This window comes from Anopheles arabiensis, chromosome 3 (genome assembly GCF_016920715.1).
Source record: "Anopheles arabiensis isolate DONGOLA chromosome 3, AaraD3, whole genome shotgun sequence".
NCBI classification, from domain to species: Eukaryota; Metazoa; Arthropoda; class Insecta; order Diptera; family Culicidae; genus Anopheles; species Anopheles arabiensis.
The window spans coordinates 41,419,536-41,541,431 of NC_053518.1; the positions used below are offsets into that span (position 1 = coordinate 41,419,536).

The 121,896-nt window shown below is 43.4% G+C and overlaps 2 protein-coding genes across 4 annotated transcripts; both read left to right on the forward strand.

The window, feature by feature from the left end:
• Positions 1 to 49,364: 49,364 nt before the first annotated feature.
• Positions 49,365 to 93,471, forward strand: LOC120904079. 3 transcript variants are annotated; one of them, XR_005739694.1, is made up of 4 exons: positions 49,365 to 50,437; positions 51,808 to 51,862; positions 75,288 to 75,487; positions 92,074 to 93,471. XR_005739694.1 is itself a non-coding variant. In XM_040313824.1 (4 exons), the coding sequence occupies exons 1-4, from the start codon at positions 50,325 to 50,327 to the stop codon at positions 55,532 to 55,534; spliced, it is 369 nt and encodes a 122-aa protein (XP_040169758.1). In that variant the 5' UTR covers positions 49,365 to 50,324; the 3' UTR covers positions 55,535 to 55,719. The 3 variants fall into 3 exon arrangements, 2 of the variants coding, with proteins under 2 accessions (XP_040169758.1, XP_040169757.1); XM_040313824.1 differs by lacking the exons at positions 75,288 to 75,487; positions 92,074 to 93,471 and adding exons at positions 55,210 to 55,336; positions 55,461 to 55,719; XM_040313823.1 differs by lacking the exons at positions 75,288 to 75,487; positions 92,074 to 93,471 and adding an exon at positions 55,210 to 55,719.
• Positions 93,472 to 106,165: 12,694 nt separating this feature from the next.
• On the forward strand, positions 106,166 to 110,146 carry LOC120902709 (sodium- and chloride-dependent GABA transporter 1-like). The gene is made up of 7 exons (XM_040311687.1): positions 106,166 to 108,090; positions 108,188 to 108,289; positions 108,371 to 108,554; positions 108,623 to 108,890; positions 108,965 to 109,068; positions 109,139 to 109,508; positions 109,592 to 110,146. Exons 1-7 carry the CDS (start codon positions 107,547 to 107,549, stop codon positions 109,820 to 109,822), a joined length of 1,803 nt encoding a protein of 600 aa, XP_040167621.1. The 5' UTR covers positions 106,166 to 107,546; the 3' UTR covers positions 109,823 to 110,146.
• Positions 110,147 to 121,896: the final 11,750 nt, after the last annotated feature.

Here is a 121,896-nt window from a genome sequence, read left to right on the forward strand (position 1 = left end):
TTTATCGCAATCCACAAAACCGTGGCTGTTGTGAACTGGAGTAGGGCGATTTTTCTCACAAATTCTCATCACGTTCCGTGACGCTCACGCTTGCTCACGGTAATGCATGGGTTCAGTTCTGCCTCCAACATGGCGAAAAAAAGGACTGCAGTTCGTGCCCGCGAGAGCGATTTTCTATCATTTTTTTAAACAGCACATGGGAAAATGTAAACATGACAGTTTACTCATGGTTGTGCCGATTGAATGTGATAGATTACGATATGAAAAAAGCGGAAATTTGCCTATCGGAAATGGAGAAACTAAAAAAAACACCAACAGAAAGGCTCTTCCGTGTCGAGAAAGTGTAATGGGCTTTTTAAATTTTATCGCAAGCGGTTACATTGCGATCGTCCATGCACCGTGGAATCGTGATTATCGTGCCGGGGAGGTTAGCGTAAAAAACACAAATAATTAACGATGGATTACAGGCGCTCAGCAAACGCGCCCAACTCAACCACAACGTGCGGGACGATTTTGTCGGCAATTTTTGTTCCCATGGTTAGCATTCCAGTTGGCCCACCAGTTGGTACACCGGCTGGGCTTTGCAGCTGCCTTTCCCCGCCTGTCACATCGTCCATCAGTGTGATCCTTAATCGGTTGTACTTGCTTACGCTAAAGACGGCGATTATTCGTTGTTGTGCGCTCTGTCTCCGAGGTTTGATTGGGATTGTCTTTTGCTGATGGTAGCAGGAAAAATTCAATAAACCCACCATTCTCGGGCCTGATGATGCGTATGCACGAGGCTATCGGTGCAGAGGCAAACAGTGGATTGTCGAAAGGGCATACAAACAACAATCATACAAACAAACTGCAACCCGGGGTTGGATTTTGCAGCCGTCAGCCTTTAAATAGTTCTCGTTACGACCGGGGCGGCAAAAGATTATTACTTTTTTACGGTTTACGTTCGTCCTTTTTTTTTGTCTGCGTTTGTGATGCTCGAGATGTCATTATTGTGGCTGAGTCGTCACGTTTCGATTGCTTGCAGGATGGTTGAATTTTGTGTAATAAATCAAACTCATGAAATTGATGATTTAAAAAAAATAAGAGTAATTTTCTCCAATATCAATGTCCGTTGTATCTTAATAACTGAAATCAAACAAGTGCCGAGGTTTGGATCGTGAAATAAAGCGAAATAAACATAATTATTGTCTATTATTTTATGATGTTTATATCATTGCGAAGGGTGGATTTGTACAGTACAGTACCACACAAAAACAAACCGAAAATGGGAATAACAATCACGCCTCTTTCTACACATCACCGAAGGAATCTGAACACCTTTTCAGGCATTGTGCGGGACATTTCAGCCTGCTCGCGCCGACAGGACCACCGTGATCCACGCCCACAAACACGATGGTCTCCGGGGGAGCCCTTTTACTCGTACGGTGCGGGCACTAGAGATCGGAAATATCATGTCCAGGAAACATTTTGGCATTTATATTATCAGCACCCGGGCGCTTTTCACACGAGCCGTCAGTCGTGCTACTGTATTGTACTGCAGCTTTGTCCTCGGTTACCTTCACCCATGGTTCTTTGCATACCTTCGTCAGCTGCAACGCTGCAAATCCACCGAACCGGGGATGGAACAGCTCTATATCATCGTTCACCAACCGATACGTATGTGTGTGTATGTGGTGGTTAGACGATACAACGTTCCTGCCGCAACGACGCCGGGACGGAAAATGAAATGCCAGCCTACGGCACAGTACTCGAGTGGTATTTAAGAATGGGTTACAGGTATTATTCATCGGCGAAAGGTAAACAGAGAGGAGGCAGGCGGAAAGGAAAGCCCTGTTACTTGTACACTGTAGAGGGGAGTTTCTGGTGGTGTTGATAGTGTAACATTCAAGGGAAATGTAGCGTATTTTATATGAAACGAGTGTTAAGACCGAAATGAACAAAAAAAAATAAAAATATTAGGAAAAATATAATCGTTACAATCATTACTATATAAGCCACCGCAATCTTATCTCATTTGAATGTCCATTCTATTTGTCCTCATTTGAAGAGAAAAAATAATTTAATAACTAGATAAGAATTAAAACTGTGTAAAAAAGAAAGGAAAAAGGTGTATAAAAACCCGAACGAAAAAGAGCCAGAATGCTTCTTTGGTCCTGTGAATTAATATTCGAAGTTGAAAAATAAATTGATTTTAGTTATGTTGCATGTTCTTAGAGAAACAAATCAGTATCAAAAACAACTAGCAATTATTTATTTCATCAGTAACGACAACATATTCCAACGATCGATTCATCTGTATTTGTTCACATCATATTCTTTCTCTTAACTCTTAATTTCTTTGAACACATATTCGATTTATATTTATTTTTTTACATAATGGTGACTGCAGCCATTCATTTCCATACAAGCAAATAATTATATTGTGATGAAAGTAAACAAATTTATAGTAGAAAATTACCAAACAAAACAAGAGACTAATACACCATAATGTAAAAAATAAGAACAAATCACAGAAAAAAAAATCTTGGAGAATTAAGCATTTTATAAGGAAGTACCAAGAGACGAGTGAAATTCTTATTATTTTTATCAATTTATCAATTTATTTTTGTGGTCAGCTTTTATTTATATGCTCATGAGTTCAGTGTTTATATTAGTTAGGAATCTAGTATTAAGTTATGGAGGCCAGCATGGCTAGATAACTTTGTCAAATAAATAAATAAATAAATTAATATAAATATATCAATGAAAAAAAAAAACTTCAGATATTTTTTTATGAAGTATTACAAAAACCTTCATATTCTGTACACATCGAAATGAAATATTTAAAAACTAGTTTTTGTTTAAAATTAAATTTCCCTGTTTTATCCCAAACTCATATTCTGTACACATCGAAATGAAATATTTTAAAACTAGTTTTTGTTTAAAACTAAATTTCCCTGTTTTATCCCAAACTCTAATAACTACTACTCCACTAACTTCTTCCGTCTAATGCCGAGGTGGAATTAGTTTTCTGCTCCCGTAGGCTAACATTAAACCAGCCTGGGCTAGGATTACGAGACACAAAAATTAAAAATATTTCAAATAAAACTAAGAAAAGAAGAGGATTTGGAAGAGTAGGCAAAATTGCAAACAAAAAGAGGAAAAAAGAAATGCACACAAGACAACACATAACCCATGGCACATGGCACTGAAAATATTAATTACACATCAAGCTTTGCGTTCAATTAATGCGCTCGGGATATTAACCGGAAGATGAGGGTGTGTGGGTGTGTGTGTGTGGGTACTGTGGTGAATGAAAGGGGTGACAGTTTCAAGCCGCCGGATGATGAATAAGCAACAACGATGATGACGATGATGATGCTGCTTCCGGCAAAGAGGGGTTAGCAGCACGAGGGTCGGTTGACGAGAAGCGGAAGTGTATGTAAATAGTGCATAAGTGCACATCACAACCATGCAGGATGGTTAGGAGGGACCGAAAGCGGTTGCCGTTTGCCGAACAATCAGTAGTACTGATATGATTTCATTCAAAATCCCTCTCCCTCCCCGCCATGGGTGTGCGGGACAAAGGGTGGCGATGATGATGCCATCCAGCATCAAGCTAGAGGGTAGTGGCCGGCTGGCAAGTGAGCAAACTAGGGGGTAGGTTATGTTGTGAGAGCGATGCGACTGTTTCGCAACAAACGGCAGTATCACGAGGGAAGCTACACGCTATGGTGATCGTCAACCAACTGCGTGGTGGCAGAATCCGTCCGTACTGTGCGGAGAAACCAGCTACACATTCCACCTTCCTCCGGGACGGATAGGAGTGTGTCGCAGAATGTGCACGAAACAGCGAATTGTTTTTAATGAATGTACGTAAGCGCTCGTCGACCATAGTGAGGATCATAGCGTCCGATGCCGTTGGTGGTTTAGAGCTGATTGTACAGCACAACACTCTAGCTTCTGCGTGCCTTCGGGTCCGATCTCAGTGCGTTACTACATCATGATGTAGTCGTAATGATGATGATGAAGATGTTCGGTGAGACCAGGTGGGGGGTGCCGTTAACCACGTGTCGAGCAGCAAATTGTACATGCTCCAGCTCGCAAGGCGCGAACAAGCTTGTTCATTCGCGTTCCGATCAATCGGTGCTTCATCGGAGGTTAGCATTCTTCGTTGCAATTGAATGTGTAACTGCCTGGCTTGGTTTATGCGTAAAAATGGAAGTCGCAAACACACATACCCGTTGTTGGAACATTCTGTTCGGAAATTCTAATTGAAACATGAGATTGCACGAATATTTTCACCTGCATCGAGATATGCTGGTTTGCCTTCTCATCGTAACTGGAAGCTTGGCTAAAACGGTGGTAGAAACTACGAGGGAAGTAAAATTAAACTTTGAAATAGTTTATCTCCCAGTCAGCAACATACCTGCTCCAGTCGGTATCGACAAATCAAGTTGTTGAAGTAATGCTAAGCTTTCAAGGAGTTTGGGGCTGTAAGAACATGCTAAGGTATTTGTTTTATCATTGTAGTTCATAACATCACATAATTTTTGTCTATAACTAGAGGCATTAACACCTTATTTATAACTGCAAATAATTATTATTAAAGCAATAAATGCAATAAAATTATTAAAGAACGTTTCGTAAAGGTTTCTCACTTTACGATATGTTTGTAATAAAAATCTTAATACGGTAACGATTTGCAAAGTTACGATTTGCAAACACTACAACCATGCCAACTTCCTTCGACCAGTTATACGGCATTTTCGATCCGATTTCTGCTTCCTGATATGTTTGTTTATGTTTCACAGGTACTATTTCACTGTTTGACGGGTTGCATCGACCTCCCGGCCAAGCTAATGCAGCGATGTGGTCTTTTGTCTCTCGGTCTTCATTTTTAGCTTCCATTGAAACCTTAAGTCGCTCAGGGTCGTTGACCACTCGGTACCGGGCCTTTTTTAAGACGATACGTGATGAGGTTTTGAACGCATTCGCTTCTAAACAAAGCTACATAACTGTTTTGGCCATCACGGTTAGTGTTCAACTGATAGAGGTGTCAAATTTTGTCCAGGAAGAAATTTTGTAAAAACAAGTTAAAGTGAACCCATGAAAAATCAACAATTTTCGTCCATTGTTTTTAATACAAAGCTACCAATAGAACATACAACACCATGCTTTTTATATCACGGGTAACCCCTTTGCCCTGTTTTCCCATTCTACACATGTTCAGTCATACTTTTGCCAGGTTTGTGGCGTCCAAAATAAGTTTTTCAGTATCGTTTCGCGAAATAAGGAAGCTAATCGAACGGAACGCAAACTTGTTAGGTCTGTTAACTTGCTTGAACTAAAAATGCTTGCATTTGACAACAGGATCATTGAAGGAACAACAAGAGGATCGATTCACTACCAATTTATCGCCAACTCCGATACAGGAAAGTTTTTTCTTTCCATCATAGGGATGAAATAAAATTTTGAACCATAATTGATCATTTGTTCAAGCATCATGCTCAATCATTGTTTTTGTTACACAGTATTGATTGAATTTCGGTTGCTTCTTTGCTTTCTTTTTTCTATTCGAAAGAAATGGAACCGTATGATTTTCGCGCTGATGGAACCATGGATGGATGACTTTCTTTTTTATCCAACTCTAGCTGTTGGCGGGTGGATCATGCGTCACATGCATGATGAGCCCATCACCAGTTCCCATCAAATGTGCTATTCGATTTCACTTCCACACCGTGTCTTCTGGTCCGTTAGGTTGGCTTCTTTCTTCGGTTCGATTCGGAACATATCAATAAGACATAAAGTACACCGCGCAATAAAATAATGTGACTCCATTGAGGTTTTGTGGAATTCTACTCGCACACCCTCGGGCAAGCATACAGGTAAGAAAAATGAAGGACTTCTTTTCAATCCTCTCTCTCTGTTCTTTCACGACAGTTTCTATGAGCTTTTCTATCCACCTAGCGATGGAAAAGATACCAAGAAAAATGGAAACAAGGTAAAAATAATAGATTTAAAAGTTTATAATCACGTTTGACTGATTCGCACCAGTTGGGCTGAATTTTGCTGATAAAAGCAGAGGTATAACACGAACACGCAGCCTTGGAAAATCTCCCGCTTGTAGAGGAGCATGACAAACGGCACACCTTTATCCGTCTTTTGTACGCTGGGAATCTCTGGTATTAAATCTGCCGCGAAGCTTGTTCCAGGGTAAAATGCTCTTCTAATTCGGAGATTACAAAACTTATCCTCACGCTCCAAAACACGATCGTACCATGGGTAGAACCTTCCAAGAACGCTCTAGGAGTGGGGGAAAGAAAAGGAGGATAGGAGAAATAAAAAGCAACCAACTTGACTATCTTGCGGCATGAAACGCATACCGCTCACCCTGCATACAAAGGTACAAACACGTAAACGGTGCGGGAGATGCCTACTAACTCTTATTTATCCTTCTCGTGGGGCCTTCGGGTGTTGGGTTCTTCGGTTTCACGACGCGGTGACGCCGGTTGGTCGCGAATACACCCCGGCAGTATGGCCAGAGATTGTGGTCAGGGCTTAGGGTTTTATGTTTATCCTCTTGTTGCGCACCCCGAGCGCGTGAATTATAGCGCGGTTTTGTCACCCATCCCTATGCCGAGTCCTTCACGGCAACTTTGGGCTAAGAGTTAGACCAGCGTGGTGACGATACCTTCACTTACCTCCAGTGCGAAATGGTTCCAAATGTGTATATTTTTGGATGTTGGATAACAGAGGGAACGGTGGGTGTTGGTACGGCAGCATTGGTTTTGAGCCAATGTGAGGATGGATAAGAAATGATAATAAAAGAAAATATGTACATGAAGCTAAACCCGGACGAAAAGGTACTCGACACAATGCACAATAGATTTCTATAACGCTAGGAGAGTGTTTTTTTGGGTGTGTGTATTTGCTATGATGTGAATTTCAAAGCATATTATAAGTAGTTGTACATCATGGCGATCTCGTAGAAAAATATCTTTTCCCAATTTTACCAAAAGATGTTTCAATGCTTCGAGCAAAATATTTCAATTGGTGGTATTCAACTCACACAAATAATATCAATTTGAATACAAACAAAATTATATTGAAAAACAAGAAAATATTTTGATTCATTATAATATTTAAAAATGTATTTTTTAGATGAAACTGGACCCATGTTGAGCTAACATTGCATCAAAACGGTAACAGATGATAGTTTGAAGTCAGCATGTGCAAATTAGGGATGCGGAAGAACCAAAATAGCCCATGGCTGGAAATCTGGTGGAAGCATTCATGCAAAGGACAGAATAGGCTTAAGTCTAACAGTGAACAATCGTTGTTAGACCACGTGTGTTTACTCATCGGGCCACAAGTGATTCACGAAGCACAATTAGTCCACGATCCAGAAGTAGTAAACGGACCACAGCTTAGAGGCCACTGTTCTAGCCAACCAATGGAACCGCCTGTAAGTAATCACACGACAACGTCTAATCGGCTATGTGAATACTCAAAGATTCCAAGTTTATTTCGTTTATAATATTGACAAACACACAACAAATGTTTCGGAAACAAACCACTTATTCTACACTTCCGGTAATAGTGATAAATAAATAAGAGTTAAGTTTAAGAAATGTTTTAACGTTTGCGGCAATACATATGACATTTCCCAAACAATCAAACAAAATGAAATCACATTTATTATTTTTCAACGTTTTAATAAACCACATTTCCGTCATGGGTTAAAGCCTCATATGAATCTGACCGTCCCCCCATAGCAAACACTTTTACTATCCGACTGCGTGTGGTATCTGAATGAGTCCCGAAGCCCGTATAAGCCGACACGACCGCGTAAGTTGTTACGAGAAGAAGAATATAAGCCAATTTTTGGTATTTTTTATTTTTAACTTTTCTTGTTTGAATCACTTTGTAGGTTTCCAAATAAAACAATTATTCGCAATTCCCTAACAGGCGTATTACACCATGTACTGCCCAGGCCAACGTTCCTGCCTTTGTTTCTATCTAAGCTTACAAATCTCCTTCAATACACATATCCAAACACACATATCGGTAACAGTGGTGTCACCGTTTATGTCTTACCATAAATGGAAGGGAAAAGATTTCCAAACGACAGTACAAGTCACCCCATCTTCCATCTGAAATGCATGCGGCGCAAAGGAAACGGTTGAAAATCCGCATCTCGGCTGTGCTGATTTCAAACATTCCATCGACATCGACGAGCCCTTGCCGTCTGTTAGTTTCATTTCGATGCTTGTTAGATTTATTACTGGGCAAAAGTTTTGGGCATCCCGGTAGGAGGAAAAGATCCTTAAGGGTTTCTGCTTTACAGTCGCCTGTTGATGTTTCTTTATACCCTGCTGATGATGCAAATACAGCAGAGCAAGTGAGCGGAAAGAGAGAGAGAGAGAAGTAGAGCAGGACCGTTGTCTTGAGTGAATAAAAGAAAAACAGAGGCATCACAATCGGTTCAAAGTCATGCCAACAGTGCCGCTTTCGCAACGGCTCCCTTTTATGCGGGATGATGTGTATTTTGTAATTTTGTAGACTTTACAATCTACTTAACAGGCATGGGCAACATAAAACTTTCCCCACTCGATAAAGTGAAGAAGAACACGTAGTCGTTTCTGGATATCCATAAGGGCATCCTAAAAAGATGTAAAACAGTACAACTAAGAAGCTATCTGAGACATTCGTTTGGCAGGGGGGAGTGGGGGGTTTCGTAAGGTAGATTAGTTTGTTTGTGGCATTACACTGTTTGAGCCATTTTAGGAAACATAATTGAATGGTAATCAATAAACCTACGTCACCGCTCTGTTCCATAAATCGTTAATAATGATGATCACTAGCCTGTCGATGTAATTGCTAATTGAAACAAACTCATAACATCATGGTCGTTAATGTTTTTCATTACAAAACTACATTTATAGGCTTAACGATGCTACTACGCTATCTTCGAGGAAAAGCTTGCAAGAAAGACTGTAATGTTTGTACAAATTCCAAGACATAACAAAACTTTCAAAGCCCCAAGTCCCATCTCAATCAAAAAGCACTTCACCTCATCGACGCATCATGAAATTGAAGTTACTTTAAAGACTATACATTTCCAACCCCAACTTCTACATACCTGCAATGGTTCGCTTCCAGCTACCTTAATTCGCACGTTCCGTGAAACGATTCTAAAAGTCCTCGAAAATCCACATCTTCACTGCTCTAACCAGTCAGCTTTCCTAAGACAGGTAAATGGAGAGTTTGTTCTACCCCGTCTCCACATTGTAGTTAACTCTTGTTAAAGGTAGATTAGGGATTGAAAATAAGGCAATAATCATAATATACCTGAAAAATGAACTTTGGCCACTTCAGAAGGACGCTTCCGGGTGTGTGCAAAAGAATGGCGCGTAAAAATGGACGTCCGGAAATGGGCAGTACGGAGATTCTAACACCAGCAGCGTGCCCTTTTTGGCGAATATCCTTTAGTGGTTGTTTAGCTACCATATCCATATCTTCTCATTGTGGTTGTGGTGTAAGGATGCAGTTTTTTTGTATGCCTTCTTGAAGCTACCTTCTACCCAAAGCCTTTTCGCTTCCCAATGGATGTAGCAGTTTGCACAAAAGTGTGAAGTCATCCCACTGATCACGTCCAAGAGAAAAAGTATCCCCAACTCGGGTTCACTTACTGCTTCTTTTCTTGTTGAGGTCTTCCGGAGGAACTAATCCGGCAAACACTCCCAGAAAGTGTGTGTGGCAATTGCGCAGCTCATAAAGTGCAACAATCTACGGCCTATCTGTTACGGACCATCTCCGACAGGCAGGTGTAGCTTGAGTACTACCTTCCTACCAAAAAGTCATTTTCATCCACTGGTCATTTTGAACGTAAAGAAAGCAAAAACTCCGTAATTGCCGTTGATGAGAGGAAGATGAGGGCTCCCATCTTTTCATGCCAACACAGCCGAGGCTCGATGGGGAATCGAGCGCGCCGCTTGGCATAGAAATTGACTGCTCAACAACTTGCTAACTTCGCGGCAGAGATCTACCCGTGTACTAAGTTCCTGCAACGAGATGTTACTTTTATATGAGCTTGATGTAAAATGAGCTCGTGCATGCGTTACCGTTTGCGCCAAGTTGTTGCGCATTGTCGTTAGAAGTCGAATTTGAGTGTGGCTACTTCGTGATGTTTTACGAACGTTGGTCGGGTGGTAACCGAAGAAAATCCGAAAAGAAAATCCGTTCGGTTCGTGAACATCGCGTGTTGTGCAGAATCGTGTAGCCGAGCCTTGTTTGGAGGGGAAATAAGACAAGCTTATGCTGCTGCGCAGGACACGATGCAATATCATTGGAGCACATATAGAATGAGACACATATGAAAGCGGTGGAAGCGTGAGTGTGAATAAGGCGTTGCAAAAAAATAGGGACCAAAAGGTAAGTGGAATAATTTGTACAGGGTGTTAAACCAAATTTACCAAATTTTGTGCGTTTTGTTGAATGTAATATTTTTTTTACAAATATATAATTAAAATTAATTTTATGGAAATAAAATTAGTTAAATAACAATTAAATTGAGTACAAATAAAAATGACTGATTTGCAGTTTTTGCTATGTTGATAGCTGCTGAAAAATGTCTAAGAATAATTTGAATCTATTTTATGCCAATTTAGATGTAATTTTGTTAATTAATTCCTTTTATAATCCGTTCTAGTGCTCAGTTACAAGCTCTGCACATTTTGAATGCAAAATAGTTTTAAGAGTGTTTCAATATTACTATTTTATATATTTTGATATAATAGACATAATATAGCTTGAATGAGCTTAATTAGTTTTCAAACATATGAAATATTATTTCTTAACATTATCTGAATTTATTCAAAGAAAAGTTTATTTAGTTTTATATTTTGACGTTACTGGCGTTGCTGGATCGCGTTTATTTGTTTGTTTTAAAAATTATTACACATGATTACCGACGATTGTATTTTAAACTATATTTTTTTAATTCAATTCAGACACAGAATATGGCAGTTATTACACAATGAGTTAAATTAAAAAAAAAACTTACAGACCTTCAAATTAAATAAAAAGTAACGTCAAACTTGAACACCTACTGTATTTTGTAGGCCTTACACTACACAATGTCTTAACATGCATTGTACACAATTTCCCCACGTAAGGGGAAACTCTCTGCTCCCTTTTTGGAAACAGTCTTTGCAGCATCTCACAGAGAAAATGCTACACACATACACCCTCTAAGCGATGGAGCTTCAATTTTCTCTTTTGTCCGTACTCTCAAAGTGCAGCGTTTCAAAAGACATACCAACACTATGAAATGAGCAAGAATTCATCTCTCTCCCTACTCTCAAACATACACACATACAGCACACTAACACGAAGCCCAAAGTAAAGGAAACCGTCTGTTGGAGTGGAAAGTCAGGAGATTCATTTGCTCTTCCATCCGGATTCGGCCCGAAACGTTCCCTCCGTCGGGGGGGGTGGGTTAGAAAAGCTAAACTAAACGACCCGAACACCGAGGGATGCTGGCGTGTACGGACGAGTGAAAGGACCGACCGGACTGATTCTAGCATTGACGACGAAGGAGGGGGTCCCGGAGTATAAAAGCGCCGGAAAAAATCTTTCCTGCGAAAGTCGTCCGTGTGACGTCCGTTCGAAAGCATTCCAGAAACGAGCTGGCGTATGTATTCCAGGCCGTTTGTTGTATTTCGTTCAGGGCGGCCTATACCGTTAACGGGCTCACCAGATTGTGCATACAAGTGCGCGGGTGCAAGGCGGAAGTTTGGAGACTCTTAGTGCAATTGCATCTGCAACTCGGTGCATTCGAAAGGACAACCGAAGCATCTGTACCTGAAGCCAAGCGCTTACGTGCAACGAATATATCCAGCGCACTAGACAAATAGTGAACGGTGCAAGCGTGTGACCAGTGCAGCCAGGAGTGCGTGTGTGATGCAGTAGTGAGTGGAAGCAATTGACTTTTTTTGGAAGTGATTATGCAGTCAGTGCATTCGTGGTGCAGTTGAGCAAAGACTTGCAATGGTTTTAAATATATGAATGAGTTATATTTTCAATTAAATATTTTCTGGTGGAAGTGATTTAATGAATTATACTGAACAATTAACTGAACCAATTTAATGATGCTTTAATAATTAGTAATAATTAACAAGTTTAAAGCTATGACGTTTGGAATTATAGCACCTAGTAGCTATTATAGACATCTTCCTACATCAAATGCCTTCGTCTAGTACTAGAACTCATTGACGTTTTTATTCAAAACGGAAAACGTGCTTCTTCATAGAAAATAATAGACGCCAACAAAATTATAGAGAACTCTCTCACTTGGAGAGTTTATACAACAATGAGAAGGTTGAGCATCTCCATCTTTCAGTATTGCAGGAAAAGGTTAACTCAGATACAAAACCTCGTGCTAGCCTCATTTCAACGCTCTCATCTTTGCCTTATGCTCTGACGCACACAATCACTGGGTTTTTTTTCTATGGTGACAATTCAACAATTCAAAAATGAGCGGCTTTCCCCTGCGAAAGAGAACGAGAGCTTGTGCATACTATATCATGCTGCAAACGCATACACACTGAAGACTTTTTTCAAACCGCCAAGTACTATCGCGCTACATAGTATGTGCGTACTGTGTGTTAGTAGTTGTTGTTCGTCACACGTGAACGCGGACGGTGTTTGTGTGCTCCGAGAAGAGACAAACCTTTTTTTATATACACATTGCACAACCAGAGAGTGAAAATGCAAACAAAACTTCTCCGTATCCTGTTACCTTCAGCAACCGGGCGTCTCCATGCGATGACCACATCCGGCCGCCTGCAGCGAACGTGACCGAATAACAGCAAGGTGATTATAAGCTCAGGCCTGGGTGGCTGGGAGAAAATTGATTGAAATACCGTGGCTAGAAGATAATGCGTATACCGCGGAAAGTTGTATTATATAATCGTTTGGCAGGTGAGGGTGCCTAGAATAGAGCGGGAGATTTTCATTTCAACAAAGCATGAACTAGCGGATGTTTAGTAAATATCATAACACAAAAATCGTTCAAATAGCTATAAACCTTGACTCATGAAGTTCGATTGAGTCTTAATAAGCAATTTATTTTCCATGAAATATTTAAACGTTTTGGAGTGTAACAATTATTTAAAATATATTTTAATATATCAATTAGAATATTTTTATATCTATATAATAATATTGTTTGAGACATGTTAGTGTACTCAGGATTTTGTACATCGTATCCATAATTCGTTTTGCCATTCCGTTTAATACTTAAATTTGAGAATTTGGTTTGAATTTTAACATATTTTTGAATTTGTTTTTAAGAATTTAAACATATTCTATTACGTGAACCAGGTTTGTTTAATAAAACAATATATAAATAAAGAATGTTCTTTTAAAAATAAAAACATTCGCTTGAACTGTTATTTTCAAACAAAATCTTTAAAACTTTTAATAAATGGACTGTTAAGAGATTGCTCAGGAAATTACTTTTAAGAACACAGCTATCGCTCTACAGTGCGTGCCGCTGCAGATCCAAATGCTGCAGATTGTTTAAATTTTTTGTTAAACCTTTATATCTATGATAACAACAACATTTTGGAACCATAGTTTAAGGACGTTTTGGCCTGATAAGTTTAACTATTTAAAATAACTGTTGATTTTTCAACGAATTGACTGCCAACTGTTTCAACAAAAATTCTTGTAAGAACACAGTTAATACTTACATTGAGAACAGCTTACTCAAGTTCAGTAGGGAAAACATTTCCTTCTATTTGTTTCATCATGGAATTCGCGGTACTGTTCTATATTTTATACATGTGTTAATTATTATTATTTATTTATTTATTTATTTATTTTTATTTTATTAATTGCTCGGCCACGTTGGGTTACAGCAATAGTGCTTACTGACTATAGTATACAATTATTCACGAAGGAGTAGGAAGGAGTTTATGGTACGGAAAAGGAGCGAAGACGGGATCGGTAGACAGGATAGGAGAGGACAGAAGGAAGGGAAGGCGGAAGTGATTACATTAGTAAATGCTGCTACAGCTTGATTTATGTCACAGTCAGCATCAGTAAAGGACCAATCGGTACCGGCTAAAATATGAAGAAGCTTTTGGTAGTCCAGTTTCCTAAAATTGAACATACGAGCCGTAGGTATTCGTTGAGAGGATGCAGGGCGAGAGTGCGTAAAGAGCACACTTGTCTCATGAGCAGGATGATGATTGTCTAGCGCGACGAGTGGAACAGGTGAAGCTATGACGGGGGAGCAGCGCTCCAAGAAAGCATAGCATTGGCAGCATTGACCTTCTGTCCAATTGATTTCCGCGTATATTTTTTATGCCAGATAATTGCAGCAAACCGTTTACCGACATTCCATCAAGCAGAGAAACATTTTCACGAGATACACCAGTAGGAATGAAGTGATTAACCCACGATGCAAACGGTTGCCAGGAGAGTGATGGTGAATTAAAATCACCAAGTAACATCATAAGATCATTTGATTTAAGTTTGCCAGCAACGAAACTAACACTCTCATGCAAATCGTCAAGGACTTCTTCGAAAGAACGCAGATCGGGTGGAATGTAAACGGCGCCGATATAGATTGCAAGGTTTTGAAGCTTAACAATTGTTCAAACAGACTCCAGCGTGTCGAACGGCAGTGATTAAGTTGACGTGTTCAGCACGGAAGAGCAGGCAATGAGTACACCACCACCACGGCAACGGTTACTTCTGAGAGAATTTCGGTCGCAGCGATAGATGACATACGCATCCTCCGAGATAAGAGAGGACGAAATTGAGCCATCGAGCCATGTTTCAGTTAACACCAACACATCCATATCAAGTTCAGATAGACAGAGAGGCGTAACTCGTCTAGTTTTGTGCGCAATCCTCATACGTTTTGATAGTAGATGTTTAGTAGATCGATCGAAGGGATGAGAGAGCGAGATGCGCCGGGAGTGCTCTCGCTGCAAGTTAAGTTATTAACGACCGATTCGATCGCAAGGTGTTGTTCCCAGTAATTATCGATAGAGGGCGACACGGCCCGCGTTTAGTGTGGTCAACGTTCAACGCTGATCGGGCCGAGTATAACCGAACGCTTACGATCGGAGCTGCAGGAGAGAACAAATTTCATTCTTTCTCCTAACCCCGAGACAAGCGACGGATTTTTAGCTTCGCAAATAAAAATATCGATGCTTAAAAAACGCTTGATTTGATAAAAACAATTTACTTGGGCTGAAAAAAAGAATCTTGTTGCAGTGTGCAACAACATGCGTAAAGAGAACTCTTTGTATGAAATTTCTATCACTCAAAAAACTAATCGCATGACGCAGCCTCCTGAAGAATGTGTTTTTCACCAGACCAACGGACAATATAGCGATCGAGATGTTTAAAAAAGCCAATTTACATGCTCACTATGACTTATTTGACTAACAAAAATGCATTTTTCTTAACTACCAAGCGTTTTTTTTCAAATTTTTGATTTTTCCTTCTCAATGTTTTTTAACGGTTTATACATGACCTATCTATACATTCATGTATAAGAATAAAACATTCTCTACTTATTTTGAAAAAAAAAAAACAGCCCCTAATCTATGTTGTAACTTCAATCAATAGTACATGTATGTCAGCATATGTCATTCCGGATGAAAAACAATCTAACCTCCCAGCAAACCATCCAAAGAGTTCTTCAGCATAATTTTGCTGCTAATGCGTAGGACAATATTTTTTTTGGAGTGTTTTTACTGGAAAAAATAAGTAAAGTGTATTGAAATCAGAACATATGCTTACATATTGCAATCATTTTCCAGTAAGAACTGCATTATTTTCCGCTCGTGAGATGTTTGTCAACAGCTGTCATACTGTTGACAAACATCTCACGAGCGGAAAATAATGCAGTTCTTACTGCAAAATGATTGCAAGATGTAAGCATATGTTCTGATTTCAATACACTTTACTTATTTTTTCCAGTAAAAACACTCATCATACATCATACATTACCAAAGACAGAGGTTTTGATTAAAAACTACCCAAAAGCGGTGAATAATGCAGTTTATATTGTAAACTGATTCAGAAAATTGTGAAGAAAATGGGAATTTTTTATAAAATAAGATTTGTATTTAACATTTTAATAACTCAGTGTAAATTTGCCCATCAAAACGAACATTTACAGTTCTGAAATCTTGAGAAAATACCATTCATTATTTCTTCTTTTCACGCAAGCAAGAAGTATTGCAATTGTTGGGATTGCAATCGCTTTATAGTTTAGGCAGCGCATCTAATCCGCTTTGATCATAATAAAACTACTGGTCACACAGTTTAATAATGTCATTAACTTAAAGTCTTCAAATTCAGATTAAGTAAGAACATTACCTTAAGTCAATATATTTTCGATGAATTATAACCATGTTCCTAAGCTCTGTCTAATCCATTGCCTTCATGTATGTCTCAACCATTCCAACGTTCACGCTCGTGATCAATTGACCTGATTTATTATCGAGCCTGATTAGTGCTGTTTTCTCGATCACCACCGATTCTCTCGACCATGTCAACGGTGCAAATAAGCTTCAATTAGTTTGAATACACAAGTGACACCCACATCGATGGCAGAACCATAGCTAATCCACTTGGCAGCAAAAACTGCACAAAAAAATATACTCAAACACCCTCCCGTGAAAGAAAAAAGTAGGTTACTCCCTATACAGAGCACCAATACAGAGTGAGAGAGGGAGAGAGAGAGAGCAAAAGAAAAAAAGGCACTTCCATTTACAAAGTGCAAAAGCATGCCAAACGCGCACCACCGATCACTCCGAACCGTCTTGGAGCAATAATTGCAGTCAGCACAACAACAATTAACACCACTGGATGGTAAATAGCTCCCGGCTCAGCCAGTTAGGTTCAGTCAGGTTCTGGCTGTTCCGCACGAAAATGTTGCCCCTTGGCCCGCCACCTGCGTGAAATCGCGCGGCTAGCGGAACTCGATCCCCGTGTTTACGCTTCTTCGCTGTTAATTAATTATCTTTCCAATTAGTCGAATATCCACACTCAGTGAACCATCGCTCGAAGAGGAACAGGGCTTACATATTGAAGGCGTTATGTAGGCCACCATCCGAACACGAATAGGGAGCACAAAAATCCCGGGAGCAGAAGGATGCAGCCCAAGCGATTTCCTCACCAGTCCCACCAGCCAGTGCGCGACATCGAGTGTGGGTCCAATTACACGAAGATTGATTACCGAAGGTTTTGCTCAAAGCCCAACACCGCCCACGTTAGCTGTGGGCGACAGGAGAAGCTGTGAAGTGAAGCATTCAAGCTGGTCGGTATGGTCTGGCCTAGATATTGGAGTGATTGTCGCTTGGGTTGGTTTAGGTTTTGTATTTTTTATTATTATTTTTTATCCCTTTCAAGCGATCGATTTCTTTTTTTCTTTTCCCTCGATGAAGATAAAAACAACCAACACTCAACAAGGCGTGTCGGTTCGTGCTTCATAAGTGAAAGCCCCTAGAGTTGTTATTTAAGTCCAAGGAAAGTCGGAAGTGTGAGGCTAAGTAGAAAGAGAGAGAGAGAAATGTCCGCATCAAGCAACAGCATCAATCATCTAGCAACAGTTTAAAATGCCCAAACTCACGAAGGGATGCAGGAGATGAGTAAAGTCTTGGCAGCGGCAATAAAGAAGCTGCTGCGAATTTTCCAATCGGTTTCGCTAGCGTTCCATTTTCGTGGTGGGAGCGCTAGGCTGGGGTAATTTCATGCCGTTTTATGTTGGACCGTCTGGACTTTGGATGGAGCGCTGGAACTACGTGTAGCGTTTGGTTAGAGGAAACGATTGAAGTGACGAGCTGGCTGGCCAAAACCGAACTCACGATCACTCCTCAATATCCTAAGCACGGGATCTATTATTTATTTTAATTAATTTCCACTTCCGTAGGCAAGGAGGATGTTCTGAAAATGAATCAGGCTGCAGGATGGTTGTTTTAGAAGACCGAGTCCGTAACGCTTGCGCCCCGTTTGACCCCGGGTATCGATAATAAGCTCTTTTACTTTGCGAAAATTAGAACGAACGTACAAGCAAAGAAGCTTTTCCAGTATTGGAAAGGGATATATGGTCTAATATTGCCAGTCTCAGGGAAAAACCACACATCAATCCTTCGGTAGGGGGAAAGCAACATAAAAAAAAACCCAAACCAGGAAACCAAACCTACCCATTTCACCTTTTCGCTTTGCTGATATGACGCACACCGGGATCTCCAGCAAAGTGAAAAAGGGTACGCTAACGGAAGAAAAATGCCCGGGTCAGGGCAGGTTGGTTCGGACGGTCTCGCACGAAGTCAAGCTGTTAAATTTTTAAGCGATTTTTGCTGTTTCTCGGGTGCAACGACGTGTGAAAAATGGCGGAGTGGGTAAAGAGCGCCCATGTTGTGAAGAGGGAACTCTTTCTCCTCCCGCCAGATCCCAGAAGCTGTGATGATGGTGAAGGACGAAAATAGGTGGGAGGTTTTTTTTTCTTCTTCTTTGGGTTCAACCACCGAGCATTTAGAGATCCATTCGGGTTCGAAAAGCTAGGACACACGTGCTGTGGTACCGTAAACGATAACCATTTCTTGGAAGTAATCCATACGCTGTTCCGCTTGCAACCGTCCTCCTCGAGTGGAAAGCTTTCATGTAGAAATGGGATTTTGCTGTGGAATTCCAGGAATATTTTTTAGAGTTTCGTATTTTTGCATCTGATGGCATAGGTGATTTCCATTTATGTTTCCTTAAAAAAGAAAGCCTACCCTTGCGGTGTTCAGCAGCACGCGGATCATCCAAACGATGGCGTACATTTGGTCTTAAAATATTTGAAGGCGACAAAGTTTTGGTTTCCACCGGAGCGATAAGCAGCCCAGTTTTGTATAACTGTTTTGCTTTGATTAGTGGTGGTGTGATGTTGCCAGCTACAGCAAAAACTACGCTTTGGGAGATCTGCTTTTGCGAGGCAACAGCTTTCCACGGCCCATGTAGGGGCGAGTGGAGACCAAAACGTTCGCGTCACAAGAGGGAAGGTAAAGCGGAAGGACCAATTTTATGGTCCAGCTAATTTGGACTCATTTATAATTTTATTAGCAAACTGTCATTTGTTTCGGTGCTCAGAAAACTTCATCCTTCCTAAGCGAGACAAACTCTGGGCAGATATTTTCCGGCGTGTGCGCTCCCTTTTTCTTGCGCGTGTTGCAGCTGTTTGCGTGTATGTGTCGATGGAAGCTGGGTGCGTGGGTAGATGGGTGGGGTTTTCTTAATTAGAAATAAAAATTTTATTGACCGTCCGTTGCTGTTGTTGTGCCGCTCGGGCAGGGGATTTAATTAGAAAATCTTCCGTAAATCGATAATCATCATAAAACGAGCTGTTACGCTGAGTGTTTTACCCCAACGAGTGGTGGCATCGAAACAAATACCCGTGGCGAAATTGTGTAGGTTTTGGAACGGGAGTCCTGGGCGCCGCTTTGAGAAATATGGAATTCTCATATTTTATGGGCAGATAGGTGTGCTGGTGAAGTAAAGCAAGCAGTAAAGAGTGCAGGAACTTCCAAAAATCTGGCTGCCAGACGGAAAGCAAAAAGCTTAATAATTCGCGAAAAAACAGATTTTTATCATGCCATAATTAGGATTCCGGTGAATTTGTATCAATTTAAACTTGTGATTTTCTTGAAAATATTCATAAATGAAACAGTAAAGGGCAAAGAATCTGAAAGCGATAATGTAGGGATTTGTTTTAGAACAACGTATTTATGTGTTACATTTAAAAAGCTTCTTACAGAGTTATTATGATGTTGGAAATATGGGTTTAAATAACTACTTTTACAAAAAAAAAACTATCTTAAACATTTGAAAGGAAATTAAATAAGCAAAATGGATATATTTGATTGCAATACGTATTCTATTAGAAACTATGAAAACAATCTCATTTAATTCTTGCTTTATCTTATTTCACGAAAAGAACACTGTTCAATCGGATATGAATATGAAATGTATTAATAAAGTTTAATTGGTAAAAAAAGGTTAAACACAATTGAAAATATTTTATATTACCTAGTTTATCACTATATTTTTGACAATATGTACTCATGTTTACATGTAATACGCATATTTTCTTTCAACAGTTGATAATTGTTTCCTCTGGTACAGATATTAGTTATAAATGTAACTAAAACGATTTTATATAATTTAAATATTAAATAACATGGGTTATTAAAACTAATTTAACGTTGCAGTTCTACACACAAATCCTTTTAGAATTTAATGAATTAAAATAACCTTATGCGAAAGGCAAACGATCGTCGAAAGTGTTTGTAAACTTGGACGTTATTAGAGTCTTTAAAATTTGTCGTGAAACGTTGCATCACAACAACTAATAATTAAATGCTTCATTATGAATCTTGAATAAAGGTGTTAATTATTAAACAAATCGTAATACAGGCAAATATGGATGTCTTGGAGATAAATATTGAGTTCTAAAAGCCAAGTGAAACAAATTGTAAAAAATCGATGGTTTAGAAAATGATTGAACTTTCTGGAATGTTTTATACGGATTAATATTTAAATTTTGAGTAATGTAGAAAATGATGAAACATCATAAATTTCAAACATCAACATCAATATCAATTAAAAACATCAATATTGTCAAGCAAATAAAAGCTACGTAAAAAATATAAATAACTCTGTAATTTTGAGACAAATTCAAGAGTCTTCATTTTGTTGAAATGAGTTGAGCCACTCAATTACGGCATGCTAATATTTAACCTAATATCGTACTAATATTCACTGCTCAGCGAGATCGTAAACAACATCGCACGTTCTTTCGCTGCTTCTTTAATCTCATCCAATCGATTGCCACCGTAGAAAACATCGTCTTGCTTCATTAAAAGACGCCACACCAGTAAAATGTCTTCCATCCACGATGGCACCACCGCCATCCATACCGACGCTTCCTACAAATTGAATCTATTCACGCGCCCCGCAACTAATCAGGACGCTCCGAACTCCGCAACAGTTCCGTTCCGTTGCTTCCTTTCCGCCTTCCGTACCGGATGCGCCCTCGGGATGCATCCATCCAGCGTGTCGGGTGCCATTTGTCGCGAAGAACAGCCGCAAAACTTTGCAACTCTCAAATCTCCACACAGCCACCGATCAGCTCCGATCTCGACAACCGCAGCCTCCCTTTTTGAGTTGAGCTCCACTGTGGTAGACCACCAAAATCGGTGTTAACGACCGAGGGACCCAATTTTCCACCCCCTACCGTGCATCAAGAAAATTCAGTTCAGGAAGGAAGCATGCGGGCACGAAGCGGGAGGACAAAGAAGAAGAAAAAGAAAACAGAAAACGAGCCAACACCAAAAACACAAAAAGGAAGCTGTGCTGCGGTGAACGCAGTGTAACCACAAATTTTGTCGTAGCCTAAATGGTATTCATTTTCACCAAAAACGCGGCCTGTTTTCCGCACCGTTTTTTTTTATTCTACTCCACACACTTGTGCAGTGCTGTCTTGAGCAGGAAGCTTTTAAAGCGTAGCTTTCGAGAGAAGAGATAGGACACCCTGAAGAAGAGAATGCCTTCGTCTCGCAGCGGAACAATAGCGCCGGTCGCATCCGGAGTGAGGAAAAAAAGAAGCATCGCATGCCTACACAAACCAAGGGAAACTCGCTTGGTCCTGTTCCTAATTTTCCGTCTATCCATTCGCGATACGGAGCGCTTTTTGTGCCTTGCTTCGGGCAAGCGAATGAGCAGGGATTTTTTTCAATCGTGCGAAGAGTTTTTTACTTTGTGCTCATACTGGTATGCTACAACGAATGTTATGCATAGGTTTAACATAGTTGGTAACTTATTTTAATCATGTTGTTAAAGCAAAACTATAAAAAAAAATTATCAAAAAGAAAAATTTATTGAAAAATAAAATAAATAACACATAAAACTGTACAGGGAAGCAAGGTAAGATAAATGATACAAAAAAAAATATCGATTAAGGGACAGAGCAAAGGAACTAAAAAGTGTATCAGCAAATCATTGCCGCAAATCATATTACTATAATTAGGATTAGATATTTAGATATGAGGACTTCAATTAGGTATGACGGACACGTGTGATTGTAGTATAATGAAAAAAGTAAATTGAGTTTGTATGAACTTATAATTCAGCTACAATTTTTATATCAATTCATTATCATATGATTTCAAGTATGCTTACTATTGGAAATAAATTATTGTTTTTATTAATCAGACCAAGAAACATTCTAGCTCGATAATATGAGTTGCCTTGAATGATTTCAAAATTACATTAGGAATGATTAAAAATAAGACGAGAAAATTGTTCATTTTAAAGAGCCAATGATAACAATATATAACAATACATACATGCTTGCTGATGAATGTGATAACACAACAATAGTTTATTCTGTTATCGTTTTAGGTCAATGAGGTGCCATCGAGATGCCATCGAGATGCCAAGAGCTGCTATCCTAAAAAAAGACGTAAGTTAAATATGTTAAAAAAAACACCAATCACATAAACATTATATTAATTATTCAATTTCACATCATTTAACTATTACTACTGTCAATATTGTTATAACGGAATAGTAAACGTAACCCATCGCGCTAAAAGCAAAGCAACTAGCTTCTGCCATCTACATGTTCCAAACCCACCCCAAGGAACGATTAATTTAAAATGGATAATTCACCTGCCAGCTCCGGCGGTCAATGTTAGCATGCTGCTTAGCCTTCCCAAGTAGCTGTAGTGTGGATGAGTCACATAGCCGACATTGCTTATTTTCCCGAGCTAACCTACTTGCTAAGGACAGACCCACTGAGCGAAGCATCAAGTTAAATTACGCTTACTCTAAGCATAATAATTTTTAATCAAACATTCAACCTGAGTGGAGTAAAGTTTTTTAATTCCTTTCCCCCTCTCCGTAAGCTTGGGATGTTTTGCTCACTCAAGGCCTCATGGTCGGGTGACGCAGCTGAGGGCGATAATCTTAGCTTTAAAGCAAAACCGATTGCTAACTCCACTAGACACTGTCGGGGCGCTCTGTACGGCAGGAAAAGTCCAACTATTGCCGAGTGATTGCCGGTGGAGAACGTGGAGGGGAGGGGGGATTCTTCCCTTCCAGTCACACATATTACAACGTGGCATGGTCGAAGATGTAAGGAAGTCAGTGACGGGGACTGGCCCCTGGCGAGACTGGTGGCGATCGTTACAGTAGCTTCGACGAGCCAAGTCGTCTGGAGCCCAACTTGGTGGTGCGCTCTCAGTCTCACAATCTAATTACCTGTGTGCAATCAAGTTATTTAAAGTTTGTCCTTGCCTTTGCTGGAACTTTTCGTCCCTGCACTGGAGCAAGTGGGAAGGGAGAAAAAATACAGGCAGCTTTGCTGTGTGCAAGCTGCATCTTGGGCGGTGGTTGGCTCAGTCAATTCATCTTACCCCGTACCCTATTGCAACTTTCTTTCGCTAACTTTGAAACTACACTGAATGTTTGGTAAGTAGTACTGGGAGATTGCAATGGGGTGTTTTACTTTTTGTTTTGTTGTTATTGTTGGAATGGAGGAGTTTCTCCAGGAAACCAATGAAATGAAAGCAGAATAAAATGTGCAGTGCTTTCCTTGTCCAAGCAACAGAAACTAGCACAAACTACGTAAAGCATCGCATTGTGACGAGTAAATGTGTGTGTGTATTTTCTCAGAATCGATTCGTCTTTTAATAAAAGTAAACATAAAAGAGCATTTACCACTGTCGAGTGCGATAACCATGTACCAAACCCATGGAACTATGCTATGTTATACATCTTTCGCGATGGAAGAAGAGACCTTTCAATTTCTCTCTATGGCATACACTTGCACTACGTATACGTAGACGCTAAACGCAGGTGTGTTTCCATCGATTGCTGCAGTTTTTTCCCCATAAGACACACCATCATACACAAACTACAGGCAAGTTATAACACAGCGGATAACAAGTGCATCCAATGCACCATTGATGCACCCTCCCCAGCAGGGTATGTGTCCTGGATTTAAGGGCGAATCTTTTGTAAAATGTCTTCCCGCTCCAACTGTCGCAAGCACACCGTGTACATGCTCGTCTTGTTTTAGCGAATTACTTCCTGTTTGCTTGTGGTCTTGCTTCCAGGGAAAAAGCTTACTCAAGAAGGCTTTCCATCGAGATGGAAAAGAAAACACCACCATTCAATGGATAGGAGCCGACTCTTCACAGTTTGTCGACCGCGTATGGGCGGCACTCGTTTGCGAACACGAAGCGAGACAAAGACGTACCGTCGATATCGATCATCGAGGTGATACTCGGCAAAGGGTGGATCGCAACGGTTGCGCGGAGCGTCTGATGGTGTGCTACGATAAATTACCGACCAGGGAAAGGTCCTCGGCATGGTCGAAGGATTCTTTTGCTTGCTTGGTAGTTATGCTTGAGTGGTGGAGTTGCAAGTGTGGAGCCGGGACGATACATTTTATTGTTAGAACCCCTACTGAACAAACGTAACAAGAAGTGGTCCAGTTAAAGCGAAGGGAAGGGCGGACGTTCGCCACGGTTCAGAATGGTTCGTTATTCTTTGGTCAACCAAGGAAACATGTCCTCCATTTGAACATTGGTTATTTTTCAAAGCGAAATCGATTGCGTCTGGTTATGTATGTGTGTGCGGCAGCGATGCTTTCTAGTGAAGTGTTCATTTCTTACATTGTTCTCAAGATCGTTGCCAATGTCTGACCGAGGCAGCGTGTTGCTGTGTGTGTTACTCTGTTATTGAGAGACACTGTAATATATAGCCATCCTATTTATCATGCTGGTCGGTATGCGGTTATTGGTCTCAAAGATCATTTACAGTAGGGTTAATTATAAGCATACGCAATGTTGTAAGAGGAGGATATGTTCAAATCCTCATCGATTTTTATTGTGCAAGAATATCGTTGTAAAAATACACTTTTTAAACATAGCTTTAACAAACAGTAAACACGGTATGATTCAAATATTTTCCTTTACTTTATCAATTGTAGATCAATTTAAAAAAAAAATGGCAGTAGCTATTGCAATTTCTTGCACTTTAAGCCTGAGAAAACTGCTACACTTGATCAGCAATTTTTGGAACTTTTGTAAACTGCTATTAATTGTTTCAATGATTTGATTTTATATTTGCTAATTGAAATATTATAATAATAATGTATAATGTAGATGTTTCGACGTTGATTTGATATTTTTGAATGTTATGCAGGAACGTTTAATTTAGTGTTATTTAGGCTTCGTTTCGAAGCTTTTATAGAAATTCATGGAGTTGAATTTTCTCCATGCAATCATCTGTTGATCTGTTTTTCTTGATTAAAAACTTAGATACCATGCGACTGATGCTGCCTTCAGTATTAAATTGAATTAGGTAGTACATTAGAAAAACCCTTTTTGCATGATAAATTAGCTGTAAGTTTGGCCGGACTCGTGGTACAGTCGTCAACTAGCAAGACGTAACAACATGTCTTCATGGGTTAATGCCTCGAATAGAACGTTTCCCCATACGTACGACTGACTGCCCTACTATGGGATATCAATAAGTCATTTAAATCTAAACATGTTAGTAGTACAGGGCAGGCCCTGACCGACAGCGGTTGTTGAGCCAGAGAAGAGAGAATTTAGCTGTATTGTAATTTATTCACTTAAATATTTGCTCTCAAAATATCAAAAAAGATGCATTACATTTCTTATGTTGAAAAATATTTAAAAACAATCATGCAGTTAGACAGTTTTAAGAAGCTGGTTCGAGAGAAGATAAGCAAAATCCCGCCATCCTTTTCTTAACGACTCCACTAAGCAACAGCTAACCATTTAAACGATGTGTCACAAGCGACAAAAAAGCTGATGGCACAGAAAAAAACTCTGCACCATTCCATCTCATCCACTTCCCCCAAAGCCATTGCAAAAAGGGAAAGTGTCCAATGCAACAACGGCAAAAAAAAGTACAGCTTCTGGGCAAACTTTTACCGTAAGAGTAAATTATTTGCATGTTAACAGAATGTTATCAGGCCACGTTTTTCCCAGCGACCCGAGAACGACCGCTTTGCACACGATAGCAAATGACGTGCGCTACGAGCAAGACAAATGGTTCCGGGTTAGTGAGCAACGTCCACATTTACTGCGTGTCCCTGCGAGGTAAAAAGTTTTTCCCATTCCCGCCTCACTCACAGTGCTACGACGCTGGGCAAAAGGACAAATTGACGCCAAACGAACGAACGAACGAACGTTGGATGGTGGGTTAGTTGGATGTGCAGCCCGTTTTGATTCCTGCCATTTTCTCCCATGATCTTCCTTCTTTCGTTCTGTTCCTACGAGAATGGCCTTTTCTGGGTCCTTCCACTCACTATTTTTCTTGTGTACTATGCTTGGGTGCTCATTTCTTCTTGCGAAACACAACCAGCCTTTTCGAGGACACGTAGACCGAATCCCGCCCGTAAGCCCTGGAACGATGGCATGTGATGACCGAAATTAATTGTGCGCTGAAAACTTTGCCGTGGTCGCAAATTTTCCTCGAGTGGGAGCTATATTTTCCTTTTTTTGGGTTGGATGGGTCGTTGTGTGTCACTTGCTCCTTAAAAGGTCCATTCGCACGATGAGCGAAGCGTGTGTGAGTTCATCTTTTCGTTTTCACTTAAGCGACTTTTACACCCCCAAAGCTATCTGCGTATCTTTTATCCGCACTTTAAAGAATTCAGGTTTTGGCGACCAAAACATTTGCATGAAATTTCCCCACTCGGGGATTCTCACGTTGCGTTAAATCGTCCTATTAGTCTTGAGACAGCTTTTAATTTTGAAAAGGGGTAAACAAAAAATACCACTGCCCAACTCAAAAGAAACGAGCCTCGATGATGCTTTTTACAGCCGAACACAATGGGGTTATTAAATTTCACTGTGTATAAGTCAGCTTTTTCACTTGGTACTGGATCAAAGAAAGGGACCAGCAAAGATGAGCCAGCTACAAAGACAACTAGCTTGCGGGCTCAACATGGAATCGTCCTTCGCGGCATTACGGTTTACCGTTGCTTGAGGTTTGCTCACTGATTACACCGAGACTTGACTGTCCCATTTCAGATGGCTTTTGGCCGCCGGTCATTCGAGATGAAGATAATCCGTGCTAGCTGTGCGAGCTTATCGGAAAGCTTTCTGCTCGGTCATATTCTTCTAATGAAAGGGATTGTGTGCTTGGTTCTGTGATGCGATCTTTTTAACGCGGAAGATTATTGAGACTAACGTGCAGTGTAATTATTTGTACAGCCTTTCAGCTATCGCGCACTTTTCCGACGATACAATGGCTTTGAAGTATGGTAGGCTAATTATACCGCTTCGTTTATCGGGAAAAAGAGGAATGAATCCAAGTGGTGTTGAAGTTATTGGATCGCGTTTTCAATCGGAGAGGAGCACTTTGTTTTAAGGATAACGGAAAAATGAACAGCGAATTAAAGCAATGGAATTTGGTTTAACACTACCTTCTGATAGGGTAGATTTTAAAGTGATTCAATTTATTTCGTATGAGGTTATAAAGGTTTGTCTTTCAATGGCTTTTTTTACAAATTAAAAAAAAAACTATAATTATCATGGATACATTAATATGTTTGTTTAGAGCAGACCAGTTTACAGAGTGTTCAACGAGATCGAATACACTTTCAAAATGTGTTTAAAAAATAAATAAGCAAGATAGACTTTTTAATATCAATTCCTATGGAAGCAATGGTTATTGAAAACTTTTAAGCCATATTAGCGGGGAGCACACCCCCTTTGTTTTTAATTACGAGCTTAAGACGCTTCTCATCGCACGCGGTACGCACCTGATCCAACGGCATCTCGCCTAATAATTTTCACGTTTTTCACTATGAATACCAGTGGGACCTTTCCACGTTTGGATCACAAGGTCATTGGTCGAGCCCATCGCCCGGTACCGACGGATGGTGGTATAAATAAAGTTCTACTTCATCCCATGTTGTTTCAACCGCAGGAATATGTCACTGGGTTGGTCACTTTTCGCAAACAGTTTTGCTACGATGTCGCGGTACTCTTTCATCGTGAAAAGTGTTAACAAGGTTGAGAATTGGACACACCCGACTAACACATACGTACAAACTTAAAAAGGAATCACCGTTAATTTGCCCATTTTGTGGATGCGATACAATGGTGGAACACATTTTAATGAATTGTTTTGGATATTCCGCAGAAAGGAAGAAACACAGACTTGGAGAGCACTTGTATATTGTACTTTCCAACAATTTCAATGAAATTGAAAAACTTTTGAATTTTTAAAGGACACTAATCTCTACAAACAAGTGTAGGAATAAACATAAAGATAAAGATAAAGGTAAACATATTCATAAAAACATAATTTTAATGAATAAAGCATTAGAATTAACAAACATTTTCACCTTTCACCATTACCATAAAAACTCTTGTATTTTTTTTCTTGAACTTTTCATTTTTTTAAATCTCAAATAGTATTAGTAGTTTCTGAATTGTAAATTACGAGAGGCGAATGCTAAAACGTCTCGTAAAATAAATAAAACAACAACAACATCTTTCATCGTGCTTTGTGAACAAATAACAAGTGACAGCAAGCAGACACTTTGTGCCAAAGTTTGTGTATACATGGAGCTAAAACTGACATCAATACCGTTACACTGAGTGCATACGGTACAAAGCTACACAACGATGAAAAGTTGTATTCGATCTTATTGAACACCCTTTAATGCAGATTGTAAATAACATGAACTACACCAGCATTTTGAACGTTGAACCAATTTTTTATACGAAATGTTTGCAATAAGAAATGGACATAATGAATTCGATGTTGGTTAGTATGTACACAATTTTTTTTGTTTAAATTTGTTTTGTTTTTTTGTTTGATCCTTATATTTCATCGAAGCTCCTTGGTATTTTCACTGTTTCCTTTATCTTTTAATTCTTTTTAAACTTGTTGGTTAGATATTTGATGTGCTATCTTTAATGTTTTCATCTACGTCGGTGTCCCTCAAACCCATTTATTTTAGTTTGCTTATCACTGTAGAAAATTTATTAATTTCGTTGCGGGTCATTCATATTTCTTGTACGAAAGGTATCTTTTCTTTTCTACAATTTGAATGTTTTGATGTAATGTCATGATAATTGTTCATCTTAATTTCATCCAAACTTCCAGCCAAAGAAAAACAAATTTCCAGAATTATGTCACTGTATTAGTTCATTCCAAATAATAATTGTCCCAAAAAAATGCTTCTACCTATTAAGATTCCTTTATGACAACGATAGTAACTTTTAAATTGTTTGTGTTTGAGAAATTATTCTCCTTATTTCTGAGCATATAATTAATAGTTCACTTAAAGTAACAGAAAAAGCGTTTAAGTAGAAAAGCATACTACATCGTAAAAAGATATTAAAATAACCTTTAATAAAACTCAAACATAAAGCATCGTATGACAAATAAACTTCCAAATATAGTTTGTCGCTCAATGTATAATTCATCTGCATGCATAAACCATCCGAGTGTACCGTTTAGTGGAACCATTAAAACATGAACGATTGCGCAACTTTCTACGAATGCGCTTCTTGGTGGGTACGGGAAAACGGAGAGCACTATGAAACTCGAATATGATTGATAAAACTTTGACCATCTATCATACGCTCCATGTGCAAATGGGAGCCATTTGTACCGCCCCTTGGTACGTTTGCGATTGCTACACATCGTTGGCCCCGTTTGCCACCTACATTTAGAACCACCATTGTCTTACCAACACTCGGTCGCTATTCTCAATTCCTTATTTTCTTTCAATTTCGTCACATCATTTATTGCCAGCTAGTGGCAGGGATTTACTACCGCACCGTTGAACACCCGGTTTCGTCTCGCTCATCCCGCGGTCCTAAACTTTGCGGCCTGTTGCATTTCGTGCAGCCTCGTGTGGTAATAATTTTCTGTAACCGCGAGTGCTGATAAATTACGCCAGCAATTGGGGAAAAACTTTTCCCCTGTTCTTGTACTGCCCATTGCCCTAGGCAGGCAGGGGAAAGTGCGTCTTATGATAAAAGCTAAAGCCGAACAATGTAGCGCCAAGACACGTGCCGCTGAGGAAGCACTGTCAGCAAAGATTTTCATTACTTTCAAAGCACTTCTCATAAAACATCTCGCAGACTCTTTTTTGAAGAAACAAGGAGAACGAAAACCAAACGCTCTGCTAGTGCTCTAGAGTGGTGTTCAAAAAGCTGTTGTATTTTGTTGTTTCAGTTCAGCTCCAAACACTTGTCTCCATGTTTTCCTGCTTGGTTTTCATTTTTCCAGCATATTTTCCCCGTCATTACTCGTTGCGCCTTAAATGGTCCCCGAAGAAAGCGTTACAGCGCGGCGCACGGCGACGAAGCGAACGAAAACGATCCGTGAAAATCTCAGCTTTTAAATCCTCTTTCCAGCACACATACTTATACGGCGAGATAAAACCCCCGACCAAACGAGACGGCAAAACGTGTCCAATGAAAAAAAGGGGATAACATGGGAAGAGGGCGGCAAAAGTGGTGGTCCATTAAAGGCAAACTTTCTGTGCACGGAACAAAGTGTAAGTGATGGAAACGTCGTCATTGTTAGTTTGAAGATGCACTGTGCCGAGCAGGACGAACAAAAAAAAACCTTCCATCTTTCCGCTATCCGCAATCGTCGCCGCTTTGCCATCCACTTCATCACCGGCCAACCCCGACAGATGGCAAAATTATCGGTTTGCATTGCAGAGCGTCTTTTCGTGCCGTGGCCATGCGAACCGAATGTCTTCATAGTGCCGTACGGCATACACACGCACACACACACACTCATACACATCGTAGCCAGTCCGGCACGTCGCTGTAAATTTGTCAACCCAAACGAGCGGCTCAAGAAAGCGGGGTAGCGTACCACATTCACGGTACGGAGCAGTGATTCCTCGAACGCTCGGTAACTGGCCCAAGACGACGGCATCAGCGACAGCAAACGACAGCGACAACGACCAGCCAGTACAGAGCTATTACGCGCTCGTACCTCCTCGGACTAATGCTTCGCTTAAATTCTGAAGTACCGTGCGTCTCCATTTGCCGAGCAAGGGGAGCGGACAGCGAGAAAACACACTCTCTGATCTTACGGTGGCAAAGGCTTTAGCTCGAGCGTGCCGAAAGCCGTTCATCCGTTTTCGAGATGTGAAAGCTGTGAAGAGCGGTTGCCCAGAAGAAAGCGAGAGAAAAAAACGCGTTGGTCGTTTCCGATGGTGTCGTAATGTAATAAAATTAAGTAAATTTATGCAAATTGTATTTTGTGTAGCGTTTTCAAGCAACACCAACCATTACACCCCGGACCCCGGTCGCCAGAGAAAGCGAGTTCGCTACTATCCGTGCTGTAAATGGTGTGTCACATTTGTTGTGCCTTTCGTTGGGGCGGATTTTTCACTCTCCCATCCCATGCCCTCGTCCACAGTGAATGTGAAACCATTTCGACCGTATAGATTTAAAGGATTCCGATACGGAGCTTATCGCCCTGATCGCTCTGTATGTGTATGTGTGTGTGCATAAGGAGGCTCAGAGCTGAAACCTACACGCGAGACGCCACCAACAACCCGTACACTCCCATGTGTGGGTGTCTTTTTTCCTTTGACCGTGTGTGCCGGTGGCAGATAAATGGATTTCCCATTTTACGGGTTTGTTCCAATGGCGATAGCAGCGTGCCAGCCTCCAATACCGTAGCGGAAGGGACCTTCTGATCTTGCTGGATACGATACATTCACCACGAGATTATCCTACCACGAAGGGTGACCGACCTGGATGTGCCTGCTGGGACGTGCGGTGCACCAAATGCCCACCATAATCCGGTCGCGAAGTGTGCGCTCCTTAGCGGTATTGGCAGTAAGCGTCTGCGTTCGCTCTCTGTGCCGAGCTGGTGGGAACCTTTTGTGCCGAATAAAATATGCATTTGGTTAGTCTGCAATTCAGCGTGGTTTTATTTTGTTGTTATTTTTTGTACTGTTGGTTTCTTTGATCGCCGGTGCTATTTTGCTGATTGCTGACCATTTGTCGGTCACGAGTTGAATGCACTCGTCCTGATCTTTGCCCATGGTGGGACGATTTGTATGTTATTTTATACATGCTGTTCGGTGTATTGTAAAGCAATCGATCGAGTTGGTGGTTAAGTGTTTATGGACCAATCGTCTGGAAGAAATCTTTACTTTCCTAGCAGCATATGGATTGCCAACCGAGTCTAGTAAGTGTGGTATTATTATCTCTTGAAATGGAAGATCTAAGAAATAAAAAAGTTTAGTATTTGAGATTACAGGTTTAAGATTTCAATTTTTGTAGATTTATAGTTTTATCAAACTTTACAAAAGGATGTTTATCCTTTTGTTGGTATCGTTACAAAAAAGTTTTAAACATAATGTAGTAAATTGCTCATCATGGTAAAATTTATCATGGTAAATAGTAATATGCTTTTCAATGAATACTCAAAAGATAATCATTTTGACTACACTGTTAAACAAACGGAAATCAAATTTTAAATAATTCAGTATTAAAGATAATAAATTTCTCATTAATTCAATGTTTGAACATGTGTAAAATAAAAATTGAAAATTTTAATTCATTTCTTTAAGCAAATCTCCTTTCATATATTAATATTGAATATTTCGCAAGTATTTTCCCCAAGCTGATATGAAATTTGGTCATCATTTAACTATGAGAGCGTTATATCTACATGCTAGTACTTTCAAAGGTAAACCCTCACAAACTCAAACCACGTTCTCATCAAAAGCCAATTATGTACCAATACCTCACACTAATCCCTGTTCCCCTTTTCTCACTCAACGATTAATCATTTTAAGCTTACACTATACCGGGGAGTACAATTTTCACAAGTAATCACAGAATTTTGAGCAAATCATTCCGTCAAACTGATTGAGTGATATCGATCTGTCCCTCTCAACCTCTCAACTCTTCCCCAACGGTAATGTAAGTGGAACAACCAATTAGTAACGCAACTAAAGCATTTCTCGCCGCGTCTAAGAAGCACAACGCTCGGCAAGAAAATCAGCATGAATAGCAAAAAAGGCCGCAACATAAAAGCTGCGGGAAATTGTCACACAATTATGAGATGCCAGCCGGTTAAATTTCTATAGAGGCAAGCGAACTGTAGGGGTCATCAAAGAGCAGACAGCTAATCGCAGCCTCCAGGCTCAAGCGGCTATCGCTTTATCGCTATCGAAAGTGTCGCTGTTCGGTTGAAAAACTAGTTCAACCGTAATTCAATCGAGCTGCTCTCATCCCTACCCCTTCCACGAGCGCTCCATTAGGCGGCACTTCATCGTCGTCAACTATAATCAGCATCCTCTCGGCGCTGATTGGGATGCCGTTGCTCTTCAGCACCATCCAAGGGAGTTGCTCCGACCCGAAAGCTAACGATTTGCTTTGACTGGTTATTCCAGTAGCAACGAGCAGTAGCTCCAAGCCAAGAAGAAAGCCATTTTCTTCGAGCTGATCTACACTGCGAAAACACAGCGAACCCAACTCAAACACTCTTCAGACACTACGTCCCCTGCCCTAGCTCCCTGGGCTGGTCTGGTGTGAAAAAGTGTGAATTGCCACTAGCCACACCAAACGCCTCCCTCCGTTACCTCAAGGCCCACTCTATCGCACCCTGAACTCGCGGGGGGCTGCCCATGTAATAGACCGAAGGCGGCATTTTCCAAATCATAAATTATGAAAATATCACGACATTTTCATTTCACCCGGAGGAAAAAGGCTGACCGAAGGACCGGTACGGAATAGCAGTAGTCCAGAGAGCGTAGTGTAGGAAAAAAACAGGAAAATATCGAATGAAAATATGAGTTCCTAGGGGTTTTTTTACTCGCTTTTTCTTGTTCTTCTCTTTCTCCACGCGCCACGAACGTTGATGCTGATAATGAAAGACTTCGACCGTACAAAAGTGGCCACTCTGTGCGCCAAAACGTACGACGGTGCCGACGGCGAAGAACGTAAAATTATGGACGATCGCAAACCACCGCCTCCCATGGTAGCGTCCCATCTCTCGCGTCTCCGTTTTACAAAAGTTAGAAAGGACTCAAACAAAAAAAATCCCTCACCACTGAACCTACTGAATCGAAAAACGTCGTTACAAAATGGTTGGCAAAATGAATGCCTTTTTCACGTTCGGTGACATTTCGGCAGTGGCTGTTGGAGGGTCAGTATAGGTGGTAAACAGAAATGGGTGGGAAGAGAGGATATAGCGGGAAGTAGGTCGCCTACAGCTACGGCACAGGCCATCGGGAACGAACGATTTTGAAGTAATCATAAACTTTAAACGGCATTTGAGTAAAATTCTCCTAGATTTATAATTCAACTAGAGTGAAAACAGCGCCCGTGATGATCGTCACATCCATTATCGCATCCATTACGTTATACAAATATAGACGCACTTAAATGTGTGCAAATTCTGATCAAACTACAAATAAATTGAATTGTGTCTTTAATGTTTTTGAAATTCTTTATTCTTTTTTGCACCATAAAGCTAGTAAAAAAAGTTTTAGGAAGGTTATTAGCATGAAATTCCATGCTGTTTTAAACAAAAACAGTTCACATTGTACTCTTTTTCTCCAATTGGTTAAGTGTGAGTAAATAAATGAGCTAATTTTAGGAGCAGAAAGCAAAGGGGTAAAACAACCAAAAAACTGTTTACCACTTATGCCAAGCTATCGGTTGATCCTTCCGAAATGGTGTCATGAAAAATAAAGCAGAAGTCTTTGAAAAGCGCACCGTTAAACTTTTGTATTACGTTTCGGCAAAACAAACACAAAAAAGGTGAAGAAAAAAAGCCCAATAATAATTAATTAATGCTACAAAGCAATACCGTTTTACAGCAGATTCTCTTACTCTGGTTTTGTTTGAATTTTCCCTTTTCATTCTTTTGTAACGAACACAATGACACAAATTCACCGTTGTCAACACAGTTTGAGATGGGTTTGGGAACAGATTGATTGCAGCGGCATCTGTTTGTTAGGAGAGGGTAAAATATGTTTGTACTTTATTTGTGAAAAATCACGCTGGCAGCGGAAAAATCTCTATGCCGTAAGTGTTTAATTTTAACACTGCACTAACCCGAAAAAGCCTTGTCTTCTTTGTCAGTGAACAGTTTGATCGTTTACAACTGAAAAAAGAAAAAAAGGAGGCTTGCAGCTCATCAAATTTTCAAACCCGGATCGATCCAGTACCCTATATTTTAGTTCGACAAAACTTTTCTAATACATCAAACAAGCGATATTTGCCTATTAAAATGAAGCGCGTTGAACAATGATGGTAGCAGGAAGGAAGTAAAATGTAGGTAAAGCAACAATAAAAACTCCTTCAGATCGTTATGCCACAAATATTTGAAAAAAGGACCAAAATACGGGATACTGAAGCTGTTAAACTAGGAACCTGCTACCTGCTTTACCCTCATTCTTTCTAGTTTCTGATCACAGTATTTCCGAACCCTGGCCACTTGACCACTTTGTTGCCGCTGTCTGATCCTGTGTAAACAAATATTTTCAAATATTTTATGCGTACTCGCTTTCTCTGCTTCAATAGCCCCGATACAAAAAAACAAGATATGAAAAACGGTAAACTTTCTTTCCGAAAACTTTCTCCACCGGGAACGGGATGAAAGGGTTGGAAAAATATTTACGGAATTGATTTTTCTCGTAATTTGTGATATATTCCTATCACATCACTTTCTCACTCTCCTAACTGCCCCGCTTCACGAGAGACCATCAAAAGAAGAGTACCCACTGAACCACTTGATGGGTGTTTCTATTTTGGATCACGGCACGATTGCGTTTGCCAACCCACCGGACCCACCCCGCATTAGCTGTGAGAGTATTCGAGCAATTCGTTTTTTTTCCGAAATATAAGCCACGCTTCGAATCGACAAAAGGCTTGCGGACGATAAGTTTTCCCTTCGATGCTGGGAATGCTGGGATGGGTTTCAGATTCGGAATCGGGACCAAAAGTTTTACCGGCACTCTTTACCTGAATGAGCGTTGCAAATTCTTTGGTCTTCTGAGAAGCCAATGCCAACCCGGGCAAGAGTCGAGCTGAAAGTTCGGGGCATCAATTTTTCATCATTCCCCATGCCCTCCAAGACGAACCAATCACGCCGCGCCCGGTGTGCTTTTGCGTGTGTACGACGCGTATGTGAAACAAATCCACCGGCACATCGATACAGTAATTTCGTTAACAATGTTGTCCAAATTCAGCCCGCCCGTCCACCGTACGCAATCATAACGAAACGTAATAAGCCACAGCAACGGTTGGGCAAGATAAATTGCATCAACTTCTTCCTTTGCCGTGGGAGCCAAGCGCTTGCTGGATTTTCCCGTCAAGCGTGAGTTGGGGCTTGCGGGTGTAATTCTGATTTTCCATCGACTGGAGAAAAAAAACCCGCCACACTACTGGTCAAATGAAGATTTATGGTGAACCTTATTGCATCTTCTATGTGCCAGTAGGTCGATGGAGAGTGAGTTTCTTTTTTTTTTCGTCTTCCTATTGTCATACTCACACACCTTTTGTTTGTTGACAGCAAATTTTTAAATTTTCTCACCTTTTTGATTTATCTCTCACGATGTGCATTGAAGTGTTTGTGTCTGAGTGCGTGTGAGTGAGTGCTTTTAAAGATGCTCTAAACGTGGCCAAACCGTTTGAAAGAGGAAAAACTCAAACACCATCCAACATAAATCCATGCCAGTCTGTAGAGGAACGCTTTTTTTCCTTTTCCCAGTCACCCAGAGGTAAACGGCCGAAGCTGGCAAGACGAAAGCGAATACATGAAGGGGTTTTGCAACCACGGAGTTATGATTCATGGCATATTTTTCCTTACAAGGGCTTTTTTCCGCACTGTATTTTTTCTTTCTCTCTCTCTCTCTCTCTCTCTCTCTCTCTCTCTCTCATCTTTCTCTTTCTACACTTTCAAACAAATGGTCCCAAATTTGCCTTCCCGTCTTTAATCAGAGCTCAGCCTGGGGGAAAAGCCTTTTTTTCAACCTCTTCCTTCGCGACAGCACGTGGCAAAAACACACGACGACACCCTCGGCGACACGTTTGTGTGGCTGCTCTCGAGCGCAAATTAACGCCAAGTACCATCATCATCGCCATTCGCGACACGGTCGCCCCGCTTTTCTTTGGTGGAATTGTGCTCACGTCACGGTGACGTATCGTCCCTCACACAATTCGATGGTACGATGGTACGATATTATTATTATTTGCCCGATCGGTTGCTTCGGCGGGCGCACGTTTGGTTTTGATTCCAACGATTCCTTTTTTTCGCGTTTTGAACTCTCGCGGGACCATAACATTGATTCAAGGATGGCTCTTTCGAATTGGAAACCACCGCCTCCTGAAGCACATTGCGTAAGGGTGTTTGCTTTAACCGACAAGAGGGTACTTGTTGTATGGGACGGAGGGGAAGGGTGAGGGGTTTATGTCGTTCTTTTCGATTTGTGACGCACGACACAAGATTAAAGGAATGACTTATGGTTTGTGCTCCGGGTTGCAAAGTGGACGCAATGCAAATGAAAATGTTACGGTACGAACCATTGAAGACGAAATTTTCCAAAGCAACAGAAGTGCTGGGTGAAAATTGTAGCTTCAAAGTATTGATTTCTATTCTTTGTAAAAAAATATAGCAAACATTTAAACACGACGATTGTTCATTTAAAACATATCTTAATACACGTTGAAAGCCAATCAAAAGAATAAAATAATATTGGCCACAAATTACATTAATGTATTATTATTCGTTAACATTAGGCATTTAGCAGCTAAAATCATGTTAACTGTCAAGATAGTTTGAAAGGACGTTCTAAAATAAAAAAGGACCATAAAAGTAAGGCAGCTTCTTTAAAATAAAAAAGTATTTTCATTATGTCATTTCAATCACCATTATGATAAATTAGGATACATAAGAAAATTATCTTTGCAAAATAATATGGCATGCATGACATGGCATTACGAAATACTTTAGCTTTATTAATTTTGAAGTTTTTGTAAAATATAGTTTATAGCATTTACAAAGTATCAAGCGAGCATCACAGTATCAGAGCAACGCAGGTCTATAAAAAAAACTAAAAGACTTAAAATAATTGATGGAAAAGATATTTCGAAGATATTTGCTCCTTTCAATTCTTAAGGTCGCTTTAGACCTTACGTACAAGTGAATTTCTTTTTTGCTACATTTCAATGATTATTTATCGGAATATGGTTTATCGTACTTCAAAAGAAAGGATATTCAATTCCATAACTATTTAGTTTGTAAAACGTTATGAAATAATGAATTAAATGCATGTCCTTGTGACTCCCCGCTGACGATTATTGTTCACCGTGAACAAAACGGGGAATCACAACGAATTGCGATTAATTTATTAATTTAATGTATTTTGTAGGCTAGATAGTTGGAGAATTGAATATCCTATCACTTAGTGTACGATAAGCGATATTCTGATTAATTTATTTTTTAACTATAGCAGCACCTAACATTTCACGTTCAATTTCACTGGCGCTCTAACGCGGGCTTAACGCGGGCTTTAGCGGTCTTTAGCTTGAGTCAATCCATGAGCAGTTTGTGGCTGAATTACTTTTTTATACAATTCTTTTTTATAGCGAGAACCAAGCCCATTAGTGACTCAGACAGTGCTTGATGTTGTTATTGAGCAAAATTAGAAGAAAAAATATAAATACCCCGGTAGACGTTCAAACATGTACTAGCTCATAGCCAAATTGAAGCATCTCTTGAATTGATCCATTTGAGCACTCTTTGACACATTCAACTAACTTGGTTTTACAAATTAGATACCTTGTCAACTATCGCATCCTATTAACCCCTTCTGCGAACCTAACACCAACTGGTAAACGCAACTATGACACTCATCTTAATACACTCCCGGTCACGGCACCACACCGAAACGTCCCAAGGATGTCCTGGGTGGTGTATCCTTCCATTATCGCTAATAAACTATTTTCCTAATGGAATCGATCGAACGATGCACACGATCCGTGAGCGTTAGCAGTGTCTCGACCCTCGATGGAGTTTGGACGCCGATCTCGGGACGACCTAATAAATTTTCCTCCAAAATAAATTACACTTTATGACGAGTGGATCCGGCACCGGCAAGCAGCAGCATCGCTGGAGAGCATTTTCGTGCGGCCCGAGAAACTCCGTCCCCCAAAAACCCGGGGCGACGTTTCATGTCCAACCAGAACCAATAACTCTGGCACGTGTGGGTGTGTGTGCCTGCGTCTATGTGTGGGCGGCAAACGTGTGGTCGTTCGTGTTTATGGTGCGCTTACTCACCATGCCACCATGTCCCGCCGCCTCCCTATGGCACGCTGGCCCGAACCCTTTCCCACCTAAACCGGTGCTCTGGTCGGAGTTATTCCGTCCGAGCGTGTACTGTTGTTCCGAGCAGCGCAAAAGTAGTGTGAATATTTTATAAACTCCCTTACGATATACTTGCGGCCCAACTCGGTCTGCTCCGTGTCTTGTGCAGCGGGCAAACTTCTTCCGTGCGTCCGTGCGCCCCGAGGCTCGAGTTTCGCAAGCTGTGCGAGAAGTCTTCGTTTGCACCGGGAGACGGAAGGAGAGGGAAGAAGCCATCAAAGATGTATACAATTTATGTATGAATATTCTCCCTAACTTCCTCCAGCGCTGCAGCAGCAACTTTATGCTGGCATGCTGCTTGTGCCGGTGTAGCGCCACTACCTGACAACGATTAGCACGCTTCGCCCGCAAATCGACTACCACGTGCGCGTATCTCCTTAAGGGGTTTCACCTTCGCACCTTTCCACGTCACCGCTGCTCGCATGCCAGAGGTCAACTGGCGTATGTGTCAGCGCAAAGCAGAGAGTGAGAGAAAGAGAGAGAGAGAGAGAGTAAACGCTATAAATAGAATTAAAATTTTACAGCGCTCATAATTCAATGGTCGGGTCGGCGAGATCATCGGGTCCCATCGCGGGTTCCGGTCACGCTGGAATTGAAACTCAGGGAGTATGCATACACACACACATACAGACCAAAAAATTGACCTCCTTCTATCCAACCACACACACGCCACAGATGAGCAAATTTATGGGCTGGAGATATTTGTGACAGTTTAATACAACATGCCGAAACACGCGCGGACGAGGGAACAGCTCTCCAAACGGACGAAAGCTTTGGAGGGGACCGTTTTGGTCGCTCGTGATGGATGTCAGACTGATGTCGTATGGTGACAATTTTCACGTCTCACTTGCAATACCCTCTTCCCTTTTCCCCCCTTGTTGCCTTCTCGTAACTGCTGCTAATGTGACAATGAACGTCCGGTACAACTCCACAAACCAGTGTCCCAAGGGGAGGGCGGCTTTACGCTCTATCTTTCTCCCAGTCTCTCACTCCAAAAAACCAACGTCTAGCGCGTATGAACACCACTAGATACGCCCTTTCTGCCCTGTATTAATAAATCGTACCCCAGCGCTTCCTGCAATTCACACTTCCCCACACTGTGCCAACGATCCTCCACGTGTGTGCCTCCTAGTTCCGAGTGTACTGCCGAGTTCAAATGTCCACCCGGGCGTCACTGGAAAGAATCTGCTGTATTGCGGTGCAAACATGCCACCGAGATGAGTCGACCGAGATTGCGCCTGCTTTTGGTGTCGGTGACCCCTCCCCCCCCCATCCTCTCGTGCCCCAGCTCTTAACTGCTAACGATCTCCCCCCCCCCCCCCCCGTGCTGCCAAGAACTCGCAAACGTCCAGCAAAATGTGCAAAGTTCTGGTGGACAGGTCGGACTGGTGGACCTGAGTGGCCCACTTTGGCAAAGAGCAATTATTAAATAATGAAAACAGATTCCCACCAACCGATGCTGGCCTGGTCCTGTCCATTCGGCGTCTTCTTTCACTGGTTATCTCACTATCTCGCTCCCTCTCTCTCTCATACCTCGCATCCAATAGTCACCGGGAAGTGCTGCTACGATCGCATGGGTGTGCGATAACGATGGCTGGAATGGGGACCACCAGAACCAGAACCACGACCGAAAAAGCTCCCACACACACACACACACAGGTTTGGAAAAGGTTGCAGGCGCTTGATGAATAAACAAAATTTCGTTTAATCTGAAACCCGCTAGCTGGAGGTGGCGATGGTCCGAATGGTGCTTTGGCAGATATGCCAACCCTTCGCTCCAATGTCGGTCAGTTAGGGTATCTGTGTTTGTGTGAATGTGTATGAAGATCGCTTCATTTTTTGTGTGTGTGGGTTTGCCTCGTGCACTAAGGGACTTCCGCTTACCAGGCTGCGGTTGAGGAAAAAGCTTTAATCGATTCCAAAACCGTGTCCGGTGTTAGTTTGCTGACGGACGGTAGCGCTACCGGGAGCAATTTCATGGAAAAGTGGTCAAATTTTAGTTTGCGAACCGTGCCATGAAGCTTTGCTTGTGCCGGAGGTTTCCCGCCGGTTCGCTGATGATGAGTATGACAACGATCGGTTTCGGTTCTTCCCATCTGAGAAGTTCGCTCGCTCGGAAAAGAGGGTTCTTGGGTTAATTAATTCGAGCTTTATTAGTTGACCGTGACACGAGGGGAGGTGATGGGGTTTGACTTCCCGAACAGCGGCATTGTTCGAAACAGAACACAGTTTAGGATTTAAACGGCTAAGGATTTAATGTGCGCGAACAAGCGTATTACGGGAGAGAAAGAGGGAGAGAGAGAGAGAGAGCTCATTTAAATGAACGAGCAAAGAAGATGTCTTTGACTTCCAATGAAAAGACGAAAGCATTATTACCACGGATGGAAAGGAAATTTTAATTAATTTTCTTCGTGCATACACGTAAGCTTTTATTACACGGAATATTCCGCTGCTAAAGTATCCACAAAATCGGAAAACTTAATCAAAATTCTACTTCATATCGTTGTCCCGTTTTCACCTACTCGAATGCTTGTTTAATGAATTCATTTCGCTCGCTTCCAAAAATCCCTGGAAGGAGACACATTTTTCTCTTCCAAATTCAAAAAAAAGGAGCGACTTCGCCTAAATTATATCCCATTTGCATGCGCTAAACCAACCAACCATCCTACGAACCAGCCAGCGAGCCAGCCAGTAGTGTGAAGTTTGTGCAGTTTGCAGTTCACAGCTTCACGCTTCATAAACCGGTTTGAGATTTCAGATTTTCCGCTTGTGTTTTTTTATACTTCCAATGCCAACGGGTGCGTTTTTCCCGCCGCCGCGTACATCCCGTCATTCCGTTTTGCTTGCATGTTGACACATCCAACAAAACCCTCGGTTTGCTCAGTTGATGATGGACCGGGGTAGGTGATAACGATTGCGAAAGTTGCAAATAAAAATTGTCGCTTAATTAAAATTATCTTACCAGAAGGCAAATACCGGGCGTCTCCACTCCACGGGCGTCGGTTTGGCTCGGTCTCGAGATCTTCGGTGTGTGGGAGATTTTTGTTGCGCTGCATGGCGTTTCTAGATGCGCCAGACGAGTATGTAAAGATGATAACGAGTGGATAAAAAATCACTCCTAAGCTCCCTGCTCATGCTAGGGTGGTGACGGGTGGTGTGCATGCAAACGAACAGCATTAATGTGACTGCAGCAAAGTGCAGGCAAAGTGCAGGCTGTAAAAAGGGTCAGCAGGGTGGTGTGCAGGAAGGTGCATCGAGGCGAGAGACCACTCGTTGAGTCGTTTTTTTTCTCTCGTCTTCCTTCAAACACAAAAGCGCTTTTCGCAAACCACCTGAAGCCAGTACCAGCAGCACCCGCTGGAGGAGGTCGCTTAATTTCCTTCTACCGTGTGGAAGGGTGAGCACGGAGAGAAGGAAAAAAAATGCATACCTCCCTCCCTGCAGAACCGGAACTGGAGCAAACGCAGAGCAAACGGAACTGCAACTGGAACGGTGACGCAAATGGGTAGCAAACGATGCACTCCATGGCACATTCGAGCCATTCGAGCGGTGAACGACGTTTTTGCCTGTAACGGGCTAAAGTGATGATGAGTGGGAATGCGATTCGCAGAAGGATTATGTACAAACACACATACACACCCATTCCTAGGGCACGAAACCCTCCGGCGCACGTACGTCCTTGCGCAGGGCCACTGCCACACACTGCCTCTTTTGAGGTTGTGCCGTGCTCGCCCGACGCTGAAAAGTACCGAGCGGGCACTAGAACAAAAGCACGACCCGCGATTCAACGTGCAAACACAGTTCCCTGGCTCCAACCCCTCCCATACACACACACATACACTCGTTGGGCACGATTATGCTGCAGTGAGCGGTGGGTGTGTATGGGTGCAAGAGTGCACACATAAAAGAAATGTAAATACGCCATCATTCGCCCCACAGAGTCGCGACCAGCAGTAGAAACAGCATCAGAGTGAACGGATTTTCCGGCCCCTTCCACGGGTTCCAGCTTTTTTTTTTATGCTCTGTGTTGCTCCACGAACCGTGCATGCAGGTAGCGTAGAATACAGCGCGGAAATGGTGGCTCTCCCTCCTCACAATCTCCCCTTCGTCGAAGGTGCGAATGGTCGGAGAAATCTACTTAATAGCATTTCACTTCATGATATTTAATGAGGCAAATTTGCAATGCGGGGAAGATGAGTGGGACTGGTAGCGGTGATGACGCGATCGTCGTATGGCGTATGTTTGCGACAGCGAGCGGTTTTATGCTACCTGAATGTGTGTGTGTGTGTGTATGGGTTGGGGTCTATACGAGGAGTCATCGAGGGATGGAGTTATTTAGTAATTATTTAGAATTTTAACAACTTCACAATGTACGAGGTGTGAAGTAATTTAATATTAACGAAGCGCAACCCACTCCAACACTCCAGCGCGCCAAACAACTATGTGGCAATGGTTCTGGTGTGGCGTTTTAAAGCGGCGAACCGGTTTCGATTCGTGGTCGGTTGCGGTAGATCATGCAGTGGTAGTACTAGCAACAACAGTCAAAGAGCAACCGAGCTGCTGTGTGTGGAATTTATATGAGAATTTCTTAGTAATGAAATTCGTTTAATGTATTAAAACATAAAAAGTTTTCATTGATGCGTGTAAACTCTATATACTGTAACTGTATATTAGAAGGTACCGTATTTTAGCGTTTAGTACCCTTTTAGGTCTAAAATGAGCAAAAGATTGAAGAGGTCGTTATACTTAGGTTCGAAACACCTGACCACTTGCACTCGATTACTAATACAATTAGTCTGGCAAAAATAATATTAGAAAACGCTAGGTGCAAAGGAAAAGCGCAAAGTAAAAGGGAAAACCAAACAAATTTTGTATGAAGCAAATTGGAAACATGGACAGTTCTATTTTGAATTTTGTTGAATTATACCCTATTTTTTCTAAAATATTGAAAACCAGTTGAAAAAATGTGAACTAACGAAGAAAAGATTTAAACACAAATGGTGCAAATCCAAAGATAATATACATCCTCAACTAGTTATTCGTTAGTAGCTATTGCATTAATTCTTATTTTTGTTCAACGTCAACTATAACAGTGAATGTATAATTGTGACTCAAATATTTTTTGTAGTGTTTTTGTTAACCTTAACTGCACTCTTGGAATTATATTCACATGTGCATTCAAAGCCGCATGTAAAATTTAAGCATCAGAATTCGATTAACTTCTTCAATCTCTTCAACGATTGGATTTCCCGAAAAGACTACGATTTTTTTGCATCCGATCTAACTGATAAAAACAACAACAACAACAAAACAAGTTTAACTTCTTACCATCCGATGCGCCGGAAACACATGTCCCGTGCATCAGAACGTATTTCAAATCGAGTCGTACGGCCACATGTCCTAGCAAGAAAACCTCCGGGTTTTTTCTTCTTTTCGCTTCATTTTTCCCTCTCCCAACAAACAACTCGACTTCTGCTGACATTTCGCTGACAAACTACATCATACGGCACGCACGATTCGATTATCGGTCACACTACTCGGAACGAAACAGAGCGCCCACCCGGTCGTTCTACTACGTCACACGGCGGCTACTCCGGGTAGCCAACCGAGGCAACTCGGCCTGCCTAGTTTTCCTGCCCGCCCGGCCTGTTGTTTGTTTATATTCGTCCTGTTTTCCAGCTCCCAGTTTTTGCCCGTTTTGCGAACATTGCGGCACTGTTTCGCGGAAACCATCGCACACCGAAGCGCACACCGAAGACCGAAGCGTACACGGGCCCTTCCCCCGAACCGCATGTTTGTCAATCGATGGAATTAAGAATTTATAAGCGAACGTGATGGGAATCTAATTTCGGTGCTTCCCGTTCAGTTTTTCCCGCTCCCGAAATGGCGGTCGATCGATTGTGGACATTTTGCTGACGGTCGCTTAAAACACGGACACCGTTCCGTGCCGGCTGGCATGAGCAGCGCGCTTGACTGCTGGAAGCAATCCAAAAGCGAACAAGCGCGGCCTACCGCTGCAACGATGGATGGCTGGGTTTGGCTGATTGTCGATGGATAGCCGTGGTTCGGTCGCACCACGGCAAGCTCCAGAAAGTCCCGCTGCGACTTCACACCCGACGGTTCGGAAAGGGCGGGAACTTGGTTTCGATTAACAAGCCTCCTCGGTCCCACACTCTCCGTATGAGAGACCGGAATGTCCCGTGATAGGATGACACCCATTACCCGGGTACCCGAATGCGGAAGAGGATGAAATGATGGCGTAATAATTAAAATTGATTCCCAGCCAATCGCTCACCGGCGGGACGGCTGGCCCACCCGCTCTGCGGCATGTTGTTAGTTGTTAGTTTTGTCAAACATGTCACTGAGATAGTGTAGATTTTTTGTTCGTCCTCCTCCTGGCCATTTTGTGGCCAATCCCGAAATTAGCAAAAATCTGCTTCTATCTCTCCTGTACTCTGCAGCATGTTCGAGTTGGCACTGCAAAATATGAATGCTTTTAAATTTCCATTTTAATTCCAGCTGGCATGTTATTTTTGGACCAAACATACACAAATTTGTCCCAAATGGCCGATGCCTTTTTTCTACTATCTCGATCGTAAGACATGCTTTGATAAGGATCCAGATTTTGCACATGACTCGGGTACATTGTCAACATGCTTAAACATTAGTGGCGCAGCACATTTGCACGTTGAATTTTTTTCATTGCGCAACAACCACGACCAAACTCAACTGCGAAATGTTTGTTAAATAAGCGTCCGGAACCTAGACACAAGCGGAAACCCCGCGTACAACACACACATACAAACGCTGCTGCCTGCTTTTGTAAGGGACCGCCGATTACGGTGCCGATTTATTTTTTTCGCAATCGGCACTTGGCCCATCATCAATGTGGGGCGAGGGACTTCCCCGACACCATGTAGGTGGTGGTGCGAGGCGCGAAAGGGCTGGTAGGAAACAGCTGTGTTAAATGGTAATATATTTTCGTTTGCTGCCGCTGTCAAGCGCGCGCGATCTCAGTTTGACAACCGACCATTGGCAGTGATGTGGCCGCCGCGTATGTGTGTGCTTTTGTGCAATTATGGACCGGATTCCGATATTGCCGGAACCACGCGATTCCGAGGTGGGAAAAGTCCACAGCAGGAAAACCATCGTTCTCCGCTCCTCTCAGCTAGTAGCCCGTTGGCACCCCCGCAAACAGCACTGACGACGTGTTCGGTGTTTCGGTGCCATAAATTCGTAATTCATTTAAGGATATCCCATTCACTCATTAACGTGATGCCAAATTAACGTCGACGAAATGAAATGTTGCGTTCTCTTCGCTTCCCGCGGCTCTCTTACCTCCTTTTCGCTCAAACCAAGCAAATAAACAAAAAAAAAAAAAATTGTGCGAGGGTTGGAAATTCGCGCAATTTTACCAACGCGCACCGTCACCATTACTCGTGATTTTCATCTCCCAAGTTCCGGCGGTGTTATGTGGAAAAAGAGAGAAGCCAAATAAAAAAAAAAAACATCCCACCTCCGCACGATATGCTGCTTACGTGCTGTGAGGAAAAGTTTTTGCTACCGAATCGTCTAAAAGCTGTCCGGGCACACACTGACTTCCGAGCGACACGCGTAGGAAATGCGGGAAATTATTACCTTCATTCAAGTACACCCAGTGCCGGGTGCCTTACCAGACGGGCATTTGGAGATTTGGTAAAAAGTTTTCAAAGCAATGGCAGGGATGTCAAACAGAACACATCGTTAAGGCGTGTGTTGTTTTGTGTTTTAGAGCTTGAAGAAACGCAGTCCATGACAATTATTTGATTCCTTAATTTATTGACTAAACTGGTTGTAATGATTTCAGAAATAAAATTATAAAAACAATTTCAGCCATAGTTTTCTCAATCATTGTTATTTTCTTGAGAAACCACGCAATAATCAAGCGACTCCAATTATTATCTATTTATGATTCACGAATTTGCATATCCTGCCTGCATATCCTATCAAGGCCTGCCTGTATCACTTGTGAGTTTGGCCTTCAGTAGCTTAGTGATTACTAATAGCACGATAGTCTGTAATATGTATGAGAGAACGGTTTATCGGGGGCTTGAATCTATGACAGGCATGTTGTTTTGTCGTACGAGTTGAAGGCAGTACCACGGTACCGGCGATTACATTTTCTTAAATCGAGGTTATATAACCTCTAGATTATATTTTAGGAGAGGAACAGTGGTTTAATGTTATATGCGGCATCCTGCAAAATTACGAATCTGACCCTATTCATCGATCGAAAAACCGATTATCCTGTTAGAACTAGTTTGAATATTCCTACCAAAAAACCCTACGGAGCATCATGAGAATCTGATTCTACGGGGTCTAGTCAATCTACAAAACATGCCATTTGTAATGCTCCGTATTGGACCATTGATAGCTACGCTTAGACTCTCGTTTCAGGCGATAACGAGTTTGACACCGCTGATCAAAGGCGCCAACGCAACTCGTGTCAAAATTGTCGTGGTGTATCTTGCCGATCGAGAGGCGATAAAGTGTACCGATAAGCTTTTAATGAAGGTAAAACTTTCTCTTGCAATATACGAAAGTTTATTTGAGAAGGAAGGAAGAATGTATCTTGCCTCCGAGAGAAACACATATCCATGTGTGCTTCCGTATCAGTTTGATTTGATTTCAGCCGTATCTTGCTTGCTAGGTTAGGGAAGCTTATCCGTATCTGCCGCTTATCAGCTGTTTAAGATCTGTCTCAAAGTATTGAGGCATTGCCAGACACTTATAGCTACACGCCTGAATTATTCTAATGTGTTTCAAACACACGTGAGATAGGATTGTGGTTACACTGCAACATCTAAACGATTTTTGTTGAAGCTTTTTAAACAGCGTGAAGCTTCCTATCGCTGAAAGAGTGTGCGTTTCTGCAACAAATATAAAATGTGCAACAAAAGAGAAACAATTAAGAAATACGGCACCAGCAGCAGTAGCAGATCCGGTTGCTAGTGGCAGCCGGCGTCAACCCCTAGGTCGATAATTAGTGCATTTACTTTGCAAAACTCAAAAACCGATTAACGCCTCGTCCATCCAGCCCAGCCAATACCCAACCCCACCATCTCGTTCGGACCACCGACGCCAGGGATCGATGACCAGAGCCTGCCTTTTGCTACAGGCCACCGCAAACCGTCCCGGCTCGGTTGTACACCGTTCGTCCGGCGCACCAACACCAGCACCGCGTGGAAAGGTTAGCGTGCAAACGGGCATGCGCCACCGGGAGCAATCGTCAGTTCCCCTCGACGATGACGACGACGTTGGGCTCGGGAAGTGTCCAAGCGTGTGCGTTCGGGTTGCTGGTAGGGCACTGTGCCCTATGTACCAATCGAAAAGGATGAAAGGTAGCGACGGGAAGGAGAGCACATGCACAGCTAAAGCGTGTCTATTGACGACAGACATTTGACAGTTGATGGATATTGGTATGGAAGGACACACTAACTAACCAACGTGGTGTGTCTATGAGTGTGTCTGTTGGCTGACACCATATTCGTCCAAAATGCTGCTTCGTGTTTCGCACCGCGGTTGTAACTGACGCGTGCTACTGCACTACGCACTGACAGGAAATGAGAATTCGCGGTTTTAAACCACGTGGAACTTAAACCAGCCACACTAAAAAATGGAGAACAGGCCCGACGAGACGAGCGTTGTGTGCGTATGTGTGTGCATCATCATTATCGCCATCATTTTACTACAGCGGCCGCGGCACGAGAAAACCGGAAGAATCCAATCGAGAGTCAGGCAAGTTAGCGGCTTGCTTGCCGCAATGGACCACCGTCACGCCGTCACCGTATACCGCCCGTCGGTGTGTGCATCGGATGCTTGGCTCGACGGCTTTCACGGTGGTCGTGATCAATCTCGTGCTCTCGCCACGTTAGAGCGTTTTTGTTGGTGGCATTTCGCTTGCACTAGCGAATAACCGCGAATACCGTCTCACTCGCGTTGGCAGCAGCATGGAGGAGTTACGCACACGACTCGTCGTGCCGGATGGCTGTGCCTGTGTGTGCTTGCTGCTTTGTATCGGTATGTGTCCTCGGGGATCGGCTTCGTCGTCGTGGTCGTCGTACATCATCGCACGAGTCCAGCAACGCGTCTACGCCGCTGTAACTGGAGCACACGCGTCCAACGGTTGGTTGGTCCAATGGCAGTAAACTCCGCTGCTCGTCGGCACCACCGTTATCAGTTGTTCCGTTGACGTTTGTGCGGCAAGCCACGAGGTTTCAAGCCACCGGCCGGGACTGGTTCGGTCAACGGTTTCGACAGTCGAGCCCTTTGCACGTGATCGATAGTGTCTAGTGGCGTTGAAGTGGTTGGTCTGGGACGAGGACGCTCCAAGCGTGTAGGGTGACCAGTGTGAGCGTGCGTGAGTCTGTAAGCGTGAACGTGTGTGTGTGTGAGTGTATGCACAAATGTTCAAGAATTTGCCTGGCACAATGTGTGAAGGTGCCGTTTTGCAAGTGAGGTGTGAGACAACTTCAACCACTACTAAAGACGGGAACCACCATATGGTACCGAACGGAACGGACAGCCACAACATCAAAGTGTAGTGGGCCAGTTTGAAGCGGTCGAGTGGATCAAATGACGAGCCTTATTGTCCGGGGCAAGCAGAAGTGTTTGTCGCTGTACGTGTCCGTGCACTTCGGATGGGGAAAATGGGAACACTTGGGGACAAGCGTGTGACACATACGGTTTGGTGCTCGTGGTGCAACGATACAATCGCGCCAGCAAGACGCGCACGGACAGACTGTCGCCTTCCGGCAAGTGTGTGTGTGTCTGTTTGTATGTACTGAAACAAACGATTCTGGAATGTTATGCGCGGGTGTACGAGTGTGTGTGTTTTTTTTTACTGCATATGTGACCACCTTAGCCTTAGTCATGTGCACGGAAAGCATGGCCGCATTCGGCGTCGGCGTCAGAAAGAGCAGTAAGTTGCAAAGCCTTACAAACACATGAAAACCCGGTCAGCAGAAGCGACGTTTCGTTTCGATGCGATTCGGACAGCCGAATGCAAAGAGTCGAAAAGAAGCACAGCCGCGCATCTAATCTTCCTAGAAGGCGAATTTATTTAGCATACTCCTACTGGCGCGAAGAAGGAACAACAAAACCCCGGAGCCGCATTGTTGGGGGTATCTAGATATATTTGAATAAACATTTCCACAATCACAAGAATCTGCATGCAGCCAACCAGTTCCAATGAAAACAAACCCTTGCGCTTTGGTAGGCTTTTGTGGGAAATAGAAATATCATCGGTAAAGCCGATTTTATGCGCTATTGCTTGCGGTCTTTTCTTTCGGGCAGCGCTCTGCATTCTTCTGGAAAACAGTTCAGGACAGCAAACTTCTACAGCAAAATAAAATAAATATCAGCTTAATAGCTGCATGTTATTTTATGAGCTTTCTGGCCCCTCGTACATTTCCGAACTGCGGCAAGAAGTGTTCCGATCTCTTATCGGCGTACGAAACCATTATCAATATATCATCCCGCACCGTACCAGGACGCCAGCTTCCCACAGAACTACATCTCATCCGTTTTGCAGTAGACACCACACACGCCAAGCAAATGCGTATGGCTTCCGGGACCAGGGGACGAATGTGACTCGAAACAGAAGACATAGGCGAAATAAAACGTCAAGAGTGTGAAAAAACAGGCCTCACACAAACCGCCTGCTGCCTCACACCTTTGTCAAACCCTCCCCGGAATGGTTGATTCGATGATTCGTTTCAATGATTCACGAGCGGTTTTACGACCGCCCCACTCCGTCCCGCTCAAATTACTTTATCATCATAATCCGACTTCTAATGGGTTGCCTTTTGTTTAAGCATTCCTTTGCCATATCATATCCCGTCGTTTTTTCTTTGAGGCTCTTCTTCCCTTTTGTGATGTTTTAGTGCACACATACGTAAATACTCCACTTCACGCCTTCGACACTTAAAAGGTTTATTTTAATGCGATGAATGCGATGTTGCTGTATGCTTTCGGGCGCGTGGTGATGGTGGTGCGTCGGGTAGGGAAAGTCTGTATGTTGCACACGCTGGGCTGCTGAAATGTGAAACAACCGCCCGACGAACGGAGAAGTGTAATTTGATGATGATAAAGTGAGACTGTTTGTTAAGCAGTTCGGTAAACTGTTTTTTCGCATTCTATCATCTAAAAGGAGCCACGAGGTCGAGGGATGCTTAAGCTATGTTTATGTGTTTTATGCGAATTGGTGCAATTTTTGTTTATGTTCCTTTCTTTTGCTTCATGGCTTTAGAATTGTGTGTTAATTCGTTTTCTTTTAATTATCACTTGCAGAACCATCTCCAGCGGCAGTCCAGCTGATGCGGAGGTCCATTCCGTGCTGAAAAAGGTATGTGCTGGTTGTTGTTTTTTGCGCAAGGAATTTTCTTGCAGTTTTGATAATTTAACCCACCCACTGTCACTAACTAATTGCAATTCTGCCCCCATTCTACGTACCGCCGGAAGAAGTTAAATATTAAGGGAGGAGTACTCTGCACGTCTGCAGTTGATGGTCAGCAGACGTGATAAATTTCCCCAAGACTTTCTTGGTTCTGAAGTTGGCTTACTCTCGGCGATCGTTTAAAAGCGACAAAATGACTGCGTGGCCCAGAATGGTGGATGCTAGCCGTGTGGTCAACTCGCCACTGTCTTGTTTTTTCGCCATTTGCTCTCATTTTGTTGCCCTACCATTACCTGTCTTTGGAGCCTTCCCTTCCCCTCATTTGTCTCTTGAGAGTTTCCATTCGGCCAACTTCCATGGTTGGTTCTGACAGTGACCAATAATCAAGATGCGATTGCGTGTAAAACGGTAATTCACACTAGTCGCCGTTCATGAATAAAAAATCAACACCGCCACCACATTCATGTTTGGGCGGAGTTTTGTGTGTGTCTTGCGTTTACATACATACAGAGCTACAGAGTGTCTGCGAGGGTCCCTTTATACCCTTACAACAACTACTACAAAAAAATCCTCCAATAGTGTGACCCCGCTTTGCTTTGCCCAAAGCCTGTTGCTAGGTGACAGCATTTCCTGTAAGAGTTGCGCATAAAACTATTTCAGCCCCCCGGTTTGCTTCCACCGCTAATCTCCATAACAACCCGGGGGACAAACAAACAAACGATCGGCGGTACGAATGAAATCCGCCCCCTTTTGACAGGGTATTAGCTAGAACACGTAGCTCCAGTGGTAGCTGCTCCATTGCTAGCTGCAAATGGAAATTAGTCTCATTTAAAAACGCGCGCTACCCCTCCGTACGCAGATCGTGTTTGATGTGCTCAAAAGATAGAAAGACTAACAGGAATACTATCGGAGACATCGAAGGGTTCGCACAATCGTGTACGCTCGATCTAAACACTGTCAAATGGCAGCTGGAAGCATATGGAAGCGAGCCTGGGGTTTGGGTGGAGTTGGAATAGATTTCACTTCCCATTTTGTGTCTGTTTGCTCGTTTGACTTTTTTTTTCTCCATTTCCTTCCTGAATCGATGATAACCTTACCGGGTGACAACACAACTAACTCGTTAGTCGTTGCGTTTGTGTGTGTGTTGTTCCTGACTTCATGCATTTTTTTCTTATGTTTAACCTCTAAGCCAGTGAGGCATACGTCGATGGACTATCATGACATGGAACCAGTGTGTGTGTGTGTGTATGTATGTGTCTTATGTCACCCGTGCTTCTTCCCATGTCCCTCTTAATCGTGTATCCCTCGATCCCACACGACCTCCTGATCCCGGGTGCCCTAAAAAAAAAAGCGGCGAAAGGAAGTTAGTGGCATTTACATGCAAATGAATGTAAAGTCATGCTTATCGCTATACAAACAGCTGTAGAGTGGGAACGAGAAAAAGCGAGAGAGAGAGAGAGAGAGAGACAACCCATGACGGTCCCGCAGAAGCTGCCTTTTGACCTCTTCACCGGTTTCACATACGCGTTCCAGTCGTTCCAGTATGCCTGTGCCTTCATGCTGCATACCTTCTGTTGCTGCTATACTTTATTTATTTTTTCAACACTGCCCTCTTTGGCCTCCTCCGGTCGGTTGATGCTCACCCGATGCGCACCGCTTGGACGGTGGAATTTCGCTCCTGCCGTTCTCTAGCATAGTTCTCAACACATTTGAGCTCTGAACAAACAGAACCTAGTTTCAGTGCCGCGAGCCACACCGTCCGTCCGCCGGGGAGCAACAGCAAAGGGGCAACAGCAAGGAATAAAAAAAAGTGTTGTCGCTATCAAATTTTAGAACCATTGAACGAAACACAGTACACGCGGGAAGGCAGAAAGCCGAAGGGAACCGCTTCCCGAAGAATAACGAGACTATTTCAAAAGTTTTGCTAATGCGCACAGGAAAAACATGTATGCAATCGGATGCTACGAAGGGTGTTTGGTGGTGCGGACGGTGTTTGAGACGGCGATGGTGGCAACCAAATGAATATTAAACGTGTATGAAGCACGCATTTGTGGAGCTGCCGGTCGTGTACTGGGGTGGGGAGGAGCTGGTATCAGAAAGCAGCAAAATACAGTTGAGTAAACACAGGAATCCGAAGCATCGGGGCTTTCGCACACCGGACGGGGTTGAAAAGTTAAGTCAGCGGTGCCAGCAAGTCATGAAGTGAATTTGGATTTAAATTCAATTTTGAATTGTTTCAGGCGATTTTATCCGTTTCGACTACTTTGGCCGCGAAATTATCGATCAATTCAAACGCTGAATTACAAATATTGCATCAAATGTAAATGTTAATTCTATTTCACTTGTGGCACTACCGGCTGTCACAATGTATCTCTGTGCGATGGGGACTTTTTTCACTTCATTTATGCATTAATTTTCTCATTATGCACACTGTAATTTAATTGCCTTCTCATCGACAGAGTAGCTGCAGGCGCCGTGATTGACGCACTTCCGTTTCGATTTCGATTCATAACGAACGTTTAATTTCCTCTTTAGTCTCCTGCTGGACTGACTGGTTTGGCCTGCAGTGCATCTCGGTACTGGCGACAGTTGATTAATATATGAATCCCGTGAAAATATGACACGAGGGTGCATCAATGTGACGGTCAATGCAGTGGTCCAATATGCAGCAGGCGTGTATGTTATTCAGCAAAAAGCCAATTACATCTGATAAGGATTTATCAATGCAAACATATGTAAAGAAGTTTTAGCAAGAATAGTTTTTGAATTAATAAAGAGAGAAACAAATTGAGGCTATATTTAAAGACTTCAAAAAGATTAATAAAATTAATTTCAAGTAAAATAAATTGAAATTTTCATGATTTAATAATATTACAAATATAACAGTTATTTTGATAAAGTTAAACTATAAATTATCTTCACAACTTAGTAATGCCGTGTCGTTTTGTAACGCCGCATTACCGCGCAAAGATCAGAGGCCCGGTTTTCCGGCTTAGCTGAGTTTGAATAGAAAATGTGTCCGTATCCATCCAGCTGGCCGTGGAATGCCGTTATCCTTCTCATTTACTTTCTTTTTGTTTTTGGTTCATTTCTGTTGCCACTGCAATACCAACGCGCGCGCGTTAGGATGCGGTGCCGTGCGGACGGAACCAGAGTTTTGCCCTAATTAAAAAGCAAGCATCGAGTGCAAAAGAGGGCCCGAAGGCGTTTGTTTGCTGTCCTGTGTGTTTGTGTGTGTGTGTGTGTTTGTGTGCGGTGGGTGAGATTTTTCTCATCCCTTCTTTCCCCTCCCCCAGTACACTGTTGGCGCCTTCAGAAAGAGTAATAATGAAAAGCGCTTCGATCGTGGAATGCACCCAAAAGGGACGTGGAAAATGGCAGGACAATGGAAGAGCAATGGAAGAGCAGGAGCGAGCACCGCCAGTAAGTACGCTTGGCGACGTGGAAACGAGGACGACAGCAACAATGCTGTCATGGCCTGGGTTAAAATGGGCAAAATAAAGTAAAAAAAAACCTCAACTCCGACTTTTCCATGCCCACCTACTAGGCGCGGAGACTTTGCCACCAGGAAAAGCAACTGCCGTTCTGCCCGGTAGCGGCACTGCAACGACACAGCACTGAGATGTACATAAAATGAAAGGAGTAGAGTAAGGAGAGAGAGAGAGAGAGAGAAGGAGGGCAATAGGCACCAACAGCAACAAAAAACTCAACACCGCATTCTGCCGCATATCCCACTGCCGGAGCTTAGGGCGAGCTCAAAATTACACTCACTACTTTGAACTTCATTAAAATTGAATCCCAGCAATTACGGGGTGGCCCCGGCCCCCGAGCTAAAGGGTCGCGGGTAAAGTGGGTAAAGAAAATTCTTTGCTCATAAAATCGAGCTCCCATCGATGCGCTTCCGACCGACACACCCGTACACAACAACAGCGTTTTGGGTAGAAAGGAATACTGTGCCGAAAAGGCGCCAGAGAGAACCGCGAGGTTTGATCTTTCCCTGATGGCGTTAAATTCCCAAACGGCTTTACGGTGGTCCTTGTCGTGGTAAAGGTTGGGTGTTTTCTTTTCTCTCCTTCTCTCTGTGTCGGATTCTTGCACTATTTGAATGGCTTGAAAACGCTTTTCAGGTGGAAAGGGAACCTAAATTTCACTGGACGTTTTTTGTTTGTACCACCCGTTTGCCACTAATTGGGAAACTGTTTGCCTATTTTTGGTCGGTTGCGTTTTGATGGAATTTTAGGGGATGCTGATGTGGAGCATTTTGCGGTCATGCGGAGATGGCAACGGAAAGGCGCAGCTATCGAAGCTGCTAACTTTTACCACATGTGGGTTGTAATGTGCATTTTTTAATGCATCGCCTTTTACACAGTTGTTTTTTTTTTCCAAGTTAAAGCAACTTCAATTACAGAACATAAAGACGTAGCCTGTGAAAAAGACATCTGAGTAAATAATAATTTTAATTCTTAAATAGTTGTGCAACCTACTAATGATGCTAAAGATATATTCGAATAGATGTAATAAATTGTAAAAGAATTAGCATTTTCACTGGGGCTGGTCTAGATCTAACAGATTTAGCTATCTGTGACTTTAAAATTCATTTCTAGACAAACAGTTGAGTTCAATTTATGATGGTTCATTTAAAATTTCAACTCACGGCGAACATGTTGTTACATGCTTCTGACATAACAGCACCACGGAACTTATTCGATAAGTCATAAAATTAGACGATTGTTTTAAAATATTACAGACATGTTATACAGCGAATCTTATCATACAAGTTATTTATTTGTGAGATTGCCGGTAGCGCTCCCTTAGTTACTCGTTATGACTCACTCACAGAGATGATATCTTAACATTTGACTCCAATTAAGGATGACATGATCACGTAATTTGTAACGCCAAGATGGAAAAAAAACAAAAGAGGAGTTAACATTACCATCATTATAATTAGTACGTCAATATTACGTAAAAATGAGCAGTAATAGAAAAAGATTGATCATCAACGTAATATAGAGGTACCCAGAAAATTATGTAAAAAATGATATTCACAATCCCATTCCATCACTGCAATAAAAAAAAGATATTTTTCTTATAATGCTTCAAAACCTTTTTCAAATTTAGTCCGAACTAGTATGTTAAGTAGAGATCAAATCAAAATTATATTATTAATTTAATCCACTTCATCAAGATTAAAGTATTTGTAAAGGTGGACGGATCTATGATGGAAAATGATTCAAGGATATATTTTTTTCTTGATTCTATGATTTCCAAATCTATGACTAGTTTAAGCTTCTAGACTCATAATAATTTGTTATACGCAAGATAAATACTATTCTTCCTCGAAGCTCATCTGCTGACTAAAAAAAAGTTTCAAAACAATTTGATTAAGTCTTGGAAAATAATATATGCTTAACCTAGACTAAAAATCAAACAAATATAATACCGCCTAAAACATTGACAAAAAAGCTATCCTTTTCGAATCCAATTTTTGCTTGTTAGTCGACAAACCGTTGACTTACTCCCCCAAATTCCCCCTTCATCCCTAACTCATTCTATATTTAAACAAAAACGAAAGAATAACCACGCCAGCTCTTATACCGGGAAGCATTTGTTGCAGCAAATAACATAAAACGACACGTCATCAAGGGAAACGTGCCCGTGTGAGAAAACCCACACCCATTTCCGATAATCATTCCACAAATCATCAGTCACACGGATCCCAAAACAGGAAAAGATCCGCACGGCGCTGTGTGCACAATGACACCAACAGCAAAAAAACAGGCATCCAAAAGGATGGAGGTTGTACAGAACGAAAAAAAAAATGGGTAGAAAAGCGCACACCAAAGCACAATATTTGCTTTGCCTTTGTGTCTCGACTGTTTTAACCATCCGTTTCACGGGTAATGCGGCCCTGGTATGTTTGATGTCGCAGCATCTTTTGCTCGGAGTTGGCCGGAGCCCTAATCGTGAAGGGCGGTGAAGGAGGTTGTGCGGGAATTTAATTAACCCGAACATTGTTTGAATACTGACGCCTTGTCAATTATTTACAGTATCGATCCCATCTCGCTTGAAATACGGGCTACAACACCGTGTGGCCACACCGTTTGACGCAAGGGTGATAAAATTAGACGAGCAAAACGAGGACGATGGGGGACGGGCACGGAGATACACGATAAGACGCTACAGCCATGCTGACCAGTGAGCAGGTGTGTGAGTGTGTGTGTGTGTGTGTGTGTGTGTGTGTGTGTGTGTGTGTGTGTGTGATAGACGAAAAATCGTTGTCCCCTTAAGTGTGACATCACCCGTTGGGCGGCCAGGCGATTATCTCGGGCATGGCTAACCCACCGGAGCCCAAAGGAGCTGCGGGACAACAGCGTAAGTACATTCGGGACGGAGGTTTTACGTAAGAGACTGGGGAGGGTCGGTACGGTGAGCCAAGGGAGTCATTTTACAGATCGTTCCCAATCCCGAATCCCGCAGCTAAAGTGGAGCTCATTTTTCTTCTGCCCCGGTTTTTGTGAGCACGAGACTTACGCCGTCAGGCACGGGAAGTGGAAAGGTTGAAGCAAATGAAACGTACCGAAACGGCTATTTGTACTTGCCTTGTACCGCCCGCTCTCGCACCTGATCCGGCTGTAGTGCAATGTTTAGTCCGCAACGGTTGTTAGTCACTTCATGCTGGTTTTGAACCCAGTTTATTGGCACCTTCCTTCCCTCTCAGCGGAACTGCATGTCATCGGATGGCAGTAGTAAGGGGAAAGGTTTTTGGGATGATTTTATATCTTAATTGAATTTTACTTCGAAACTCTGCCCCATCTGCTCGCACCGTTGCTCTTCTGCTCGATTAGGCTACACAGTTAAGGAGTAGCCAAGATGGGGTTTTGGCAGCCTGCCACTGACAAAGTCTTCCCGGGAGATAAAGCCGTCCCTAGAGTGAGAGGAGACTGGGGACACACAAAAGCATGTTAAGGACACATTCACTTGCACTCACATACATACGTTTGACATCTTACAACACATCCGATAACGTATCTCGCGACCCACTCCTCGCTTGAAGAAGGGATAGTTTGGACGAGTTGGACGATTTATGTTTCTGTTTTTACCCCCACCGCTCCAACACTCGAAATACATCTTCCAAAGCACAACCACATCGGTTTAGTTGGTAGTTCATGGTGCAACAGGGGACCTTTTTTCCAAATTGACCCATCCTCCCAACGACATCCGCGATAACTTGCCAATCGTTTCTCGGTGGAGTTTTCTTTTTTTCTCCCGAGCTATACTTTCCCATTTCTTTACGAGCCCATCATTCGTCGATCACTTTATCGGACGGGCATGGGTCTTGGGTAGGAATTGTGCTCGAACCGGTTGATTAGTAACATACAACAACCTTGCAGTCGGAGTAGCTCCTTGCCAGGTATCTGAAGCGAACTTTCACCTCCGATTCGTGTGTGATACCTCCAGGCAGTGCACAGCACTCCTTTTTCTCTATTTGTTGTAGAAAATTTACGGTCGACGATTGTTTTGTGAAATGTCCATTGGCAAGGGGGAAAAGTGATAGCCTCACCGAGGGAAGGACGTCTTGTGCCGGCATTGTCCCGCCCCAACCATATCCTAGACAATTGACCTGTCGTCCTGCCGACATTACCTGTCAGTGCCATTGCTCTTCGCTATCGGTTACGCGGTACGGTTTCTTCACCATTTGCCGGCAAATGTTCAGCGACGTGTGGGGCTAACTTTCTTCGATTCCTTCCGATTGACCATCGCTTTTCCAGAACTCACGCTTTGTCACTCTCCCTCCCTGTGTAGCTTTCTTGGCGGTCTTATCGGAATGTGGTGGGAAAGTTGGCAATAGAACAGGATCGATAAGGTTTACACACGACATCGAACCCATTTACGATAATGGTACCATGGCGCGGGGTAAAGAAAAACCCGGTGGACAATGGCCGAACCCGGCAGGTTGTGATAAGCAACCCCGACCCGTTGAGTGAAAGTGAAACTAGCCAAGTGAGGTTGATACGGGAAGCGAAGGGTGTGAATAAAACCATTTGCTCGTAGTCGATTGTGCAAAAATGGATACTGTTACGAGGTGGATACCGAAGGAGCGGTGAACGGATAAGAAGGTACGTGATGGAAGGTCTTGTCGGCTGGTGAGGGGAGCCATTTAAAAGCCTCCCAATGATGGAAGGTAAATTGACTTTTCGACGGATTAAGCCATGTGGGGGTCGTACGTGTTAGTACAGAGGTGTGTTAGTAGATTGTGGGTACAGGAGTTGGGACTATTGGTGGGGTTTAGTTTCCTTTTTTCCCCCAAAAAAGATAAGGAGTAACCAATTGTAAGTAAGATATATCATTACGCTGCTCTTTGAAGGGAAGTAACGGGTTTTTGTGTGGAAGTTTGAGTTTGTTTCGCTGATGGCACGTCATTTGCACAATTAAACCTTCAACTACTTCTACCACTACTTCTTTTATTAAATTGTTTTTCACACTCCAATGTACAGCTTCAAATCATTGATTTAGACATCAATTAGTGTAATGAGTCAAACATTATTTTTACAGCATTTGTCCGTCACCTTGTCACATAAAAAACGTCCACAAAGCAGTGATTGCCAATAACACACACCGCTCGGAAATAAAACACCGACTGACTCTTATCCTTTCCCACTCCAGTGCGGAATGCAAAGGTCCCTGCTGTCTGAGGTCCCGACTCTGCATTCGGTCTGTTCGTACTGCTTCGTGTTGCCTTCCTTGGCGCCTTCCCTGATGCAATCCCGGCCCCAGTGGCAGCAACAGATGATGAACTCCAAAAACACATCAGCGACACTGTAGTTCTGCCTTTCAGAAGGCGTCGCAGTGAGCCGTTGGATAGGAGAAACGGGACACTAAAATTTTACGACAACACAAACACTTTTATGGTGCGCCATTGATGCGCACTAAAAAAAAGCAACCCGGAGCACAGCAACAGATCGTGTATGTGCGCCTCCATTGCGAAAGAAGATGAAACTTTCATTTTGTATCACTTCCCGAGCCGAGCACGGAGAGTGGAAAATGGGTATGGGTAGGCAAAAAAAGGGGCAACGAGCTAACAGGATGGCAAGGGAGAAAATGATGCTGGACAACCTCAACGCTGCCGGTCAACATCGACACGTAAACGATTTGGAAGCAATTTAAGACCCAACCCCTCCGCCTGACCACTTTAAATCATCTCAATTTGGTGTAATATTTCGAGCTGGATCGAGTCCTAAAAATTGTGCGTGTTGCTTTTATACTCTCGCTGTCTTTATCTTTGCCTCTTTCTTGCTTTGGAACATTTTGGTCCGAGTTGGGTAAATGTGATTAAATATATTTTATTTACCAAACGCCGGACGTTGTGGTCCATTCGTTGTGCGGTCTGTTTAGCAGAATACACAACAAACGCTTAGCGCAATAATTTGTTTGAGAATATTTTGTCCGATTTATCTGCACCTTAAACCCACCGACTCACACATCAGCCTTCAGGTTGATTATAGCTCCCGTGTACACCATGACATAGCCGGGCGCGGTTAATGGTCAGGCGCGAATTGGTTTGAAGCAACGCAGATACGCACTGCAACGGCTATTGAGGGATGAGATAAACAAGTGAACCTTATTATCCAAGCTTTTCCATTCGCATCGGCGAAAGCGTATTCCAAACCCCTCCTCGTCTGTCGAATTGGGAGTTACGCCATCGGTAACGATTCGTATGAATTCCAGCATTGCATCACACGCGCCTCCCTTGGAGCATGAATCGTAAAAGTATAAATTATTATTTTAATGTAAAATAAACAGCGCAAACGCTGTGCCGGTCGCGGAGAGCCCGATCGAGCTGGTTGCGTTGCTTCCCGGGGCGAGCGTTTTTTTTTTCTCCCTGCTCCGAAGGATCCCGGTCCCGTTCCGGATGTCCGTCGGTTGATGTTTTATGGTTTTCCCTTGTTTTACACTGGAGAGGTGTTTTTTTTTTTTCATTTTTCTTATTCTCTCCATCTTGCCGCAATCCACTGGAATTTGAAAAGCTCGGGAATTGCGCTCGCACAGCCATAGGCACGGATTTATCATTACACATTGGACAAATCGGACAAAAAGGGGTTAAAGGTGCAGGGAGCGGGTAAGCATAAATGCCAATGTAAACATGGCCGGTTAAGTGTGCGGCATGTGCGCCTGGCATAAGGTTAAGGGGGGCAAACTCATACAAACACACACACATACACAGTGGCCGCAGGTCGAGAAAGTAACGGTCGGGACGTGTGCGGACGAGGTTTCATCATTTCCATCAGCGAGATGGAAACCGCACGGAACGCAAACCGGTTGTGCCCACCGACTGTTTTCTCCGGACGCGGTGAAAGGCCACCGCCAGGAGTTTTCGGCCACGGCCGTGGAAACTCTGTGCATCAAATAACGAAATTGCAGATGATAACTTTTTTCCCCAGTGTGTGTGTGCGTTTTGGGCTGTAGGATATTTTCCTTCGCTTTTCCGCTGCTGCCGTGGTACAGTGTGTTTGTGTGAGGTTGTTTTTATTTGCACACTTTTGCACTCTCTCTGCTGTGCGTTCTTTTTGGTTTAGTTGTGGATTTGTTTGTTAAATTATGCCACAAAATGCTTCTTCGGAGATGAATTATCTCTTTTTTCTTTCTCTCTCTCGCTCTCTCTCTCTCTCTCTCTCTTAGAGGATGCAAATTCCACCAAACTGCAAAATGTGATTGCGTTTATACAATCAGCATTTCCCCTGCAAGTTGAGCGGAGCTGTTAAAGTTTGGGCTCGTTTGTTGGGCCGTATTACTGCAGTGATTCTAGCGCGTACGGTGTGGAGTATATTCAGGGTTGACGGAAGATGGAGAGTTTTATCGTTGCATTACTTTAGTTTTGTGTTGCTATGAGTTTTTTTTGTTTATGTAAGTTGAGTAGCTTACTTTTACGCTCGAAGTAACTATGCTTTTAAAAGCTACTTTTTTGCAGTTGAATAATGTTTAATTCTGACACAGCGAAATACTATCACATCTAGTGAAAAGACAACACAGTTCTTGGGACAACCCAGAAATCCCCTTGTAAATCAATATAATCACTCTTAATCATTAAGGATAATACTCATTGAAGTGTAACAAAGAATTAATCATTACATGAAAATAATCAAAATATAATAAACAAAATTGCTCCCTTTGGTTGTAATTACTTCCGGCAGTTACATTTTTATTGGAGTAAAGTTAGTACAACGAGTTTGATAAATATAGAACAGTTTAATCTTGAATGTATTTTTATCAGTTGAAACAGTTTTGTTTGGTTCATTTTTATAATTAATGAAATTAATGAAAAAAAAATGTTTTATAATTTGGCAGAACAACCTACGATTAAAAACTAATTTTTATTTTTCTGTGAATACAATAATGTAAAATTTACATGCATTCATTAAAATAACATAAAACCGGCAGAGACTACATGATTTTTAATTTTGCACATTACCTGCATTGAGCCTGCACTCAAATAAGGTTGCGTTTTTTTTCAATTTTCTTCAATGGTTAATACACTTTAGAGCTCATTTTGTTTGAAAATTAAGGAAATTTCCACAAATGAACTGTTTATCATCGGTTCTTTGTTTGCAATCACGTCACAATTTCCTCGGAACAATTTATTTCAAACATTGACGCTATGAACCTACTAGCTACATTCGCCTCTTTAAATCTACTCTCGGAACAATTACACTACCCAAACGTTGACCTCCGCCCGGAAGGAAGCGGTTGCCTTCGGTCGACGTAACCGATTATGCACGAAATCTCGTTTCGATTGCACACCATTGCGTTAAAAACTGCCAAAATTAAAACACAAAGAAAAAAACCCTTCCTGAAGGATTGCAGCAGCTGTAAATCCTTTTTCGAGTACATTCGCACACATTTTCCCTACCGTTCCCGGATGATGATCGTTCGCGTGACAGTAGGTGCTCGGTAGCCCGGAATGATGGTTCCAAAAAGCCTGTTGTTCCGCTGCGTCGGGAGAGGCGGAAGCATCTCATTACATTGACAGCCAGCCCTCTCGTTCAGCTCCGCAGCGAAAAAAAAAAAATCTTCATCCCCATCACACGCCCCAAAGGTTGAAAGGGGATGAAACCGTACACATGCAAACAAATAAAAAATCAAGAGCGAAACAAGCGCGCGCGCACATACACACACACACACACACACACACAGATAAAAAAGAGCAAAAATTAATACCCCCACCCTGTGGCAGCGCAGCGTGACACAAAACACAGTGGCCAGCCGCTGCATGTCCAATGATGACGTGAGGTTTTCCATCCCCTCTTCCGTTCGTCACCGACCACGCGATGGTGATGGTGGTGGTGTTGCTAGAGGTTTAATCATGGACCACCAAAACACACGGACGAAAATGCATTCGATAGGAATATCGGTAGGAAGATGAAACAGCGTGAACACGGGTGGGGGAAAAAACGCCAATAAAAACAAATAAACTCTAAACATACACACGCACACACATATACAAGACACATCAGCCACAGCATGGCGTGCCGTATCGCGCGGACATGCTGCGAGCGAAACGAGAATTTTATTTATATTGTTTTAATCAACATCAATTTACTCTGTCGCTGAAGTATTCATTCAGTGATTGAATCCAGGGCCGCTCGCACCGTCCCGCTGCATCCCGATGTTCCCTCCCCTTCCTGATCGTGGCACATTCATGCTGGATATGCTGGTGCTGCTAGCTATGATGACAACAAGTTGGCTGGCCGTGGGATATGGGCCGTGGGTGTGCGTGTATGGTTGCACTGAAGAGAGAGGGAAAAAAACCGAACCTCTCACCAACACAAAGCATTGCTTCTCTGTCTCTAGTAAAGCCGCGGCTAGAGTCGACGAAAATTGGGATCCACCGACCAACCTGCACCGGGACCGGGAAGCGGTCCAGCGGCGGCGAGGAAGCTGATGGTAACAATAAAATAAAAACAAATAAAACATTAAAACCATTGGACACCATCCTGCCGGCATTATCTGCATCCGACCATATGTTCCGACCGTTGGGAGGAAGAGCACCACTTACAGCACAACAGCCGACCCGTCCCGAAAACCCTTCGAGTCTCCGTCTGTGCGATTGTGTGGTATACACAATTTGGCCTTTTTTCACTTTTTGTCTGCAGTTACAAAATAAAATATAAAACAACTCCCCCCAAAGCAAGTTGCTCCGCATTCATAAAATTCGCTCCCGGTCGGTTGTTTTCGGCTCCACTTGAACTCTCGAGCGCTCATAAAGCAGCCGGCGCACTGTGTGTGTGTGTGTGAGGACAATGTGAATGAGTTTTGAAAATGTAAATAATGCACGCAGCGGCGCTGCTGTATGTTGCAACTTTATTGGGCCAGCCACCGTGTGCATCCTTGCTGCTGTTGCTGTAGGATTAAAAAATTCATATTCTTCGTCCGTTGGCTTTTTATGTGAGGTGAAACAATACAATAGATTTATGTTGCCCATATCGGTCACTGGCTCCGGTAAACTCTTGCACGTGCACACGGGCTGGCTTGGCCGCAGGGAAATAAAGGCTTTGCAGCCTTGTTGGAACTGGTGCAAAGGTTTTGCACCAAAAATGGAACGTTATAGATTACTTGAATTGATTAATTTCGCCAAATAAAGCATCTGTCATGTCTGGAGAGGGATTTTATAGGTGAGAAATGAACCGTTTGCTTACCGTTCGACAGCTGTAGAGGTGTCAAAGCATATAAATGTTAATTGTATTATTCAAGTAGCCATTTTTTTATTCTGATACATGTGCCCAAAATTCATCAACTAACAGTCGTCATTGGCTCATTAGTACTAAAAACTTCAAAGAAACTATCCAATTGTATAAGTTTGACATGCCTGATTGAAAGCAGCTCAAATGTCCTCGCACATTCTATCGTCTATGCAATTGTCCCGCTGTGCCAGCGTTTCCATCCCCTCCCCAAAACCCCAACCCCATCCGCATCCTACGACAGCGGCCACAAGAGCGAGGAAAGTTGACAACAAATTAGTTGGCTAATTTCGAGCTAATTGAATTCTTCCTTCCGTGCTGGGTTCATCCCAGCCCAGTGAAACCGGGAACCGAAACATGGTCACCGGTAACCATAAAGTGCATAACTTTTCCGATAAAGCACAATCAGGAGGGCGGGCGGCAGCGGTGACGGATACATGCCAGAATCCGTACTGACAATCACGCTGGTCAACCACAGCCGGTGTGTGTGTGTGGGAGTGTTTGTGGGTGGCAGCAAGGTCTGGAAACTAAAATGCATACCTCGTGCGGTGTGTGTGTGTGTCTCGAGCGTAACCTCAAACGCCTGTGGTCCGGTTCAGAACATAATCAACGCATCACATATCACCGTCACCCGGCACAACCACCATGGCCAGCCATCCGATCCGTAGCCCATCTTCGGGAGGGCGCTTCCATCGCACAAAACTGTAAACAAAACCCAAGCCTTCGCGTGTTTGTGCGCGCACGCCTACAACAACAAAAAACACACGCCAGGCATAATTTTGCGCGACATAAATAAATTGTTGCGCGCCTTCGAGTAGCTGAGCTTGAAGAAAATGAAGCTCAACGGACGGCTGGACGGATTGTGGTGCGGTTTTATGCTACCCCAAGCATAAAACACACTCTCCCTCTCTCTCACACACACACATACACACATTGCAATCGTTCTAATGCTCCCGTTCTTCCTCACTTCCTCCTCAAACACACACGCTCCGTCTCTGCTCGCTTGTGCGACCCGCATTTTTCGATTGCATTCGTCGTCCATGGTTTTCATGGATTCATTTTTTGGCCCTTCCCGGCTTCCTTCCGCGCACGGTACAATGTGTGGCAAAGATTGTTAACATATGCTACCCACATTTCGGCGCAAAAACCGCCAGAAGCTTGGACGTCGAGCGAGAGCCAAGCGTTGTGCACACGGCCTCACAATGGCCACTCGGACCCGGCACGGTCGATGAACGCCATGCGCAACCATGCTGGCCGGGTGGTGGGTGTACTCCGAGACATGAACCTATTCGACACAGCCACGCACACACACACACACGTGCATTGCTCATATTGCCCCTTGCCTTTCTCGGGAAAGCCCCAGGAATCCCGTTGCCGTGCAGCATGCAGCAGCATTTATAATTCCACAGGCCGTTTTACCAGTGGCCAGCCCGTCTCGGGACTTTTATGTCGAGTGGGCTTTACGCTGCTCACTCACGTACTGTGCCTCCTTGTGTGTATGCGTTTATACGACTATAGTTCTTGGCACAGCGGCAACAACAAAAAAAATACAACATGGTTACTCACCCGCGCAACCAGCGTGGTGTCGTTGGTTGGATTTTATTTCGTTCTACCACTCCAGCCAAAAAACCCATCATTGGCAGGGTGTGTATGTGTGTGTGGGTATATGCCCTTCATCTGGTGTGCACATTTTGCAGAGTGTTGGTAGATATGGTCGGTTTCTTCTTTCTTTCGCTTTTTCTTTTCGACGGCTCCCAGCTGGAAGCGGAATGATAAAACGCATTCCAGTGCAATATGGTTTTTGGTATTGCAATGGGCAGCTAGGCAGCATATGGCCGTGGCTGTGCCGTGTGTGTGTGTGTGTCTGCTCTCGATGGAAAACATTTCCAACGGTATGATGATTTGCTGGCATGCATATATTGGGAAGTTTTCTGTCCGTATGTGCAGTGACGGGCGATTGCTGCAGGGGCATTCGAGGAGCAAATATTAGATTTTACGAATGATAAAAACGGGATTTTTGTCTAATCTGTTTCACCTAAAGCTATGCAGTTTGAGTTTGCTGCTATTTGGAGGATGAGTTCCAGGTTCTAGGAACTTATGACGCATAGGAAATAAGTTGCGTCGAGACAGCGACTGTAAATTATTATTTGCAAATTATAGTTCGAATCCATAATGCAATCAATAAGTTCGACATTAGCAAAACAAGTTTTTTTTGCTTACAAACAATTATTTTACAATAAAATCAATGGAATAATTCCACTATAAAATTATTCGAATATTATTCAATCGATCATTTAAGACATAAATGAATAAACATAATTATATAATTGTTGAATATAAAACAACATATAAAAAAATTATTGAGGATATTGATAAATAAATTTCAAAATTTTCCAATATCAAATAAAAACATTTGAAGTCCTGCCCAGCTGCCAGTGAGTATTGAACCCGATTCATCTCATCGCGGCCTTGATCAACATATCCCGTATGCAGCTTAAACTTCATGTACTCGCCGCATCACACACCTTCGTGCCATAATCTTGTCCTCGCTCCCGCACACACCACCTTCTCAAACACACGCACACATACAGGTTAGTGTCCGATGTCTCCGAACGCCATGTCCCGAGAAATCTATAGCTGAACTGTTTTCAATTTCCAAATATGCAAATAACGTCTGACAGCATAAAAACCAAAGTCACACCTAAACATCGCAACTAGCAGAGGGACAGTTGTGCAGATGAGGGAGCAGAGGTACCGGTTTGCCGGAGGAATCTAAAATCAATAACGTATATTTACTATACTTCTAAACCCCCGGTCCGTCCAAGCAGCGCAGCTTGCGTTTTTTTGTATATCACAGTTAGACAAATATATGTGAGGAAAAATAAGGGACAGGAATCGATTGCAGCAGTAGTGGCAGTGAACTAAAAGTAAAATATTCACAAAATAGAAAGAGAGAATGACAGAGAGAGAGAGAGAGAGAGAGAGGGAGAGAGTAAACAAAAAAACAGGACCAGCGGGCATGAGACAGACCTGATTGCATATCACGTGGGCAATACACCGCCCCGACATCATCTGAATACAACGACCAAAAACGGTGCATGTACGATGACTTCTTCCTTGCAGCGCGATAAACGATTTCTGAAATTGCTCTGCACCGTCGTACCGTCGTCGATGGCCGCAGGAAATGAAATGGTTTGGAACGATGTCCCCTTCGCGTCGTGTAATGTTGCGGGCACAAGTGCTGCGGGTGGAGTAGCAACGAGCATGTGTTTTGTACACCCAAAAGTGGAGAAAATTCATATGGAACCCAGCTTACAATCTCTTGGCTGCGTTGAATGGATGGACTGAAGCAAATGTAAGTCTTGTTTGGAGAGGAAAGAAAGGAAAGGGATCTTGTTCGTAGAATTTGTGTCTGGTATTTTTTAACCGCCGCCACGTCGTTCCTCGTCCAATCGGAAAAGGACGTGACGCATAGCATTTAATCAGCCACTCTCACCTGTCGCACACACGTAATATACCACTTACCGCAGAAGAACTAAGTCCGGGTGTTTAAAGAACTCTGTAATCAAACGCCCATTTAACCTATGACTGCGCTTGCCGGCACTGTGCTAAATGAATAGTATCATTACATCGTAGTAGTGCCATGAGCCACTTTGCGGACTAGGGCTAAGAGGTTCGTTCCCGCTCCGCAATTACCCCGTTCGGTGTTTGGCACGCTGCACCGGGTTCGTTGGTTTGCTGGATGAGAACACCACTGCTGGGTTGGTTTTCAACCCATTGCTTGTTGGTGCTTCAGTTCAGTTGAAATGCGTCTAATTAAATCCATCAAACTAATTGATCTCCACTAGAGTGCAAGCGTCACGGTGGTGTTATATCTATTAGTGACGTCTGATTGAAGTGCACATGAAATCGGGGTCGGTATTTATTGTTTTGTGTTCGGGTCAGTCACCAAGCCGAGGGCAACCAGTACAGTAGACTTAATTGTGAAGAAACAGTGGGTAGAAGTGGGAGAAATAGGTTCTTTCCCAGCACAAATTATGTCATGTCTTTTGTTAGAGTAAATGAATCGATATCACTCCACGAGGGTTTTTTTTGTCTCTACTGAACTATACCGATTGTTATGCAGCAGCTTATTTCTTATTTTAGTTTCCATGCAATTTTAAACTACTACATTATAGGAATGTCGGCTTTTCTGTAGTGTTCAGTTCTGCTTTCAGTCTTGTTTCTTATATATTTGATTTATTTTTGCATAACTGTGATAGTAATACAAAAATCGGTAAGAGGCCGCCACGTTATTGTGATGATACTTAAAAATATGACAACTTAGAGAGACAAAATTAAGCCTTTTCCAAGTACTTTTGAGAAAGACTTTTTTAAATTAATATTTGAGCTACTTTTACATTACATTTCACCAGAAATACGGTCACATCGTTTTTATAAGCAATGAGAAATATGACAACTTCACATTGTATGAGCCAATAACACGCATAAGCTTTAAACGTAATACAGTATACTAAACGTTCTACTAATTAACATTAGTTTTGATTTGTACCTAACGAAAATAAGAAAATAATAAACATGCCTGCAAAAATCAAAACCCTCCAAAACATCTCGTTACCATAATTGATAACTACCCGGCATACCTTGGGGGCTGCTTCTGCAAAACCAATCTAAATGACCGCCCAGCTTACAACTCATTTAATGAAACCGAACCCCAACCGTACCGACGCGATTGAAACGGTATTAGGAGGGGAAATGGTCCCTCCCTTCCCCAAACGGATAAAAATTAAACACTCGAAAGCTGAAAATTATCGACTCCCAAGCGCTTTCTGAGGTGAGCTGGTCGGCACTGCAATCAAAAGATAATCTAAATTAGCCTCAAGCTCAGCTCCAGCTTCGCCACGCAACGGTACGATTGCAAACATCGGCCAAAGTGCTGGTTGCTTGTATTTGCCAAATGACCCACAATCTCATCGTCACCGTGTTGCCCGTCGTCGTACCCGACCAGTTCCGAGTGAATTGAGGATGAGTACGGTGTGAAAGGAATTATCAAATTTTCCATCTCCCAAGGCCCGGCCCTCGGTCCACCCTTGCAAACATACAGTCACACACACACACCCTACCCAGGTACCTTTGCTCTACCCGTTGGGATTTTACGTTTGTAATTGCACCGGTTCTACAACTGTTACCGCGCTGGTCACTTTCTGGTCTAAAAATGGTTACACTACACTGTACCATTTGCTGGGTACGGACCACATGCAAACAGACCGTCTGTAGGGATGTGTCCATTCAAGACACACAGACGGACCCAGACACACACACATACACACGGTGGAAAAGGCCTTCAACGAGTCGTGGAGGATTCGTTTCCGGAAAATCTCCACGGCTCACTGCTGATCTTCCGTTTGTTCGGGCAGCACGAAATGGAATGTTTAATTTTCAAATTTGCTCACCTCAACCAGGCGGTGTCAACCATTTTTTTCTCACCACCACCACCACCACCACTTTTGGGTCACGCTACACGGGCGCCCACATTTCGACACGTTGTAGTCGTGGCTCCAATGGGATTTGCCCTTCCATTTGCAGCTCCAGGCGAAAAATGAACAGCGATAGGGACGAATGCGAGGATGGAAAGAAAAGCGGGACAGTTTCTCATTTTCCAGCTTTCGTTACGAAGCCCGGCTGCGGTTTGCATGCGGAAAAAGGATGCTCAGATTCCGGATCCTATGAGACGAAGATTATCCGGAGGAGGCCAGTTTTTGGGGTAGAGCAAACAGTGTTGGGAAAAATCGGTGTTGATTTCCCTAATCAAGGGACATTCACGAACAGGGCATGAAAGCTGCCTGTAGAGAGAAGGTGGTCGTGGGAAGCTTTGGGGAGGGTTCAAGGACGTCAAAAATCGATACGGTTGAGTGTACTATTTCAGGTCATAAAAGTTTTAATAACAATTTTTGAATAAATTAAACATGTTAAGAACTCTTTTTTACTTTAATTCCGGCATTTTTTTGAAGAAAATATATAATGTGTTTCTCAGTTTAATAGAAACTGATTTAATTTCCTATTTCTTTTCTACCACCCCAACGGCCATTCTAGCTTGACGAGCTATGAATAAATTCTTCGTCGCTCTCTCTCTTGTCATGACAGCATTAATTACGTTCTTCCTAATGAGCTAATTAATTCGGTTTGGTAAGGCAGCTACACATCACATCGCCGGGATACGGCAGAGACCTCGAGCAAGAGCTTATTTCGTACATCTTTTTGAATACAAAATGTAGAGCATACAAAATGCTTCTCCCTAAGAGCAGTCTGTTTCCTTTTGCTCGCCCATCTGTATCCAATAGTTTTACCCATTTTCCAACCAGTGCTTCTGCCAGCAAAGACAACAGCAAGTAAATGATTTTATCAACGTGTGAGTAAGTCCATGCTGAAAGACAAATCCGATAGCCACCTTCCGTCCGGCTTTCCGAAATCTTTTAACAGCAATTGAACAACCCCGGAGGCAATCGAGAGACGCGCAGCATTCCGTCCGACGCGTGGCAGCCCGGGCAGGCAACGGGTGTCCCAGAAATCTAATCCATGCTCCAGCACCGGCAAATCTTCCGACAAAACATCTGCTCCGGCCAGTTTTGCCCATGCCGTTCCCGAAGCGCAACTTCCGCTGGCAACAAAAGGCAAAGTTTCTGCTCAAACCGAAGCCATCGACTTGAACATTCCGATTGTTCCCCCCCCCCCCCCACATTCACGCGTCCTCTGTGACAACTTGGGGCTTGACTTTGCTTGCAGCTTGGGTTAAAAGTTTCAATGAAATGTCCACCGGCACACTCCGGCGCCTGGTGCTTCGAAAACTTGTGAAGAGAGCTTGTTTTTGTTTGGCAGTCCAGCGACTGAAGGTTCTTGCGGGTCGAACGGTGTCCCGAATCGGAGGGTGGTAGTGGTAATCAAACATCCAAACACACATACACAATCACTCTCTCGCTGTGGAACTGATTGCAATGCTACACCCTTTGGCTTTTCGGTTCGTGCACGTAAATTTCCAATTCTAATTTTCCCAGCGCATTCGCTGCTGTCTGACCTGGGACCTTGGGTTTGAGGTGGAAGCGGCTGGCGGCATTTGCTTTGCCTGCCTGTAATGGATGCTTCCAGCGGCAACGTTCACCAGAAGTTTTGGAGTAAGTTCTAAATAATCACTACGCAAGACACAGACCAGCACATACACACGTATGGGCACCACACCAGCAGCAGCATTGGTGGAATGTCTTCCCTCCTTCAGCCTATAGGCTTACAAAGTTCGCTTTCTCATGCATTACGTTTGCGTCGGCCAAGCAAAGAGTTGGGGACGCCCTGAACCTGGACCCCTGGCAAATGGACACTGGACCAACCGACAGTAACGTTTGATTGTTGCAATGTTGGAGGCAGGGTGGGTAAAGAGGACAGGTTCAGTTTGTTCGTTGGGCTTGGTAAACAAATTAATTGTGTCCTGCTCCGGACTGCGACGTCTTCCGCTGGCAGGTACATGCTTTGGGAGGAGGAACACACTTCACGATTTCAAACATTTTGGGGCAACCACTGCCACAACGGTGGGTGGGCTGATGATGGGACGGGTTACTCGACCTCCGAAACCAGCAGCAGTCGCACAGAGGCAGTAGTACCGTAAACACTAAGTGATACATCACCAAATGATGCTCCTGCTGCAGCATGTGCGGCACTGGGAAGCGGCGGCACGCTTGCACACTTCCGAATGAGCATGGTCATGCTGCAGTGGTGTCATTTGCGGGTCGCAAGCTTGCACTGCTCGCTGTAAGTACAAACAGCTTCTGCTTCTGGGGTTTGTGGAGTAATTTTCGGTGACCCGGAATGTGTGTGTGTGTCTGTCGTAGTTGCTTGCTTGTTTGGTCGGTTGGTCGGGCGGTTGGTTATTTTGTTTATGCAAATTAATTCCCGTTTTCCGCAGCGGAATGAGCGAAAGTTTCACTCCCCGCAAAACCACGCAAGGGCAAGAAACAAGCGATGCCAAACTGGGCCCAAAATTATCTGTGTCGCCAAAAATGGAGCAAACTTCCAACGTCCCTGGTCTGGTCGCGTGGACCCGCTTCTTGCAGTGCTCCATCCGAACCAACTGGCAAACTTTTAGCCCATATACTATGCTCATCAAAACAGGATGGGAAAGCTGGTTGGACGGGGCAGTGTTTGGGAGTTTTCCTTGGAGAATCTGCTGGCGGGAGCGGGCGGCCGAAAGGTGACGGTAAACTGTTTATCAATTTTATTTATCACGCCGTACCGCCTCTCGTGGGCAAGGGCACAGGGGAAGATTAGGTGGCAGTTTCCTGATTTTGTGGATTGTGGAACGAAACTTTCTCTTGCTGCTCTTTTCCTGGAAGCGAAACGGTCAATAGTGTGGTGGAGTGGGTGTACATTTTAAGATGGGCATTAGAAAGAGAATTATGATCTAAAACAGGGAAGCTAGAGCAAACAGATCAAACAAATGAAGAAAATGTCAAGTTGGTTGAATTGTATTTTGATGAAATTTTTAATTTTTAATTTGAAATTTGAGTAAGTTGTGTGCATAATTTAAAGTCGGAGAAAGTCGGTTTTCAAAAGTTTGTTCGTGGAATGTTCACTAACGAAACAAAAAATAAGAAAATGAAGCTAAATGTCATTTTGGAGAAGTTAAGCAAACCATACTCTTGCAAATATATGTGAATGCTCTATGAAGTCTTGGACGTTTGAAATAATAATAAATATACAATGTACAGAAATAGTCACGGAAAGATATTTAACATTTATTAAAAATAAGACATCTTAAAGTTTATAGCAAAATTAACGTAATTATAGCCACTGAGTTAATTTCAATGCTGTTTACCTGATTGATTTTCTATACCAAATAATTTGTACTAATTTTAAAATTAAACAACCAATAACATTTCATAGACAATTTTTTTAATTAAATTTTGAGCTATACGTTTGATTGAAATATTGGAAAGAAAGGGAACATATTTCTGTGAAATATTCCTAGTAAAGTACAAATCAAAATTATGCATGGCGTCGCTTCACGAGTCCTTTTAACGAGTCCCTGCGATGCCGCTCAAACTCAACTCAAACTGTCGAAGAATTTTCTCGAACCATTTTCTAAAAAACCACAATTTTCTAACCATTTTCTAACCATTGGTCGGTGGCATGAAAAGCCATTTTCAACTGGATTATCACTTCCAACTTTACACGAAGAATCTGAGCGGTTCTATAACGCCGTACTAGCTTTCAACCATCATTCCACCGATAATCACGACAGCAAAGCGTTTGCCATTTGGCCAAAGCGTTAAGCTAAGCCCACCAATATCCGCCACTGCTTGTATTGACTACTGTTTGGCAGCTTTATTTTCCACCGAAAGCCTAATCCTCTAATGGTCAAAACAGGAAGCAGGACTTTGTGTAAAGTCGTTTCTGTTTTGCACACCAACCCGCTTGCAGGATGGATGGTCGCTGGAGCGTATTGAGAGACTTTAAGAAAATTCTAGCATAAAGATTCCTCACCCCTCTAAATGAACGAGCGAGCATGATGGGCGATAAATTATGCAAGCAAGCAGAATGCTCGTTATGCGAAACAAATAGCAATTGATTTGCATTTTCCCGTTTGTTTGCAGGAAATCTTCAAAATGGCACGAACGTACGCGTGGATGTGTTGGTGACCGTCTGGAAGGAAACCCTGGAACCCTGGAAGAAGAACTTGGCTGATGGGGCTGCCAAGAAGACGGGAGAGGCAAAAAATTAAACATGCATCACGCCCGTAACCACTTTTGGGTTAGCGCTTGGATGTGTTGAACCGAACGCGCACTGTCTTCAGGTAAGTGAAGAGATGCTGGTCGGGGAAGGAAGCAACCTTATGCCGACCGTCCTGTTGCATTTGCCTGCTTACGGCATGGATCATTAAGTGGGAGAAGAAGGAAAAGAAACAGTTGAAATGTTGTACAACATAAAACGTACTGCAATAGTACGTCTAGATTTTCAACACTCCACAGTCACAAAGCAAGACGACACATACAGTGATGAAAATGTGATTATTTTGAATCGTAACCGAATTAATCCTATGGCAGTGGTACACTTAAATGATCATTAAATGAGCGTTTTGTTGGTCCTATAAAACATGTTGGAAATGTTTTAGGTAGTATTATTATCTCAAAACCTATTTAAGGATAGAAATCCTTCTATTTGAGCTACTAAATTCCATACATAGTGACTCTTTTCTACCATGATAAATGAATCCCATCACAAGCAGCAGCTTTTCGGCACGATTACATCACGCCATTGACGCGATGTTAATCATTCGCTCCAAACAGGCCGCATATCCGTCCGGCCGACTCATGTCGCGAAAGATGTTGCTGACCCGTTGATGGACCACTGTCGCTGCAAATCTTTTGGCCAGCGCCCCATCGCAGACGCTCACGCTGACACGAAGCGACAAGATGCAATGATAAATGGTCAACTCAATGCGCTAGTTAAGCCTATCCTATGTGTGGAGCGTCGTGCAGAAATGATGAATGATGTGCTTGGAGGCTAGCAATCACACACCGCACCGCACGTTAATATATTCCACATCACCTCAGGATAGGACGATCCGCTCGATTCGTACCTGGAGTTGCCAAAAAATACACCAAACCACTTTTACCATAAAGTTCTTATCATTAACAGAGACACTCCAACAGTGCAAACGGTGCACCAAATCCGGCACACCATTCATCCACACAACCAAAATCCCGTTCCGGGTGGACACAAATTGAACTTATTTATTTCGAAAGCAGCAGATAGAGAGCCTGCTTTGCCAAGGCAAAACGATTTAATGCTCAGCACCCGGGTTGTCCCAAAATCATCCACCGAGCTTTCCCGAACCCTGCACCATTCGTTGCAGTGCATTTCCATCCCGTGCAGCGTCGCTGGCGGAGCTAATTGTACGTTGCCGGCTGGACGAAGGACTACACGGACGGCGTTCGTTCCAGTTCCTGGATCAAGATTTAATAACAAACGCCTGGCTCGGTGCCAAATTGGTTCGAGCTTTTCTCCCAAGTGTCATATCCGAGCGGAAAACTCCACCCTTGCTCTGCGCCTTTCCACGAACCAAGCAAAACGGGGCCTGGTCTGGTGGGCGGCTGAGTGGTTGTGTACGTGTACTTTTCGCATAAGCCAATTGGAGCCACAAAAACCGGAGAACTAGAGAGTTTTTGGGACACATCCGTACACCTCCCTGGCAGCTTACCTAAACCATTTTTGGCCGGGTTCGTAAATCGGGTTCCATTTTTTGCTGCTCTTTATGCTCTTTTTTGTTTCTTTGAATGTGTGTGTATGAGTGTGTGATCCTTTACTTTCTGCTACGCTCGGTGGTTAATTCTATCCTCCTCTACACCCATCTCTCCTATGCTGGATATGCTTGCTTCTTATGCCTGTTTTTTGGAGATGGGGGAGAGGGGGGGCTCGACTAATACCCCCAACAAAACCGGACTCTCCCAACGGGAAGCGCTGGACGCTGGAAAGCGATAAGCGAGCAGAAGCATTTGTGAAAAGCGTTGTGCTTTTATGCTGACCAGAAAAGGGGAAAAAACACCATCAGAATCCCCTTTTCCTACCAATTCAGCCTCGCTCGGGACCATTTCCCGGCACTGGCAAACGGCAGAAATTAATCGCATTTGTGTGAATGAATTGTCCATGACCGTGCAGCCGTGCTTTAGGGAGGGAAAAATGGAAAAGAAAATGGAACCCGTTTACTCGTTTTTTTGTTTCGTTTTTGTTCCGGTTTCGATTTTCCGAACCAAAACGCTCAAAATGCTGACTGACCATTGGCGCAAAATCGAAGCGGGGGGAAGAAAGACGAATGAAATGGGTTGGGAAAAAACTAGGGCACAAAAAAACCAGCATCCATCCTTTTGCTCCCCGATTGTTCTCGTTGGAGACACGGATGGAGAAAAATGAAAATTTGAATCTGCCGCAAAACAGGGCAAACCGTCATAACATTAGATAAACAATAAACAAAATACTGTGTACGGGTTGGCCAGCAACAGAAAAAGGGAAGCTCCGGATCGAGTTGGTGGCATGGCGTTAGACACATGGTGATGTACGGCAGCCAGAAGGTACATGGTTGACATATTCCTATTGCCGAAAGATTCCTATTGCTCCCGAGCAGTACAGGCTCTATAAGGCCTTATGCACCGCTTTCTCTGAAAGGCGTTTTCCGGAAGGCCAAACATGTTTGACTAACTTTTGTGCTCTTACGGGGGAAATGTTTCCACCCAAGAAAACTCTTTTCAAATGCTTTTCCAGATGGTACAGGCATACCCGGAAGTGAAGAAGGTTTGCTAGCGGTAGGAAATGAATGTACAATTCCAATGATGATTATGATGATGTTTTGTTTATGTCTCTGTCGTCTGGTACCTTCAGTGGTTGTGGCCTTAGTGTTTTTTGGGTAAAAAGCAAAAACATAAAAAAGGGTAACAAGACAACCACAAAATTTGAAAGGACTTTTTTTGTTTTGTTGCGGTGAAATGTAGCCAAATTTAGGAAGCTTTAGAGCAGTGGGCGGACAATCTAACATTGTCACAAAAATGGAGGGCTCAGTATCATAAATCACATCACTTCATCGCGGGATACCTGAAGTCACTTTATATTTGCCCAACCTAGGTTAGGTAAGGTATAATATAAGGTAAGAAAAATATTCAGTTCACTTCATTTAACAACCAATTGCGAAATCACTTCATTTAACATACAATTGACAGCATTCAATGTGTTCCAGGAATAATGTGTAATGAATTCGAGGAATTTATTATACCTTTATATTCCTTTGATTTTGTTAATGTTTCGCTCATAATTGTGAAATGATATGCTCCACCAACCACCGAAAGCTACGGTCAATCTAGAGTTAATAATGATTACGTATGCCCATTACTCCCGAGAAGAAAAGAAACAATCCTAGCCAAAGCACAAGCATTTATCGACCATTCACCCCGTTCGAGGCAGTATCCTGTGCGAGCCTGTGTACACCATACTCACACACAAACAGCTATCAGAAACTTTCCGAAGCTGAAGTAATTCATCTCCGGTATCCTACCGAACCGGGCACACAATACCGTGAGACATTTTCACCTATCTTCCGTTTGCAGCAGCAGCAAGATTTAATATTTCATGCGGTGTCGTCTACCAGTTTGGAAATAGTTCACCATACACGCCCTGCAACCAAACCCGCCTGAACCGGTGATTGTGTGACTTTTTGACGGTCTCGATTCACGTACGGGTTCTCCAAGCCCAGGAAAGAGAGAGTGAGAGAGATACTTCACGCGTCCACAACAAAAGTCGTCCCCATCATCTGGATCCACCTGCCTTCCCCGGTAAAGATTTGTGGGTTGTTCCTGTCAGGGAGTAAGACTTTTCCGGCAGATTTCACCTGAAACATGTATGTTACTTCTCATCCTGCCGGTGACCTTTCTGTTGACAATCGAGCTGAAAATGGAATAGGAAGAAAAAAAGGATCCCTTAAAAGGATTACTCCCAACAATGAGCTAAAAGAAATCAGATTCACGGTTGTTTTCCATAGTATTTTTGGAAAAAAAATTATGAAAATTTTTTACAACCAGCTAAGCGGACACTTCATTTCAGGTCGTGATGGATACAGGCTCACACCTAGACATGTACGTCAGGGTATGTATGGGAAAATACTGCAACTAGACCGCTCAGTTACTTGTTTTTCCCCTGTTCTTGCTAGAGGAAACCGAAAGCATGTGAAACGTGCTAATGCGTCCGTGTTCAACTTTTCGGTTCGTTTAAGTGTTCCCAATGGTTCAGACGGTTGTTTTCGACGGTTTTCTCTGAGTGAGGTTAACTCCGAATCAGGATAATGACTTGAGATGTGAGCGTGTTTGTGTGTTCAAACATTAGTCAACGTTGAGTTACAGCAGAGACAGCAGAGAGAGAGAGGCACTGCGGCTGCGGTTAAGATGGAACCGAGTACGAAATAATTCATTAGTAGGGAAGAAATTATGCTGGCAAAGTTATTTTCTATTGTTCCCCAATGGCGACACCAGCCAGCGCCGACACCACGTCTTACACACATACGTTCACCCCAAAGACACACATTGCTACGATGCTGATAAGGATGCTGTCGGTAGGACGTCATTTAGTTAATTTCAAGATTTCGACACCACCCACCCGGCACAGGAGCGTTACATGTGTAGACTGCGAACGACTCGGAAGTATGCTGGCTTCCCGTCTTTGATTAGAAATAATTTGGAACGCTCGAGTTTGCTCACTTGCGGTTCCGTAAATCTTTCCTTCTGCTAAACCATTAGAGGCTTCGCTATAAAACATACTCTTAAAGCTGCCGAAGGAAACCGTTCATCTTTCCGTAACCGAATCGCTAAAGTGCGTGCAAAGATTTTATCTCTTGATTTACCATCATCCGCCACTCGTTAAGATCGTTAGCGAAATTACAAGGATGTTTGGGGTTCGCTTCAAGCGAATGACATTGAAGCTCTGCCGGGAACGTGGAGCAAACCTCCGTTTTTGGAATGTTTCGCTCCGGCTGGAAAATCCGCTGTAATTACTTTATTATGCTCTAATACAATATTCATACACCGAATCGAAGCTTAATCTTTCACTTTTCCCTTTTCCGCACTTTGCGCCGCAACGGTCGAAACGAACTCGGTTTAAAGTGGTGCTCCGTGCTCTCCGTGAGAGGCGGGTTCCAGGACGCACACGTAGGTGTCGGTAATCTCTGTTCTGTACCCAAGGCAAAGGCGTCGAATATCGTCACACCGTAATGATGTTTCAATGGAATTGGGAAATTATCAAGATTATCATGCCCTTCTGCTCTGAATCTAATGCCTCAAGATCTTGGCATGTCACGGCGGGTATCGCGCGCGTGTTACGATCGGGTACAGGAAGGTTGACATGTGTGTGTATGGGTAAAAATCGTGTTGAAATCTTACCTCGAGTAAGTGATCCTTTTGTGTGTCTGTCTGGGCACGAATGTTCAACATCAAAAAGAAGAAAAAGGTACAATTTTTGTTCGGAAACAAAAAAAAAACCATACAGATCGTGAGAAAAAGCTGTGCCCAGTGAGAGGTGTGAGAATTGTTGGAACTCCTTCCACATTCCCTTTCTGTGATATGATCCAAAAAGTGCGGCCCAGGGAGCTTCATTCATACGGCGACTGGGAGTAGGAAGATGGACTGGGTCAATGCGGTACAGCATAAATATGCAAAAGGAAAAATATTATCGTACCGAGGTCGAACTGCCAGCGCAGAGGTAAAGTGGGGGCATCTCTGCAACTGTGTGGAGGATTCGGTAGCGTGTAGCATAAAGCATACAACCGCCATGTGGGTTACACGTAGCGCGAGAGAGACAGACAGAAGCAGTGGAGAACCACGAGAGAAAGAGAGAGAGACAGGAGGCTGGTGAAAAGGGATTTAAATTAATGGAAACAATCCATAATTGAGCGGAATTTCTACCCCGTTTGTGTACGCATTTATCCAATTCTTCAACCCGGTACGTCATGCGTGGACGTGTACGTTGCTCTGCGTATTTCTACTTCTTTTTTATGCTTCGACATCGCGAGATAGATAGACATGGCGGCCGTGGCGGGGGTTAAGAGCATCCGGAGTTCCGTCCAACCCGCCTACACACAATCGGTCGGGAAAGGGAATGGAACGGACGCACGGGGTTGACAGGAAGCGTCGGCCGAAGCGCGTATCTGAAGCGAGCATGATTTGTAACCGGGTGATGCATACGGTCGACGGATGAGTGCACGGTTGATGTGATGGGATTTCTATTTTTTTTTACGAATGTGTCTCTGTGTCCGTCGACCTCTCCGCTATCGGGCCGACAATGTGACGGATGAAACGGTCCATAATTATGTATTTATGCCTGGCAGTGATTAAGGAAGGTTAAAGTGGTAAGGATAGCATCGGATGTGTTTCCAAGAAGAAGCGATGAGAGGCCCCGGGAATAGATGTGTGTAGGTTTCCTGAAAAATTGAAGCTCAGCTTACTACGATGATGCATACTCACGTTGACGAGTCCTGCTTTAGGATCTGTTTAAATTACCACGAACGAGATGGTTCAGTTTTCGGCATACGCTTTACGCGTCACTGTACGCACTATTGTCCTTTTAAGCGGTAAAGCACACAGAAAAGAAATCCAAAGCCTGCTTGTTTTTTGGTTTAGCTTACCCGTTGAGCCACAACAATAAAGGATAGCAAACAGCGAGGTAAGAACGCGGCACAATGGATCAAAGCTGAAGAATTCCTCGCCACATCGTCTAAAACCCACCGAGGCAGTGTAATGGATTGTTTTCGCGTAATTATGTCTCTTCATCATAGGACGCAGGACATGCAGGGTTGTTACAATGCGCGCGTGCTCTTAGTCCTCGGAAGTATTGTGCCACGTAGCTGGCATGTAAAATGGATGGATTTTCACCCCGATCCCAAACGCAGACACCAAAGTTCAATCGAGTGCACGTGGTGTGCGGATGATGGGCAAATATTGCGAACAAACGTGTTCGGTACTGTTGATCCTTGATCCTTGTGCCAGGTGTGAGTGCATGCGGGAAGGGTAGACGGCTATGCAGCGGCTGCAGCTTTTAATCTGCAGCGAACGAGAATGTACAAAAGAAATGCCGATAATCTCTCTCTCTCTCTCTCTCTATCTCTCTTTCTCTCTCTCCCCCTCACTCAATGTCTCTCTCACTCCCTCTTTCTCTCTCAAATGGTTCTCCGCAAAAGATTAGATAGAAATACACACCAACACAAAATAACCCACACACATTTACCATCCGTCATTCCGATTCCCATCGTTCACGTTCACACACACACGCTGAACACTCACCAATACAGACCGTTGGCAGGAGAAGATTGCAAAAAAAAATCACACTGTCAGTCAGCTTCCTTCTAGCTCGAAGAGTCCTTCCAAACCGACCGAGAGATTGACATGTCCATCTCTTTCACTCTTTCGCCGTAGACCGCTCGTACAGGATGCTGTCAAAATGGCGCTCCCGCATTCTCAAGCGAGTGCTGCTTTTCTCTCTTTCTCTCTCTCTCTCGCTGGTGTTTCGGGTCGAAAATGGTATATGCGTACTCGTTCCGTTATCGGCCCGCTATGATCGTCGCTCTCTTTTGCGCCCGAAGAACGGCCAACTGGACAGCTCCAGTTCGGTGTGAAGTTCACTCTCTCATTTCAACTGTGAACTCGTAACCGTGCGGACGTGTTTGAGCGTGTGCAGTCTTCGCGGACGTTGAAAGTGGTCTCCACTTTGTCGAAGCGTGTCGTTCGATCGGTACGGGAAGAACTGTGCCCTTTGTAGTGAGTAAGTTCACGTTTGGTCAAGCACGTTATCGGTGCCATTTTGTGGTGATAGGAACGTTTGGTTTTCATTTACTGTGCGTTTCTAAGCTGTAAGGTTCACAAGACGATCGACGTAGAGCAAGAAAAAAAAAACCGTTCCAAGAAGATAAGCCACAACACATGCTTCCTGTTGCTTTCCAGATGTGGTTGCGAAGAAGGCCAAGCTACATCGCACCACTTTGCCATAGCGCACGTGCGTTTGGCCGTCGATATTGCGTTCCCTCTTACCCCGCTTTCAGTGTGTGTGTGTGTGTGTGAGTGCGTCGCGAAACGATTGTGTGTGCTTGTGTGTATGTGTACATATTCGAAAAACTCTACCAACGGGTGCAGCAGCAGTGTGCAATATCCGTCTGGGATTGGGAAGTTGACAGGAGAAGGGCACCAGACGCAGTCCATTTCCAAACCCCGTCGTCCCTTTTTGGCGAAGAAAAAGACAACATTCGACAGGGAAGAAGTGTTGGCTGCCGTTACCGGCTCCTGGTGACTTGCAAAGGATGGCCGGAAGAGGGCGCTCGCGTGCCTCTTCTGCCCCCTTCCAAGCGCTGTCTGGTCGGTCGGCTCTCTGTGACGGTCGCCACCGTTCCGGTAGACAAAAAGAAAAGGGTGTGAGGATATTTTCTGCACGATGTATGCGGCTGTGGGTTTGTGTATGAGTGTGTGTGTGTGTAAGTGGTAGGAAAGGATCTGGATAGCAACGAGCCGTACACCGCCGTCTCCAGGAAGTGTCCAGAAGCCGCGCGCACTTGGTGGTACGTAGCGTACGTCGTTGGGTTGCAAATTTTGGGATGGTATTTTGAATGAGTCGCGATGCCTATGACGATGATGATGACGATGTCGACGAGTAGGATGCTGTTGCGCTCGCCTCAAGATGATGGCACTCGACGAGATGTGTGTGTGTGTGTGTGCACATACGTCATCATCATAATTTTTCGTCGCTTCTGGTGCTCTCTTTCGCTTGCCCTCGCTGCCGGTCTAGCAATGGTTTATAACCATCGTTTCCGGTGAAGGAAGAAAATGAAGCGTTTTTTTACTTCTTCGTCTATCGCTTCCATATGGTACGATACACTTCAATCCCCCTTGGCCCTTTTCTAGCACTTTGGATCGCGTTTGCCAGCATGGAGCATGCTGCGGTGCGAAAGGGCTGCTCATTACGCAGTTACTTGTTTCAGCAGAAGCAGCAACTGTTCGTATCGGTGGGGCACATTTTCTGGAATCGGTTACAGCAGAGCTATTGGTGCGTGAAGCTTGGACAAGTCTTGACGAGTTCAAAGCTGGGACAAACAGTTCCTCGTAGCAGGCATATGAATGTGGCATTTCGCTAGAATTCAATTGCACTCAATTTCCACTTCAACTGTTCCACTGTCTACTACAGCTTTGCGGGAATTGTGGTTACTTTGATGTATCAGTTCAGTCAAGACCTGTGGTACGCGCTGATGTCTCACTGAAATCTTTTCCAAATCACGCATACAATTCTCTCCTAGAGCAAAAACTAATACTTAACTCTTATTCAATTTCAGTGTGTATGTCACAGAAGATAGTGCAACTCATGCATCAAGTTACTAGTATTCAATTATAACCACCAAGCATACACGCGCACGCTGGAAGGAAGCAAGCAATTCGCAAGAGAGATGAATTCCCTGCCGTGCAGCAAGAAAACGCGCGCGCCTGTCTGCTGTGTGGTGGCGTCTGCTGCCGAAAGGGACTGTGTAATTGATTTAAATGATTTACTCCAGGGAGTTTCAGGGTAGGGGGAGCGGGTGCAGCGTTATGTTTCCGTTTGCCGCCAGCATCCTACTGGGACTTGAGCGCACAGCACTCTCTTGCTCTCTCTCTGACTGTGGCGTGGCCCGCCTTACGAAGCAGCTTTTGCTATGGGAAGCATAAGGAATTGAATCACACAATCCGTCCACACCGTGGGCAGTGAGCCGACTGAGTGAGCTGGGTAGTGGGGTTATGTGGACGATTTATGGGATAAAGTTAGATGCCAGAAGTGCCATGCGTCTCATAGTCCACTCATCATACCCCCATGCGATCAAATCAAGCAGCCACTTCCATTAAACGAAGGTTGCGATATCGATGACTTTTACAACATCCTTCAATTATTTCTAGCACTCTTGCACCTCTACCAACCAACCACCCCTGTATCGTGTGCTGTGTTGGGCAGCAGCCGTCCACTAGGGTTGGTTTCTGTCCCGCTGCGACTTGACGGTCCATCTTCAGCACACGAAATGGGGAAAGAATGTAATAAAAGAACCCGACCCGACTCCACTAAGCTTACAGCCGGTTACATGTGTGCGTCTGTGTGTGTGTGTGCTTGTGCATCGTGGCCACACGTTCCAATGCGAAAGCGAATTCGATACCGCAAACGACCGCGATGGCATTGAGGTTATCAACATCCGGCTGCCGGAAGCGGAAATTAGTGTGCCATCGACCGCGCATGGTCCGCATGTCCATGTAGCACAGCACCCCGCTTCGTTCCTTTTTGCGTGCGTTTCCGCTTCACTTAAAGCCGCGCCGAATAAATCCACACCCGAACCCCCCCACTGGTGCGCAAGCGGAATCCACACAAACACACATTCACATTCGAGTGGCAAGATATTTGCCCAAATTTGCCATCCTTAAACCACTGACCCCATGTGTGCGTGTGTGTGTAAGGGGAGGGGAGGGGATATGGAAAAGAAATATTACTTTCTCTTTCCGTGCGTCCACATTTGGTCACTTTTATTTTGGGAATCCCGTGGCGAATGCTCAGCAGCCAACGGGCGACCGATCGACCGCCCGGTGTGGTCTGGTAACAGATGGGCGAATGTTGAGAAGTTTTGCTGCCCCTTTGCTGCTGCTGCTGTTGCTGCGGGAAGGTGGACGAATGAACGGAAATGGCATTCCAGAATGGAGAGAGTGAGAGTGCTCTTTGCTCCGGAGCATGCTGACCGAACACGTGGCAGCAGCACAAAAAGGCGGGATGGTATTTTCTTATCAGGAAAACACAGACACACACACAAGCACACACACACACACACACACACACACACACACACACACACACACACACACAGACACACACACAAGCACACACACACACACTTACTGACAAAAATCTGCCAAGCAAGAGGTGGAACCGGAAATTCGATATTGCTGTGGACGGCAAAAGATCCCCAAAATAGGACACTTTTGTTTTCGGGAAATTGTTTTAGCGAACTAAGAAGATCACATAAAACGTGGAACATTTTCCTATTAAAACGCTACCTTTTGTGATGATTAATTATGGTTGGCATCTTTTGTGTTTTTTTTTTTGGTTCGCAAGGCACAGTTTAGATAAATTATGCTTTACTGTGAGTATAATTTTCCATTTTTGGAGAAAAAGGTCGTCCAGCATAAAAAAAGGCACATTGCAAATTCAACCTTATAATTACATGCGAAGCATAACCGGTGATGGCAAACATGCCCGACAATATTGGCCATCCCCGAGCACATGCCACAGGCTCTTGCATTAGCTAGAATAATCTCGGGATCGTATCACCAGCGAGACTCACCAATAAACGGCAGAAAAAAGGCGCTGAGATTATGGGCCCTGCTGAGGACGTCAGGGTGTGTGTTGTATGCCTGTTTGTGTGCTTTGGAGTTTACTTTGGAGCAGCCCGTGTATCCCTTGAAGGGTCCCGGGATCTCTCTACGGTGTTTAAGGTTACCGGGAAACCGTCGCTTTCTGCCCGCGTGTCAGTCGGTTTTCCAACCACCCGCTCTCTGCTCCTGTTGACACTAGCAAACCTCTAAAATCCCACCATCCAGCTCCTCCCGCTCCTCCCAACAGAGTGGGGCTCTAACGACGCGTATGCGGATGTGTTTGCTGCCGTCAAATATTTAATCAGTTGATTAGATAAAACATAAATAAATTGTTATGATGTTGGAAAATGTGTGCCAGTGTGTGTGTGTGCGTGCTCGCGCACAAGAGGAAAGCGCGCGTAATCACCCGACCCCACGAGAATGGCCGGATGATAACGACCGAAAATGGGAGCCAGGAATGGGGCCGCAAGTAATGGCACGCAGGCGTATGTGAACGGGGAAGGTGATGGAAAGGTGGTGGTGGTGGTATCCCTTAACACCACAAAGATTTCTTTTTTTTTTTGCGATTGGCACATCGCCAAATCGCATGCTTTTTTTTTTTGGTGCTATGGTGGAAGAACGTTAAATGGCACAAAACGCGTGTGGTTTGGGTGTAGTAGGCCCTTCCTGCGGCCCAGTGTGTGGTGTTGTCCGCGGTTTGAGGTTTTTCGGGGAAGAAACATCTTTAAGCGCTGAGCTCGCTGCCTGCGCCGAAACCGCACGCGCAAACATCATTGCCCTCTTGCGCTTCATCTTCACCGTTTGGGTACAGCAGATGGCAGCTGCTTTAAATTTTCCTCCTCTTTCGGCCAACACATCCCCTCCCCATCTAGAATCGGTTCATTGAGAATCGAGGTTAAAAGATGATGGGCCCTTGGGTTAGCAGTGTCTACGCGATTGTGTTTGTGGCGTAAAGGATGGTTCGGTGGGGCGGAGTGTGGCGGCTGCTGCTACCATTACTGCTGCTTACGGAGCACCGAGGGTGATTTCAGCTGTGAGATAACGCGGGGCGACCGAGTGTGCAACTCGGGATGTTTGGTAGCAAGCCGTCACCACCACCTCCTCGCTCTGGCGGACAACCGATTTCGAGCGTTGCTTCACCTATGTAAATGTTTACGCGAAATGCGCGCGGCCGCCAGACGTTGGTGGAACATTCTCGCTGATGGTGGTGGTGATATTTGGGGAGCGTGTTTGGGGGTCGAAAGGGAAGAGGATTGTGTGTGATCTCCGTTTCTTTTGCTTTGCTTTTCCACGGCCCCTCGGCTCTGGAATGTGCCGTTGTTTACGCTGTGTTGGAGGCGGTTTGCGGAAGCATCTTGAAGTGATTTGGGGCGTTTTGGGGGGAGGAGTGGGGAGTGTGGGACGTGTTGCTCACATTTTGATAGGCTACAAATGTGATTTCCATTCATTTCGGTGACAAGACACAAAAAAACACACACACAGAACAAAAACGAAAACATCATCTACCAAACCAATGTTCTCCGGGAGCTTCGGAACTCTTTTCCGGCTGATGTGGAGTAGCGGAGGGTAACAACGGATTTGAGCAGGGAAGCATGTGGATTTGTCATCTAAATCCCATGAGCCCTCCGCACTACAGCCCGTCCCCACAGGCTCTAGCCGTTGGACGGAGCAGAAGACCCTGGAAACGGGTTCGGCGTCAGCGTCTGTTTCTAATTTCGTGCGATTATGGCAAAATCTCGTGTTATCAGGCTTGTTTGTGTATGTACAGCAGAGCACACATGCTGTCTGCTGCCCGCCTGTCCCTACCGAACTGTTGGCAATGTTTGTATGCCCCTCCTTATCCACCATCCCCGAGCACACCCTGCTTTATGCCCTGTGTGAGCAGATTATTACTTGCTGCCTGTCTGCCTGCCTGCCTGCTGGCTAGCGTAATCTGATCGTTTTGGAGCAATGTCGCTTCAGTCCGCGGGTGTCTTTGTCCTGTCCGGCCCACAAATGATCAAAGCTCCCCAAACCCCCGTGTCCCCTCACACGATGTGACCAGAGAGAGAGAGAGAGGTGGCAACGTAATGCCTAGTGTCATCTAAAATCGAGTCGTTTGTACTGGCGATCGTTGAACGCAGCGAGCAGCAGCAGCACCAGCAACATGTTTTTGGAGCATAATTTATGGTAGTTGCTCTCTGTTGCTGATGTTTCGCCTCGTGTTATGGACCGCACACACACACACACATAGGGCTCGATGGATAACGAGCTACAATCGCGCGCGCACCACTGGAACACAACTGGTCCGGTGGGAGAGTTTGACATGAAAAGCTCCCCACGGGGCGGGATGATGCTTCTGTTGCGGGCACTGTATAAAGCCACAGCCGGTCACAGGATATCCATTGCGATTTGAATTGACCATTGATTGGGGAACGAGATGGCGGGGCTCCAGAGCGCTCAATACGTTCGTTCGTTCAGGCTGATTTGTTCCGTTTTGTGCTGTAAGTAAAACAACCATGCGGCGTGTCTCCCATGCATGCCTCTCCCGGTGGGTTGTTCTGGATGCAACTCTTTTGCAATTTTGCATTGGCAGCCCCTTCCTACCAGGCGTCTCCATTTCCTGAAGGTTTCGATTTACGTAGCGCTTCGGCATGACTATACCCTGATAACCTTTTGTAAGGTAAAATTACATTGCGACATACACACGAAGCAAATAGCTTGCTCGTGGTCATGCCCCAGGACCATTATCGTACTGCGTGAGGTTTCCAAAATGAAGTCACGAATTCACACAACAGCCAAACACACACGCGCACATGCGGACGCGGACGCTTAACTGCTGACCGGATATGGGAATGAGTTTATGGCTTTTACCAATTTTCACCCGATAATGTGGTGAAATAGGAAAATAAATGGAATGTTAAGCGGCATGTAGACACTTTCACACCTTCCCTGCTCCCCGTTGTCTCCCCTTTTGAACCTTTTGAGCGTGGTTGGTAGGGTTATGTCGATGAAGTGTGACCCGAACCGCGCGGCTTTTTGCACTCTGATGTGCGGGTACCGGGCAGGCACGCAAAACTTGTCACCCCTTCCGGTGTTTCATTTCCGGTAGGGTGATGTCTTTTTTTTATTATTATTGTTCCTCTGTTAGAGGGATGTTTCTCCCCATTGTGGGCGGAAGATGTGTTTGTGCTCTCTGTTGGTCGTCACAGAGATTGTCAACGTGTGTAAAATTTAGTGTCTCTGTGGCGTGTTCGAGCTTTGATATGGGTTGGAAGGGAGGGTTAGGTGATGGATAGCTCCCTAGCAGCAGCATGTCGGTTCACAAATCCGCTCCAAGTGACCAGCCAGCCAGCCTGCCAGCTAGGTAGTCGCCGCTCCCGTTTGAACAGGGGCCGGAAACACTCGTTCGTTTGTAAACAATGGTCGGGGGTCACTGTAGTGAGGGGTCGCGCGCTCGCGCACTCACACACACACACATACACACAACGGTTTACAAATTGCCCTCAATTTATGTTCATCGCTGGTACCGCATCCCGCTTAGAGCTGGTGTTTCCGCCGCCCTCCATAACCATCGGCAGTGCAATGTGCGAGTTCTGGGCATTGCTACGAAGAAGAATGCGAGGTCTGCGTCCGCAACGAAAAGAGCAACTAGACTAGAGAACACTTGAAATAGCACTGGACATCTTTTTTTTTTCTCTTCCATTTCTGTTATTTCATAACATAAAGTCAAAGCGCGACTTTACTGTGTAATGCATTTACAACATGTGTGCGATGGCTGGCTGGTGCGATGTCTGGAGACGTTAGGGCAAGAAATGTACAGCAGCCGAATGATTCGAAAAGCATCACCACCACTTGCTGGTGGGGTGGGCAGAGACAAACGCCCACTCTAAAAGCATTTTTCTTTCTATGTTTTTTTTGGTGCCATTGCCAAGACCTTGACGCTTGGCGAGAACAAACCATGATGAGCGCAGCTTGAGCAAGTGTTTCTGGTTGGTTAAACGGTGGCCATCGTCTGCAGACTCAATCGCGCACCACTTCGTTACATCAATTTAACGCGTTAGATAACAGGGTTTTTGATATTCTCTATGCAAGATGAGCAGCGGGAATTGGGGTTACGTTGCAGGGCTGATTGAATGTAAGGGAGGACCGCAAGGGAGGAATGATGATTGAGGGAAAGAAAGTGTAAAAAGGTTCGATAAAGCACGATCGTATTTCACAGCCTCTTTGTACTGTTCGTTTTGGACTTCAGCGGAGGACAGTGATGTTCCAGATACGCTATTTTCTGTGCAACTTTTATTGATAACCTTAGTTTCATTTTTAACATATTTTGAGTTTTTATTGCAATATTTTATTAGTAAAAAAAATCTCACAGTATCTCTGCTGTGTTCCTTTATGCATTATTAAAAATAGAACGCTTTTTCCTTCAATCTTTCTCTCTTAATGTCACCTAATCGCCACTCTGTGTTGAGACGTGGGCAGATCCAAAGTATTAGTAATAGGCAAAAAAACTTTTATCTTCTATCTTACAAGACCGTCAGGCGGGGAGAGGGGGGGACTGTTTCGGTTCAGTTACGATACGAATACATCTCAATTAGCGCCTACAACACCACCCACCTTTCGACCGAGTAAGAGAAATCGGAAGAAAGAAAGAGATAGCGCCTCGTCGTTATCATCGAGTGGCTCGGGCGAGGGAAAACACAACTTTTTCTTATCACTTTGCACCCCTCCCCGACCATGTCACCCAAAAAAATGGTCCCTCTTTCGGGGGTTGTCGGTGGTGTGTGACAGTGCAAAACTGTTGCCATCCGTGTGCCCGTGTTGTTGTTGTTGTTGCTGCCCTCGATTTCGACTTCTTTCGATTGGAGCAGAGGGATATCACTGCGAAGGGTGTGGAAAGAACATGAACTTTCCATTTGCTTTTTTTTCTCCTTTATGTCCGTCCCCCACAAGTAACACTGAGCTGCGCGATGTCTTTCTTTTACATGAGTTTTTCTTTGTCCCTTAGTTAAGTCCCTTTTCCAAGGATACGTTCGAGGACGAGAAGTGCATATTTCTCACGATCGTTGTAATGCTATGATCTTTCTTTTTTTTGCCTATCCCACACCATATCTGTCAAATCGGGCCCGCGGGTGGTCCGTTGCCAGTCTTCTCGGGATTTGATGTGATTGACCAATTTCCACGCTGTGCCTTTCCCGAAAGACTTTTAGAAGAAAAAAAAAACAACAGAAAAATCGTGCACTGTGGTGTGTGTTGAAGGATCGATCGATCGGAATGATTGCTCAATTCCCCCAGCGCACACGCAGCGGCGTTACGTATTATCAATCAATCGCATGCGGTTTCCTTCCTCGTCACACTGACACTCACCAACCCATCATATCCAACAACGACGGCATTGTTTTTCACTCAGTTTCAATCGAAATTGTTTCCGTGTGTGTGTGTGTACAAAGCAATGATTTTAATTTAATTTTCGTATGTTTTTCTCTCTCTCTTCTTGTACCGTTTCCAGGATCAGGAGCAATCAGCAACCCTCCCGCGTACCACCTTCATTTCCCCTACTGCTATGTCGGGCGGGCAATAGCTCCAAGCGGGATTTATTACACGGATCGGATGACGGATCGAAATTGTTTCGACATGGACGTGTCGTTTTTTTTGTTTTGCTTCTTTGAGGCCAATTCATTTGCCGATAATAACTCGATTCGAGTTTGAAACGCTTTGTGGAGGCTGCAACACCGTGTGCTGTTCGATGAAATGGGGCAGACATAGGAGGAGGAGTAGCGTAAAACATCCATTAGTGATATTAAATTATTGACCATATTTTCAAACTGTAGTTGTACACGTTTCATCTTTACAGGAAGATCTTCAATGGCTTTCAAAAATGCTCGTTCCATCAAACCCTTCATTAAACAACTGTAAAGTGCGTGCTAGTTAAGAGGCATTCGCGATGAAGCTCGAATCATCTTAAGTTCAAATATTTCAAATCCACTTTTCATAAATACCTTCGCACTGTAGCCGAAACACACGGGCATCGATGGAGATTGTGGAAATAGTTGAAATATTGCCTGCACGAAATAGCTGGCAGTGAACATTCCCGCATCTCGCACTTTCCAAAGCAAAGTTTACCCCAAGTGCGTGTGGTGTGTATGTGCAACCTACTAATCGGTGAACTTCAACCGGAAGTGAATCATGCTTCGCAACATGATGCGCGTGTGTGTGTGCACAGCGTGTGTGATTGACATTCTCGTAAGCGGCGGTGTGTTTCCTGATAATGAATGGAACCACAGCACAATCCCAACTCCTCATGCTTTTCCCGCCCTTGTGTAGTGTGTTTTATGTTGTTGATGAAACATCGCTTTTTTCCATTTGTTTTTCGTAGTTGTAGGATTTTGTTTACAAAAAAAAAAGCAATCCAATTCAAATCTGTTTTTGTCCCTTCATCCGGTTTGTGGTGTCACGCGTGGTTCGATTCTGATGTCGCAAGACATGCGCGAAACCGCTAAAAGCCATAATCCCTGCGTGTGTGTGTATTTGTGTGTAGTTATCCCATCGCCTATTTAATACCTTGTAACATGTATCCTAAAAACCCGCCTCTATCCTGTAAGTGTGTACATCCTGTCGTAGCGTATCCATGTAGTGTCGTTGTATCTGTGTGTGTGTATAAATCTGTGTAGTGTCCCGAGCGAGCGATCGGCTCAATCAGCCCCACCACCTTTTTTCCATTTGCAATCATCTCAACCCCCATCCAACAACATCCATCGACAGTGCGCGATTTCACAGCTGCTGGTTGCTTTATACGTCACTAACACTCCACCACAACCCACCCAACGCCAACCTACACCCTGCCCTGCCCAACGCCAACCTTTACCATCCTGCCCAAATGCTGCGCTGCTGCAGAACCCTGCAGTCGATCGATTTCATTTCATTTATCGGAAATGCACCGGTGCACTCGAACCCTTATCATTCTTTCGCCCCGTGTGCTTTCTAACAACTGGACGGAGAACTGATAAGGGCCCGGGTCACCTTTACCCACCGTGGGATAATCATGTGTGTGAGTGCCAGAGAGAGTGTGTGTGTAGTTTGAAGAGGAGTGCTCTTTGTCGAATGGAATCGGAATGTGGATGAAGAAAGAGAACGCCGTTTGCAATTCGATCCCGAACCGAGATACTGACAAGGTGAAAAGAAAAAAATACAGAGCAGTTCAGTGTGCCTGTGTGTTGTTTGTGTGTTGATAATTTAGATGTATTTTCTTAAGCGTGACAAAACGACGGGCTCGATTCGTCATGCTGATAAGATAAGCCGGTTGTTAGAGGCTCTCGGGCGCTTGTTTCAGGGCGCGATTCAGGCACGTCGTAAGTTATGTCACTGTAATCATAATGAATTTAAATTTTATTTTCGTTAAACGATTGTAACCCGTTTTAATTGGACGCTGTAAGAGTATAACAAAATTTAACAGAAAAATCGATCGAGTATGAAAGAAAGAAAATTCGTTTTGTAATATTCATTCTACTGGCAAAAAATTAATACTCCTCTCAAATTAAATATTTGAGAAGATGTTTAGCAAATTTGAAAATATTTGTTTTAATCTTCAGTTTGAAGATAAACTCCAAATTATCTTGTGAAGGTCTTTTGAAGCGTTTGAAAGTATGCAATAGTTTTGCAGTGTAAATTGATGTGATATACCAAGAAAAATTCGAACGAATTTTTTTTTAAATCAAATTATTCTAATCTATGCAAATTTTGAGCAATCAAGAGCCAATGATGATTCCCTTTACGACTTTCAATATAGAAATAGGTGGTTTAGCATTTAGTGTTTTTAATTACAAAATTATTGTATTTTATAATGAATCAAATTTATACAAGTCAAAAATATGTATCCTATGTGAGGAAGCAGTAAATTTGATATTTTCAATAATTTTATTTAATAAAACCTAATTGAATGCTTACTCATCTGCTAAAATAGACTTTTTGCAATGCTATTCGCCAGCTGAAAATAAACCGATACGCATTAAAGATAGAAAGGAATTCGAACTTCGAATTAGTTCGAATTTATTCTTATCCTCGCTATAGCTGTAGAGGTGTAGTTTTTACTAACACAACTAAGTTTTCTACTATTCATATGTTTCAATCATATTGCTTGTTCAAATAGTTAAAATTGCCCTTTAAAATCAATTAATCCCTTAGTGCTATACACTTTGCATACTTTTGGGCGTTTTTTATATTTGTTGTACTGGAGAAAACACAAAATCTTCCTCTACAAAAACTCTTATTGTAGGAAGGGAATGAATCAAATCCGCTAGTGTCTGGGTATGCATGGCCTACAAAACCGTTTATTTGACTAATGTTATCTCCCTTTTCCTACAACACACTGTGCTCGAAAACGGTTACAATCACACGGCCCTAACACACGATAAGAAGACTGTTGTTAAGTGGCTAGCCGATTTTGGTTTCTTCGTTGTGGTGGCCAGTTTTTGTTTTTGTCCCTTCCGCTTGTGAAACAACCCGTATCGTCGACACACACAATCGCTTAAACAGACTCGCCACTTCGTCGAGCATTATTCACTGCGCTGGTTTGCGCGCAGGCACTGTTGCTGGCCGTGCCGTGCCAATCGACAGATTGTAGCACTTTGTCACGCAGCGGGTTATGTTCTGGTTTATAGTTTACGTTCTCCCCCCAAACAGCCCCCAAACCGGGATGGCGGTACACAGAAGCAGAGACACTCAGAGCACACCACACTTGTGCCTACAAAAGTGCTCTCCGCTGTATTGCGACACAATTTTTAACGAGTTTCCCAATACCGACCCGAGAAAAAAATGCTCCCAAAACCAATATCAAAAACGATGACCAAGCAAGCGTAATGATGACAGCAGCCGGACAAAGATTGACTGTTTCGATTGACAGTGCCCGGGCGGGTGCAGGGTGGAATGTGTTCGCGATTGAGCGAATTATTATGATACAAAATGTTAATGTACTTTCCAGCGTATCGCCTCCACGGAGGGCTATCGGAGCAATGATGTATGCGAAAGTGTACCAGTAGCGGGGGTTGAATGGGGGCGAGATTGGGCTCAATTATGCTGCCGCTGTTGCTGCTACTTAATGCGGCACTTTGTGCACGGGAAGGAGTAGCAATTCCCGTTGGGGAGGGTAGGGAAGAGGATGAAATTAAAAATCCGAAGCACTTCTCCGCAATGCACTTAATTGATTTTATCTGCAGATTATCATTTCATATCTCCCACCCTTCCCGTTTTTTTTAAATCCCGCTTGTTTGCATTATGCGTCCCCTTGCACTTTGCTTCCCCTTATATATGTATATTTGTCAGTTGTGTGTTGTGTGTTGATTGAAATTGATCATAATTTTTGTGGTGCCACCGCAGCAGCAGCATCGGTCGCATCGTTCAACCGGTTCCCGTTCGGGGAGGCTGTGGAATTTTGAAGGACAGCACGCAATCATGCTTGGTATCGTTGGATCGTTGGGCCACCGTGCGCAGTACATTATTTTTACTGCCACGAGCAAATTGTTTAACATACTTTCAAATTTGAGCGGTCCTTTTTTCCTCTGTGTGTGTGTATGTGTGTGTGCAGTCAGTTTCCGCTTCAGTTACGGTTCATTTAATTTGACAAATTCCACCGGGCTGTTCCACTCTGCTCGCTCCTCTGGCCCGTTTGAGTGGCAGTTAATTAGGTAAATATACATCGAGAGGGAAAGGCAGAGTGAGGATGTGGTGTGCGTACGTGCGTTGACGTGCCATTTTCAGCGTGCCGCGTTCCGCGTTGCGGCGAGGGGCGCGTTGGAGTCGATCGAGACATTATCGTTATTTGAATAAATCATTTCCGATTCAAACAGGCTAATTTATTAATTTAGCGTTGCCTGTGCAAATTATCCCTCCCAGCGTGTGTGAGGAGTACAGCTTTGTGCAGTGAAGCTTCCCGCGAAGGGAGCATGCTTAAATAATCGTTTTTTTCTGTGTTGTGTTTGCCCAACGATCGGAATGTGAGATATTTGGGTTTTTTTTTTGCAAAATTAAACAATAAATTCTAATTGCACCATTTATTTCACATCAATCCCAACCCGATCGCCAGATGAACATAACCAGAACCAGCATCTTTATTTGTCTTTCAGTGGCACATGCTGAGAAGTATCCCTGTCGCTGCGCCTCTACCTGGCACTCAGCAGGTATGCTGCGGATGTGTCTGCCAATAAGGATCGCCATTCAAAAACCACCGACGACATAACCTTTCCAAGCGCCAAGGATTCGAATTTTACCTGCGGGCTGCCTGTGTAATCCTATGTCTGCATCAACCAAAAGGACAGCTGAAGCCCGGACTGGAATAAATCCCGTACCGCGCGCGTGTACACTCGTTAACACACTGGATTAGGTTTTGCGCACTGCCGCCGCCGCCGTGGCCCGGTTGCAGCAACTGCAAATAATGTTACAACAACTTTATATTGACAGCTGATCCGGAAAGCAAAAGGTGTGTCCTATCGGCCGCTGTCAACCCTCTGTGTGTGTGTGGTGTTGTATCCTTTTGTTGGTCCTGAGACGGAAACGCCTGAAGATTGAATGATGCAACAATAGCCGGGGCGGCAGCTGTCTGTTTGGAGGAGATTGTAACGGTGTATCTCGATTGACATCTGCAAAACACACACACCCGGAGAAAGACAATGCCCTTCATGTCCAATTGCGCCAACGCGCGCGATTGTGTGTTTGTGTGGGCAGCTGGTGTCTGGTGACGGAGAAGCATAAAAATCGTCGAGAATCGATCAAGGAAACTCCATCAACCCCAATCCAGCACAGAGAGGGATCCGGATATCGACTTGTGGTTTTATGTGGTTCTTGCCTTGTGGCTATTTTTAGGACGAACTCCTGCTCAGACGGACATAATTTTCCCGACGTGGGCGCTCCCTCACCTGGGCGTCGAGCTGAGGTTGATGCACTCCGATTGGAAAGGCGAAGTTTTGCAGCATCTGGTATGTCTCGGTAGAGTGATTCATTTCGACCGGTGGAGGAACATTATCCAGCAAGATACTATCCAGCCCTGCGGAACACTGAAGTATTGTAAGCCGTGGCTGTCTTTCGTGACGGAACGCTATAAGGAGAAGTGTTTTATCAATGTCTCTTTACAGAATTTATGATTTATGGTCACGCACACCCCACAATGCATGCATCTACGGCCATGTCGGTTGGATCCTATTTTCTGCGCTCAACTTTGCAAGAATCTGCTGCCGCCACATCGCTTGCACACAGTCAAAAAGCTAACGCAAACGGGGAAAAAGACATTTATTTCGCTCAAATTCATCCCTGGCTGGAATGTGGATCCTGCTGCCGGTGGTGGTGTTATGGCAAGATCTCTTTATTGGATGCGCATACACCACACATCCTGAAGTTTACATTTCTTTGCGTGTGTAAGAAAAACCTGCTCCGTTTTTAGTAGCAGCGTGGTTTTGGGGCTGAATGATGATATGTTTTTCACTCCTACGTGGTTCCGAAACTGCCACGCAGCAGCATCTCTTAGCGTGTAGCTTACACCATAGGAGCTACACCGCTAATAATAGCTTACACCATAGGAGGATGTGAGGGGTTGTCTACCCTTTTCCGGTGAGTGGGGAAAATGAAGGGTGAGAATGTCTGGTAAATCCGTTCCGATTCACAACTCTGGATGATTTTGATGCATTCGTTTGCTCTGTGGGAGGGCATTTTCCACCACATCCTCCAATTCCCTTTTCTCGAACCAAACCCTAGCCCACGGTTGCTACATAGTGCGCAACATAGTAGGCAAAGACGAGCGTTATTTTCCCTTGCTGCACATTTGCTGTGCTATTGCGTATTGCAAAACCCCGTTACGCCAGGCGTGCGACGAGTGCCCATCGCGCACAGCGTTGTATTGTCTGGCGGCAGTAGCAGCAGCAGCAGCCGAACACGCGAAGTTTAAGCTTGGTCGCTGCACGCCGGCAAGATAAACGATGCGGCCGAACGGAATACGTCTCTCTGGAAGCTTACGGGAGATTACCCGCCATCCCGGGCGCTCTCAAGGTTGAAAAGTTCTTCGCTCAAAGGAGGGCATCAGGCGCACGCTGCTTCCAACCTGCAAGCCACGAACGACTCGGAGTCGGAAATGTTTGTAGAGAGGGAATAGGGAAATCCTCCACCAAGCCCGCTCGTGTCTCCAGGAAGTGGACCATTTTCTTTTGTGTCGAAATTTGATAGTTCAGTATTTACAATTGTGGGGCGGGTTTTCTCGTTTGGTGTGTGCTTTTTTTTGTACATCCCCAGAGCAAAAGTTTACATCCCTTCTCAAGGTGCACCACACCCCCACCTCCACCCCTCAAAACACGAAGCTGAAGCAGCAGCATCTCGTCATTGTGCAGTGCACGTGGTGCAGCAGCAGTAGTGTCCCGATTCTTCGTTCAACAATGCACCCGGAACCCTGAAACTCGTCCACGCTTTCCACGGGAAAGCTTCATCCGATGCAGCACAGCGCCGGGCAAAGGCAGTAGTAGCAGTAGGAGGATGATAAAATGTATCATCTACGAAATATGCAGCATTCGCAACTTATTACTTCTACTTGGCCGAACAGCGTCCGGAATGCACTCGCCTGGGTGGAATCTTCGCGCAATGGCTCCGTTGCAATGGTGCCTAGTTTGGAAGGAAGGCGGCCACTCCAAACCGGAGGGGGGGATCGAATTTCTCGTGGCCAAATCCGACTTCCTCGCTCGTATTTCTCGGCGTCTCGGGCGTGTGGTCGTCCCCGTCGTCGTCGTCGCGGTTAACCCTTTTCGGTGTCGGTTTTTTGAAGTTTATTTGAGTAATGTAGGGTGTAGGACTGGAGATTCCGGTTCCGTCTACCACTGCTCACCCATTCCGCGGAAGGAATGGCTGCCAGAGTTTCCGTTTGCTGTTCCGACTGGGGGTTAGCTGCGATTGTGAAATGAACCAAACCGTGGCCACGCACCGTTCCTTTGTGGAGACCGCAACGGTGGAATGTACGAGGTTAGTTATCGATTGGTTGCACAAATAATCTCGGGCTCGGTTTTGTACTACGTCTATCGTGCAGCCCATCCTTCGACTGTGGGGCGACAAGTAAAGATGTAAGGTGGAGTCAGAAGTGGTGTTACGATGGTGGATGGTCTAACTCACTGTTCGGTGTTTGGTTGTAAGGAATGTTGAGCATGCAAGAAAAGGAGAAGGATGAGTATCGCCTTATTTTGGACAAACTACGGAAACATTTATGCTTGCTTTCAGATTGAAAGATTCTTGACATAGTATTTGCGCTGAGTTTGGAGTTGGCTGGTGTTGTAATAAGCACCCATGGGGCCATAATTTTCTAGTTATTGATCTACAACAGCAACAATTCTTCATTTCTAAAAACACTGAAAATGTGATATTGCCCAATACCTTAAATACTTACTTCAAACTCTTTTGAAGTTTGATTGCTTCAAACTCTGAGGTTTTATGCACTGTAATCATCGTTGAATAAAGAAAGGGAGCATTACAGGGTTTTCCAGGAGTTCTCTTAGCTGTAGGACACTTTAGGGACTCTTTCGTCCGTGAAATGAACTTAATGCAATGGGAATTGGGCTGTATACCCTTCTTGGACATTTCCAATAGGATTTTCCAAAGGAGCCTGTCCAAAAAAGGTGCCATAGATTCCAGTTTACATTAAATGAATATCTCTTCCCATAAGCAAGAGTCAAAGAAGTGTCCTACAACTATGAAAACCCTTGAAAACCCTGTATTCACATTCAACAGGCATTCCGGCTTATCCCGCGGGTCGCAAAATTGGTTGACGGGCGAAGAAATTAAAACCTCGTCGTACTCCGTGGCCGGGGACGTGAAGGACGAAACCAAACTCTCCACAAAATTATTCTCTTCGGTGGGAATTATTATGCCACACAATAGTTTTCGGGACGCGCAGTGTAATACGTCAACATCGTGGCGCGGTTGCTGGCCAGTAGTACTCATGGAGTGATGGGAAAGTAGAGACCGGGACACGCTGCGGGATATAGCTCATTCTTTTCCGTTATTTTGTAGATAATTGTACGGTTTGTCCTGGTCGATATGTCTTCTCTCTCTCTCTCTTTCTCTCTCTATCTCTTTCTCTCTCTCTCTCTCTCTCTCTCTCTCAGGTTTTTCCGTGTATCCTTATGATCCTTATGAGCCACGATGAAGGTGCCTGACGAGCACTATCGTTGTCCGCACGATCGGACATAATGTGCCCAGCTACTAGCAGGAAAGAAAAATTCGCCCAAGGGTGTACGGCTATCTTTTGCTTCGCTTTCGTAATGTATTGTTTGCGAAAAATCTGTTCCATGGGAGAAGAATGGACCATCCTAGCAGCATCCATCGTGTGCAAAATCCGCACATTTGTGGAGAAACCCAATGAGAAAAGCAAACATAAAATCAGTATATCCTGCATTACACCGGGAAACGGCGGGGAAAAGCAGGGAATGTGGCCCTATTAAAGAACTGATTTTCCCAGTGAAAACGTTTTTAATTTCCGTTATTTTTATTGAACAAAAGGGGCGAACGAGAGTGGGTGGGTGGAGCGGGAAAGTAATTTTTCTTTTGTTTTCCACCAGTGACAAAGCCCACAGCGCAGTTCACCCGGAGGGAAATATTAGACCGACAATAGCATGTGCCTGATTGTGGGAAAGAAATGTGCAAATGGCGCTCATTAGCGTTAAAGGTTTGTCTTCAAAGTGTGTGTATTTACTTCCCATTTCTTTTTCTTCTTTTTATTCGCTCGCTCGTGCACTGTCTTATTGTTTTTCTGTGTTATTCAAATTTAGCTTCATAAATGACATCAAACGAAGAAATTAAATGTGCTGCTTTATCTTGTTCTACAGACAATGGGGCCTTTCACGATACTAGCCTGTGTGGTTTTTTATCGTTTGTACCGTTTTTGACAGTTGGCGGGAGTCGACACGGATTTTGACAGTTGGCAACAGTTGGCCATACAACACCACACATGTTAAGCCTCACCGTATTAATACACGATGCGCAATCTCAGATTGCGCATATATTCGTTTTATCAAAACATAAGTCATTTCGCGTAGCCAACCCTGAGCTATAAACGTCATTTCCATACATTTTCAGATTGCGCCAAGATTGCGCATTAATTTTCAAGATTATATGTCCGAGATATATGATTTTTTTTTTGACAGATAAATATATCAAACCGACCCGTTTGACAGATAAAATGCGCATCGTCTATTGCTACGGTCAGGTTTTCAGCCTCGACTATAGTCATATATACTATACTATGGGCTATAGACAATTTATTACAGCCCATAACAACATTGAATTCATGATTTAAAATATATTGTCATGAACATTTAAATATCTAAATATTCTAATTGTGTTACGAAAAGCCATTAAAAGTATTATAACTCATTTCAAACAGAAAAGAACGAGTTGAGATGTACTGTATTACTTCGAATTACGGACACTTTGGCCATTTTTGGCATGTAATTTTTTTCTCACTAATTCAAATTCAATCGGCCATACCTCAAAATAACTCACTTTACTGAAGCAGACTTTCTACACTTGAAATAAAATGAGGATTTCCAAAAATTTTACTCGAAACATTGTAAAAACTCATGAAACTGTAACGATATTTTGATTCATATTTCGGACAGTTTCCACATTTCGTTTATAATCGTCACATTAATATACACATATGACAAATTTTGTTTTTGTTTTTAACTAATTTTAACGTCCGGACACTAAATTCTGAGGGGCAGTGTCCTACTGGATCGACAGGACGATGGTTTTACTGACAACGGAGTTTGGGTGCGGTTTGTTTCTTGCACTTGTAGATGAATAGAGACCCAATAACTGCTGTGTGATTTGAAGATCCTTCCTGTACGGCCATTAAGTCATTGGGTTCACCTATCTTCAAACATCTTTGTTTTATTATTATCACTGAATATTTGTTTTTGTTATTATCACTGTCCAAAAACATATTTTTATGCAATTAATACTATAGTAGAACTATAATTCATGGCAAATTTCAAAGATTCTCAATGGAAAACATGAAGTTAATAAAAACTGGGTTATTTTTACCAAAAATTTATCAGAAATTGGTGATAAAATATATCATTTGACTCTTTATCCGTGTTATTCGTTTATCCGGGCGAGGTAAAGTCCCGATGAGCCCGGATAATCGACGCTCCACTGTATTATAAACCATGTCAAGCTAATAACTACTTTCACAATAGATTCCGATCCATTTAAATGCACAAGGACGCAATTAACACGACCGAATTCTAATAAATGCGGTGTCGGTTTGAAGCAAAATAGCTAAGAATGCATCTGGGAATGAACAGATCGACAGAACAATATTTATTTTCTGTGGCATCAGGGCCTATAATGGGTTAGTCACATTTTTAATTTATTGTAGTACATGACGGCAATTATATTAAATTTAAAAGCGGTATGGCCAGAAACGATATACGTGAAGAAATTCAATAAAAAACTTTATGGGTATCCGGAGTTTGTAGCTGTCCGTAATTTGAAACATAACGGTACCTTTGTAACATACATAATACAGTAGAACGTCGATTATCCGGGGACGGATTAACAGGCGGGCGGCTTAACCGTGCGCATAAATCTGACAGCTGTTCATACGTACGGCGAAAGTTTGCAGCGATAATCAATTGGGTAACCAGTTTCTTGTGCAGCTCGGTAGTGTCTAGGGGTATTTTCGAAATTCATGTTTGTTCATGAACAGTTGTTAAACCTACAGTTATAGATTAAAATAATATTCTACTAACAATTAATCGATTGATTCTAGGTGAATTAATAATAAAACTAGTGATTTTCATATGTTTTATATGCGTTTGACATTTCTTGGACCATTATCCGTGCAAATCGTTTAACCGGCAACCGTCTTTCTTACTTGAACCATGAAAGGATCCAATTTCAGTGCAATAGAGAATGCTATTGTCATGTGCGGGTCATCTTATTTATTTATGTGTAAAAATAAAAACACTATTTGCCAAAAAGGCTGTACGATGATCTTACGCAAGCTTAAACAAAGTAATATATTAATCTGATAGTAAACGTGGCTAACTGTGGGAAATAAATATTCAAATAATTCCAAAAGATGTAACAGGGTTTGCCCATTAGTGTTAATACTTAACACTAACATATGAACTGTCACCCCGTAGCAAGGAGTTGCTATCTGTCTGCGTGGTACTGAATAAGTCTAGAAACCCTGTTTATAAGTCGTCATGACCGTGTAGGTCATTACACCAATTAGAAGTACAGGCGGTCCCCGAGATACACGGTTAATGGGGACCGAAAACATTCACAAAATACCGCGTATCTCGAATTTCCGCGTAAGTCGAATCTCATGATTTCCAGATAAATTATCACTAATTTTCGTGTAATTTGGCAAGTAGGGGGCGGTTTTAGTCACTTTATGAATCATTCGATATGATTCTGACTGAATATAACAGTTTTAAACCTTTTGAAATGCTTTTAACATTCAACCGAAAAGGAAATCATTTGGCATTTTACAATTGATGAGTCAAATCAGTACAATTTGCTCAAAGAATTGTCAAATTTAGAAAACCGCGTATCTCCGAATCCGCGTATAAGAGGTACCGTGTATCTCGGGGACCGCCTGTAGAATGTTCCAGGGTTTCTTACTTACTAAGTGTCTTACTTAGGTTTACAGGGGTTCTCATCATTTTGGGATACTTTCTTGACTCTTTCTTAATGGGAAGTGAGCTTTATTTATTTTAAGGGAAGTGGACTATATTCCTCACTATATTGGCAATTCCTCACTGATTCAAAATTATGAAAACCCCTCAATACCTTTGTATATTAAAAGCTATGAAAGAAAATATCATTTTAGCTTCTCTCTTTATTTCTTTCACTTTCCTTTTTCTTCCTCCTATTGTACTACATCAAGGAACATAAACAACATTGAATGAACTAAGTAAAGGTACAACATTCAGCAAATCTACAGACAACTATCGGTGCAACAAGGAATGCAATACTGACGTGTAGCTCACTTTACAATCTTGGGTTACCTTACAAAAGGTGCAGCGATTACAAGTCAAGCTACTGCCGCTACTCTTGCTATTGCTTTAGATTTCCTTTTTTTTCCTCCTTTTTTATTTTGGCTGTGCAGTTTGCATTTCCCATCACGTTCGAGGCACAGATTTCCTTCCTCGTTCAACATTACAATTTTCCACAGGAATTTTTCAATTGCAATCCCGACCGACCGACCGACCGACCGACGACTCATATTTTTATCGCGTGCCCGTTTTTCCGACCGAAATGCAACCGAAAACCGAAAGCAACATGCCCGCGGGATCCTTCCCATTTGATGTAGGGGGGGGGGTGGATGCAAGCCAGCCCAGTCCAACTCAGGCTCATTCCAGTACTCACTCATACCCAGATTTCATAAATCACGAGCGTGGTGGTTCACCTTCTGCTTTATTCGTTGACGGTGCCCGTGAGCGAACGTACGAAGGAACGAGCGAACGAACCGCAGCGCGATGGGGCACGTCCGCACAAATCTGTGCAAATCCGGTAGTGTTGTGAATTTTCTGATTATTATCATGATTATTCGCATTTTCAGTCAGCGAGAAGTGCGCATTTTGTTTTTGTGGGGCGGTTGGACGTGGGTGGTGATGATCGGAGTGGGTAGAACTGACAGGGAAACTTTCATCCGTAGTGCAGAGGGGAGAAAAAACTATGCAGAAGGTGATGTTGCCCTTTTTCCACATTCTCTCGTTCTCCCTCTCTCTCTCTCTCTCTCTCTCTCTCTCTCTCTCTCTCTTTCCCTCTTGTTATCACAGATTTTATACCATTTTTTCCACCCTTCCTGCTTCATGGTTTGTACTCCCATTCCGGAACTCTATTTATTCATTCGTCTGTTTGTTGGCCGTGATTGTGGTTTTATGGTGCATTGTTTTTTTTTCTTTCTTTCCTCCTCAATGGTTTCCATTTTGCTATTCCATTTCGAAACTGTTCTGTACGTTTGCTGCCTACTTTTTTCCTCATTTTATCTGCTTTTTTCTGCTTGTTGTTGAACATTTCGCTGGCGTATCGGGATGCTGCGATTACTACTGTGCTGTGAGCCTTTTTCCGCTATTTGGCGCACTAGTTCATTGTGACTCGTCTCATTGCCCGTTGTGCGCGATCACGACTTCACAAAGCATCAAATAATGACTTTGCCGCCCCCTGCGCGAATGAACAGAATAAAAAAACACACAGAAAGTGGAATGTACTGAAAGGGGTTTAAGCAATGCCTGGTTTTCTGGTTCACTGCTCTGAGTTAAAGTATTGCTTTTCGTACCTTTCCCGTTTAATTGGAAAGTCCTTTCCGATGTGTTCTTTTTTTGGTGAGACTCCTTCGGCATAGGAATAATACGCGCATACGCATTTAAAGGGCACCAGAAAGTGAAGCCGTTTCTACTTTGTATGCTCACGATCCAAGGGGGTCGAATACTCATCTCTCAATCGATAGGACGTGTTGTGCAACATGCCGTAAATTATAATGATCTAACGCGGGGGACCCCGGCTCTAGATGAACGGGAGCTGTGTTCGCGTGTACGTTCGCTAGGAAAAGTGCCTCCGGAAAAAAACAGGATCAAAACACACACACACACACACCAACACATCACGTCGAACTCGGGTGGTTGATGAAATGAATCTTGCATGCCTTACGTGTGTGTGTGTGTCGGCATACATATCCCCCGAAGCAAGAAGCGGTGCAAATTTCCCCGAGGAAATTAAAGGGAAAATCTACGCTGATTGTTTTTCCTGCCCTTCCCATCCGTCCGTGTTCCCCTCCCCCCGTTTACCGCTGATTTAGTTCGAACCATCAACCGATCAACCGGGTTCTCTGCCGGGGTGTTGTGTTTACTCTTGCCCTTCTCACGTCCGACCGTTTTCGCGGCCCCATCGGTGATGCTGGAGGAGGAAAGGATAGCCAAACACACACACGCCACTATCTACGAATCCTTTCGGCAAATGATTAAAGACGAAGGTTCGATGCTGGTGATGCTGCTCTCCACTACACTTCCCTGTTTGGTGGATGAATATGATTTATGTGCAGCACTGACTGTCATCGACAGCTGGCGGCGAACGGGTTCCATCAATCGAGGCATCGTCGTATGTCACCGCCGTATGGATGCAGCGCAAGGGACGCAGGGACACATGTGTGACACACCGGACGGTGTACGAACGGCACACAATCGCTTCGAGCGGGTTTTGTCATCTTCATTTCAGTTATGTTGCATCCTGCTGCTGCCGATGCTGCTGCTACTAGTGTGTGTGTGATGCTTGTCGACGAGAACGAGTTGGGAAGGATTTTAAGGAAATGATGACGAAAGACACTTCCCAGCCTGATGTTCCGTGAGGCCGTAAAGCTCCGAGCACCCAAAAGGAAAGATTGATCGGAACGATTCGGTGGACTTTCGGAATGTTGGGAGTATTGTGGAGCAACAGCCAGGGGTAGGGAGGGTTTGTTGGCCGTTCAAAACGTCCATCAAACTGGGTGACATGAGCTGCCTTTTTTCCTGTTGAGCGTCCAAATGACAGTTGCATGGTTCATCGTGTCGAGAACGTGCGTGGCGAGATTGATCAGAACGGACTGTACTCGGAATCGCCATTTCGTTTCGTTTAATGTTGTAGAACAATTCGTATCTCGATTGTCTTATGTGTGATCTTTTTTATCATTTCTTTCAACTAGATATCGTCCCGGTGCCGTCGAGATCTTCCCAGCAACACGAACAACACGCAACGCATCGTTCAGCTTAATTCTCTTTTCTTGATCCTCCTTACAAGACCCCTATTTTAAAGCTTGCTAATTCCGATTTTTTTTCATTCTGTTTTACTTGTATCGCCCGAATCAAATCAAAGGATTCCGATCCTTTCCCTCCACCCATTTCCTGTGTGACACCCTGTTCCAGCCAACGCCGACCGTCCGCAGTCGTCGCAGCAGCGAGCAATTCGATCAATATTATGACAGAGGGCACCGCGCCGACAGTTGAATGTTTAGATAACACACTGCACGGACTGAACGAACAGCAGGAGCAGCAGCAGCAGCAGCAACAGGACGAGGAGCAGCAACCACAACAGGAAACGCCGGAACAGGAGCTCGGAACGGTCGGTGTACGTATCGAGGTCACGAGTGCGGCAGGTTCTTCCGTCGAGCTAGTCGCGATCGGCAAGGAGCAGGAACAGTCCAGGGACGGCCAACAGCAAGCAGTCGCCATGTCGCAAAGCACAAAGCAGGTGTCGAAAGCGGATAAAAGCCTGCCCGAGCGCGGGTCATGGGGATCGAAGCTCGACTTCATCCTGTCGGTGGTCGGGCTGGCGATCGGGTTGGGCAACGTGTGGCGCTTCCCGTACCTGTGCTACAAGAATGGTGGTGGAGCGTTTTTGATACCGTACTTTGTCACACTGTTCCTGGCCGGCATACCGATGTTCTTTATGGAGCTGGCGCTCGGCCAAATGCTGACGATCGGTGGGCTGGGTGTGTTCAAGATTGCGCCCATCTTCAAAGGTAAGCGCGGTTCGGCGTTCGAGTGATCTTCATCCAGGGAGCATCGTTCTAATCGATCGTCGTTGCTTGATCCTTTCTAAACATTAAAAAAAAACAGGAATCGGTTATGCAGCGGCCGTAATGTCGTGTTGGATGAACGTGTACTACATCGTCATCCTAGCGTGGGCCATATTCTACTTCTTCATGTCGTTACGTGCAGGTATGTGTCCTCCATTGATTGACCCATAGGCGTAGCATACAGTCTCCAGCATCAACACGTGTTCCTTCTTTTTCTTATCAGACGTACCTTGGCGCACGTGTGACAATGCGTGGAACTCGATCAACTGCGTCAATCCGTACGATCGTAAGGATCTGCTCTGCTGGGAAACGATCGGTGTGAATGGTACGCTGACCAAAATTTGCTCGCTAAACTCGAACAACGTGTCCATGAGCGATTTGGCCGATCCGGTTAAGGAGTTCTGGGAGTAAGTGTTTGCACCATTATCCCCAGGAACCTTTCATTGAAACCATTTTTTGTTTTGCCACCTTCAAGACGCCGCACGTTGATGATCTCGAGCGGTATTGATCAGGTCGGTTCGATCCGCTGGGAGCTGGCCGGGACGCTGCTGCTCGTCTGGATCCTGTGCTACTTCTGCATCTGGAAGGGTGTGAAATGGACTGGCAAGGTCGTGTACTTTACCGCCCTGTTCCCGTACTTCCTGCTCACGATCCTGCTGATCCGTGGCATTACGCTGCCGGGTGCCTTCGAGGGTATCAAGTTCTACGTGAGCCCGAATCTGTCAAAGCTAGCCGAATCAGAGGTATGCGCTTTGTGGAGGATGGAAACAAGAAGTTTTAGAATTTTTTAACCTATTCTGACGTTGTTCATAATCAGGTATGGATCGATGCAGTGACGCAGATCTTCTTCTCGTACGGTCTCGGCCTGGGAACGCTGGTCGCGCTCGGTAGCTACAACAAATTCAACAACAATGTGTACAAGTACGTCCCGCATGGCTTTTGTTGTCTTCTTCTCTTCTATTTAATCTTCTATTCGATCGCTCCACTACAGAGACGCACTGATTGTGTGTACGGTCAACTCGAGCACCAGCATGTTTGCCGGGTTTGTGATCTTCTCCGTCGTCGGCTTTATGGCGCACGAGCAGCAGCGCCCCGTCGCTGAAGTGGCAGCATCTGGGCCGGGTCTCGCTTTCTTGGCCTACCCGTCGGCCGTGTTACAGCTGCCGGGCGCACCGCTCTGGTCGTGTCTGTTCTTCTTCATGCTGCTGCTGATCGGTCTCGACTCACAGTTCTGCACGATGGAGGGTTTCATTACGGCCGTGATTGACGAGTGGCCGCATCTGCTGCGCAAGCGTAAGGAGATCTTCATTGCGATCGTGTGCATGATCAGCTATCTGGTCGGTTTGACGTGTATTACGGAGGTACGTAATGGGAGGTCGCTAACACTCATTTCTCGCAGGATAGCTTACGGTATGGTTTGCTCTTTCATCAACACTTCCTCCAGGGCGGTATGTATGTGTTCCAAATTCTCGACTCGTACGCGGTCAGTGGCTTCTGTCTGCTGTTCCTGATGTTCTTCGAGTGCGTCTCGATCTCGTGGGCGTACGGTGTGGACCGTTTCTACGACGGCATCAAGGACATGATCGGCTACTATCCGCTGTCGTGGTGGAAGTTCTGCTGGGTCATCACCACTCCTGCCATCTGTGTCGTAAGTAGCAATGTGGGAAGGGATTAGCTTTTTCGTGGTAACGCCTTGGGGGGAAATGAGTTTGTGTGTGTGCACGAGGATTGAGTGAGTGAGTTATTATAGAGATTTCCCTGCAGTTTGGATGTTCTTCTATGCTGAATCTACGGCGCGGCGAAAGGTAATTGGATGTTATCGAGCGGGATGGGTAATGTAATGCAAAATGGGAGCAATATTGATTTTTTTTCAGAATGTTCACGATCTGGAACAGAGTGTGGAGCTCTTAAAGTCTACAAGTACAACCGTGTTATCTTGCTGGACGTGATTGTAAATCGTGGAATGTGTGCAGTTGCTGATGTTTGCTGTACTTATACAAGAATACAATGTTATAATGATATTAAAAACAATGGTGTGTTAATTATGAAACTCTCTAAAATACATCCAGAAAATCCAATTACCGTGTTAAGTACTTCTCATACAGCTTGTTATGGTCCACCTTGGCAGCAAATCATCCCAAGAAGCATATCTAATCAAGCGATGAACCTCATATGAACCCCTTTTCCGTTTCGTCCGCAAAATAGTAGAGCTCTGTCATTCATTTCATCTTCATAAATACAATCGCTTCAAATGCATTGCATTCTCACATCCTTTAATGGACACATCTTCGCCTTCGCCGAAATCAAATGAAACATGCCCGTGCCCGAGATGCTGGATTTACACAGGTCATGAAGTGCACGGAACATCAATCGATGTCGGAGAAGGAGGATTTCTCCCCTTTCCAAAACGCACACCACCCGAGAACGTTAATCTCCGTTTACGATGTGCGAAACGGGAACGTTATGGCTGGGGATGTGCTTGCCATTGTTTTTCCGTTGCTTATCTTCCGTTGCACAGAAAAGGCCACAGTGGGCTGGCCTTTTTGTCCGGCCAGCTGTCCAGCTTACTCTACCCCGGTTGGTGGGTTTGAATGAGCGCACGGGGCACCGGACGGCCTCGTCGTTTGAATGAGTGATTGAATGTGAGGCTTTTGAGAATGCCACTAGTAGAGAATGCTGTTGGATAGCAGCGTCCATCGATCACGAACAAATCAATAGCGGAGCAGCGTGGTCCGATGCGTGTGGTCCTTTAGGTGGATGGGTTTGTCGTGTGCTTTCCCTCTACCGTTACGATGCGTTATGAGTGAAATCGTACGGTAGCATTACTCTTCCACGCAACTTCAGACTTCAGAGCCCCTCTCTTGCCCAGTTGATTGATGATGGGATATCGCTGGAATGACGAAACGATCAAAGTTTACGTGCAAAACCTTGTCCCGTTTGCAACCGAAAAACCGCAAATATTAAAGTTAGTTGCATGTAAGCGCGCAAACCTATGTTGCCCTCACAACATCGTTACGATAAGCAGCTTGGTGTGGTATCTCGTTCCAGTGCTTCCCGTATTATTAACACCGTGTATGTGTAAAACCCTGGTCCTGGTGATTTGCATGATTCTTGCAGGCCAAGAATTCGTTCATCATTGCAAGAGTAAATAATTTGCCTCCGAAGTGAACTCCCCGTTGCTAGGCACACACACACACATACACTGTGACCACAAACAACAAACACTACCGACTCTTAGAGGACCTCCCAAACGGCGTCATGCTCCGGTTCTGTGGCTCCCAGGTTTATCGATTTGTCTTATTAGCTGTCAAGTGTTGCGTATGCGTATTAGCATAAAGTCGTCCGCCATGGGTTGCGGATGAGGAGAGTTTCCTTGCGCCCCCCTCTGCTTTACGATGATGTGTTTCCTTCCTCTAGTTTGAATGGAGGGGGAGGGGCGGTTTGGATCCCTGATAAAGGGCAGGATCGATGAAAGCACCACAAGCAAAGGGTGTAAGATGACTCGCTTTTGCTTGTGCATTTCGTTTTAGCTTCTGGTGGCTTTTCAGCTCGCACTACCGCTCCCTTATTACGGTACGGTCAAGCTCAAGGGTGGTGGAAAGCAAAACAGATGTTAGCATAAGAAGCCGACTGTTTGACACACACTAATACACCCACACACTGTACGTTTGGTCATGCTGAGGTCATTGGGCATTTCTCAGTCAGCTCGATTTGCATCGTTCCATTCTATGGTGGTCGAAGGTTTATCTGGCGTTCCATACCGCACGCATCCGTAGCACAGCACGTCGTCGCTGCTCGTCGAGCTAATGATGGGAAAATGTGGGCAGTCGAATGGACATGCAGGCAGGCAAACCACACCACAAACACTCCCGTTACGTAAATGTCCAGCAATCGGCTTCAATAGGGTTAATCGTAAATTTCAATTAAAATTCATTCCACCACACACACACACACAGACGGCGAGAAGAACTTCAGGATACGGTATCTCCTGCTCCGATGGCTCGCTATCCTGTGGCTTTGGTTTGCACATTCGACAAAGACCACTGGGCAGTGTAGGGGCATCAGAAATAAGCATACGAATACGCATTGACAGCTTGGGAGTGTTTGCGGGAACGTCATACAACACACGGTGCAACACTCGGACTCAACGGAAAGTCCCTAGGAATAATGACAAATCGGACGATCTGGACGTTGCGGTGTTTGAAGCGATGTAATGAAATGGAAGTCGTGTAAGTGGTTTGTCACACACACACATACGAGCTCCGATAGAGAAGAGTCTTAAAAATTTAATAATGTTGTAATAACAGCACAAACGAGAAGGAATCAGCACACATAAATTTAAAAACCATAAATTAGAGCTTCCTCATTCGCTTGCCCTTTCGCATGGGCTGTGCATGCTGCCGGGTGTAATATCTTTCTAATTTCCTTCCCATTGCCTGGTTGAATTTTCCCTTTGGTTGTCCTACTTTTTTGCACCATGCTCGCTGGTTAACTGTCGTTTCCCTGGTTCCCTTTATCGTGCCCTGTTATACGTCGTTGAGCCTTTTTTGTTCGATTTTTCAACTCGCGCGCGCATTTGGTGGAATCGCATCATAAAGCAGGTAAATTATGACCGTCCGAACTTCTTGATCTGGGCATACTACATCTACCGGGTTCTTTCCGGGTCTTATCTCTCACACGCACACATACACACACGTTATTCATGTCCTGTGAAGGTGGTGCGAGCTGGTTTTTATTTGTTAACGACGTTTACCGTAACCGATTAACCGTTGTCGCCGATGCGCTTTGAGGGACAGATTTGAGTGGAGGCCATCAGAGGCAAATAGCCCTTCGAATGGAAAGCGCTTTTTTGGGGAAGATATGTGGCTTCACTAATTAAATTTTTCACAATCCCTTAGCCCCAGCACAGGACGCACGCTAACGAGAAGCGATAACTTCACCAGCAGCCTGCCACCGTTTGCCAAAATAATTGTGTGAGCTTGAAAGCGGGAAGCAGAAAGGTTGGAGAGTGTTACTGTTTCTTCAGTTTGCGTTTGGAGCACACAACCGTCCGTCTAGGCGACCTGTGTCAGGGCATGCATCTCGAGCAACGGGAAATGGAAAGCCGGCATCAAAACTGTGGACGAAGATGACATCATCATCATCATCATCGTCATTTTTCCCACCATCGCGATCCATCGTCTATGGTCACCACCAGGGAGGGGGACCAGCACTAGCACATCGTCCTTATCGTCTGGCTCGATCACTTTTGATGTCGTGACATTTTGCTTCACTTGCCGTCAAGTTTCGCATCATGTTTTTTTAACCTGTTTGTGTCTGAGAGAGAGAGAGAGAGAGTTTGATGAGGACAGGACAGCAGAGAGCAGTAGTAGTAGTAGTAGTAGTAGCAGACACGGTTTATGTCAAAAAATGTGTCGCCAGCTTGCCATCTTGCGCCCGGTCATTAGCGCGGAGCGGCGATGTGTTCGAAGCGTTCGAGAAATGTAATGCACTATGATGAAATTAGTGCCGACAACTTATGGTAATGTCTTTGTTAGACGTTTCGCTTTCGGTGTGTCGCGTAATGAGTCTTCCTGTCGCGTCGGTGTCTTTTTGCACACAAAAAAAGAAGCTTTTAAGTAGCAAAAAGGCACACTGGGAAGCGTTGGAAGCGAAATTTGTTTGGACTTATTGCTTAAAAATACTTTTACCTTCCTCACTGCACGCAACAAAGCGCACTGATCCCTTATTTAATATGCAGCACCTCATCTGGATGGATGGGAAATAGTTTTTGGTGCAAAACGAAATATACAACCTCAATTTCACATCCATTTTTATCAGACACACACATTGGGGGTAAAATGCTCTTTTACAAACGGCTGACCCCGTGTGGTGCGATCACACAGTGAAATCCATAAACTTCAGTCCCACTCGACAGCGGAGCTTAATCGCCCGTTTGGCAGCCGGGCGAAATTGTTTTAAATGTCAGCCGCCAACATAACTCACCGTGAAAGCTCCTCGTACACCCAACACGAGGAGGGGAGTCATTGGACAAAAAAAATGAACATATACTTGGAACTATTTGCCCCTGCCCGTACCAACCCGATCTTTTCTAAACGGTGCCATATTTACGGGAAAAACACATACACACTCACACACCACGCCGCTGGAGGGAGAGGAACTACATGGATGCCATTAAAAAAAAGGATGTTCCGCGAAAACGCCTGGCAACTCCATAAAATCCACCCATCGATTCGTTTCCCTTCCCACGGTCCCTGTTGTTCCTTCAGTAACACTGCGGGGTTTAAACGATCTCTATAGGTCACAATCACACACACACACACACATGGTCTGTGTATCGATTTGAGAGGTGGCAAATAGTAGGTACGCCAGCTACGGAATGGGTTGGTGGCCGTCGGATCCTGGTTGGTTTGGGTGCTTGCTTGTAGTGGTGACGATGGCGGTGTCGTCGTCGGTGTTGTTGAGTCGGTTAGCAAATGTCATAAATTTCCATTTATTTTTCCTGTTCGAACATAAAGCTATACGCTGTTTTGATATACGACCAACCGACAGGGAGGGAGCGCACTACACTACGGAGGTGAAGGTGATGTAGTGGGCTACTCGACCCACTAGCAGTATACGTGCCACTACCAACACCCCGAGTGTGCTAGGTGGCACTGAGATGCACTTCAATGAACCTAAAACCGCGCCTCTCGCTCCGTGCCACCAGTTCCAACGGCCCAAGGTGACTGCACTGAACACCGCGGGTCCTTTAGGTTAGTGCAACTGACACCGATATAGGGTAGGGAAAGGTTTATATTTTGTTATGTACTTTGTCTTTTCTATTTGGTGTCATTTCTGGCTGCAGGGGAACATGTGAGGTTACATTGCGGAAACTTGGTGGCCCAGATTATCGGTTGTTTTGAAGGGAACACTGCATGTGGATGAGAGAGTGTTTTTGGTTCGGGATCGAATCGATATGTAACAGCGTGTAGTAGGATGGAATTGAACTAAAGTAAATGTATATGAATATGTAACAGGTAGTGGTGATATTAATTGGGAAATTACAGTAACCTAAACCCAATGGCATTAGAGTGAAATTAAATATGATCAAATATGTTTTAAAACAAGAAAACAGTCAATGGCATAGCTGAGACTATAGCACATAATAGAGGACGATTCAGAGAGATCTAAATAAAAATGACCATAAACGAGGACAGTGAGCAGCCATGAAACTGAGGAATAGTTAAAACGCTGGTTTCTTTAATACCAGCAAAAAGCCATGTACACTTACAGATGAAAGGGAAAAAGACAGAACAACAAGGTGCATGTTATTGACTAGCCTTGCCGAAATAGTTTCTTGAAAGAATGTTTTTTATTTGCGTGTACTCAAGATTTTTTGTCTATTTAGAACTTTTTGGTACAAGAAAACAGTGAGTAGACATTTATAACATCACAAACTACCAAAAAAGTGTGAAATGTAAAAGAGTAATAAAAGTGTCTAAACGACAGACAAAATCCACACTAACTAGATATTTGACGGATACATATAAGAATTCGTAGATTAACGACAAAAGAATAAATTGATCGGAATATAAAAAAATTAAACCAATGAAATATCATCTAAGGTACGATAGGTTAACAAAAAGAGTGGCTACATATGATTAAAATAGCAAATGTTGAGGTAGTTAAACATGGGAAAAATAGTGTAACTAAAAAATATCCTTTAAAGGAAGGAAAATGTTTAAATACGCTTCACAAGAATGAAAAACTTAAGTACATATTGTTAATACTAATAAACCAGTTTACATTTGTTCAGCAGTAATGTTCCCTATGGCTCTCCTTTCATATCATGACATTTTTTTTATTATAAGCTTCTCAATGTATCTCTGCCTCGTGTTACGTCAATTCGTGACCTTGAAGTTACACTTGATTGTCAGTTAAACTTCAAGCAACAGTCGGAAGAAGTAATAACTAAACCAAATAGAACCCTGGGATTCATACTCAGGGTTTCATATGAGTTTAGAGAACTTTCCTGTTTAAGAACTGCGGTCTATCTGGTTCGTCTAATTTAGGAATATGCTAGTATTGTATGGAGTCCTTCTAGTATTGAGCGATGCACTAGGTTAGAAAATGTACAAAGACATTTCACCAGGGTTGCATTTCGTCCTATTTTTCGCTCTGCTCAACTCCCTCCCTATGAAACGCGATTACAATTGTTTAATTTGCAATCTCTATCCTAGCGACGTTATGTGAGTCAAGCTTGTTTCATTGGCGGGTTACTTGCTTCCTCCATTGATGCTCCTGATTTATTTACCTCTATTTGTCTATTTGTACCATGCCGTGCCCTACGTCGCCGTCCTCCTTGAGATGTGGAAACACGACATACATTATATTGTCATAATGATCCTTTATTGTCCTGTCTCAGGTGGCTTAACTACTATCATGATCTCTTTGACTTTAACTCTTCGTTAAATGCTTTCCGCTCGTGTGCCCTTTCCTTTCAACCGTCCTCCTAATTTCTCTTCATACTTCCTTCCATATTATATTGGTTTTTCTAAGTTTACAATTTTCTCTTTCTTTCTATTTATTTTTTAATTCGTTACTTCTTCACATCATTGTAATATTGTATTAGCTAAAATTATCATTATATTAACTAAAACATAACTTAGTTAAGCTAAGATACTCAGTTAAACCTAAAAGGCAGACTGTGAAAGAAAGAAATGAATTAAATGAATTGAATGAATTAAATGAATTGTGTGCTGTTTTTCTTATTGTATATTTATTAATTATTCGTCGAACTGTATAAGCCACATCGATGTATAAAAATCAAACAGTTTTATATTTTACAATATTTATGTTTTTAAATGCTGTTACACTTACACACATAAATTACGAAGGCGCTAAAGAATAATACGTGAAGCACAAATAACATTAACACGGGACAACAACTCGGCCACCTTCGTTTCGGGAGCGTACGCATCAGATGCCGGGATTTTCTTGTTTCTCTGTTTATTTTTTCGATTTTTTAGGTATGTTTCTGTCAGGATCCGTCAAATTTAAGGTTAAATCAAGAGCTTATTTCAAATAAGATGTTATAAACATGGGAAACAATTCATTATTGAATAAATACAATTATAAACAACAATACAATTATAAATAAATTCCTTAAAGTACTGAAAATATAGTATTCCATAAAAGTACTTTTATGTGTAGGTCCTTCAAACACATTGAAGCGCTAATTGACAAGAACAGATAAAAACATAACAGTTTTAATTACTTTTTACTACGATTAAATAAAATGACCCTTTATTATACAAACGGGAGCTGACAAGCTGGTAAAACAAAATAATAACTTACAATGATAACTAGAGCTCGTCTCTGTGTGATAGGCTTTAATGGATTGCACCAAAGTATTTTACTATCCTTGAATAAGATACGGAACCGACGATAAAATATCAGCCCCCCTCCCCCCCCACCCTTTCGTTGTCTATCGCTCAACCACCGACCCACAGTTCCTAGGAGGCATTCCTGTGGCTTCCCCGAAAGGCGTTCCGGTTGATCACTTACCGATCACGCCCGACGTGTCAAAGTGGCCATAAAACAAAAAGAAGCTGCCACAGGCTTTAAAGCACTGAAAAAGCATAACAACCAAACGAGAGGGGGGCAAAAATTGGCCCAAAATTTCCTCACAAAAGCCCGTTGCTCACGGCCGAAAACCGCAAAAGCCGACATTGGTGGGGCACATTTTTTTTGGTGTTCCTGGTTCCTTCCCGCCAAAGCCCACTACTGGCATTGGCGGTTTGATCGTTCAGCATCATTTGAAACCATTCAATTTCAATCAATCCGCAATTAAGTCTAGACGTGAAGGCATCAAATCACACGAACCATCCATCCATCCATCCATCCATCCATCGATCTATCTTTCTATCTATCCATCCATCCATCCATCACAGCGGGGGAAGCTGGCAATGGATTTTCATCGATCGATTTAGCATTTGGCTTGCAACCAAAAATCGGAACCGCGCTGCTCATCGGGCTGGAGCTGCCAATGGCACTCGAAATGTGACTCTTTGCCGAAGCCTTTCGATGAGCATATTCACCCTCTGGCACACGCACATCCCCGTCACCGTACAGGGGACAGGTTTTGTAAAGTAATTCATCAAACCAACCGGCGTATCGTCCGGCGTGTGATGAGGGCTGAGAGGGATGGGAAAATATTGCACAGTTTATCCGGCGTGGAGTTTGGCAAAATTTGGCACTCAATAGGTAGCTTCCGGATGCTACTGGAGTGGAAGTTTTGCTCCAAATCTGGCAGGCATGTACGCCAACATGCCTACGGGGTGCACTGCCCAGCGTCAATCCGTTTCAGGTGACACACCAGGTGGTCCAGTGTACCGGGCTGTTTTGTTTCGGTACCGTTGGTTTTGAAACAATAAGGCCGAAAAATAAATTGAGATATTATCGGGTGGTGATTGCGTTTTGATTTGTTCGGCCGATACACGTCCACGGCAAGCGTCCCGCAAGTGGCAGTAGAAACATGATTCGTGGTTGGAATGTTGGAAAATGGGAGACTGTTTTTTATATGAAGACCACTGCCGGAAATGAGGTTTGATTTGGTAGAGCTTTAGAATAACTACCACTTCTGCAGTGGATAGGTGGTGGAGGGTCATAAAGGCAAAGGAAATAGATTGGATTGAATTAATCTCCATCGCTTGTGCGTTGTGAGAAATGTTTTGAATACAATGTTATCAATAATTTGATATTCAAAATGTCGAAAAGAGTCAATTGTCGAAAACATGTTCGATTGATATTTTTGTGGATTTTGTCAACTAGTAATGCATTTCGTTCTACAAAATCTGCCTCATAATGTGACACAAAGGCTCAATAAATTCCCACCTTGGAAACAATGTTTGTAATTATGCCTATCGTCAAAGTCAACTACATTGATAAGCTATGAAGTAAATGTGCTGCTAGCTGCAATATATGTAAAATGAATTGTTTCTTTGTGGTTCACATTTCGTTGTACCTTTGTACATATAATTATATTCGTGTTGTTCGTCGAGCGTTTATTCACCAAAAGAGAACGAGATCCTGACATTCGCTACGCTCTGCACCTCGCCTGGCTTGCATCGCCCCGGTTGATACGCATTGAAGTTTAGGTTTACATGTGGTGATCGAGGACCTTAGCTGGGGTAACGCATCCCATAATTATATGTTTTCAACAAGATTTAGTTTAAAGAGAATTTGCTTGTCCTTGTACTTTTTTATTCAGGTGTAACGGTAATAACCGTATTATTTTGTTTTTAATTAAATCCATTTCTAAAACAATAATTTTTATTTTTAATTTAAATCATAAAAGGTGTCAAAATAATAATATAATTTCTGTTACCTTAATTATTTAACTTTTTAATTCGAATTTAACGTAACCAACAAGTGATGCTCTAAATAGAACGTATGGTAAGAAATATAATAAACTGCACTTGGGTTTTTTTATTGCAATGTACATTGTTATTAATAATGCAACTAACTGTTGTTCAAACTATTCGCTTATGTTACTACGAGTTAAATTTGTTACACGAACTTTTTTTTATTCATATTTAAATTTAATTATTTGTTAATGTATTTAGTTAATAATTTATAATGTATTAATTAATAAATTTATTAATTTATAAATTTAGAAATTCATGAATCAATTCACTTTTTTGTTAATTTATTAAGGTATTCATTAATTTAATATTTAACTTATTTATTTACTGTATTCATTCATTTATTTCATTATTCATTTAAACTGTTCATTACTGTATTGTATATTCATTAAATAATTAAATTATTTATTTATCTATAAATTTTTATCGTTCTTATTTTTTATTAAGGTGTTATTGTTTGTTTGTATAAATAAAATAAATAAATAATAAATTTATAAAAAGATAAAATAATTTTGTTTTTGCTATTTTCTTTTTTTATTTCTTTTCTTATTCATGTTTGTTAATTTGTATGTTTGATTTATTTTTTTTTCCTTTTCTTATTTATGTTTGTTTATTTGTTTGTTTGATAATTTAATTGTTTATTCAATTGAAGAAGTTAACCAAATCAAGTATGTAGCAGTAATAGTAGACGAGGAACTCCAAATTTAAATATAAATTATCATACTTATTGTTTTATTTATTTTTATTTATAAATCTATATATTTTTCAATTTTTTGTATTGATTCATTGCTTTATTTGTTAATTTCTATTTGATTTGCTAATTTATTAATTAATTAATTTATTTATTTAAACATATTTGCATTGATTTTATTTTCTATGTGAATCATGGCAATATATGATTGCTATTATGAGTTGCAATAAAAAAAACCCGAAAAATATTTCAGATTGTTAAAATTTGTGTATAAAATTAAATTTACAATAAAAAAGTGACAACTGAAACAAATGTGATAGTTTCAAAATCATTGGTACTGACAACAACAAATCTGCCAAAGGCTAGACGCTCTAAAATATATGTCTCCTTCAGAAAACAAATTTTATCTCACTTCCATAACATCTGTCCGACTGGTACTATTTTAAAATACATTTCATTTCAATTTCGTTCATTTCTGATTGAGAGTGTGGCAACGACGTGCCGAAGACGAACGTTAGAGGTTTTATTTATTTCTCTTACACAGCGTCAGAGGAAATAGCCGCATGTTATACATGTGCTTGAGAAAGCATCTTTCCCTGTTCTTGTTGACATGGAATGTAGAGAAGGTTTGCTGCAAAATGGAAAAGAAACTTCCGAAAAAAAAGCAGAAAAAAGACTCAAGTACTAAAAGTAGTAGTATGCTAATATCATACTTTCCTCCAAAGTACAGCCCTTCCCCGCCCTGAACCGAAGACAACACATATTGAAATTTAGCACACACAAAAAAAGAGGCAAGTCAAATGTGAACAAGAGTGAGAATTGCTGTTGCCCTTCTTCGCTCTTTGTCGCCTACCGGCGCCCGATTGCATTCGGCACACTTTGCCAAAGTTTTTCATTTGTCACCGGATAATGTTTGTGTTCGGCTTATCCGTACTATCGAATTGCACGGCAGTGCCCAGAGCAAAACACATAAACAAAATCGACATAAACCAGGGCAGAAATGAGTATGCAAAGGAGAGAAGATCGAAACTTGAATTGAATCTGCTCGTATCTCCCTGGTAGCTGGCCCGAAAGGCAAAGAACGGAATCGTGCTTAAACCGTGGTTCTTTTTTTATTATGCCCTATTTTTTACTTGCTTCCGAGACTAATCTTCCGGAACACACACCAGCATACATACACACGTATATACTCACTCACAATCATACACACATAGGAGCATCCTGGAGCTGGCGGTAGTTGTTGAGGATGGTCCGGGATACAGCTAAACGGTGGGACAGAGGGTTTTCTTTGGCTCATGCCATGCTTCTTCGCTTCGTTCTGCTCGGCATTGATTTTCTTCGGAAATTCCCTGCCACGAGAGGCGAGAAGAAACTTTTCAATCGATATATAGCGAGAAAAGAAATGCAACGAACAGGGACGGTACTCACCGAGCTTATAGGGAAGCACGCAGTCAGCAAGTGTAAAGTGTGGGGTTTGAGAAATGAAAAAGAAAGAAAAATCCGGGGATGAGTAGGTGTAAATGAAAACTTTAATTCTCTGTTTTTAATTCTTTTTTTCTTTCTGAGTTCGACTTTGAGCAATGAGTCGCAAGAGGAAAAGGTGCTGGAAGGGCAAAGAGTGTTGCTTATCTTTTAAATACTCTTGCGTCG

Coding starts and splice junctions, on each gene's coding strand:
- LOC120904079 (XM_040313823.1), top strand. CDS start 50,325: ATGCGCGGGTGTACGAGTGTGTGTGTTTTTTTTTACTGCATATGTGAC. Junction 50,438..51,807: donor CGTCGGCGTCAGAAAGAGCA/GTAAGTTGCAAA, acceptor TATCACTTGCAG/AACCATCTCCAGCGGCAGTC. Junction 51,863..55,209: donor TCCATTCCGTGCTGAAAAAG/GTATGTGCTGGT, acceptor CCCCTCCCCCAG/TACACTGTTGGCGCCTTCAG.
- LOC120902709 (XM_040311687.1), top strand. CDS start 107,547: ATGACAGAGGGCACCGCGCCGACAGTTGAATGTTTAGATAACACACTG. Junction 108,891..108,964: donor CAAAGCTAGCCGAATCAGAG/GTATGCGCTTTG, acceptor GTTCATAATCAG/GTATGGATCGATGCAGTGAC. Junction 109,509..109,591: donor GTTTGACGTGTATTACGGAG/GTACGTAATGGG, acceptor CACTTCCTCCAG/GGCGGTATGTATGTGTTCCA.